Source organism: Canis lupus, chromosome 31 (assembly GCF_048164855.1).
Source record: "Canis lupus baileyi chromosome 31, mCanLup2.hap1, whole genome shotgun sequence".
In the NCBI taxonomy this organism is placed as follows: domain Eukaryota; kingdom Metazoa; phylum Chordata; class Mammalia; order Carnivora; family Canidae; genus Canis; species Canis lupus.
In genome coordinates this window covers 16,849,833-16,994,011 of record NC_132868.1, presented here as the reverse complement: position 1 = coordinate 16,994,011, position 144,179 = coordinate 16,849,833, and the positions used below count along the sequence as shown (strand labels likewise).

Below are 144,179 nucleotides of genomic sequence, written 5' to 3'. Positions count from 1 at the left end.
GCTAAATCATCAACGCAACTACTTCAAAATATTCTCCATGTTGTATTTATACATACCTTTATGTATAAATACATATCTATTATATATTTATATTATAAATATACATATTGGTTTATTTTTAACTTAATTCTGCACTTGACACATTTCACACATGGTGTCCAATGTTCTACAGACCTTTATCTGCCATGTGAAGTGATCTAGAGCCACCATGTAAATGTACGATTCCATTCTTTTGTTCATGAAAGAATCATCTTGTCCTTTACTTTATGAAATTTGACTTAGGTCTCATCATTTTCTCTTCTCTGTCTAAAATGTCCCCTAAATCCATTTTATTTTTTTAATTTTTATTTATTTATTCATGAGAGAGACAGAGAAAGAGAGAGAGGCAGAGACACAGGCAGAGAGAGAGAAGCAGGCTCCATGCAGGGAGCCCGACGTGGGACTCGATCCCGGGACTCCAGAATCATGCCCTGGGCCAAAGGCAGGCACTTAACCACTGAGCCACCCAGGGATCTCCCCCAAATCCATTTTGAATCTAAGTCTTCTTAAATGTGTACCTTGCTTTCCTGAACTGGTATTTAGTTAGAAGAAGAGGAGAGGAGGAGTGAGGTGGGGAGGAGGAAGAGGGGAGTAGGGGGAGGAGGAAGAAGAGGAAGAGGAATGAAGAAGAAGGAGAAGAGGAGAAACATTAAAAAGTGAGGTGATATAGAAATGATCACTTCAAGATGAGTTCTTTGGAGAGAAGTAACTTATTCTTTTAGAATATATTTTGAAAGATAAACCATAACTGGGATTATTGAAATGTTGGTCAGACTGTCTGTAATTATCAGATGCTCCAGAAAGAATTTTAATTAAAAAATCATAGTAATTGGTATTTTTCAATGAAATCACACAGATATATGTATTTGAAAATGCATATCCTGAATGCTTAACACAGCATTTAATATAGTGCATTGTGTTGCCGTGAGTAAATAATCCTATAAAGGCAATACATTCCAGTGACAGGCAAATTAACTAAATGAGGGAGTGTAGGACTGTGGAAGGTCTGAAAGACATCTGCATGAAGGCAAAAGAAAGAGCTGGACAGGGATATTGAGAGACTATGAAAACCAGCTCATCTACTTCGTTAATTTACCCACGGATTGAGTGAGGTTCACCTTCAAGACTTAGTTTCTGGTTTTTTAATGGAGGGCAAATGGAAATTTCAGAGGGGTTACTTTGACTGAATGTGTTTGTGTGCTGGATGGAGAAGAGAACATTATTAATGAAAAGAACTCTACCTTATTTTTTCTACTTCATACTATTACACTCAACTTTTCTGCCAGATTTACATAAATTCAGTATTGTTTCTGTTGTTGCTGGTCTTTTCGAATCCTTAATGATCCATCAATACATTTTAGAAGAATGGGAAAATGAATTAAAATGAACAATGATGTTTTATTTTGTTTTTGTTTTAGATTTTATTTATTTATTTTTGGGAGAGAGAGTGTGAGCATGAATAGGAGGAAGGGGCAGAGGGAAAGTGAGAAGCAGACTCCCCGTTGAGCAGGGAGCCCTCGGTGGTGCTCAGTTGCAGGACTGAGTTCATGACCTGAGCCAAAGGCAGATGCTTAACTGACTGAGCCACCCACCCATGGTTAATGTATCTCTTAGGCTCATTTAATTTGTGTTTTCTCCTCCATCTTTTTTCTTCTTACACTTTATCTGTTGAAGTTGTTAGTTCTGTAGAGTTTTTCATCTACAGATTTTGCTATTCGTATGCCCTTGCTTAGGATTGTTTAGGACGTTTTCTTGTCCCTCTTTTTCCTATAAATTGATAGTTTGATATAAAGTATTGACCATATTCAGGTTGGGCTTTTTTGTCTTAGCAAGAATATTTCATAAGTGGTATCAGGTACATCCATCAGGAAGCATATAGTGTCTGGTTGCCTCTTTTGGAGATGTTCACAGCCATTAATGATCATTGCCCAGGTTCCATTAGTTCATTAAGAGCTGCAAAATGCACTCTTCTATTATTCCTTCTTCATCTGCTAGCTTGAATACTTCTCTAAAGAAGTATTCTTCATAAACTATTTAATTACCTGGTATATAGTTCATAGAATAAGGGCAGAATAAAGCTTGATTTTTCCCTATATTAACCAGTTTTCAAAATAATGAATTCGATCTTTAATATTTCCAAAAGTAATCAAGACTTTTTTCAATTATCATTTTTAAAATATTTATTACTTATTTATTTTAGAGATAGATAGATATATAGAGAGAGTGAGCACAGGAGGAGGAGCAGAGGGAGGAGGATAAGCAGACTCCACGCTGAGTCATGGAGCCTGACTTGGGGCTAGATCCCGTGACCCTGAGATCATGATCTGAGCTGAAATCAGGAATCTAAAGCTGAACTGAATAAACCACCGAGGCACCCCTCAATTATCATTAACTCATGAATTTAAACATAGCTGTTATATTTCAACCCATTTTAGATACTATTGTTGCTGCTCAGATGATTCTGTCTTTAGTGAGTAGAGACCTTTACAAATTGGCTGTTCAGTCCATTTGGCAAAACACTAGCAGCCCTGATGATATTTTTCTTGGTGTCTGGTATGACAATATGTAGCACAAGGCCTGCCTATAACTAGAACCGGGCATTTTCCGAGAGACCTCTGGTGTCTTTTAATGGTAAGTAGTATCTCAAGATCACTATTGAGATATTTCCCTTCTGTGTGGTTATGCTGCCAAACTAAGTACACAATTAGTATCCACACACACATAATTACATTACCACACACTTTCTTTTCCACTTTGCTTTTGCACCTAGCATAGCATAGCATAGTAGTGAAGAGAGATGCTCCACATGCCTTTTTTCACCAGCATTGTACTCCATTGTGAGCCAAAATTTATTTAGCTTGTCCCTGTCAATCTGGGTTGTTTGTTTATTGTTTATGTAGAGACAGCACAAGCAGGGGGTGAGGGGCACAGGGAGAGGAGGAGAGAGAATTTTTTGGGGGGGTGGGGGAGAAAATCTTAGGCAGGCTCCATGCTCAGCTCACAGTCTGACACTGGACTTGATCTCACAACTCTAAGCTGAATTTAAGAGTCAGAACCTTAACTGACTGAGTCACTCAGGGCCCTGACCCGGGTTGTTTACAGTTTCGCTTTCACAAAGTGTTTTAATGAATGATTTTGTGCGTTTGATATATTTGAATGTGTTTTCATATGTTGCCTGTGTAAATTTGCAATAGATTTTTATATGTAGGATTTTTGTACCAAACAGTAAATGTACCGAAATATTTTTTGTCAACCTCCTTTCCATAGGTTTGTATCAATTTTAATTTCCACAGGTAAAGTATGAACTTGTATGAACTTACCACAGCCTCAACCAAAGATTATGTTGTCAAACATCCCAGCATAGATTTAATTGGCATTTCTCTATTATGAAGGTTGTTGAACATTTTTTCCATATGACTAAGGGTCATTTGTATTTCTCTTTGACTGAAGTGTCTGTTCTTATCTCTCCATTTTTTTTTCTACAGAATTTTGTGCCTCTCCGTTTTCAAAAGCAATTTATATTAACTCTTTGTGATAAAAGTTGCAACTATTTCATCCAGTTTGTTCTCAATTTGAGTTTTTACTTTGCTTAAATGGTGTGTTTTGGCCACTCAATTTTCAAGATATGCGTATTATTGTATGTAGCACTATTCTCCTTTTCTCTTCTATTTTGTGAGTCATAGTTTGGAAAGGAGCCCCTTCCAAAGTTAAAGATAAATTCCTCTGTGTTTTCCCAAGTCATATTTCTAGGACTTGCATAGTTTCATTAGACTTTAACATTGAACTCTGCTACATTTGAATTTATTCTTGCAAGTGTGAAGAGTGGACCCAATTTTGTATTTTTTTTCACATGGTTATCTGTTTTTTTCCAACACCGTATATTAGAAAGTACATCTTTTCTCTATTGATTTGATCTGCTGCCCTTCTCATGGCCTGCATTTCCAAATGCATTGGATCTACTTCTGGACTTTCTATTCTGTTTCATTGGTCAGTCTGTCTACTCATATCAGACTGGTTTACTTATAGAGGCTATAATTATATTTTAATATCCAGTAAGGCTATATTTCTGCCTCCAGCTTCCCTCCTTCAAGCCCTATGTTCTTTTTCAGGATTTTCTTGGCTACTTTTTTTCCCCATATGAAATTTGTAATCATTTTGTGTCATTTCAGAAAAAGGCCCAATGGTCTTTTTTTTAAAGATTTTATTTATTTATTCATGAGAGAGAGAGAGAGAGAGAGAGAGAGAGGCAGAGACACCCAGGGATCCCCCTGATGGTATTTTTCAGTAAAATTGCATTGCATTTAGGGGCACCTGGGTCACTCAGTCAGTTAAGCGTCTGACTTTTTTTTTTTTTAATGATAGTCTTCTTTTTTTTTAATTTTTATTTATTTTTATGATAGTAACAGAGAGACAGAGAGAGAGAGAGAGAGGCAGAGACACAGGCAGAGGGAGAAGCAGGCTCCATGCACCGGGAGCCCGACGTGGGATTCGATTCCGGGTCTCCAGGAGTGTGCCCTGGGCCAAAGGCAGGCGCCAAACCGCTGTGCCACCCAGGGTTCCCAGTGTCTGACTCTTGATTTTGGCTCAGGTCATAATCTCACAGGTTTTGGGATTGAGCCCTGCATCAGGCACTGCACTCAGTGCGGGGTCTGCTTGGGATTCTCTCTCCCTCTCCCTCTGCCCCCAACCCCTATGCATGAGTGCACTTTCTCTCTCTTAAATAAATAAAACCTTAATCATTTGTTTTAAAAAACATTATATGTTCTCATTCATTTGGGGAATATAAATAATAGTGAAAGGGAATATAAGGGAAGGGAGAAGAAATGTGTGGGAAATATCAGAAAGGGAGACAGAACGTAAAGACTGCTAACTCTGGGAAACGAACTAGGGGTGGTGGAAGGGGAGGAGGGCGGGGGGTGGGAGTGAATGGGTGACGGGCACTGGGGGTTATTCTGTATGTTAGTAAATTGAGCACCAATAAAAAATAATAAAAAGAAAAGATTGCATTACATTTAAATATTGAACTGAGAGAAAATTGTCATCTTTAGAATATTGAGTTTTGGGCAACCCGGGTGGCTCAGCGGTTTAGTGCGCCTTCAGAGGGCGTGATCCTGGAGACCCGGAATCGGGTACCACATCAGGCTCCCTGCATGGAGCCTGCTTCTCCCTCTGCCTGTGTCTCTGTTTTTCTCTCTCTCTGTCTCTCTCATGAATAAATAAATAAAATCTAAAAAAAAAAAAAAAAGAATATTGAGTTTTACAATCCAAGAACACAGTATGTCTTTCCACTTGTCCAATCAATTTTTTTGTATCTTTCAGATCATTTTATAGTTTTCCTTGCACAGATTGTGGACATTTCTAGTCAAGTTTTCTCGTATGTATTTGTTTTCTTATTTGGGTTATTATATAAGAGGTCTTCTATGTATTCTGTTTTGCCTGTATAGATACTGATCTTTGCGTGATGATTTTATGAAGTACCTTACTAAATTATGTTTTTGTTCCAAAAAGCTTTTTCATTTGTTCTTTAGTATTTTTCATATAGATAATTGTATCTTTCCTTTTAACTGTTTCATTCTTTTATAGTAACAGGACTGTTTAGATTTTCTGTCTCCTTTGGAGTTTATGGGACTTTTTAAGAAAACAATAAGTTTTATGTATGTTTTCAAATTTATTTGCATTGAACTCTAAAAAGTAGACTGATTATTTTTTGTTTGTTTATTTCCTTCATTTTTGATAATATCTCCTTTTTGTCAGTCTTAGTTTTCTGTATTTGTGCTATCTCAATTTTTTTTAAATCTTTATTTATTATTTATGATAGTCACAGAGAGAGAGAGAGAGAGGCAGAGACATAGGCAGAGGGAGAAGCAGGCTCCATGCACCGGGAGCCCGACGTGGGATTCGATCCCGGGTCTCCAGGAGTGTGCCCTGGGCCAAAGGCAGGCGCTAAACTGCTGGGCCACCCAGGGATCCCAACTATCTCAATTTTTAAAATAGTTTTTCACTGAAGTGCAAAAAAAAAAAAAAGGAATAATCATAAGTATGCATCCCAATGAATTTTCACAAAGTGAACACACCTGTGTTGCCCCTACTTTTATCAAGTAATGGAACATTTCTGGAAACAGAACATCCAGAAGCCTTACTGTGTCCCTTCCCAGACACTACAACATCTTTGCTTCTCAGACAGTTTATCATTATCTGACTTCCAAAACTGTAGATTCATTTCACCTGTTTATCAATAAACAGCAATAGTTATTATTATATCAATAAATAGCAATAGTTCATTCTTTTTAATTGCTGAATAAAATTCCATTTGCTAATAGACTATAATTTAATATTTGTTCTATTGTTGATTGACATATGGATTGTTTGCAGTTGGTGGCAATTAAGAATAAAGCGGCTATGAACATTTTTGTATATGTCTCCTGGTACACATAGAAGTCTGTAAAGTGCTATATACCTATGAGATGATTTCATGCCACGTATACATCTTTGGTAAATACTTCCAAAAATTTTTTCAAAGTGTTTTTTCCAACTTACACCCCCCACCCCTAACAGTATAAAAGCAATCCTATGCTCCACATCCTTATTAAACTTGGTATTATCAATCTTAAATTTAACTATTCGGGTTTCAGATTTGCATTCCCCTGATGACCAATGAGCATCTTTTCATATGTTTTGTTATCTACTTGGTTATGAACGTTTATAATGCTGGTTTAAGTCTTTTGCCCATGTTTCTATTGAACTGTCTTTTTTTATTTAAAGAGATTCTTTGTACATTCTACATACAAAATCTTTGTCAGATGTAGCATTTCAAACATGGACTCCTACTTTGTATTGTAGACTCTAAATGAATCTTTTGATAAGCAGAAGTTCTTAATTTTTATGTAATCCAAATTATTTTTCCCTTTATGGTTAATGATTTTTTGGATACTGTTTGAGAAATCTTTGCCTATGACAAGGTCATGCAGATCATATTCTAAAAGTAATTGTTAAAAAAATGAAATTAATTGTTTTACCTTTCCTATTTAAACCTACAATCCACCTAGAATTAAATTTTTTGTGGTACAATTAGGAATGAAGCTTAATTTTTTTCTCTATGGATAATCAACTGACCCACCACAATTTGTTGGCAGTTCTCTACTTGTGACTCTGTAATGTGACCTCTGCCGTAAACCCCATGCCCATGGCAGGGTTTATTTCTAAGCTCTTCTCTGTTTCTGGTCCATTTGCCTAAGCTCAAACTGGTATTACACTTTCTTAACTAATGTGGCTTGATAGTTAATGGTGTAGGTAGGTTCTCCAAATTATTTTTCTTAAAATCCACCTTATCTATTACTGGTTATTTGCATTTTTGAGACTTGTAAATTCCCCACCCCCTAAGATATTGCTGGAATTTTGAGTGTAGTTGCATTGACTCTTTCAGTTAATTTTTTAAAAGATTTTATTTATTTATTCATGAGAGACACAGAGAGAGAGAGAGAGAGAGAGAGGCAGAGACACAGGCAGAGGGAGAAGCAGGCTCCATGCAGGGGAACCTGATGTGGGACCTGATCCCTGGTCTCCAGGATCAGGCCCTGGACTGAAGGTGATGCTAAACCACTGAGCCACCCAGGCTGCCCTCTTTCAGTTAATTTGGGGGGAACTGACATGTTTATAACAGTCTTCTAATTTATGAACGAAGTATATCTCTATATTTAGAGATTTTATAATCTCTTTCAATAGTATTTTAAAATTCTTTGCGTTGAAATTTTGTGCATATTTTATTAGATATATTCTAAGGTATTTAAAATTGATGCTAGGAAAAATGCTATTTTTTCAAATAGTTTCATTTATTTATAAAAATACAATTTATTTTAGTAAGTTGATTAGATATTGAGACTTCATTAAATTCATTTATTAAATATAATTTATTTCTAAGTTTTTTGGATTTCCATGCACAGTCATGCCATTTGCAAATAATGACAGTGCTTTATTGCCTTGGCTAAGACCTGCAGTATACTATGTTGAATAAAAATAGTGATAGAACTACCAGCAATTCCACTTCTGAGTATTTAGCCAAAGGAAATGAAAACACTGACCTGAAAAGATATCTGCATTCTCATGTTTATTGCAGCAATAATTAAAATAACTAAGACATGAAAACAACCTAAGGGTTCATTGATAGATGGATAGACAAAGAAGAGGTGGAATATTATTCAGCCATAAAAAGAATGACATCTTGCCATTTATAACAACATGGATGGAACTTGAGACATTCTGTTAAGTGAAATGTGTCAGTCAGAGAAAGACAAATCCTGTATGATCTCACTTATGTGTGGAATCTGAATAACAACAACAAGAAACACATAGATATAGAGAACAGATTAGTGATTGCCAGAGAGAGAGGGTGTGAGAGTAGATAGATGAAATGGGTGAAAGGAAAAAAAAGTGGTGATAATGAGTATTTTTACTTCATTTCTGATCATAGAGGAAAGTTTTAGTACCTCAACATTAAGTATTTGGTTTGCAGTAGAATTTTTTTGACACATTTTAAAAGATTAAGGAAATTTCCTACTATTCCTACTTTTCTAACGGTTTTTTTTAATGAACAGGATATGAATTTTATCAAAATTTTTTTCTGTAACTGTGGAGTGATAGTATAATTTTTATTCTAATATTTAAAGTGGTAAATTATATTGATTGATTTCTTTTATTCAAATTGAGGTATAACATATATATTAAAATGCACAAGTCTTAAGTGTACAGCTTGATGAATTTTTGCACATGTATACACCCATGTGATTACTGTTTAGATCAAGGTTTAGATGACCTTTATCCACCAGAAAGTTCCTTTGTGCTCATTCTCAGCCAATACTCAGAGGCAACCAGTACTTCCATCTTTATTTTTTTTTTAAGATTTTATTTATTTATTCATAAGAGACACAGAGAAAGAGAGACAGAGACAGAGGCAGGGAGAGAAGCAGGCTCCATGAAGGGAGCCTGATGTGGTACTCGATCCCAGGACTCCAGGATCACGCCCTGAGCCAAAGGCAGATGCTCAAGCGCTGAGCCAAACAGGCGTCCCTATTTCCATCTTTATCACCATGGATTATTTTTGTTTTGTTTTTTTTAATAAATTTATTTTTTATTGGTGTTCAATTTGCCAACATATAGAATAACACCCAGTGCTCATCCCATCAAGTGCCCCCCTCAGTGCCCATCACCCAGTCACCCCCACCCCTTGCCCACCTTCACTTCCCCCACCCCTAGTTAGTTTCCCAGAGTTAGGAGTCTCTCATGTTCGGTCTCCCTTTCTGATATTTCCCACTCATTTTTTCTCCTTTCCCCTTTATTCCCTGTCACTATTTTTTATATTCCCCAAGTGAATGAGACCAGATAATGTTTGTCCTTCTCCGATTGACTTATTTCACTCAGCATAATACTCTCCAGTTCCATCCATGTCGAAGCAAATGGTGGGTATTTGTCGTTTCTAATCCATGGATTATTTTTGCTTGTTAACTTCACATAAATGAAATCATACATTATGTATTTTCAGTATCTGGCTTCATTCACTCAAATAAATGTTTTTTTTTTTGACTCTAGTGTTATTTAACAACATGTATCTTAATTTCTAGGTAGAAGGCCTTTTTTGGTTTCTTATTTTGTTATTAATATTAGTTTTATTGCATTTTACTAAGAGAATGTTTAGTAAGAGACCACTGTTGGTATATTTCTTCCTTTCATAATGCTTGGAGGTTTTCTTTGTGACCCAGGTCAGGAATATAATTTTAAAAAATGAAATGTACATTTATTTGAATAGTTGGTTTCCTTAGAAGAAAGCCCATGCTTTTGGAGAAGACTTTTAAGGCTTTTAGGTAGGTGGTAAAGCAGGCAGGTATGTTCCATCACCTCTTCCACTGTTATAACTGTATTCTATTGCCACATTGGAGATCCAGTTTCAAAGTTTTAGCTTAAGAATGTAACCAAAGTTTTTGATTCCTGGGATGTTGTATAGTTCAGAGGTCAAGGGCTTTCAGAGTCCAGCTCTGCCCTTCACTAACTTATGTCCATTTCCTTATCCATATAACAGACAATGGTATTCATTTCATATTATTTCTGTGATGACTGAATGAGATAACTTGTATAAAATATCTGGTAAACGGAATAGGTAGGCACTTGATTGATAGCAGCCATGGCTGTGATTCTATTAGCCTCAGATTAGGTTATTATATTATTACATGCTATTATATATATATTATACATATCACATGCTATTCTCACCAACACACAAGAAAAATGCCATGTAGTTTCATAGCAGCTTAAACAGCAGTGGAGCCCAGTTTGAGAGGAGCAAGCATCCACTAAAGAAACCCTACTTCCCTAAATTAACAGACTGTCCCTCATACATATCAAAATCCTGTAGAAAAAGCATCACAGTAAAGCATGGCAGTTCCTTACACATGTGTGTGAATTATGATATGGATAATTCTTTTCAACATCAACATGAATTAAGGCCAGTTTGGCCACCAGGAAGGATAGATTCAGGTAGACTTAGGGGGAAGTCCTTCTGAGAGGGTTGGGAAGAAGGGCAGGAAATGGAAGTAGCAAAGAAAGATGATAAAGGTTCCTTCCTTCATTACTTTGCTCAGAAATGGGCCCTGCTAGGGATCACTAGTTGAAACTAATGATCAGTTCACTAGGAGCATTGTCAGGTGCTCCCAGAGGCTGAAGCCTCTACATTCAGATTTGATCCTCCCTAGCAGCAGTCTGAAATTATACCTCTTCCTCACCTCTCTGCTACTTTTAGGTTGTCCTTTTGGCTTGTAGCCAAATCCTTGTGCTCAGTCTCATTCATGACTGTCTTCCAGTCTCAGAAGAGTGAACATGAAGGAAAAGGAGTGGGGGAGGGCAGTAGGAGGGAAGGATATACAGACGTGCCACGGGGAAACTCCTACCTGTGACATTCTGGTGCTTCTCAAGGTTACAGGGATCAAGCTGCTTGCAGTCAGTTGTGATTGCAGTAGAGAATGACTGGTTGTGTTAATAACAGTGTGCTCCAGGGCTGATTGATGTGGTGACAGCACCAGGTTTGCAGGAACCCCACTGCCAAGGCTTAGGACCTCACTGGGACTGTCGACAACTTCTTTTTCTATTCGACTCACATTGCAACCACCTGAGAAGCATGTTGTCCAAAATTTCAAAGGGAGCCAAGCAGAATTAATAGACCAGAGGCAGCACTGAGTATTATTCATTGACAGGTTAAAAAAAAATTGGATTTTTTTTTTAAAAAGGTCAACTGAAGTGAATATAAGGTGTGGTTGTTGAGAAACATGCTTATCATATTCCAGTCCTAACAGGCTCAGCGGGTTTCATGTGGCTATTTACGTTGCCACTTACCATCTTACAACAAAATCATCACTTGGTAATCTGTGTGTAACTAACTCACTCACTGGTCAGTGCTCAGTCATGGCACGCCTATTTTCATTAGGTTTCAAAGTTTCTCAAAAGAAAAAAAATCATAACTTTCCTATAAGATTGACTTCAAAACACAAGTATTAATGTGTACAAGTGCTTATAATTGTGTTCAGCAATTTTTCATTTTATTTTTTGAGTATACTTGTAAAATAGAACTAGTTGACTTTTCGAAGTTTTGTGAAGTTTTAGGAATGACTTTATATATTAGAGTTTTAATATATAACCTTTAATTTTAATTTCTAGTTGAATACTGGTATAATCAAGGAAGGAATCAACAGAATGTGTTGGAAAATGGATGAGACGGTGGATCTGGACTTTGTTCAGAAGTAGAAATCATGTTTGTGAATAAGCCTCAGTATGATCAGCCCTGGAGGGAGGAACTCCCACTAACTCGAGGGCTCATAGGAGTCATACAAATCAGAATGCCTAGTTTATTAATACTGTGAGAAATATAACCAGCTGGCATAAATTTCTCTTCTAATAGTCAAAGTTATGGGAAGTCAAATCATAACCAGAGGACAGTTTTGGATTACTTAGAATTTGTCGAAACCAGATGACTGGTACATTCTCTTCCTGTAGGCAGATGCACTAGCACAGAGTCAGAACACAGAGTTTTATATTAATGGAAAGTTTAAGAGAATCAGGAAAAACTAACTTGAGCTATCCTATCTATCCAATACAAGCGATAATCTTGCTAACTGCTTTGATCGCTTACATTTATCTTCAAACCAGAGACCAGATTTATTCCTTCCTCTTCCAATGACAGAGCATGGGTAGAACCTGCCAAGGTCTGTCTCTGGGGTCGCTTCTTTCCCCAGTGGCTGAAACCACTCCTCTCTTCACATCTACTTCAATGTACACACCTACTGCTAATGTCACATTCATTCTTTTATTTCTTAGTATAGACTTAGGAACGGAATATTTTCCTTGCTAGATCAGAGGAGGAGCCCATTTCGGTAGGTCATGTCAAATCATGTCAAATTGTTTTCCAAAATGAATGTATCCGTTTACACTCAATCAGACCTTTTTTGTTTCACATTCTAGCCAACCCTTGGTATTTGTATTTTTTGGCCAATCAATGTTTGTAAAATGGCATCTTATTTTATTGTGGTTTTAACTTATATTTTCCTGGGGTTTTTGTTTGTTTTACAAACTGAGCATCTTTTCATTTGTTCCTTGGTTATACTTCTTATCTGCATCTATTGAAATTGCCACATGGATTTTTCTTCAACCAGTTAATACAGTGGATTAACAGTAAGAGATTTTCCTATGTTTTGCTCACATTGCATAGAATTGATTATGAAATACTAAATTTTTTAAAAATTGTAGACTTGGTTTAATAATATTTTATTTAGGGCTTTTACATATAAATTTGAAGTTAAGGTTGGCCTGTAATTTAACTTTTTCTTATTATCCTGTTTAATCTTTTCTTGTTACAATGTCATTAATCTCAGACCAATTTTTCTCTTTTCTGAAAGAGCCTGGTAATTTATTTTTGAGAAGAATCTGAACTGCTGATTCATCTTTCTCCATTATTTTAAAGCCATCCAAGCTTTCAGTAAGTCTTGTGTCAGTTGTGATCATTTACTTTTTCCTGAGAATTTGTCATTTTTCTTCTAACTCTGGGAAACCAACAAGGGGTAGTGGAAGGGGAGGTGGGTGGGTGGATGGGGTGACTGGATGATAGGCACTGAGGGGGGCACTTGACAGGATGAGCACTGGGTGTTACACTGTATGTTGGCAAATCAAACTCCAATAAAAAATTAAAAAAAATAATTTGTCATTTTTGACTTTTTTTTAATTTGTAAAATTTTTTTTTAGTGAGGCACAATTTATGTGTAGTAAATGCACAGACTGTTGGAAGAGCACCCATAGAGACATAGAATATGTTTATAACTGCAGAAGGTTTTTCAATGCCTCTTTCCAGGGAATCTTGCCCTCTACTTCCAAGAAACATTTTCTGTTCTGATTTCTACCATGGTTTGTCTTGTTTGTTCTTGAATTTTGCATAAGTGGAATTACATAGTATGTAGTACTCTTTTGAGTGCAAATTCTTTCAAACATTTTTTTGAGTTCGTTCATGTTGCTGCATTATATTTTGTTACTGTTTATTGCTGAGTCATGTTCCCTTGTATAAATATTCCATTGTCTGTCCATTTTCCTAGTAATGTACATTTCTCTTGTTTCCATTTTGAGTGTTACAAATGAAGCTGCTCTGAACAGTCATGAGCAAGTCTCTTTATGGACATATGCTTTCACTTTTCTTGGGTAAATATCTGAAAGTAGAATTGCTGGCTTATAGAATAGGGGAATAAACTAGCTAAGAAACTGCCATACATTTTCCAATAGATTTAGTGTTTTACCTTTACCAGCAGTATAAAAGAGTTCTGGTATATCTGCTTTTTTCTTTTCTTTCCTCAAGTTTTTATTTAAAGTCATCTAGTTTACATACAGTGCAATATTAGTTTGAGGTGTAGAATTTAGTAATTCATCACTTTCATACAATACCTGGTGCTCATCACAAGTGCCCTCCTTAATACCTATCACCTATTTAACCTATTCCCCTGCCCACCTCCCCTCAAGTAATCCTCAGTTTGTTCTCTACAGTTAAGACTGTTTCTTGGTTTGCCTCTCTTTTATCCCTCCTTTGTTCATTTGTTTTGTTTCTTAAATTCCACTTGAATGAAATCATATAGCATTTGTCTTTCTCTGACTGACTTATTTGGTTAGTATAATACTCTCCATCCATGTGGAGATATGTATATGTGTATATATATACATATATATATATGTATATATATATATATATATATATGCACCTTACATCTTTATCCATCATCAATCTATGGACATTTGTGCTCTTTCCATAATTTGGCTGTTGTTGATAATGCTGCTATAAACATCAGGGTGTATGTATTCCTTCAAATTAGTATTTTTGTTACCTTTGGGTAAATATCTAGTAGTGCAATTGCTGGATTGTAGAGTAGTTCTGTATCTCCTTTTTTGCCAATTTTTGGTATTGTCCAGGTTTTTCAATTTAGCCATTCAAGTGGTTGGGTAGTAATATGCTGTTGTGATTTTAACATGTATCTCTCTAGGATTAAAGATTTGGAGCATCTTTTCATGTGCATATTTGTCATTCTTACATCTTATTTTATGAAGTCTCTCAAAGTTTTGGCCCATTTTTTAATATAGTAGTTTCTCTTTCTATTGATTGTTAGTTCTTTATATTTTCTGAATATAAATTCTTTTTCAGAAATATATATGGCAAATATACTCTCCCTATTTTGTCTTTTTATTTCCTTAACTGTGTCTTTTGATGTATAAAGTTTTGTAATCTTAGTGATGTATAATTTATTAAATTTTTAGAGTTAATGTTTTTTGATCCTCTCTAAGAAACCTTTGTGTCTACTCCAGGTTGTCAATCTATTTTCCTATGTGTTTTAACCAGATTTATGATTTTGGCTTTTACATTTAGGTTTATGGCTCATTGAATTAATTTTTTAATGTTGAATTGTCTCATTTATTGACATAAAATTGTTCTTAGCATTCCTTTACCACTCTTTTAATGTCTTTAGGGCCCGAATTTTGTCTTTTTTTATTTACTCTTTTTCTTGATTAGTAGTTCTTACAATTTACCAATTTTATTGCTCTTGCCAGAGACTCAACTTTTACTTTTGTTGATATTAGTTATTGTTTGTTTCTACTTCGTTTATTTCTATTCCTATGGTTACTATTTCCTTTTCTCTTTTTACTTTGGCTTTAATTTTCTTTTTCTAATTTCTTAAAGTGAAAATTAAAATCACAGATTTTGTTTTCTAATATATGCTACCAATTTCCCTCTAAGCACTGCTTTAGCTATATCCCATAAATTTTGTCATGTTTGTGTTTTCATTATCCTTCATTTGAAAGCATTTTTTAAGTTTCTGTTTCTATTTTTCTCATGGTTACTTAGAAGCTTACTTCTCAGATATTTGGGAGGTTAACTCAGTCTTCACATTTTTTATCATAAAAAAACACCTACTAATGATTTTCATGTATCTTTATCTCTGTTTTTATCTTTTTACTTCAAATTTAATTTTTAACCTCTAATCATTGCTGTATCTCCAATTATATTTTTTATTCTTACATTATTTATTTGTTCCTTCTCTCTGTCTTGTTCAGCTTTGCCAATGATTTAATTTTATTACTTTTTTCAAAGAACTGATTTTCAGCTCTGTTGATATTTCCTTTTCCCTTTTAAGTAGACTTCATTTTTCAAAATTTAATTTCAATTAACTAACATATAAAATATCTTTAGTTTCAGATGTAGGGATCAGTAATTCATCAGTTGCATATAACACCCAGTGCTCATCACATCACAAGCCCTCCTTAATGCCTGTCACCCAATTGCCTCATCCCCCACACCCAACTCCCCTTCAGGGACCCTCAGTTTGTTTTCCATAATTAAGAATCTCTCATGGTTTGTCTCCTTCTTTGACTTCTTCCCATTTAGTTTTCCCTCCCTTCCCCTACGATCCTCTGCACTGTTTTTTATATTCTACACATGAGTGAAACCAGATGATAATTGTCTCTCCCTGATTGACTTGTTTTGCTCTGCAAAATACCTTCCAGCTCCATCCACATTGATGTAAATGGTGAGTATTCATCCTTTCTGATGGATGAGTAATATTCCATTGTATATATATATATATATACATATATACCACATCTTCATCTTTTCATCTGTCGATGGACATCTTGGTTCTTTCTAGAGTTTGGCTATTGATATAGCTGCTATGAACACTGGGGTGAAGGCACCCTTTTTTGTTTGTTTGTTCTAGATTTATTTATTTATTTATTTGAGAGAGAGCAAGAGTAAGAGAACAGAAGGCAGATGCTTAACCAACTGAGCCTCCCAGGAGCTTCACAGGTACCCCTTTGGATCAATACATTTGTTTCTATGGGGTAAATTCCCAGTAGTGCAAGTGCTTGGTCATAGGGTAGCAGTATTTTTAATTTCTTGGAGAACCTCCATACTGCTTTCCGAAGTGGCTGTACCAGCTTTCATTTCCACCAACAGTGTATGAATGTTCCCCTTTCTCTGCATCCTTGCCAAAATACGTTGTTTCCTGACTTATTAATTTTAACCGTTCTGACTGATGCTATCTCATTGTGGTCTTGATTTGTATTTCCCTGATGCCAAGTGATGTTGAGTATTTTTTCATGTGTCGGTTGACCATTTATCAATTATGTCTTTTGCAAATATTTGCTCCCAGTCTATGATGTTTGTCTTCTCATTATCTTGAGATCTTGTTTTTATTTTCATTTTATTTCTAAAAGATTTTATTTATTTATTTGACAGCAAGACAGCACAAGCAGGGGAAGTAGGAGAGGGAGCGGGAGAAGCAGGATCCCCAATCCCAGGACCGTGGAATCGTGACCTGAGCCAAAGGCCGATGTTTAACCAACTAAGCCACCCAGGAGCCCCAAGATTGTGTTTTATTATTGCAATGAGCTTGCTGTTATCTTTATTATTACCTCTCTTCGAATATCCCTGATTTATTTTGCTCCTTCAAATTTCATTTGATTTATTCTACTGTTATTCTAACATACTAAATTGGATATTCACCTTATCTACTTTCAACCTTTCTAATCAGAATTTAGATTATGAATTTCTTTTTAAAAGCCACAGCAGCTGCATCTTCTAAGTTTTGATTGATAGGGTGGATAAAAATGGACTAGAAATTTTAAAAAAATGAGTTTGAAACTAACGATACACTATATGTAATTAATTGAATTTAAATAAAATAAGGTTAAAGAATTTAAAAATAAAAAAAACAATAAAATTACTACCAATCAAAATTTATGAGATGTGACTAAACTGACACTTGGAAAATTTCAAATGTATCTTTTAGAGTTTTCTTTTGCTATTGATTTTTAAAAATTGCCTTGTGTTTAGAAACACAGTGTTTTTATATAATATGTGTATTTGTATATTTGTGTATTTTATATAATATGGATTTTAAAATATGTTGAGTATTGCTTATAGTCTAGATTGGAAAACAGGCAATTTTTAAAAATATTCCATGTCTGCCTAAAAGTATGCATTCTATTATTTCAGGTAGATTATCATCTCTTTTCTTGATAATTCAAAAATCTGTTGACTCTCATCAATGGAAGCTTCTTTTCTTTATGCACTTGTGTTTTTCACTTTACCTGATAAAATTCTTTAAGACCTTTACTTTGGCTCCATCAGAAAAGATTCACTTTTGTTTCTGCCAGGTGTCTGCAGTAATATCAACTCAGGAACCCTTTCACTGAATTTTTCAGCTGGGAAATTTTATGTGGCTATACAGTAGTAAAAATTCCTGCCCCAAATGAGAGCTGCTTGAGGTGGGCAGGAATATCCAGAAGGTACTATTTTCTTTTTGTTGTCTGTTCCTCCTAGAGTCATGTATCTCAACATTTCTTTCTGTAGGGGATATATATATATATATATGTATATATTAGTTTATTGACAGAAGAGTCAGCCACCTTTATGCTGTCTCATCTTTGTATAGAGGCCTTTAATATAAATTCTCATGTGGTAGAGGTCCTAGGTCCCTGTCCCTGTCCAAGTTTTAAAAACTCCCTTCCTCTCTATCTTAATAAAATTGAGTTATGAAATCTCACTTTGTGTGTACTCTTAGCTTAGGTTAAATGATGTCGCAATAATAAATTAACTCTAAATTCCTTACATATTATTTCTTACTTTATGCTACCTATTTTGAGTAAGTTGGTGCAGAGCTCTGCTCTATGGAATCACCTAGGGACCCAAGCTGATATAGTTTCCACCATCTTGGCTTACGACTTTGGCATTTGCTAAAGCAAAATAATGGAAGCTAGAAGGCACATGGGGCATTTCACTGCTGAGGCAGTGACTCACATCACTTCTGCACACATTTCATAGACCCTCATTGGGCACACAAATCACTTATCCTTAAGTGGATTGAAAAGTGTAGTTTTCTGGGCACCAAGGGAGGAGGAAAATAAAATAGAATTTGATGATATATGCCATTGTCTCTGGGATAGCCACTACACATTACTGTTGTAAGCATTCCTAAGACTTTGAGTTGTCAGTTCCAATTTATGAACAACAATTAACCTACTTTACAAGTTCTTCAAAGATATTATACATTATTTAACAATTATATGATGAAAAATCAGACCTTTAAAAATATTTCAAAACCTCACATCCATAGTGTGCATTGGCAAGACACTTCAAAGCTAACTAGACCCAATGTGATTTTAAGACCAACCAATTGTGGTCATTGGTGTCACAAAGGGGGACATAGAAAGTATATCTTGAGGCAATTCATTTATCAGTAGAGTCTGGCACTTTTCCTTGTAAGATTTAACAGTCTATTTGCTCAGGTAGGGTCTACGTGTTTTTTTCCTAAGATTTGTATAGAAAATTAATCATTTTTAGATAAAACCTTGCATGTTCATATTAACATATTTCATCTTTATTTGCTCTAAAGAATTAATTATTTTCAAAGAATTACAATCACCATCATCATCATGGTCATTAATTACTACCAATATCAGTGAATACATACTGAGTATGGGGCACTAGATTTCATATGAATTTACATAACTCAGAGGAGCATTTCTCATCATGAAATTTTTTAACCCAGAAGAATTAAATTATGGTTCTTTCAGATAATTCATAATTCTGCTTCTTCTTTTTCCTGATCTTTCTTCAGCCACAGTGATTCTTTATTCTTATACATTTTTATTTGACATTTTACGTCTTTTAGACTAACAAGGTTAAAGGAAATTTTAAAGCAGTTGGTTTCTAAAGGATATATCACAGTGCCTTCAAGGAACCTGAAAATAGGAGAAATAAAATTGCCTTTGGAAGTTAAACCTCAAAATCAGCACACAACGGCTCAAAGAGAGATTTCCAGGCCAGTAAGACTTGACTAAGTGGATTGGATGGTATTGTCTACTAGCTTCATTCTTTCCTCATCTGTTTCCTCACCACACTGAGGAAACAGATGAGGAAACACCACTACCCCAGCTAAGCTATCTTTTCCACCATTCCACTGAATCCTTTCTTGCTAAAGTCACAAATATCCTCCATGTTGCCAAATCCAATGGTCTTTAGATTTAGAGAATGAACACTCCTCCTCAGAAGACTTTTCAAATAACTGGTTCTCCCACCATCTTGAAACATTTTTTTATTTTGGTTTCAGGAACATGTGCCACTGGTTTTTCTGTTTCATTGGTTGCTTTTCCTTCTCTCCTTTGCTAGATTCTCCTTATTTCTGCTTCCAAATGGGAGTTGCCTCAGGCTTCAGTCTTGAAGTCCTTTCTCTTTTCTATCTGTAACCACCATCCTGAGGAATTGAATTCAATCCGGTGGCTTTAACAACCACCTACATGCCGATGACTTCAGTTCTAATTTATTACCTATTGATTTTAGACTATCAACTATTTATCCAACTGCCTACTCAAAATCTGCCTTCTGACTTCCGATAGGTACACTAAACTCATCATATCCAAAAGCAAAATCTTGATTGCCTTCTCCTATCCAAATATGGATCTTCATTCATCTATTGATCAGATCTCAAGCTTTGAGTATATCCTTCTAAACACATTCCAAATCCTGCTGTTTCTTACCTTTTTTTGCCATTTTCTGCCCTGCTCCAAGTTACCATCATCTCTTACCTGACCCTGCAATATATACCTATCCTGCTTCCCCATTGGCACTGTGCCCTCCTTAGTCAATTCTCCATGTTCCAGCTGGAGTGCTCCTTTTAAAATACAAATCTGAGCACAATACTCTTCTGTTAAAAATCCTTTAATAGCTTTTATTACATTAGGAGAAGATCCAAAATTCCTTATCATGTCCTAAAACTTAGAGGACTCTTAGTAATCTGGTCCCTGACTGCCTTTCCCAGATCATCCTAACATTCTCTTCTTCACCCTTTGAACTCCAATAATATTGGTCTACTATCTGTTTCTCAAACATATCGAGAATGTTTCCACTGCAGGGCTTTCCCCCTGTCTGAACACTTGTCTCATGTCCACTTGGCTTGTTTTCTTACTTATTCAAGTTCCTGTTCAAATATCACTGACTCAAATAGTTCTTAACTGACCACTCAATTTAAAGCAGCATCTCTTAAACCTCTGGTTTTTTCCTGCTTAATTTTTCCTTCATAGCACTTACTACTAACTGTTTTTATATGATTGATCTATAGATTTACATGTTTTTTATTGCCTTTATCTCTTTCTCCCATTTGGAACATAAGATTTATGAGGACAGAGATTTTATATGAAGCCCTTAGATTCACCATACCATTGGGGCACCTGGGTGGCTCAGTAGGTTAAGCATCCAACTCTTGGTTTCAGCTCAGGTCATGATATCAGGGTTGTGGAATCAAGACCAATGTTGGGATCCGACCTCAGCAAGGAGTCTGCTTGAGTGTTTTTCCTTCTACTCCTCCCCCTAAATCTGTTCTCTCTCTCTTTCTGTCTATAAAATAAATAAATCTTAAAAAAAAGAATCATCATAGAGTTGTACTATGAGCACCTAAGCATTCAGTAAGTGTTTGTTAATGTTAGAATAGATTAATATTTTGACATTTTGATTTTCCCTCTAGTCCTTTAAAATGTAGTTAATTTGAGTTCACTCTTCAGGAATGGTTTTCTGTTTACTGTGCTGGGAAAATCAGGTTCCTGACCTTATAAGGGAGACTTGACACAGCTGTAAATTTATGAAGGTAGTGGATGGGAGCTTCTCAGAAAACCACCTTATTTTGGTAACCTACACTTTATTTTGTATATTTGTACATGTATTCATGAAAAACTTCATTAGCTTTTTTCTCATATAAAAAAAGAGGGTGCTGGAAGGTATGAATGAGTTCACTAGGCCCTGAGTCAGATAGGATTCCACTGATAGCATGGTGGTGGTGAAGATCAGAGTTCTAGAGTGAGACTGACAGGGTGAGTTCTCTACCACTCAGCAGCCATGATTTTTGGGACAAAATATTTATTCTCTGCATTTCTTGTTTTCCTCATTAGTAAAATAAAAGAAAGAGGAGTATTTACATCATAGGATTATTGTTAGTCCATACATAAAACTTAGAATAATATCTACTACATGGTAAGCACTCTAATATTTGCAATAATTATTATAATTATTCTCTCATTTCTGTCTGTTTTTCAAAGATCAAACCAACTATTGGAGTTACTATCACAGAAATGGAGTCAAGAAAAAAAGTGAAAAGCTCTTTTGAGTTCTGTTTTCATCATTGACTCTGAGTTACTCCTTTAATTTGGGAGAAATGTTAAGTGGAAGCGAGGCTTGCCATCTGTCTAGGTCCCAGCAGATGGGTGGAGGGTAACCGGAAGATTACAAAACACTGCAAATATCAAATGGCAGGAATGATGCTAAAAGTAATTCCTTCTAATTTTACAGCCATACTGTGACCAATGGCTCCACCAAAACTCAGTTGACGTTTAACTCTTGAATCCTGGAGTTAACGAGGGAGTCACCACCGCAGTGATGGTCTCACAGCTGTGCAGCCTAGGTTCCATACTGAAACCCAGACTAACACCAGGAAATAGAAGATGGCAGAGGGGCATAAAAAAAAAAAAAAAAAGTAAAAGCATTCAGTGCAAAATGTCTGTCTTCCCTCTGTTCAAGTCCTGCTTCATCATATACTAACTTTGTTGAAGAACTATTTAAAACAAAACGAGACACAAAACCATAAGAACAACATTTATTGCACGCTTACCACATACCTTGCACCTTCCAAAGTGTTTTACAGGTATCAATTCATTTAATGCTCACAGTTACTCCATGAAAGAGGTGTTTTTATCATCCCAATTTTACAGGAAAAATGGAGATAGTCCCAAGGGGTTCAGGAATATACCCACAGTCATAAGGTTGGAAGTGATGGAGCTGGGAATCCAGTGTGGGTAATGGATTCTGGAGCTGGGAATCCAGTGTGGGTAATGGGCTCCCGAGATCAGAATCTGAAGCACACCACTGCGTTGCATTATGTGCAAAACCGTGTGTGCGTACAAATGTTAGGCACGTTTTGGTGATCACTGCTGTACTTAGTATCCTAAAGAAACCCCCGATACATATGGAAACCTGTCCATTTCTCCTTTACAAGCTTTTTGGGGATGAGGACAAGGTACCGGACCACACAGGGGAGACCCCAATAAGCCTTATCAAGCTCCCCATGTAACTGTGTCACTGAGTCAGATGGACTCGCATCAATTCCACTGGCTCACTCCTCCCACTGCCTTGCTTTAGACAGTTACCTGACTTCTGGAACAACACAGTGTGTTCTCCCCCCCCCCCCCCCCCAGCAAAGTTGTAGGAAGGCCCATTGTCTGTTTTCTTCAGCAGCAGGTGGAGCACTCCAGGAACTAAGAATGGAACAGCTTCTCCTCTCTGACTCTTTGCCCTGAGTGTGCATTTTAATAGGTACTTTTTGAAGTTAGGTTGCAACTGCCAAAGAGAAACACCATGACAGGAGGCCAGAGAATATCACCACAGGCAAATGCTTGCCTAAGAGATACCTCTGCTCTGTGCTTAGACTGCTCTCCTTTCAGACTGATCTGGAAGTGGGATGGGAGGGGTCCCTGGTGTCCTCTGTCCTCCTTCAGCTTGAAGAGGCATCTTCTTTGACTCAGTGTCTGTGGCGAGGCAGAGGGAACCAGAGTCCAGGGTAGACACATAATTGCTGGGAGAGACATAAATTAAGGATGTTTTGTCTAAGCTTCTTTCCAACCTTAAATTCATGACACAAACATTTTTTGATGCTTTGAAAATGGAGTTAAAAAAAAAAAAGAAAAGAAAAAAAAACCAAAATTGAGTTAAGACCACTCTCCTCCAGCTCACTTTGGCCCTTGGGTTCGTGTTGAGGGGGAGCCCACGATATGGAGGCAGGAGGATTCTGCTTTTACTCACGAGCTCTGATTGTTGGCACATTACTTTTCTTCTGGTTCGCAAAATGGGTGTATGACACATTCTGGATTGTGAAGATGCTACGTATGACACAGGATATATAAAGTCACTCAGTAGTGGTAGCTCTTATTATTAATTATAATGCTCAAGAGGTCTTAGGAACCCTGTATTCTATTCAATCCAGGCAGACATACCTTAAATTATGTTTGGACCCATATTTCCAAAAAGTTAATAGACTTCCTAGAAAATGGCTCTCCTTTTGATAGATAAGATTTATCAACTTTGCAGAGACATATAAGAAGTACCACAGCAGCAGAAACCCTTCCAAAATAGGGCAAACTCCTAACATCAAGTAGAATGTGCTTACATCCCATTAAGAACCCTGTACACCAATGTGTCTTGGGAGTCACTTCTCCGTGCGGGATTTTCTTCATCCGTAAAATGAGGGTGTCAGCTCATCTCTGAATTCCCTTCCAGCTCAAACCTCCTCTAGTTTACAGGCGAGAGGTGACATAATTCAGAAACTCTGAGTTTAGGAACTGTGTATTTTAATTATAAAATTGCTCACTAAGAAGCAAGTTACTTTCTATTATCTATTCTCAGAGGTAGGAAGTCTGTAAGTCTCCAGAACTGAGTATTATTATCTTTACCAATCTTTGTTGTACGACAGAAGTACACATTATCTGCTAATTTGAGGAATTAATTGGACTGCTAGACACCCATAGACAGAAAAAAAAATCACTGAAGCTAGGAACAAGAGGCTGGCTTCAGAAACACAGTATATGACCATTCCCTATGGCTCATTCATTTCTGTTTTAAGACACAACCACTTAACATATACATTTATTCCTTGGGAAAAAAATTTCACACTGTTTGGGCATAATCTGTATATCAAGTGGCAATAAACATTTTCCACCCACACAGGTTGAACAGTGGCGACATCATCATTCATACTATGACAAGCCTTGCATTTAGAAAGCCAGAGAAATATTAGTAATCTACTCTAACAATTTGAATATGGTACTTTATAAATACAACTTTTAACACAATATAGTATAAGTAAAAAATAGGAACGACAATAATAGTGCTCTCTGAGTTCTTTGAGGGCGGGACTTCTTATTCTTTATTTCCCCAGCACCTGCCACAGGCAAGAGGATATTTAAATATTGAAAAGAATATTTAATATTGGGGCCAGGGATATTTGAATTGAATTTATTTCTTGAATTAGTAGATCACATTCTCGAGTGTCTTATGCTGTATGTTATATCCCCATGTCTTATTTACTTTATAACAGGAAGATTATACCTCTTAATCTCCTCTACTTATTTATCCATTCCCTCCCTTTCCCCTCTGGCAATCATCAATTTGTTCCCTACAGTTATGAATCTATTTCTATTCTCCTTTGCTTGTTTGTTTTGCTTTATAGAATCCACATATCAGTGAAATCATACAGTATTTGTCTTTCTCTGATTGACTTACTTCAATTAGCATTATACCCTCAAGGCCATGTTGTCACAAATGACAAGATTTCATTCTTTCTGATGGCTTAGTAATATTCCATTGTATATACACACCGCATCTTCTTTATCCTTTCAACTATCAATGGATATTTGGGCTGCGTCCATGTCTTGGCTACTAACACTGTGATGAACATGGGGGTGCATATGTCTTTCCGAATTAGTGTTTTGTTTCTCTTTGGATAAAAACCTAGAAGTAGAATTGCTGGATCATGTGAGTTCTACTCTTAACTTTTTTGTGTGCTTCTTTTTTTTTTTTTTAATTGGAGTTCAATTTGCCAACATATAGCATAACACCCAGTGCCCATCCTGCCAAGTGCCCCCCTCAGTGCCCGTCACCCAGTCACCCCCACCCCCGCCCACCTCCCCTTCCACCACCCCTAGTCCGTTTCCCAGAGTTACGAGTCTCTCATGTTCTGTCTCCCTCTCTGATATTTCCCACTCCTTTTCTCTCCTTTTAATTTTTTAAGGAGCTCCCTTATTGTTTTCCAGAATGGCTGCACTAATGTACCTTCCCGTCAACAGTGCATGAGATATGACATTCTCTGCTGTAAAATCAGGAACTACTGCTTGTCATTTCACCAAATCTAGACAAGCTACCATATCCCCCTTTGGCCTGATAAAATACGAAATTCAGAATTCTCACAGGAAATTAAAAATGCTGACTGCTCCTCCTGCCAAGGGCAGACTCCGCCGCGTGCCCCGCACCGGTGCGTCCCTGAGCACGCGCTCAGCCAGACCCACTGCGAGAAAGACGTCGGGGCAAGGTCCCCGCGCAGAGCTGAATGATTCGTGTACAAACGCCCTCTCTGATTCAGCACAAGGGGGGAAATCATCCTCTCGTTCCCAGAAGCCTGCAGAGCCAGCCTCATTTGGCAGGGACTGTGGGGGCTCCCAGCTTCCGGGCACGGCGTTTGGCTGCACGCTGAATGCCTGGTGATGACCACATCGGTGCGGAACCGCGCTGTGCAGCGGAGCTGACGACTCCTGGAGGTCCTGCGGGCAATTAGAGATTCATTACAATCCCATAGTTTGTATCATGGCTCGGGGTCGACACAGGGTCACTGCACATGGCAAACTTAGGGAGCTGTGTCTGGAAGGATGACGCCAGCTAGGAGAGGCTGGGAGAGCAAAGCGGACGTGGATGAGGAGCCAGGAGGGCTGGGGTGCAGATACACAGCCAGGGACTGGCGACAGCCCGGATGTGGGGCAGTGGGCCCCGCGGACTCTGGGGAAGGGAGCAAAACACAGGCAGCTGAACTGGCTTCCCCACCGCCATCCCTGCCATCTCCAATTAACCTTCTAAGCCAAGGGTTCCCAGAGACTGGCATGTCAAGGGCCAATCCAATTTCAAAAAATAATTGGGGCCTGACATAGGGTAGCCAACTTTTTATTTTGCAGAGTAAGGACATTGAAAACAAACAAAACAGTTGCCATCCACCATCACCATCACTTCACAAGAGAAAGGGGATTTTTACACTAAATAATGTAGGAAGGACATAATCTCAGGATAAATGACAGTCACGTAAATTTAATTAATTTAGCTCACCAAGTTGTGGTTATTTTTCTCATTACCATGAAGACTTATGAAAACTCTCTTGCAGACTGGCTTTAGGTTTTCCTCTAGATTTTCCACAAGGGCAAGACCCAGAGAATGGTTTTGTAAAGAATATTCAGGAGGAGAAAAATAACACTACAGACTTCATGAACTTTTTATGAAGAAAAACTATGAAGATTTCTTTATTAAAAACTTTATAAAGAAAAATGCCTTCCGTTCCTTCTCTATACATTTTTTCCATTCTCCAGCCAAAAAAAGAAGAAAAGAAGGGTAAAGAAAAGACAAACTTCTCTGTTAAATTATTTCATTAGGATGGAATTTGAAGTTCTGGTATAAAAATGTTTCAGTGGATTTAAATGGAATTTTTGACTCTGTATTCATTCCTTCCAAATGATATAACAATGATAATGTGTATCTGTAGAACTCTTTCATTTGTAAAGGACTTTCACATTTATAATATTATTTGATTCTCCAAATCCTATAAGTAGTAATTATTATATTACCCATTCTACAGATGAGGAAACTGAGGGTTAAAATTGCCCAAGGTAACACGTTTGATAAACCATGGAGGTAGGGTTTAAACTCTCGCCCTCTGGTTCCAAATTCTGTGCTTTCTCTACTCCATGCAAAAGAAGGCCATACCTTGACATTTTGCCATGCTCAGTCTATTGTATTCTCCAGAACAAGATTATTACACTTGGGGTAAATTTTATAAAGAACCAGAAATTCAACCAGAGTACACCCAAAATGAAAAGCTATGTTCTCGGTCCCAAGACACTCTAATTACAAAGAGTGAGTCATCTCAAACCTGCTATATTTAAAGCCACATTTCATTAATTTGAGTGGACTGCCTGCCGGATGGGACCACACAAAAAAAGAAAGGCAGAATGCATCTAGTTAACAACACAAACCCAAAAAGTGTCAGTGCCTCACTATAGCTGATTTCATGTTTGTACTTTAGGTTTGTTTCCTCCTTTAAAGACATGTTCGTGTCACTTTCTGCCCCATCAAATTGACTGATTTAACATGAAGCTAAATTTGTTCACATTCAGAGCTGGGAAATGACTCCTTGCTCTATTGCATCCTTGTTCTCCAAAGGTGGTAGGTAAGAGGCTGCTGGGCAAGGCGACTGTGGTTTGGGTGAAAGACAGGGGGGACATGTACCTTGTGTGTGACAGGTTGACTAAGGTAGTACGTGTAACATTGCATCCCACAGGGATGCAGGCCCTCGCTGAGCACGAGGGATGGCCTCCCTCTAGCCACGTTAGAATCTCCCAGTCGGCTCTGTCCACATATTCAGCTAACTGGAGTTGAAGTGCTGCTCCAATGCTGGGCCTACCCTCAGCTTTCTATTCCCTCCAGTCCTAATGCAAAGCAATATCCAGAACCGGAAGAAAAGGAGGAATTCATGTTTTAAGGAAAGAAAGGCTTTGAGCTTAGAAATTAAAATCAGAGAGTCTTGTGACCATGCAGGGCTTTGTGATTTGCTTCTACAAAACAGGTAAACCAGACTTCTAGTTAGGTGGGTACTAATGACTTTTTGAATTTTAAGATTCTTTGAAAATGAGGGGAATGGGGCAACTTACAGGTTTTACACCCTAACATGTGTGCCTCATTTGCCTGATTAATGGAGCCAAGATACTAGCTAATTAGCTTCTAACCCTAAGATTAAAAATTTTTTCATATAAATTCAAATAAGGCCTACATCTGAGTTAATGGAATTGCACCATGATAATTCCTTACCTTTGAGACTATACCATGGTTATGCACGAGATAATCACTGGTGACATTTGGATAAAGGTTATATAGAAAGTGTATTATTTTTGCAACCTCTTCAGAGTCTTAAACTATTTCAGAATCATAGTTACTTAAAAAAAACCCCAAACCCTTTAGTATATAGCTCTCTGTTGGAAAGCTAAGAAGTCTCCAAGAAGTAAATAACATTAGTGGAAAGGTAATATACCATGTATTCATATCCACAGAATGCTGAGGGTTTTTTTTTTTTTTAAATCTAGATAGTTCAAAATAATTATCTAAAAAATTTCTTTGCTTGGTACTTCCATGTGTTTCATGAATAGTTGCTTATCCTTTTCATGTGGTTACAGACCAAAGGACCTCCATTTAGAACTGGTAAAGGGAATGTTTCTATTTTTAAAAATTCTATAAAAGAGTTTTAAGGAATTAGTAATAATTAGCACCCATCATGGAAGGCACTCGGCCTATGGGCGGTCATATATATTATCTCCTTTAATCCTCGCACTAACCCTACAAGGCAGGGTTATAGTGAAGAGACTGAGACACACAGAGGTTGAGTGACGTGTGTGAGGCCATCCAGCATCGAGGGCCAGACCCTCCAGAACAAGTTCTCAAAATGTATATACTGCCACCAAGGTTGGTTACCTACAGGACATTGGTGAGAACGGTGTATATTTTCTCATTCATTCAGTGATTTTCTGACATATATTCAATTTTTCTGTACATGTTTATTCTACTGTAAGTTTTATCTCTAAGTCATTCACTGATTGACTGAGTCATTCAACAAACACTTATGGAATGCCCAGAATGTCCAGCGGAAACAGAGCTGCAGAATAATGCACCTGTCCTCACAGAGTTAGACAAGTATTATATAAATATTTTAAAGTAGCAATAAGCCTATGGAAGAACAGTAAAGGGCTGAGGGATGGGAGAGTGCAGTGAGGGTAGGATGGGAGATGAGACTGCTATTTTAGATATAGGGTAGGCGGAGTCTGGAAAAGGCCTCCCTGTGGGGACAGCAGAGGAGCAGAGACCTGATGCAGTGAGTGGCAATGCCATGGGGGAAGGGAGTAGCAAGTGCACAGGCTGTGAGGAGGGAGGAGTGTGGAGACACCCAGTGGGGCTGGAACTCTGTGAGCTGGGAGGGTGGAGCAGGCGTGGGGGAGAGGTAGCCTAGCAAATCACTACAGGATTTTGTAGCCTGTGGTAAAGAATTTGGATTTTATTCTAAGTGTGATAGGAAGCCACCGTAAAAAGACCTGGACAAATTTACATTTGAAAAGAACCATTCTGGCTGCTGCCTGGGGAACTGTGTGTTAGGGAGCTGGGATAGAAGCAAGGGACCTTTGGGGACCAGTCAAGGGATCCTGGTAGCTTAGACGAAGGTAAGAGTTTCCTTCCATCCTGGCTCTACAGTCTATGGCTTTCTGACAATAAACTGTAATATTGAATGTCTTTTGGCTTAACAATGTAGGGATCCCAACCTGCCAAAGCTGTGGGCACAGAACAAATAACACATTTTGTATTCCAAGTGTCTCTGGGAAAGGAAGAAAAACATGACAGGCAACAGGGAACAAAGGGTGTGTGTGTTTTGCCATTGTCTCTAAAAGTAGATAATGTGCATTTAGTGCCCTCCCCCTTTCAACTCATCTTAGTGCTTATTTCTGCCCCACTAATTTTTACATAATCACATGTGGCCTTTCTGTGCAACTTCCCTTAAGGAGATGGATCTCTTCTTTCCAAGAATACTAGAAGCTCCTAAGGGCAGTTACTGTGTTGACAGATCTCTTGTATTCAGTGATGAGCACCTTAGTGTAATATAGTAAGTGTGAAGAATGTATACTTTTAGAACAAATTCATCTTTCTGTAATTGCATGCAACTGAAGAGTGATATTGATTTATTAAAGCTGAGGGTCAGAAAATACCTCGGCTTTATTGGATGTCCCCTACCTCTACTGCATCCTTTCCAAAGGATATTCCATTGCACAGGATGTTAAGAGGTGGGCATGGATGTGAAGAGGTGGTCCGGGTTTGTGGTCAGGTAGTTTGGAATGTTAATGAGAGAAGTGAAATTATATCAGTTTCTTCACTGTAGGACTTCACAGGTTTTACTATGCTAATATCTGTTGTGAATATCCGAGGAGTGCCCTAATTTGTAGTCTTTCCCTAACTTATTTAACTGTGTGTGAAATTGTTTTTACAGAGAGCATCTCGTGAGGCTAGAGTAATGAAAACATACACTTTGCAAAAGATTTCAGTGGAAATCATGGTAGATAATAAAGTGGGTAGGCTTTTCTTCTGACTCTGTTATGAAGACCAAAGCCTGTAGCAAAGAACAATTAGCAAAGATTTCCATTGTCTTTTTGAAACTGACCATCAGGAAGACAGTATTTAAACATACTTTCTACCCTAATCTTAGCAAAATGTTGACTCAGTTTATCACCTTGGTGTAAAGTACAGAATTCACTCAATTTACTGTTTTATATCTGAATCTACTGTTAAATAGTCAATTAATTTCTTAGAGCCTAAAAGTATAATTCATTTGCCAATCATTTTATTCAACTATAAAATTTAGCCAAAACCAGTACCAAAGTTTGTTACTGAACATGATTTCTGCAGACCCAGCAGAAATCTTCTATCCCAGCTCCCTAACACTGCAGTGCTGTTGCAGTCTACAGTACTTTATTTTCACTGTCTCACCTGGAAATACTGACTCTAACCCAGTTCTGCATGCCTTCCATAATGATGAAACCAAGAAGCAGCCATAAGCAGACTACAACAGCAAGAAGTGGCTGCAGTGGTCTGGGCAGGCTCTCTTGAAATTAATCCATGAGTATCATTCTGGGCATAGTCAGGCGCCAAGGCCTACAGCAGTTATGAGAATGATCTGGTTAAGGAGTCAAAAGCAACACAAGCATAACATTTAGAGACTGGTAAGATATGATAAACAGAGTGGTACTGACCACATATTGTAACTGAAAGATCCTATTGCATTTCACTGAGAGGTATGGTGCTCACCTCTCTTCCATCAGCATCTGTCAAAACCTGATTGAGAATGGCAACTGAAAAATGGGTGTACCAAAACCACTACATTCTGAAAGACTCAAGAAACCCTATGGAAGCTGGCATTGCTTCCCAAGAAGCCACGAGGCAGACATTTTACATCACAGGGCATCTTCTAGCACAGATACCAGATCTTACTCCCAAAGCAGCCCTTCTACTCAGAGATGAGATCTTTTTTTTTTTTTAAAGCATATTTCTTTTTATTTTATTTTATTTTTTATATTTATTTATGATAGTCACAGAGAGAGAGAGAGAGGCAGAGACACAGGCAGAGGGAGAAGCAGGCTCCATGCACCGGGAGCCCGACGTGGGATTCGATCCCGGGTCTCCAGGATCACGCCCTGGGCCAAAGGCAGGCGCCAAACCGCTGCGCCACCCAGGGATCCCCAGAGATGAGATCTTAAGAATTGTGGCTCATTGTTTATTCAGTTAATTTTTGTGTGTATTATTTGGGAGAATATTAACTGAACTAGATTGCTATGTAACTTTACAGAAGTAGTTTATAATCTATTAATAATGTATTTTAAGTTTTTTTTCCTTCTTTTTTTATTGATTTCTTTGAGAGAGGGAGAGAGAGAGAAGGAGCACTAGCCGGGAGGAGAAGCAGAGGGAGAGGGACAGGGAGAAGTAGAGTCCTTGTGCAGCAGGGAGCCCGATGCAGGGCTCAATCCCAGGGCCCTGGGATCATGACCTGAGCCAAAAGCAAACGCTTAACCGACTGAGCCCCCCCAGGCTCCCTAAGATTTTTTTTCCTTTCAGTTTAAGCACTTTTATACCTCTCAGGCAATGGAATTTATGTGTGGCACAGGTGCTTTCTGAAGAAGGAACAAACAGTTGATATTTGCTCCATTTTAAAAAGAGAGATGCTAAAGGACAGAGACTGTAAAGCTCTTCTGAGATCTATCCTAGGCTTTGTGAGCTTTATAGTCCACTTCACTGTGTTGAATTATCGTACACTTGTTATGTCACCATTTGGCAAGATACAGTGTGTCAACGGTACTACCTCCTTTGAGGTGCCTTTCTGAGTTACCACTGCCTGGGGTGAAGTCCAACAGTCTCAGTGTGGCTGATAAGGCCTCTGCCTCCCACGTCTCCCATGAACTGTCACTTTGACCTGGAAAATCTCTAGCTCCTCATTCCCCTAACTCTCTCCTTGTGACTCCTTCCCTTTCCTCAAGGCCTTCTCTGACACCATTTGCATCCTTTAATTCAATCTCCCATTCCTCACCTACCAAGTATGTGTGTGCACACATGGATAAGTACTTCTTGGCAGTCAGTACTTCTTAGTAATACATTGTTTAACGTGTATCTTCCCACCAGTCCCTAAGTTTCTTAAAGCAGATGCCACAACCCCCTTACTATTGTTGCATCCCTGTAACCTATCACAGTGCAGGAAAATATTTGCTCAATTTAGGAATAAATGAATGAATACTGAGTATCTCTATGATATTTGTGGTGTTCATAAGTTGGGACTTTTCTGATAGCTCTACTACAGCATTTTTCTCTACTGTTGTTAAAAGCTAATACTACTAAAATTTTTTCAAAAAGTTAAACAAAGTTTATAAGAGTCAGTTAGGCTTCCCACAGAGTCCAAGGTCTTAGGCCTGAAAAGAAAGCAGTCTGTAGAAGAATTCTTATAAAAGCCTAAAGTCCTCTGATTAGTAGCAAACATTCTCTGCAAGCTCCTTGAGAAGAGTTGTGTACATTTTAGGTCTTACGGAAGTAGAAATATAAATCGCACATCCTGGACATCTGACGATTTAACATTTGCCATTTCAGTTTGAAAGCCTAAGGTATGTAGCATTTTGCACTTTTTCTGAGGCACAAAATTTAATCAAGTGATGTGTGCATCTGGGTTGTGAAAGTGAACGATTATTGTGTTTTTTAATTCATTATTTAATATAGTAACTCTTAAGAATTAAAAATAAACTTTGCTTTTTTATGTAACAACACCCAATGAATGAGAAATAAACTTAGTGACGATTGAGAAGGGAATAAATTTGTGGTGTGAAGATGTGAACAGAAAAGAATCCACGGGACATCCAGGATCATGTAAAAACATTTCCATTTTCTCTAGTTTTGGGGTTATTAGGGACTGAGGGTATCCCTCATAAATGCCAAGGGTTTCACATACACATTTGGTATTTCAGCACAGTGTAACTGTCATCCCAGAATAGAATTGTTGTCACTGATTATATTATAATACATCAGAACATTTTCCTGTGCTTGAAAAATGTGCTAAAATATATATTAAAATACACTTAAAATACATTGACAACAAACTATTATTCTGTGAAAAACCAGAAAACTTTTTGTACGCTCTGGTAAAATATTGGCCAACTTGACCATCTTAATTTTGTCTTGGCTGGGAGTGAACTAGAATGATTGTTGTGGTGTATCATTGTCCAGTTCTTCTTGGATGGTTAGGTTTTTTTTCCCTCCCTCTCCCCTCTGCCCTCCCCCTCTCCTTGCAAAGCTAGTACTGCTGAATGTTGCTGTGTCATGGGAAAGGACACAGTCTTGCTTTTGGTGATTTAAACGTGGGGCAAGTTTCATTGACATGTCACACAGAACCTCCCACGCTAAGGGCCAATACTTGATTTAATGCTTTCCCGTTGCTGTCTTTAAATTCTTAGTGACTTTATCTTTGAACTTGTATTTTCTAAGTTGGGTCCAAGGGAGCATTGGAGCATAAAATTGAGCAAAGGAAGTACACACAACATGCCTGCCACCATTTCTTGCCTTTTCATTCATGTGTAATAGTCATGACACCATATAAGCACAGAATTCTGGTGACCTATGATGTCACCCTAGGACTTCAGGGAGTCTGAGATTGAATACAGAACTTTCTTCTAATGCAGAATCAAAGCAATGGCATTCTAAGAACCATGAAAGACCAAGGAACCCATCAAATCCTCCTTACTTATGTTACTTCCTTGTATTAACCACCCACGTGTGCTGAAAATAATGACCCAGAAGGAGAGGGGAAGATAGAACAGCCCCTGGTTCAGTCTTTCTTTACTCAAGAGTAAAGCAAAGGTGGAAAGTATTGGTGGAATATGAATGTAAAAGAAATGAAATAAAAACTGTTGAGTTTGTTTTGTGCAACTTTTCCACTCTCCGGTAAGAACAGAAGACACAGGCATGTATGAGCTATGAAAAATGAATTGTGTGATTTCAATGATTCTGCATTTGAGTTAAAAGCTCTTTATAAAACTGGTATTGCACAATATAAGATGAATGGCAAAATTCATGCTAATAATTCGACTTTTTAATTTTGTTTTCTACTTAGCCGTTAAATAGGAGTTAAGAACACCATGACAAGTGGGGGAGACAGCAGACAAAAATTTAAAAAATTGTTTTAATGACTTTAATGGCACATTTTTCTTGCTTTTTTAAACAAGAGGCCCTACGTTTTTATTCTGTGCTGAGTCCTGCAAATGTGCAGCCAGCTCTGGTCACTGGATCTCTGCTGACAGGCACTAGGACTACTGGAGCCTCTGACCCCCTCTCCCTTCCCCAGGCCCTCATCCCTAGACAGAAACCATTGGAAAGGAGCTGAGAGTTGCTCACATTTGTCCAGCTGATGTGGGTGGGGGAAGAAGAGGAGTTCAGGTGAATCCAGGGCAGTAGTTAAAAAATTTCCAAACAGTCTGCTATTTAGCAAGTAATGCTACTAGTCATTACACTGATTCTCTGCATGAAATTGCTGACACCTTGGAAACTGCCTAATGATACAGAAAATTCTATTTTTTCTGTGTGGAATGCCACTGGGCAAGTGGGTATTACTTATAGATGTATAAATATTGTGCATATTAGCATGAAGAGTCACTTACAAGTCAATAAGCTTTCTGAACTGTGGAAGAACAAAAGAGAAAAAAAACACAGAGAAACGAATAATTTCATAGGATTTTGTTTGATTATTTCTTAACCTTGGTAAGACGAACCATTTCTATAAGAGGGTGACTTTAATTTTATTTTGAAGGTAATACAAAGGCAACGTTAAATTAGTTTCGCATTTTACCATATAGCCTTGAAAGAAAAAATATATATTTGCTCTCATTTTAGAATCCTGGGTGGAACAACAGAAGATTTTGAAACATGGCAAAGCGAGTGTTCATTGTTGCCTCCTTAATCCTTCTTTCGCACTTTGTTCTTTGGATCTGCTCCATTCTGATTTGCCTTTAATTCTTTTTTTCATGCAGCTAACCTAGGAGCATGTTTGCAAAGCCATTAATAAGGAGAAGTGTACCACCCACAATTATTGCTCGTTAGCATTAGAGGTCAAGGCATGGCCTTTCACAGCTATAGGCTGATCCCATGGGACAAGTCTTATGTTTCAGATTCCAACTCCAGATGTTAGAAGATTTTCAGTTTTACTTGTTTATTATTCTCATTACCTGTATACACCACCACATTAGTGTGGCTTATGGAAATGCGTATTTGGGGATCTTGTGGTCTCAGAAAATTGGCTCGAATCTATTCTTGTAGCTTGTGGGGGTAAAAAATTGGCCTCTTGGGGCCTCCACTTCTCACTCACAAATTGAGGGGAAGTCCTAACCTATGGAGTTGTCATAAAGATGGGATGAGGTAACATGTACAGTCAGGTATCTGGCACACGAAGTGCTCCCTGACTCTTTTTTCTTCCACTTTTCCTTTCTATATAAAACTTCACATACACCTAAAAGTCAGTTTCTTTTATATTGTTTAAAGAAGATAAAAGTTTTTGCTATATGTAAAAATTTTTAAGTGTGTATAGGTATGTCCACTATGAAAAGTATAATTCCCTCTTCCCACTCTGCTTCCAAACCCCCAGGCCTATTGTCTAAGTAACCGCAGAGCATCTTGCTGCAGATTCTCCTGTGAGAGCCTTGTTTGAGGGTCTATGTAGCTAGATCACACCCCAGTAGTTATAATCACAGATGAGATCGTGCCATACATGCCGACATGTAAGTCATTCTCTGCCTCCCTTCACAGTAGCCTGAGGTTCACAATCCCTAATTTTTTTTAACTGGAATTCCATCTTGTTGATGCCCCACGATTTGTGTTTAATTGACTCTTGATTTGTTTCCAGTTTTTTTGTGATCCCAAGCACTGCATCAGTGAGCATCATTACGGGCATATCTTTACCTATCTGTGTAAGTGCTCAGGTAAGGTACATTCCCAGAAGCATAGTTGATGGGTTGAAAGGCATATTTATTTTTACTTGGGATCTTTTCTACATGTCTCTCTCCAACTCCAGCCCCATCACCGATCTCCTTATCCCTTCTGTCAAAAAAATCTAAATTATTTATAATATTAATCTGATACAATAATAATAATATCTTCCTCTCTCTCCCTTCTTAGCATTGTTGTGAAGAACAAAAAATATCAATTAAAAGCCCAAGTTAACTCTAAAATACTTATATAGAACTTGGAATAATTTAAATTGTAATAAGTCAGGATATGCAGTAGTACATTTTGCCACTTATAATCAAATGAACAGACTTGACCCTTTTAGGAGTTTGAAGAGACTAAAGCATCAGGAGAGGATTTTTGGGAAAGACTCAGGGGTTGTGAAATCATTCCACATGTGGTAGACATCTACTCTACGAGTACTAATCTTAAACTACAAACCCTATCTAGGGTCCTTTTCATTGAAACTACGATGACTTTTTTTTATTTATCTTAATTTTATTTTATTTCTTATCATCTCCATTTTATTTTTTGTTTTTTTTTGTTTTTTTACATTTTGAAATTGAAATTCAATTTGCCAACATATAGTATAACACTCACTGCTCATCCCATCAAGTGCCCTCCTCAGTGCCAGTCACCCAGTTATCCCATCTCCCCCACCCACCTTCCCTTTCAACCCTTTGTTCGTTTGCCAGAATTAGGAGTCTCTCATGGTTTGTCTTTCTCTCTTATTTTTCCCACTCAGTTCCACTCCTTTCCCTTGCAGTCCTTTTCACTATTTCTTATATTCCACGTATAAGTGAAACCATATGATGATTGTCCTCCTCCGACTGGGTTATTTCACTCAGCATAATACCCTCCAATTCCATCCATGTCGAAGCAAATGTTGGGTATTCGTCCTTTCTGATGGCTGAGTAACATTCCATTGTATACATAGACCACATCTTCTTTATCTACTCATTTGCCGAAGGACATCAAGGCTCCTTCCACAGCTTGGCTATTGTGGACATTGCTGTGAACATTGGGGTGTAGGTGTTCCGGCATTTCACTGCATCTGTATCTTTGGGGTAAATACCCAGCAGCAGTACAATTGCTGGGTCATAGGGGTAGCTCTATTTTAAATATAAGGACCAAACATAAAGTAACATGAACGAGATGTTTCCCCAGTGGGGCCTCCCACAGCATTATGCAACTTGGTTACAAAGGGACATACTCATGCTTTTCTCAAACTTGGTGAACTTCCCTAAGTGGTTTTAGAAGCTCAAATTACATACAGCTTCCTAGTTGTCTTTGAAAACCACCCTTCCTATGAGTGTTGAATTATTGCTGATTGAGTCTTATCCTTGGGTTTTACTGTGTCCTTGCTGACAAGTCCTGGATCCAAGGAAAATATAGAGAAATGCTCTGAAAGCAAACCTGTTCCTACCCATTAGAAAACACTATTATTCAGTGGCTGCCATAGATTCAGGGAAACAATGTGATCCTTTCATCTCTCTATTTCTCTAACAGTCCTCATTGTATCTCCCTTGTCTGTGAATGGGTTCCACCATGCAGGAAGTGACATGGCACAGTGAGCTTAAGAATATTCCTTATTTTTGTTCAGTTGGGTAATACCATGTGTCTATCTCCAAAGCAGCAGGAAAGTGATAGTAACTCATATCACAGTGAAGATGGTTTATTAATCTGATCAGCTCATCTGAACAAACTTTTGTGATTGAAGCAATGTCATACATTTAAATAGTGTGACTTCATGTCAAATTTTTCTATAAGGACCTTTTTGGGGGTAATTATAAAATAAATGGGTAGAGACTCTCACCCCTATTTCCCCAGAATATTTTGGTCTCCTTTGCAAATAAAAACATTTCTAAGGTCACATAGTTAGGTCAAGCTGAAATCTGTCAGACTCCAAAATTTAAGTTTCCTATCAAACTAGGTCATCCATCGGATAAAAGGGGTGCCTGCCTTCTGTGTAAAGTTCTAATTTTTTAAATACTTAAATGCTGCCCCCCAAACAAGCATTTTCTTCACAAATTGGCCATCACATGGAAAGAGTCTTTTTTTTAACTTCTCAGTAATCTCCATAAATTATATTAAATCAGAGCCTGTTTATTAATTATCATATCAGAAAAAAATGCCTATGAAGATTTTTTAGCAAACTTGAAGAATGTGTTTGGAATTATCTGACTTGATTCACAGGGTAATGGTGTATATGAAATTTACTTTGGGGGGCTTCTAAAAGATATAGGCAGCGATTATGTGGATTAACTGAAACTGGGGCACCCAGGAAAAGCCTATGTGACTGCCAGCTGGCAGAGACTGAGGACAGAGGAAACACAGAGGACAAAGAAAACAGAGCAGGTGTCCTATAGTAGCCCCAATCCAGAAGTCACAAAGGGGCACTCCCCCATGCAAGTGTGGCTTGTAGCTGAACTGCTTCTCACATGGGCAGCTCTGTGTGTTGTGGTCTGGGTGAATTGCAGCTGGGATTTATTTACCTACGGATAGTTAGTGATTCTGTAATATCTCAAATTATTTTATCAACAACACTCTAGGTTCTCTTTAGTTGCAAAACCTGGCTTCTCTTATCTGAGGGTTTACTGGCCATTCCCTTAAACTTCTCTGATTCTTCTAATTATTAAGAGAATGGATAGAAATAAGCTAAACAGTGGTAGGCCTCATGCATGGCCATGTGTTAGGAGGTATTTATGGTTAGTAGTAGGGTGACTGTGTCCCACTTCAGGAAAGTCCCCCCACTTAAATCTGTTGTCTGTGCCTAATTATTAATGGTACCTTCTTTCTCCTTCAGAGGTTTGCTCAATAAATTATATGGTCACCCTAACCGTAGCTGATATGACTTTGCAGAACTTGAACCGTGGCCTAAGAGGTCATCGAGCCCTAGAAATCAGGCCTCCAAGTGTCCTGAACTTCAACGACACCCTGGCTCCTGACTGTAGCTTCTACATGAGCTGCTCTTCACTATGTGTTACGACAGAGGCCCCTCCGCACAGCAGAGCAAGCCAGCTAGACAAAAATTTGTGATTCCTGAGGCTGAATTTCTCCATCTTGAAGGCTCACACTTCCTTGACCATGGCTGGTTCCTGGATAGTCTTGCGTTTTGCACTATGGCCAACATGGTGGGTGGGGCTCATCTGAGAAATATGGTATCATCTTCATCCAGCTGCTCCCTCAGGCCTGCTATTGCTGCTCATGATTCTAGATAAAACCTTTTTGTCATCCAAGCCTTCTTACATCAGGGCCAACTCTGCAGGTCCACTTCTCTCCCTAGCCTCCCACGCTAAGACTTACCTGTCATCCAATGAGATGGTTAGTCCACTGAGGACAGACACCACTTGTGGGAATCCTATGTACTCCCAGCATCCTGCGCCTTGGGGATGCTCAATAATTATTTATTGCTAATGTCAGTTTTATTCCCCAGTTTTTAGTGCTGTATAAAATACCTACAAAACGGCATTCTTTATTTTGCCAAAAACGTACATATTTTGTACATTTTTCTTTATCATACTTTTGTATGAAATGAATCAATGCAAAGATTTTTTTAAAGTGTGAAACACTCTGAAAGCTTCTAAAGAAGCTAATATGAGAGTGGGAAATATCAGAAAGGGAGACAGAACATGAGAGACTCCTAACTCTGGGAAACGAAATAGGAGTGGGGAAGGGGAGTTGGGTAGGGGGTGGGGGTGACTGGGTGACGGGCACTGAGGGGGGCACTTGATGGGATGAGCACTGGGTGTTATTGTATATGTTGGCAAATTGAACACCAATAAAAAATAAATTTACAAAAAAAAGAAGCTAATATGAAAATATTTATATATAATTTGAAAATTGTGTTTATCTTGATTAGACTGAAGACAGGAATGGTGTCTTTAGGAGGGCCACGGGTACAATGTATATATGTCACTCAGAAAGGGAAGCAGGACTGAGAAAAGAGTCTTCTCCCCTCAACACTGAGTGGCTTTGTCTGCCATGTTGGCTAATTGCCACCTTGGAGTGCCCTCAGAGTCCTGAGGAGATGGGACCCAGGATAAATATTTGCTTGTTAGTTTCTTGAGGCCAAAGTCTGACGGTTTATTATTTGTCTCTGCTATAACTGAAATGTGGCAGGTGTTTAATAATCTTAAACAGGATGGTGGCAAGGAAGATCCATAGTTTTAGGCACTGTCTAGGAATTTTACACAAGGTGTAGAAAAGGATTAGGAGCGCTACAGGAGGCATTACAAATGGGTTCTCTAGAAACAATTACTCTTTTAGCTTGGGATTGGCCCCATGGCTCTATCCACCTGGAAGACCAGTCCCTAACTAGAGACTAGTTCTTATTCAGAGCACAGCAGAGTAGATTTTATTCAGATCCCCTGGGACCTGACACCTGTTGGCCTTGTTCCCTAATACATCCTGATCTAAGAGAGTTCGTTACCCATACCACCTACTGTCATGTTGTTCTCTGCCTCATTACCCTTTCTCACAGCCCAGGCGCTGTGTTGGCAGAAACCACCCTCCGCCCCAAGAATTCCATCACCTACCCAACCTCCTCTGTGATCCCATATCAACTTGGGCATAATTATGCCAATTGGAATTGCTTATTTGCTTTTTATCTTACAGTAAGCTCTGTAAGTCAAGAAACTTGTCAGCTTCACCCTGGTGGCCCCCCCAGTCCAGCAGAGTTTTGGGCATAACTTAGGTACTCAATGAAAGTTTGTGCAACTGAACTGAGCCTGTCTACCTACTGGTGAACATCGCTCTGTATTAAAATGGTATGGATGAGGAGTTAAATATTACTATGGATTTGGTGCTTTCCATCTTATCTTCTTTAAAAGACTAGAGCCTAAATTTAGACAGTTCCTTACTAGTGTTTTTATTTGTAACTAGATTGAGGATTTTCAGGGAAAGAAAAAGAAAAGTTGACCTATGAGTTTGTTCTTTTCACCCAAAATCATCTTCTGGAAGGATGATCCCTCAGAGCCAAGATCAGAGATAATTGTGCCTCTCTCAGAAACCCCCAGGTTATTTTTAAGTAAAACAAAATGGAATGATTATAAAAGATTATGTTTGGAAATATAATTATTTCCTAACTTCTGAGCACATGCCTTGAGAGTGTTTCTTTGAATACATGCACCGACAAATATTCCATTAAAGGATAGACATGTTTACAACAAAAACATTTCAGTGCAACAAGGTTATCCACTTGACAATTTCTCAGAGTACATTGTAATTATATAGTGTAATTAAAAAATCTGATTACCAAAAAAAGCCACATGTAAATTCTAATTATTTCCCAAAGCATACATATTTAAAAACCCTAATTTAATGTAAAGTGAAGCAAAGTTAGGATATCTAAACTCAAGAATCTTTTTGGCATTTTCTTGAGAAAGGGACTGATAAGACATCATCAAGAAAAAGTTTGAAAATAAATACTACCTTTTATTACCTCACCAAAATATAAACAAATAATTGTATACATCCATGCAATTGACCAGCCAGTGGCTAACTACTGTTATGTGAGATACTTCAGCCATATTTCAGAAATTTCAAAATGATAACTCACCTTTCATAGGAATAATTAGACAAGGCAGATATCAATTATGCAGAGACATTACAAGGATGATCTGTTGCCACTTAGCCATTATTCTAAAGGGGTATCTCTCTAGCAAATAGGACACCATCCCAGCTCTATTACTGTTAGGCGGTCACAGTCTCCAAGTAAAAACGTTCAGTACTATGGAGGCACTTCAAAGAACTATCCGTTATACCTATTAACCTGAAGCCATGTTAGTTACATTCAAGGGTTCTAGAATAAAGTACATAGACTGGGAAAGTTTTGCTCTTATTTGTCTTATGTGGTGATAGAATTGAAAGGATGTAAAAAGATCTAAGTTCATTCAATAACTATTTTCAGAAGATCCCTAAACACGGTGCAGGACAGAGAAAGACACTGCATGGTTTCCTGCCCTAAAGCAATTTAGAGACTAATTTGGAAGATGTGATTTAAGCATGAACAACAATTACCAAACAGCAAATGCAATCCATTTTCAAGAAATGTTGGAGGAGATTAGGAGGTACCAAATAGGGGGTTTTGGAGTGGTGGAAAGGGTCAGTCTTCCTGCCTACATAGAGCTGGCTTCCAGGTCATAAATGTTGCAAATGCAGGTTGCAGGATTCATTTGTACTCCACGGTCTTGATGAAAGCCCTGATTTCAGAGGAAAACATCCCTGGCCTGTGCTGATAAAATGGACAGAGTGATGCCAAATGGAACTTGTGATTCCATTTTGATTCAAGGACCTCTTGCCTTGGAACAGTGAAAATCTGAGTCTTCAGAAAAATTTCCCTGGTAAATAGACCGTGGACTCTTCTGCCAAAAATAAACAAATGGAAGGGCCATCAAGCATGTAGTATGGGAGAATTAAGTTGAGAAAAATGCATCCGAAGGTGAGATTTTTAAGTTCCCAAGCTTGGGAGAGAACTATGAAACTGCCCTGATTTCAAATATTTCTGATAACATGCCACATATGAAAACAAGCCTGAAATTCAGAGGGATCAAGACCCTGGTGAAATTCCTAGCTCTACTTAATTTCTGTTGAGGCAGAGAAAATTCAGGAGAAATTCTCTTCATTTTGACACTTCTATTTGAGGTATTCTAAAACACAGCATGAATTCAAATGTACAATCTCTAAACACAAAAAACAAAAATGAAAAGATTTTCTAACACTTCAGTCTTCTTCCTTTCATTTATATAACTTATTTAGAAAATATTTAAATGTATATCTTTTAACAATTAAATACCCTTGCCACATTTTTGAAATGTGCTAAGTTGTAGCTTACATGCATAAAGAAAGTTCTGAGTATGGTGGAAATCTGTTCCTTTTGCTCTCTTAGCATTGTTTTCCCCATTTATAAAATGATATTATTTCTCTTTAAGGAATGGTCTTGTCCTCATTGTATGTGCTTCTGCTAGACTACTAATCAAAGGACACTACCCTTCTCCTCCACGATAAAAATGGGGAGAGAGTGTTCAGGCCAAGCCCATCAGAGTATGCCATTGTGCTGGTCACATTGAATGGTCAATTAGAATCCTTCACCAAGATTTTATAGAGAAACTATTTTCTCCTAGGGTGATTAAGGTGCAATGATGTAATTCTGGCCTCTCAGGCTCTAGTTGCAAAAGGATGCTCATTAACTGTAGGAGAGAATGAAGCAAATAATCAAGAGAAAGAGAGAAAAAGCAGAGACAGAGATGAAGAAGAAAGAGAGTGTGAGCCTGTATGCATGTAGAAGGTAATTAAAGCCCTGAGGATGTATAAAATTATCCACAGCAGAGCATTAAGCCTGGGAAGAGAGTGCAACAAGAATGAGACTTCCTTGAATCGCTATGCTGTACACCTGAAACTTAAAAAAAAAATTCATGTCACATTTTGAGTCTCTTGCAGTCTCTGAGCCCAAATTCATCCTTGAATTTCTCAACCAGATGAACCATTTATTTGTTTAAGCTGGCTTGAGTTGGGTCACTTTTCATTTATAGCAGAAAGAATCCAGCCTCATACATAAGGTTAAAACTTCATATTGTTAATCTCATCCCTACTAAAGAGGCAATAAAAATCATCCAACCATCCATCCATCCATCCATTCATTCATTCATCCATGTATACAGTGAACATCTAATGAAAACTTGCTATATTCCAGGCTCTGTGCAGAGCACTTTGGATGATGTGCTAAGATGACTCTAAGACATGATCCCAACCCTCAAGAAGTTTTCAACCCTTAGAGGAGCAGATAGATATGTGAATGGATCATTCACGATGAAATGAGAGATTTAAAAAATATGGACGTGAGTACACACCTGTAGATATACAGGATCAATACACCTGCCTAGAAGTCAGAGAACTGGGCATTAAAGTAACAAGCAGAGCTGTATAGGCAAAGATGGCTTGAAGAAGGAGCTGGAATATTTGAACAAACGTGTAATGCTTTGAAAATGTCTGGTACTTCTGGAGATTGGTGAAGACACTATCATTGTGGTAGAAAGATGTAGCACAGGGAGTGAACTTTGGATAATCCTAAAGGCAGCACAAAATGGATAGAGATGTTTTTTTTTTTTTAACTTTACACATTGTTTTATCTTCTTTTGGGAAAAGCATGATTAGCTTCTTTTTAGGAACCTAACTGTGGTGTCTGTATGGAGGTTCATCCTTCATCAGAGCTGAGGAGAGTGGGCTAGAGAGACAATAGTCCAAGCTCAAGGGTGTGAGGTTCAGAAGCTGTGCAGTCTTCAAGAGACATTTAGGAGATTGATGGGACTTGGTATTAACTACAGAGGTGGGTAGAGCAAGAACTGAACCCACGATTTGTAACTTGTATTTCCAGGAGGATATTGGAGGTGTCAGTCAAGATCAGAATCGTAGGGGGAAGAACAGGTCTAGGGGAGAAGATAATGAATCATTTTTTGGACATACTAGTTTGTGGGCTGTGGAAGAGGTGATGTTTAATAGGCAGCTGTTAACGTGGGCATAGAACTTGGAGTGTCTTAGCAACCAGAGATAGGGTTTCAGGAAGTTTTGAAAATGTAGAGGGTAATTAAAGTCCTGTAGGCTGGATGAGATTATCCACAGCAGAGCATTAAGACTGGGAAGAGAGTGCCTCCAGAATGAGACTTCCTTGAATCACTATGCTGTACACCTGAAACTAATACGACACTATATGCAAACCATATTGGAATTAAAATAAAAAAAATCAGGACAAAAAAAAATGGAAACTTGGGTTATTTTAAATATGAAAAAAAAATGAGACCTCCAAGGGAAACATTAATATTTGAGGAATAGGAAGGGGAGGAGCCAATATTATACAGAAAGGAAATGAGAATCAACACCCAACACATAGAAGGGCTCCTCTTATATTTTTGAATAAATGAATGAATGCATGATAAGACATTAGGACTGTAGACATTAGGAGAGAAAAGAATTTTGAAAGTAAGTAGTGAACTGTCCCTCCCTGATATTTAAACATGAAATGGTAAATAAAATGGGAGAGAAAATTACAAATGATTAAAACTGATCTCCTATTTCAATATTTCCCCAATATTTTTTTAATCAATTACATCTGATAGCTCTATAGTTTGTAGAATTAGATCTAACATTTGCCTGGGTGGGAAGAATCAGAACATGCTCCAGGTATTCAAGAAAGAGCTCATTACTAAGATTATGATGCTTCTGCGTTGAAGAACAGCCTTACTGTGTTCCAGGGGACTTGTCGCACTAGCTGTTTTGTCATCGACATTCATGCCAAAGGTTCCCACTGAGTCAATATCTGGAGCAGAGCACAAGCCTTAAAGTTAGTACTCAGATGGGGTTGCCATGGCACACTCCACCACCTTTGGAAAAAGAAAGTGTTTGCTTACTGGATGTCAGGCTTCTTGATTTTAAGAATGTTCTTCTCTGTTCATTGGAGGAATAGCTGACATTTTCTTCATGCTACAAATTGGAGACAACTGGGGGCTAAAAGGTTTATAAAAAAAGGAAAAAAAAATCTTTTTACAGCATCTTTTATAAACGGTGACAATTGCATCTGGGTAATTATTCATTTAGTTTCAGGGTTTCAGGAGATCAAATAGAGGGAGCATGATTCATGAAATTTAAATAGTAGCAGGTAAAGTCAGATCTGTGACAGGGAGCAGGAGGCTGCCATGCTGCAATTAGAGATTTCTGGATCATGGGGTATAGAAGGTGAAGCTAATTAAAATGGCTGCAACTGCAGGCCGTGGCCTTGCTCAGAAGACCTTAAATATTCTTGAAATTTAGTTGGCACATTTAAATGATTAACTCAGATGGTGCTCCAACTTGTTCAAGTAAAAGTTGTCAGTAGGTCACAAACCATGGATATTGGGCATAAAAACTTAGAAAAACATAGGTGGGTCAGAAAATGACTTGATAGGTCTTTCTGAAATAATAGCTAACACATGCATTGAACCTACCAGATACACTGTACTGCTCCAGGTACTTTAGTTGTTCACTTAATTCTTTCAACAACTCTGTGAGCTGAGAATCATTATTACCCTCATTTTGCAGATGGGGACGTGAAAGTGCAGGGAGTTAAGGAATTTGTCTGATGCCATACATATAGCCAGTACGTGGCATAACCAGGGGTTCAAACCCAGGTTCTTGAGCCAGAGTCTGAATCCCAAGAAGTCTGAGAATGGTATGCATTATTCTCTGATTGAAGAGTTTCATGCAGGGAAAAGTGCCTTGTAAACTATAAACACTATTACAACAGAAGGAAGGAAACATGGAAAAGAAGACAAGGAGAGGAGGAGGAAAAGCATTAAGATTAAAGAAGGAAGTAGACAAGGGAGAGGTAGAAGAGAAAGAGGAAAATTGGTCAAATAAAAGGTAGTAAAAGGTTGACACCTCAATGTACTGGCAGCATCAAGACTGGCTCATCCAGCCACGTGTCTGGCACTGTGCATATTGTCCGGTTGGATTTCCTATTGTCCTACATACTCCTCCCTCTGGTTGGGATGACACCCGTGACCCCAGAATCACTGCTGGTTCTTTGAGTTCCTGCTGCCCTGAGTGTGTTTCCTTTCCCTCTCTCAGATTTCCTCCATACACACCCATCTTCTCTGCCTTCAAAAGCCACATCAAGTCTAGCCCATCCTGACAAATCTCTGTGGACTACTTCAACTTTTAGTGATTTTTGAACCACTTTAAAAACCTAGATTTTTAGAATTTGACCGTCTTTAGTCATTCTCCAGTTCAAATTGTTCATTTTACAAACGAGGGAAACTGGGGCCCATGGAAGAGAAGTAGTTCGCCCAAGGCCACCAGCTACATGTGACAGTGCCAGAAGCCATTCCGGTTCTCCTTCACACCACATGGCTGCCTCGCATTGTTCAAGCTGATTGTTGCTACTTCTCTCTTTAACTGGTCTGTCACACTCATGAACCGGGGCCAGGTCTTCCTTGACTTGGGTGTCATCTGCTTCATGTAGCACAGTGTTGCACATAGTAGGTGCTCCACAAATGATTGACTAAGTGCTAATGAACTTTCTCTTTGTATGTAAGAAAACTTCAGAAATAGTAAGTAAAGTTAAAAAGAGACCATCAGTTCTGCTCTAGTGCAGAATAAATATTTTCTGTGGCATTTCCCTAAAAGCAGTTATAACTCATACATATAAGAGATTATCTTCAATTTTTAAAAATAAATGTGTCTTAATAATAATTCAAATCAGTGCATCCTCATTAGCCCTTTTTGTGTTCTGTTATGCAAACAGAATTCTTGTCTCTTTCTCAGGGCAGCAGGAAACCTATCTGGTGACAAAATATATGAATTTTCCTTTCTTAAGTTTCTCCACAAATGGTAAATAGAGCAAAGGAACATCTTAAACCATGCCACCAAAGGCCTCATTAAACCCTTGCTGGCAATTGATCAAGATTAATGTGTGGGTATATTCACCGGACAAAGGGCATGGATGGCTCTTACTTATTAAACATAACAAATTACAAGGAAATAAATTGGTTCATTACCTTTAATTGGAGCATCCCCAATTGACCACATCATCAGGGTCACATACGACAACAGATAGGAACTTTGGGCAGATACCATTCTATACTCCACATTTATCAATTATCCCAATAGCAACATTGATAACAAGCAGTAATCATACTCTTAAAGCATTACCAATAGTATTGTGAAAGCAGAAATCACAAGAAGAGGCAAGAGAATGAGCGCCAGACCACAGGGACATGAGGAGACAAGAGAATGTCCTTTAGTTCTCATGGAAACACATATTCTAAAATATTTCCAAAGTGGATTGCAAAAGGAGACCAAGAAGGCAACAGGCATTAAGAAACTATTACATGCCATGTTTTGTCCCTTTCACATATGTGACTTTGTATCATCTTCACCAGCCGCTCATGCAGTAGATATTTTTCTCTCTTTTAAAGTGAGGATACTAAAATTTCAAGAGGTGAAATTGTCTACATTTGTAAATGGTGAGCCTGGATTCAAACCCAGATCTGTATGACTGCAAATATCACAGTGGATACTGCTGGTTTCCTGGGACATGATCACCACAATTCTTTGTTCTCAGGACAAAGGGATCCAAACAGCTTTGTGTTTCAGTGGCACCTGGCCTTCCTACCAGCCCTAGGCAGTCGGTCTTGATTAGTCTAGCAACCTATTGCCAGTGTTCGACTTATCAGTTGACAATGACCCAAACCTGGCCAATAAAACAGAAGGGGTGGTCTGCTCTGGGGGCTTCTGGGAAGATTCCTCTTGCTCTTAAAAATAGACCCACAGAAAAGGGATACTCTTTGGCCTTTAGATACTGTTGTCACCTGTAGTCAAGAGGGATATAACTGACCTGCTGACATTAAGAGGGAGAAATGGCAGAGAGTACCTGGGTCGATGATCATGCATTTAAATTACTGAATTCACGGGGCACCTGGGTGGCTCAGTGGTTGAGCGTCTGCCTTCGGCTGGGGTCCTGATGCCGGGATCCTGCAGTCGAGTCCCGCATTGGGCTCCCTCCCTGTAAGGAGCCTGCTCCTCCCTCAGCCTGTGTCTCTGCCTCTCATGAATAAATAAATAAAATCTTTTTAAAAAAATTGCCAAATTCACTGGCTGCTCTATTCCTATCCTTCCTGTTAGGTGAAATAATGCATTCTCCTTTTTGCTTAGGCTACTTTCAGCTTTGCAGCCCAAACATGTTCCCAGATATAAATGTCATGTCCCTTCAACAATGCTGAGATTGAATTAGAAACAAAACAAAGCACTGCTGCCTGACAGAGTTCATAGGTAAGCTGAAATTGTCCAAGGCATGTGAGGAAACAAGTGTCTCAAAGAAAGCAGCAAAGGACAGTCAGATAGAAAATGATGAGCATGTTTATAGTGACTGCCCTGGGCCAAAGTCTGGATGCCAACTCCATGTTTCACTTCCAATGACACCTTCCTCCAAGAAGCTTGAGGCACTTAGGGCAGAGGGAGCCCTTTGTTTTAGGGAGGTTCTGATTGAATGTATTCTCTTTAGTCCTTTATTTCTCCTTACAGAAGGTAGCAGCCTTGTGGAATGGGTCCAATCTTGTGAAAGGAGTAAAAATTGGCCAAGCTACAAACATATCTTGCCATCCCTTCCTCCTGCCTGCATATTCCATGGTCTGTGTGCATTGCCCAGTTCACAGAGTAAATAAAACTTGCCACCATGTGGAATTGGTTCCTTAAAAACCAGTCTTGTGGGTCCCTGATACTTGGCAAGACTGGCCCAGGTTCTTGCAGCTCTTTTAAGTAGAATGGGTACTCCCTGGAGCTGCTGTGAAGGTGCTCTGGGCATGTTCACAGGAAACAAATGATAAATATTAGAGTCGCCTCATGTTGTAGGTCCTTTCGGTTCTGGACCAAGGCTGAATTTCTGCAAAATAAGAGTATATATAGATATAATTACACTGACATACAAACAAAGCAAAAGGACTGACAAAAAAAAAAAAACCCAAAAACAAATGAACAGTGAGTGCTGCGTAGAATTAATGGAAAAACTCAAGATGACATAGCCACTTAGACATGAGTGCAAATCCTTGCTAAGCTCTGTGACCTTAGGTAACTTATCTAGACCTTCTTCCTTTAAGTTTCCTCATCTGTTTGTTGGAGGTAACAGTAACCAGTGTCATGGGAGGGATCTAAGGTTTGGAGGCATGATTACCATACTCCCTAAGCACTCACACCATACCTCCTGCCCTAACACAGGCACTGGATTGAATCAGCTAATTTAAACAATGCTAGGAGGCAGATATTTTCTTCCTTGGGCCATTTTGCACTTGTGGAAATTGAGGCCTAGGAAAGGACAAATAATTTTCCAGAAGTCAGACAGCTACTGAGATGGAAAGAAGGGTTGAATGAGGTTCACTGACCCCATTCACATAAGCACTGACCAGGTGCTGTGCACAGAGCTGAATGTCCCACCTGGCTCAAGCTCTCCCTTGGGGGATCTACCCGAGGAGGGAGCTTTCTTTTCCCCATTTCTGTGTGCTGACCCATTCTAGTCATAGCCTACTCACTGGCTTCTGCCAGAATGTTTTCTTCTTCATAATCTGGCCCCAAAGTAAGTTAATAGTGTTGGGCAAACTTTTGTATCCAAATTTAAGCCTTCTTTGATTTTGAAGGGATTTCTTCTTTCCAGTGAGATCATCGGTTATATTAAAAGCTAACGTTGAAGCTGCTAATAGGAGAAGCCATTGAGACAAAGGCCTCTGCCCCAAGCAAAATTATCCAATTAGAGGCCATCAGTGTGCTGGGACGGGGGTGCCTCTTTTGCTTTCTGGGTGGCCACACACCCTCCCCACCACTTCACAGACTCAGCCCACCATGTGCCTCTCCTGCCTTCATCTCCAATTAGTGGCTGTCAGGGAAAAGCCTAGAGCTGTTTGCTCTTCCCCCTCGCCAACCCCAACCCACCCCAAAACTTGATAAACTCCAACCAGCAGCTTTGTGACTGGTCCCTTGGGCTGAGTGATCCTGGGAAAAGCCAGAAGTAAAGTGACCTTTCCCTCTCAGCTCAGGGATGTCGTAGGAAGCCAGACAAGTGCTGCTTCATGTGGCCTTGGTGGTTGTGAACAGAGCAGGACTTCCTGGCCGAGACGACCTGGGGGAGCCTGGCCGGAGACCAGGGTAAGAGGTCTGAGTAGCGTGTGGACATTCCTTCTAGCAATTGTGTGGGGTCAGTTTTAGGAGGATTGGCCCCAGGAAATTCCTTCCCGCTGGCTTACCTGATGAGCTGTCCTAGTCGGCCACAAATCCACTTGGGGTGAAGATTCCCACGCTGAAGGCTAATCATGCCTTCATTTGAATTTATATGATTTGCTGGTTCTGCAAAACCCTTTCTCTAACCGACCGCACATTTACAATGTCTTGTTCCTGTGCACTGCCTGCACGCCCTGAGCTGTGTCAAGCACTGTTAACATCTAGGAGCTTTGCTCAAGGTGGATGTTTCCAATCATCTGGGTGGCATGGTTTTCCTTTTCCTTTCACTCCTCTGGGATTGAAATTTTTACTTGCCTTTTTCTTTCTCTCTGCCTCCCTTCCTCCTTTCTTCTCCAGCATTTGCCTTAGCCTACTCATGTAGCCGTTGTTTAGTTTCTACTACTGTCATCCTTGGTCTTTAAAGATAACCTGACAGTAGAATATGGTTTCTTTGTGTCCTGGGTGTGATGGCATGACTGTGAGCCCTGGTTTCCTCTGACAGTCCATTCTCAAGTCAGCTACAGAATGGGGGCCTCCAGGTCCCGCAGGTAAGGCTGATGCTTAGGTAAGCGGGTATAACCCAGGGAGTCCCAGAAATTGTGACACACAGCTGGGGGTGGGTCACACTGCCTGACCAGCCTAATATTGCCTTCACAGGAAAGGCTTCTCTAAACCTACTCTAGCCTGACTCCTCTGCCCTCCCATGGCATCCTTTGTATTGTTCTTACCCTTCTTGCCTGCCTATCTTTCCAAATAGACAAGTGAGATCCTTGTGAGCAAAGGCTAGATGTTCAATATCTCTGTATCCCTAGAGCCTAGTATATTATCTGCCAAATAATGAGTGCCAGTAAAATGTTTGTTGATTCAATAAATTAATGAGGTGGACCTGTGAATTCTCTCTGGAAAACATGAGTTAGATCTCACTTCAGGGCAGCCTAGGTGGCTCAGCGGTTTAGCGCCACCTTCGGCCCAGGGTGGGATCCTGGAGACCTGGGAATGGAGTCCCACATTGAGCTCCCTGCATGGAGCCTGCTTCTCCCTCTGCCTGTGTCTCTGCCTCTCTCCCGCTCTCTTTCTCTCTCTGTGTCTGTCATGAATAAATAAATAAAATATTTTTTTTAAAAAAAGATCTCACTTCATTTTTTTCTCTTTGGGAAGAAATGCCCAGGCTCTATCAATACATAATTGAAAAAGTGATGGATATAGCACATAATAAAATAAGTGATATTAATTAGTTTAAATTTAATTTTAATTAGTTTTTAGAATTAATTTAAATTATCCCAAGGCACTTTATTTGGAAACTATTAAACTATTAAACTATATATGCCCAATAGGCCATCAAACAAGAAATAACAGAGGTTTTTTTCTGTTTGTTTTCAGAAAAGACTGTTAGAAAGACGTATCCGTGTTACTTGCTATGCATCTCAAGTTCTGGGTTATTTTAGTGATTAGGTACATATCAGGTATAAGTGATACCCTAAATGCTACAAAGTTATAAAGATGAAGAAGAGGAAATTTAAGGCATAGCCACAGAAACCCGAGAAAATGCATGTAAAGCTATTCTTAAAGGTATGCATGTTTAAACTGTGTTTATAGACTGTGTTGTTGACTTACAACCCTGCTTCTTTGGTCTTTGGAGTCAGCTGGTATCTCCACTTTTTCAGTGCTCTGTACTGCATTCTTGTATTTTTTAAAAGATCTACTTATTTATTATTTTAAAGTGAGAAAGAGTGAGCATGAGAGTGTGCAGGGGAAGGGGCAGAGGGAGAGAATCTGCAGCAGACTCCAAGCTCAGCCTGCAGTGGGGTAGGGCTCTATTGTATGACCCCAAAATCATGACCCATGCTTGAAACCAGGAGTCAGAGCTTAACCCACTGTGCCACCCAGGTGGCCCTGCACTACATCCTTAATCTCTGCCTCTTTCTAGCTTCCAGCTTTGCCTGGTCTCTTGCGTAATCTCTTTTGTTAATTGTAGCATGCCTCTTACATCCATGAACTTACATGGTTTTTGCAATTTCATGGATGATATATCCTTTCCCTAAGAACAATCCTAGAATTTGCTGCAGAAAAATTCTCAGGCTACTTTTACGAACTTTGTAATGGGTTGCTACCAGCTGACAACATTTTATCTTGCTTTCCTTGAGAGGAAACAAGCATGCCCTTTCACATACAAGCAAACTTTGCTTTGCAATGCTAACCTGGCACAAATCATGGTTCCTGGTATTGGTCTGTGAAAGGGAAAAGGCATGAGGATGAGAGTTCCTATTTATTAAATATATTGAAAATAAATAGTTGACAAATTAACGTGTGTGTGTGTGTGTGTGTGTGTGTTTAGAGTGCAAACAATGGACTACATGAATACTTCCTTGAGTTGAACTCACCTTGCCAGTCACTCAGCTCTCTGGCAGTTAACAAAAAGGTTTTAAGATAGAAAGTGGACTATTTAGCCTTCATTAATCATTCATAGTGTTCAAACACATCATCCAGTAACTGAAGAGGGGCTAATGGTAGCTAAGCTTGAGTCTGTTGTCAAAAGTAGGTTTAACTTTCTATGAACTCACTGGCCACAAAGAATGCTGCCTGTTTACTATTCCAAATGTCACCAGCTAGGAGCAAACGGATGACTACTAATGGTAATTAAATACCTCTGAAGCCATTTGTACCGATAACAAAGAGTTACTGTCAGAACTTGAATGAAGTCCATCTGCCCATTTTAAAAGAATGTTAACATTATATAAGTGATAAAGCAGACAGCAACAACTAAATAAATAGACAAATAAGTTTGGTGATAACATTTCTCTAGATGAACACTTGGTTTCTTTCCTTTGGAAATGAGAGATGAATGAAAATATTCTGTAGTCCTCAGTTGTTTCAATCCCACTTTGGTCCACGAAGTAATTAGAAGGAGGTTTTTCGTAAAGGTCTTCCATCTGTATTCTCAAAGCTGCGGAAAGAATTGTTTGAAATTCTATTTGAAATTTTTTTTTCTTTCTACCTTGCAAACTTCCAAGATTCAGTTTCTGCCATTGGCTATTTAATTTAATGCATATGCTCTCATCTCCTTAAGTGAAGGGGGAAAAAAGTATGGATTATTCTGCTTTCCGTCCTTACAGCACAGAACCCCACAGTTGGTCCTTCTTGCACAGATGGATTGACAGCCTGGGGTTTTTCTTTGGTGGGCTCATCTATTCAGCTGCCCCTGAGGCTCCTGCAAGGGGCTGGCTGACTTCTGTTGGCTGTCCACCGAGGTTTCCTCTGCATCTTCATCTTTCTCTACTGTGACAAGACAAAATATGAAAAGATATTGCATGAAAGAACCAAAAGGTGAAGGATATCTAAATGCTTTTGAAATACACCTAAAATCCTAGAGCTGCTGGAATAAAAGTGCCCAGAGGGTTCTGAGAGGGAGCTAATGCATTCATCAAGCCTTTGGAAAGGCAGTTTCTTATAAAGGTATGGACTTCATTAAATCAGCTCTCTTTTACCAAGAGGTAGAAGTACCTGTATATCTGATGGCTCAGTTCTAGTGGGAAGAAAAAGTGGTAGGTGAAGAAGAGGAAGAGCAAGGGCATTGGTAGCAATTGTGCAGTGGGAGGTGGATGAGTAGTGAGAACTTGGACATTTATCCATGTCCTTACCCAATGCTTAAAGGGGCACTGGAGTAGGAACGACAACCATCTTGAAGACACAGAGATCAGAGCTAAGAAAGAAAAATGAGTGTATAAAATCTAAAACGGCAGCCTGTATCAATTAGGCTTTTTATGTTCCAAATAACAGAAAACTTGAACTGTTTAAAACAATAGGAGGATTTATTGACTTATATAACTGGGAAGTCTAGAGGTAGGGCGGACTCCAAGATTGGTTTGATCTAGCTCAACAATGTCCCTAAGGACTCTGTCTCTTTGCTCTGCCTTTTGTTCATGGTGTCAGTTTTATCCTGAGCCTGATTTCACACATGGTTGCAAGATGGCTGCCAGCAGCTCCGGGGACTGCGTTCTTTCTCACATGTGCCCAGAGAGAGACAGAGAGAGGTAGAGTGTCTTTCTTCTAACCGAACAAAAGTCCTGGATTTTAGTATGATAGGACCAGTATATCAATTCCACATGGTTCTCAAGAAAGGAGACATCCCATCAAGGCAATGTTTTCCCTGCTTCCTTAATAGAGTTAGGTCATGTTGGTTTTGCGAATGGGCTCAAACTGAATAGCAATGTAGTGCTCACATCTAGAACTGGGGATGAGGGGTCAATGCCCCTCAAACTGCAAAATGGTGGTGGTGAGGAGAAGAGCAATGAAATAGATGTGGCAAGGCAGTTCATAATGTATTGCCATGATCCTAGTATATCAATTCCGCATGGTTCTCAAGAAAGGAGACATCCCATCAAGGCAATGTTTTCCCTGTTTCCTTAATAGAGTTATTTAAGAAGAATTTACAGTATTTCTCAAAGTGTTGCTCATGGACTAAAATGATAAGGGTTGCTTAAATGCAGATTCCTGGGCTCTTCCCAAGACCTTCTGAGTCATAATCTGCGTGAGTGACAGCTGGGAATTTGCACTTAGGGCAAGCTTTCTGGGTCATTTTTATGCCACTCTGAATATGGAAATTTCATAGAAACTTACTCAGAGGTAAAAGTAACACAGGACTCTCATCTTGCTTTAGAATTTGATAGTTTCTTATAGTACCTTCATAAACGGTCTTGACCAAAAATAGCTACCAATAGTTGCCACCCTAATAACATCTCACATTAATATGGACCTTGTTTTATCTTAGTAAAATGTAAAACTCTTTTATTAAAGGTATCTATAAAATGATTTATATATTTTTGTTCAGGGAATAAGTCTAGCTTTTTGGCATCTTGTAGGCAAAAAAAAGAATTATGCACTGCATTTTTCTCTTTTTAAGGGATGTTTTTAAAATTATCCACATGTACTTAAACTTCATCTTAACTTCCTTTTGGACCTAGCGATGGGTATTGCCATACTTAACAAACATTGACTGAGAGACATGCATTTCTACTACATTTGGAAAAAGGGCAAGTACTTCTAATTTTATGTGGCTTTACTATATCAAGTAAAAATTCATTTTTCTCTTAAGAAAGATGAAAAGAAGAATGAGATTTTTGTCTTCTGGCTAAACAATGATTTATTGGTAAAACTTTTCTTCACAAAATTACTTTGAGTAATATTTCCTCATATACTGAGATAGATGAATAGCATTATCTTTATTATCTTATATTATCCTGGTGATGATGATGAGTCTCAAAGCATGAAGAATCCAGTGAGTTTTCTGAAGGGTTGAGAACAATTTTAGGAACAAGATTTCTACATGAATTATGTGCATAGATTTTGAACATATTTTTTCATTCAAATATGTTATTGTGTGTCTAATATATACTATGCTGCTTTGCTAAATATTGAGGATACAGTCATCAGTAAAACATTCGTGGTACCTGCTCTCATAGAATTCATCATCTAGTACTATACCATTCAATATGGTAGCCACTAGCCACATATGGCTATTTATATTTAAATTTGAAATAAATGCAATTAAAATGTTTTCAGTTGTATTAGCAACATGTCAAGTGCTAAACAACCACATGTGGCCAGTGGCTGTAGTATTGGGACAGTGCAGATACAGAGTAGTTCCATCATTACAGAAGATTCCATTGAACAACAAAGGTAGTAGAATCAAATAAACTTCCCTGGGGGTGGGGGAGGGGGTGGCCCAAGATGGCAGCATAGGAAGACATACCAGATCTACAACCACATATGAAATAATTCCCGCTGAGAAAGAACCAAAAACTAGCTGAACAATTTCCTCTACAACAAGGAATAAAAGGACCACATCACGATGGGTAAGAGGCTGAGATTAGGTCTTGCCGGAAATCCCACCCCTCCCCTGGCATAGTGACATACAATAGAGAGTGATCTCATGGGCTGAAGCATCTCACTGAGAATCAAGGGAGTTTGTGACCCATCCTGAACACCTCAACCATTGGGACTTGCATCAGAAAGATGAGGCCCCCAAAGCATCTGGCTTTGGAAACCAATGGAGCTTACATCCAGGGGATTGTGAAGATCTAAGTACTACTTTCAAGGGACTTGCACATGGACTCACTTGTCCTGGCAAACAGTGCAAAGGCAGTAGTTTGAGAGGTGACTAGATTATATATGAAAGTGATTCAGTTGCTAATCTTAAAATAGTTGCCAGAAAGGCAGGGGTTAGGTGGGATTTTCCTAGGGGATGGAGGTGCTGGAGAGCATCATTTTTTTCTCTCCCTCTACTTTGCTAGTAAAGACATGAGGATTTGCCACACACCTGATGCTCTTCTCCAGCATCACAAAACTGTGGGTGTGCCCTACCGCCAGTGCTGTTTCCTGGCCTTGCTAAAGCCACACATGTGTCCCACCCCTAAAACTCTTCTCCTGCCTTTGCCATGCAAAAGGGAACAAAAAAGAAGCTGAGGTAACTTCATTTATATCAGACAAAATAGATTTTATAACAAAGACTGTGATAAAAGACACAGAAGGACATTACATAATGACAAATGGGCTAACCCAACAAGAGGATATTAATAATTGTAAGTATTTACATATCCAATATAGGAACACCTAAATATATACAGAAAATATTAGCTGACCTAAGGGAGAAATTGAAACCAATACAATCATAGTAGGGGACTTTAATACCCCACTTATATCAATGGAAGAAAGTCTAGACAGAAAATCAACAAGGAAACATCAGTCTTAAATAACACATTAGAGTAGATGTGCTTAATAGGTATATACAGAACATTCATTCCATTCCAAAACACAGAATACACAGTCTTCTCAAGTTCTCATAGAACATTCCAAGGACAAATCACATGTTAGACCACAAAAGAAATCTCAATAAATTTAAGAAGATTGAAATCATATTAGGTACTTTTCTGACCACAATGGTATGAAACTAAAAAAAAAATGATAAGATGAAAACTAGAAAAACCACAAATAAGTGGAAGATTAAGTATAGATTAAACAACATGCTACTGAACAACCAATGGGACAATACAGAAATCAAAGGGGAAATTTAAAAAATATTTAAGATAAATTAAATGGCAATACAACTCCAAATCTGTGGGATGCAGGAAAAGCATTCCTAAGAGGGAAGTACATAGCCATACAGGCCTATCTTAACAAAGAAGAAAAACCTCAAATAAAGTAATCTAACTTTATACCTAAAGGAACTAGGAAAAGAAAAACACATGAAGTCTAAAGTTAGTAGAAGGAAGGAAATAGAGTGCATCAGAGTGGAAGTAGACTGAAAAAATCAATAGAAAGAAAATTGAAACTAAACCTGATTCTTTGAAAGGAAAAACAAAATTAATAAGCCATTAGCTAAATTCTCTAAGAAAAAAAAGAGAGATGGTTCAATAAATAAAATCAGAAATGAAAAAGAAGTTACAATTGAAACCACAGAAATACAAAAGATCATAAGAGACTACTGTGATCAACAAACTGGAGACATAGAAAAAATGGATAAATTCCTAAACAATCATCCAAGACAGAATCATGAAGAAGTAGAAAATCTGAATAGACCTATTACAAGTAAGGAGATCGAATCAGTAATCAGAAACTTCCCCCAAACCTGAAGTCCAGGATCAGATGGCTTCACTGCTGAATTCTACCAAGCAAAGATATTGAATGGGAGATGCTTTTACCAATGACATGTCACATAAAGGGTTAGTATCCAAAATATATAAGGAATTTATAAAACTCAACCCCCAAAAAACACCCAATTAAAAATGGGCAGAAGACATAAATAGACATTTCTCTAAAAAAAAATCTATATTGCCAACAGACACATGAAAAGATGCTCAACATCAAGCATCATCAGACAGATGCCAATCAAAACCATAATGAGATAGCACCTTATACCTCTCAGAATGCCTAAAATAAAGACACAAGAAAAACGGGTGTTGGCAAGGGTGTGGAGGAAAAGGAATATTTGTGCACTGTTGGTGGGAATGCAAACTGGTGCAGCCAATATGGAAAATAATGTGGAGTTTCCTCAAAAAGTTAAAAATAGAACTATCATAAAATCCAGCAATCCCACCACTGGGTATTTACCCAAAGAATATAAACACACCAATTCAAACGGATACATGCACCCCTATGTTAAACAGAATTGTTTACAATAGCTAAATTTTGGAAGCAACCCAAGTGTCCATCATTGATGAATGGATACAGAAGATGTGATATATACATATTATTCATTCCTAAAAAAAAACTGAAATCTTGCCATTTGCAACAACATGAATGGGGCTAGAGTATAATGCTAAGTGAAATAAGAGAAAGATAAATACCATATGATTTCACTTATATGTGGAGTTTAAGAAACAAAACAAATGAGCAAAGGGCAAAAAGAGAGAGAGAGAGAGAGACAAACCAAGAAATAGACTCTAAATTATAGAGAACAAACTTATGGTTACCAGAGGGGAGGGGTTTGGGGAAGGGGTCAGTTAAATAGGTGATGGGGATTCAGGAGTACACTAGATGATAAGCACCAAGTGATGTATGGATAATCATTATATTGTACAACTGAAACTAATAAAACATTGTATGTTAACTAGAATTAAAATAAAAACTTTTAAAAAATAAAATAAAGGCCACATATGATAAACTCACAACAAACATAATGCTCAATGGTGAAAAGCTAAACTATTTTCCATAAGATTAGGAACAAGACAAGGATGCCCACTCTTACTGCTTTCATTCAACATAGTATTGGCAGTCTTAGCCATGACAATTAAGCAAGAAAAAGAAATATATGCCATCTAAATGGCATCTAAATAAAATGCCTTCTAAATAAAATTATCACTATTTTTAGATGACATGATTCTACATAGAAAAAAAAAACTCTAAGGACTCTTCCAAAAAACTCTTAGATATAATATATGAATTCACTAAATTTATAGGCTATAAAACCAATATAGGGAAATTGGTTGCATTTCTATACAATAATGATGAACTAGTAGAAAGAGAAATTAAGAAAACAATCCCATTTGCAGTGGCATCAAAAAGAGTAAAATATCTAGAAATAAATTAAGTCAAGTAAAATATCTGTACACCGAAAACTGTAGAACATTGGTGAAAGGAATGGAAGAAGGCACAAATAAATGGAAAGATATTTCATGTTCCTGGATTGGAAGAATTAATATTGTTAAAATGTCCATATTCCCCAAAGTAATTCATAGATTCAATCTAACCCCTATAAAAATTCCAGTGGTATTTTTTGGAGAATTAGAACAAAAAATTTTAAAATATGCATGGAACCACCAAAAAGGCCCGAAGAGCCAGAACAATCTTGAGAAAAAACAAAGCTGGAGGTCTCATGCTCCCTGATTTGAAATACACATAGACACATAGACCAACAGAACAAAGAGCCCAGATATAAACCCATGCATATATGATCAATTAATTTATGATGAAGGAGAGATGAATATACAATGAGGAAAGTACAATTGCTCTTCCATAAATGGTGTTGGGAAAACTGGGCAGCCACATGTAAAAGAATAGAACTAAATCACTCTTTTTTAAAGGTCCCCAAAATTAATATTCATAAATTAACATACATAACAGTGGGAATTTGAGAGTCACAAACTGCCAAATAGAATTAGGAGCTGCATGGGCACAATGTATGCTTATGTTACCAAAAATGTACAAATTTCACTTGAGTACTCACCATGATAATATATAAACACCTAAGACAGCTATTTGGTCCCAGGTCAGCCTAAGGAGATGCTGAGACCTCCCAGCTATATAAAGAACTCATGCAACTCAATGGCAAACAAATAAAAATGACTAAAAAATGGGCAGAGGATCTGAATAGACATTTTTCCAAAGAAGACATACAGATGGCCAACAGGCATAGGAAAGGTATTTCATATCATTAATCATCAGGGAAATGCAAATCAATACCACAATGAGGTATCACCTCACATCTGTCAGAATGGCTATTATTAAAAAGATAAGAACTAAGTTGGAGAGGTTGTGGAAAAAAGGGAACCTTCATATATTGTTAATGGGAATGTGAATTGATGCAGCTACTATGTAAAATAGTATTAAGGTTTCTCAAATAACTAAAACGAGAAATACTATGTGATCCAGGTATTTCACTTCTGGGTATTTATCTGAAGAAAACAAAAAGGTATTTTAAAAAAATATATGCACCTCTATGTTCATTTCAGTATTATTTACAATAGTCAAGATATGGAAATAACCTATATGCCCATTAGTGGATAAACGGAAAAGATACAGTATATATACACAATAGGATATTACTCAGCCATAAAGAAAAAAAGTCTTGCCTTTGGTGACAACATGGATAGATCTTAAGGGTACTATGCTAAGTGAAATAAGTCAGAATGAAAGACAAATACTGTATGATTTCACTTAATGTGAACTCTAAAAACAAATGAGCAAACAAAATAAAACTCATTGATATGGAGAAGGGATTGGTGGTTTTTCAGAGGGGAAGGGTGTTGGGAGGTGCAAAAAGGGTGAATGGGGGTCAATTTTATGGCAACAAATGTCAATCAGCCCCATTGTGATGCTCACTTTGTAGCACATGCAAATATTGAATTATTACGTGGTACACTTGAAACTAATATAATGTCATATGCCAATATTACCTCAATTTTTTTAAAAAAAGCAAAGAACAGACTTTTTCAAATCATGGTTCCAACACCTAATAGTTGTATGATCTTGTAAAAATTACTGAATCTCTCTGAACCTGATTTGTAAACTTCTCAACTTATAAATTTTCTAATTATAAGATAGGGATATAATAGCAATGCACAGAGTTATTGAAGATTACATGAAATAGTGTTAGGAAGACTGTTAGGTGAGTATTAAGCACATGATAAACACTCAATTCTAGACTATCATCATCATCTTTAGCATTAAACATTTTCTTGACCATGGGAGCATTTTATTCTTCTCTAATTTTCATTCAGCAGACAGAAGAGATTCTCTGATTCCAGAGAAGGACAGGAGAAGATGGGTCTTGGCTGTGATCGCCTTGTCTTTCAGATTCCATTCTAGAATTTTCCAGGGAGGTGCTTTTACATCTCTTGCAGTCGTTTGCTTGGTCTATGAACAATGTGGGTGTCACAAATCACTCGAGATATAGTAGACTGCTTTTAAATATGAGAGAATTTTAAGAATCATCCACCTCTTTCTTTCTATTGTTAAACCGTAAATCAAGGGGCATAAAGATACTGTGGCTTTTAAAAAAAAATGATACTGTAGTAAGGAGGCACCGCTATTTGGGTAAATTTATTAACATTATCTTAGGTTTTGCCGAATAGCAAACAGTTTTTATCTCCAAGGCCAAATGCATCAATTGGTAGCAACTTCCTGCGGAGCTTTTGAGAAGTATTGCAAGGCCTATCAGAACACAGCAAGAAAGAACTCTGTGATCAATTAGTGATGCCTGCCAAGGACATGGGGTTTAGGGGGGATTGGCATACATTTATCTATTTATCAACCTTTTTAAAAGGACAGGTTGATTACAGAAATAAGCAGGTTTCTTGTTTTGGGCTACTATTGCTAAGTGCAGCTGTCTTCACTAGATTAAAGTTTATCTGTCTGAGGTCTAAAATCACCTCAGGCCTATTTTATTTAGACTTAAATCCCATGAGCTATTGGCTTCACCAGCTGTAAATGAGTCCAAGGAACGAAATCCTGCACGACTTGGAAGGCAGGGAGACTGTGTTTTACATTTCACAGTCCATTAGTTAGATCAGATGACAACTTTTGAGACGCACAATTTGTACTATTACTTTGCTCCCAAATGAGTTAAGGTAGGAGGAAATAAAAATATAAAAATCTTCCCAAAATGCAATTTCACTGTGTCATTCCCTGTTCAGGAGCCCACGGTGGCTTCCTACTGCAAATAAGCAGCTCTTTTTAACTTTCAATATATTCTTTTTTTTTCTTTTAAAGATATTTATTTATTTATTTATTTATTTATGAGAGACTCAGAGAGAGGCAGAGACATAGGCAGAGGGAGAAGCAGGCTCCCTCTGAAGAGCCTACTGTGGAACTCGATCCTAGGACCCCGGGGTAACGACCTGAGCCAAAGGCAGACACCCAACCACTGAGCTACTCAGGTGCTCCACTTTCAAGATGTTCTGTAATCAAGCTCCACATCCTATGTTTCTAGGCTTTAATTTTACAACTCGTCAACAATAGTTATTTCAGAGTATCCCAAAATCACACAGTGTCCAGTTTATATTTCTTGATAATAGTTCCATATGGGTTGGTTTAATCCTCCCAACCAGATTATTTGCATTTAAGAAATAAAGCTTCATCTTACATGTCTCCTAAACTTCTCAGTGCATTGACTACAGCACAAAGTAGACTAAATAGTAAGATCCATAAGGATGGGGCATTCTTAACAGTTATGGGCCTCAATAAATATTTGTTGATCTTATTTCTCAATTGCAGTATTTCAATAAGTGTTTGATTGGTTCTCTGATTGAAAGGAGAAATCAAAGTAATGTATTACTATTATTTTCTGTTTAGAAATTCATTGCAGTGGGAATTCTATCTGATGTGTATAAAGGAAGTAACACGATGTTGTCTACAACAGGGTTTGATTGACATTGAGATAAAAATACATCATTCTTCTAATAGCTTCCCTGAGGCGGCTTTCTGAGAGAGACCCGACTATCTGACTCTAATTTCTGAAGGGTGATTTATGGTATATTATGTGTAGCTAGTAAGAACAGGGCAACTCTAGGTGGATTATCTCTGGATATATTTTATAGCTATAAATTATGATTAAAAATCACAAATGTAAAATTCCAAATCCTTAATATGTTAAGAGATTTGACTCATAAAGACTTTCCCTAATACAAAAGTCATATTACCTCAAAACTTTGCAAAATAATAAAACTATTATTAAGAACCTAGATTCTTTTTTAAAAAAGATTTTATTTATTTATTCATGAAAGACACAGAGAAAGAGAGAGAGTGAGAGAGAGAGAGGCAGAGACACAACATAGGCAGAGGGGGAAGCAAGGCAGGAGCCCAAAGTGGGACTTGATCCCGGGTCTCCAGGATCACACCCCTGGGCTGATGGCAGCACTAAACCGCTGAGCCACCCAGGCTGACAAAAAAAAAAAAATAAATAAAAATACCCCTAGATTCTTCTACAAGCTTTTCAACTATGGATTAAAATTGTATTAGAGTCATTTACAACCCAGATGCTTAATTATTATTGTCTTTTGTTCCAACAAAAATTACGAATGACTTAAAGGAGAAAAACAGAGAGGTAGACTACGGAAGAAACTAGAGTAATACTGGTTTTCTTAGCAAAACAAGTTTCTACAGGAACTGTTAAATATAAAAGAAAACAACTTTGTTTGGCAACAATAGGCAGGTGTGGACATATAATTTTATGATATTCTTGATGATTGTGGGGAAAATGTACTCTTACTACTACATTTAAGTCACAGAAGTAGTGAAACGATCTGAATTCTGGAAATGTGAAAGTATATGCCTGACTTTCTCTCTCTTACTCTCTGTCCTGTCCTGTTTCCTCACCGTTCCTGAATTCCTCTGATCGTGATAGTTCTATGTCCTTATTCGAAACAACAGCTTTACAACAGAATTCCAATACGGAATTAACGTCTGGCATACCAGTGCACAGATACCTTTTTTTAATGAAATAAAGTTTGGTTGTTTGGGGCCCCACTCCAGTAGGCTAATAGCTGAATACTAGAATAAGAGATCAGTATTCCCAAGTAGAAGGAACATTATGGCTCTGGTCTTACTCAATTACTTGATGCCACCCAATGTACAGGTCTCTTACTTCCCTTCCATGCCTTTGCACATTATGCCTTATTGCTTGAAACACTCTTCCCTGCTTCTCTCATCTTGGTAACTTCTATTTGTCCGTTAGGCCTGATTAGCCCCATGCACCCCAGCACACACCCTCATTTGGCTAGGTCAGGGATCCTTTGTCCCTCAGTGTTCTCACAGCACTGTGGACTTGCTCTGTCATAGCAGGGGAAGCCTGCAGTCACTTTACTGATTTTCTCCAATTTGCAACTTGAGGACAAGGAAGTATTTTAATTTATATTCAATGCCACCACCTAGGCCAGGGTATGTGGCAACGAGTAGAAACTCTCTGGGTATTGGTTTAATGAAAAAGTAAGTCAATAAAACTTTATTCAAGGTTCTTAAAAATTACTGAATAAATAAATGCACTTTTATCATCAGATTATTAACTCTTCAAGGGTCAGAACTATCTAATTTATGTATCTTCAATGCCTGTGTCAAGGTTTTGCATATTGAGGTGTTGAAGGAAATACTTGCCCCAGAGATTGAATCGTTACTTTCAGGTATAATTAATAACTATAATAAGGTCCCTGAAATTTCCTTATTAGTGAAAGTTAGGGTAGAGGGAAGTTAACTTATCTCAAGAGAAGATATTGGTCTATAATTTTTCTAGAAATTATTAGTCAATCCTTCCAGAGCAAGGTTTTCAAAACTTATCTGATAGTGAGAATCATCTGAGGGACATTCCCTAAAAATCTAGCTCTCCCGTTCCCACTCCAGACATACTGTAGCATTAGAATCTCTAGGAGCGGGGATTTTACATTTTTCTCAGGTGACTTTTTTATGATTTGGGGAGGTGTGAGATACAAGTCATGGCACTTGAGAGGAGTTTTACCTAAGCACTTTGATAGCCACATTTTATGTTCAAAATTATGAATTCGCTTCTTCCTCAGATTACACAAAGTACATTCTAGTTTACTGCATCAGATTGATTCTAAATACTGAAAAATTCTAAATTAATAAAGGTCCATAAGAATGAGGATTCTTTTCTGAGCCAAATTTTCTGATTTGAACCCAGAAGCCTGGGTTCAAATTATATTAAGCATGAGCTCAAAAAGATACAGTGCAATTTAAAAAGCATCTCCTCCTACTTTTAGTCCCAACCCTTTATAAATGATCACAAATTAAATGATGGTCCTTCTCAGTGACAAATGATTCTATGTGTGTCACCTGGAACCACAAAAGTCTCTCTCACTCCTTTTGCAGTCAGCTGTAGAGAGCAGAGAGCGGTTTTATACACCACTTTGCTGTCATGTGTGACTTTCTGAACTCCACAGGCATATATTTATCTGGTTGGTGTTATGTTAACAAATTAAAACGAAAACAAAGCATAACATAACCAAGCTAGCACTTGCGTGTCAATCTCCCATCTCCAAGATTTCTCTTTAGAAATCACTTTGAGGACTTTGGGGTCAAGGAGAAAAGTGAGAATGGTCCCTGTCCCAAAGATTTGACCATTCCCACAAAGTGATCACATTCACAGGTGAGTCTTTTAACCTTCTCCCTTTTTCACCAAGCATGTGTGCATGTGTCTAACAGCTCTTCCTGCACCCCTGTAAAGCAAATTACGAGGAACAAAGGACGTTAGCCTTCCGGGGCTGAGGAGCAAGGTAACCTGCAGAAACACACAAGAGACACAGAACAAACAAGGAAGAACTAACTGACTAATGAACAGGACAGGAAACCAATCCAGAAAAACAAACAGGTGGAGAAAGCAACTGGTGATCAAACAAAGGAGCAGAGTGACTCTGCGGACCTAGGAGTCTGGTGCTCACCTGGGGCCCACCTGCTGAACAGGTGAAGGGAAATGGCTGGGCTGAAACCTTTTGTGAGGCCCAGCTCCCTCTCCTCCACACCCTGAAAGAGGAAGGGTGGTGGAGCAACCAGGAGAGCTGCATTTGTGGCTCTGTGCTCTTTTCCCTGATGGAAGACTCATACTTTATTATGAAGAACCAATGACAGGGCAGTAGCTACAGTAAGCAATTAGACTGAATGGATGAAAACATGTCAGAGCTACGTGCACCTGAATTACAGGAAAGCTTCTGCTGGCTGTGTAAAGAGGTTCAACCATAGTCATATTAGAGGTGAGGGTGACATTCAGGATGATTATAAATAAGTACTTGAGATTTGCAACACAAAAATCTTTTCTTTGGGGACCTCCAATATAAGTGGACACACACATATTAAAATACAACTAGCAATTATTTATTAAACATTTACTCTGACAAGGTATTGTTCTGACCCATACTCTATAGTGTACATATTAAACATATTTTATGAAGGACAGTCCACCTGATGGTGGTGCTGCATGTATAAAGGTGCCCAAGAAGTCTGATAGTATTATTATCACTCAATGCTCACTTGAAGACTATTTGGGGTGGAGTAGAGGTGTGGGTGGGGAATTGTTGGAGAATATTCAGAAAGATTGATTCTTTTAAAAAAGGTACACAATGGATTTGCCATTTCTAACTCATTTCATAGTGTAAATAGCCAAATTCTATTTTCTTAGTGAAATTATATTTGTCCTGCTTGAAAACCTTCTTGCAAATTTTCTGAAGGAAAAATCTTTGAAAGTAAGTTAGAATTGTTTTAGTATCTGTTAACTTTAGATTGATTAGGGAAAGAAATAGTTCTCAGTGGCTATCGAGACAGAAGAAAGGTTGATGCCACATACTTAGGCTGTGTAATCTTACGTATTTCCAAAAGGTAAGGTGCAAATTTGGCTCTGCGATGGCTAGCAGCTGATGAAAAGAAGGAAACCCTGATAGTTACAAGAACCAGTATATACATGAAAGCAAAGCAAACCAACTTCTTAAAGAACAGAAATATGAATGTTGAGACTTGAGAGAAATGTCTGCAGTAGCTGCTCTTCGAGAGGATTTTGAGCAAGAGGAGAGAAAAAAAATCTCTGCACAATGTCCTTATGACAAATATACTTTGCCTCATTTCTTTATTTTTAATTTAAGCTATCTTGCTGAATGGTATGCACTATTATAAGAACTTAAATCTTTTCAGAACAGGTTGGGATACATGGAGAGATAACCTGTTTGATTTAGAATATGGACAACCTTTTGGTTTGATTTTGAACATGGACAACATGGCCTTTTAGAGGCCAATTCTTAGTTTCCTAAGTGTCTGTTCAGTATCACTGTATTACTTTTCCAAGAAAAACTTTGAGAACACCTTCTTCACTCTACAAATAAAAGTCCTTTTGGATTACTGTAGCAGAGAAATAAAAAGCTCTGGCTTTCTTAACCCCGAGAGTTTTGGGCCCTCCCTGTGGATGTTCAAAAAAAGAAGCTAAGTCCATCTCTCTCCATTCATGTTGACCTTTAAACAGAACACACCATAGAGAATAGCATGGCACTTGAGTTTATTAAAAAATATATTTTCCCCTTCCCTTTAGACATCTGCTATTTTCTCCAACCTGCCCTCTGCATCTTTGCCTGAATTAGTGCTGACTCTAGAATGCTTTTCCTTTCCCACCTCTGTGTCTTGTCTGTTTAGAGAAATCATACTATCTTTTTTCTAGGTCAGTCCAAATGCCTCTTCTTCCATGATGTCTTGCCCACTTACTCAAATGTGGTCGCTCTGGCTCAAATCTCCCAGAGTCCCTCAATTAACATAAAGGACATGTTCTGCATTATGTTGTTGTAGATGACTATGGATAAGCTTTATTTTCTCAAGCTAAAAGTTCCCTGAACTATTATTTTTATCTATGGGTCTGTAATTCTTTCAAAATAAAAAGTTAGTTCAAAAAAAGAATTCCCAGAGGATATTCATCTGTACACAGCCTTATCCTAAAGGTCTATCTAGAACAATGACTGAAGCTAAATGATGGGCCCTTGGCGAAGACTGTGGAGGAAATTCCCGTGAATGAACTTTGAAACAGTACATGTGCATGGGATCTAAACTTAGAAAAACTGGGTTTGGCTCTTATCTTTCCTTCCTACTTGGGAAAATCTGAGACAAATGGCTTCATCTTTCTAAGCCTCAATTTTTTATCTGTCAACTGGGAATGATAATAACTCACTTCACTGGATTATTGTGAGGATCAAATGAGATGATGAATGTGCTAGTATTTCATTAGCTATAAGCACTGTGGCAGCATTAGTTATTATGATTGGTGCTGAAGCAACTGTACATACACAACCACCAGTGTCACTCTGTGTGCCAGTTGGTCATAGACAGTTTTAGCTTGACACCCCATCTATCTCCTTGTTCTACTGTATGATATTCTGGAAGCCTCTTTATTTTTCCATCCTTTCCAACTGTCCTCCAAGTGATCTATTCTATTCTTGTAAGTAAGACTTAGGGAGAAATAGTTAGAACAATAGAAAACTTGGAACACCTTATAAAGCCGTGCTTTGCAGTATTCATAACATGCCCATATGTTCATAAACAAAAAAAAATTCTAATTCAGTGTATGTTCTGAATATTATGATTCTTGTATGAAATGTTTGTGTGAAGAAAGTCTCTGACTTAGAAACACCAACTCGTAAAGTCTATTTTAAATCAGGGTCCTAAAAGAAAAACTTCAGCTGTATACCACTGCAAATGCAGACATGGTCTAGAAGGTTGGCAGGACACGCCTTTGGACGTCTCTTATTAAGAGAGAGTGAGGGACTTCATGAGGAGAAACTTCACCAGCCAAGGGAGTAGACTTTACAGACTAGACCCAACAGCCATGGCATATCATTCCATGTCTGATTCAGATAGTTATCTGGCGGTGGCCTCATACTGACACTTCAAAATAGCTAAATTACCATAGAAATAATGCTAAGAAATACACGTCAGAACTGCTTTGTGAGCCCACTAACAGACTGTAAAGGAGGGGTGAGGAAGGTTGGTGTATTTTCCTCTATAGTTCAGAGACTACTAAAAGCAAAAGTAAAGCATTAGGAGTTTTGCTATACATCAGAAGGAACTGATGGCTTCCCTGTGTGACCTGGGACCCCTGTGGCCAATGTTAGAAACAGAAGAGAACTACAGTGCAGAGGAGTTGACCTGGTGCCCTGGGACATGGCCAGTCACCTCTGAAACCACATGAGGCAGACAGCCTGTGGTGACTAAGGGATCTGTATTCTAGAGCCCACAGGAGACACATGACAAAGACACCCTGAATTTGAGAAAGAGTGGAGTTACCACTATTCTGTGGGAAGAACCCGAGCCTGACAAGTGCTTTGTGTTTTTATTAATATACCACTTTGAAACCCTTCCCTGGTGCTTAAGGAACCATGGGTTATTCCTACATAACCGATCTCACTGGCTAACTTCTTTTCATGATCCAACTTCAACCGAGCACCCTTGCATCACAATCGTCATGAATTCCTGCTAGCCCAAACCCATCACATTTCACTCCCTTTCCTTTATCTGTAGTTTTGATTACCGTTCTATCCTCCTGGTTGTGCCAGGAAAGGAGGTGGAAAGACCTGAGAAGAAGTATCTGTTTGTCCTGACGTAAGTCGAGGAATTCCCTTTTCCTGTGGAAACAAAGTTGTTCATAGTGCGGCTTCCAAAGAACTCTGAGAATTGTAGACAAGCCACAGTCTACACTAAGCAATTTTGTTGTCATCTAACCTTTAATACTGATTTTATCATTGTCATGAGACCATGCCATTTGTATTCCAACTAACCAATTTCTTCAGCAATATCTGCCAGACTGAGAGATTTTTGTGGCGAAGAACTTGACTCACTTATTTTACACTTCCCAAGAGGTACTCACTTCATGTTGGTTGAATTAACCCATATGATTTAGGGATCATTGATTTTTGCCCATATAGCCATGAGGCTTTTTCTCAGCCTCAGTGTTTTGATAGTTTGCTTTTTCCTAATTCAAGTGGCATTTACTGTTAAGTACATGGTTCACACCACTAAATTCTCTCATATATTGTCTATCACTCTTCAATATAATAAGATATGAAAATAATTGACATGTTTTCCCTTAATTTGGTTAAGTGCTATACTCAGTGGCATTTTTATTCCATCTCCACTGAGCTCAATAGTTAGATATGATTTCTTTTGTGCTAAAAATAACAACGATAGTATTTGGAAGAAATAAGAATGGACTAGTTGATAAATTATTTATAGCAATTTCCAGCAGCCTGCCAATCTGTTTTGTAATGTAGTTGAATCTTAATTTTTAATGAGGGAACCTATGAAAATCTGCTGGGGTGAAAACCATGACCTCTAAATGATAGCACAAGAGCCCCCATCATGTAGCCAGGTGGCACCCACCCGTTCCCATCACCTCACTAGGGCTTCACCTCAAACTGACCTTACCTGGTCAAAGCAGAGGGGAGTTGGTTGGTACAAAACCTGACTAAGACAGGAAAGGTGGAGTGAGGGAGAAGCCCAGCTCTGAAAGGGGACAAAACAAACCACCTTGGGGGACTATTGTGTGCCATTTCAAAAGTCTGTTTTGACTAATGCTCTGTGCTATTCAACCTTACATCCTTAATCTGTTGTGTCTGTTTCAAGTAAAAAAAAAAAAAGATAATAAGTGGGGGGAAATTAAGGACAATGAAAGAGTATTAGTGAACACAAATAGATGAGAGATGAAAGCAGCCCTTTGGAGGGAATGCCACTGCAGCTCTGATGATACATCTGAATGTGAATCGGTCTATCTCATTTTTACCACTGTGCTTCAGCAAAAAGGCATTTGATTTTATTACCTGATTAAATTCCTCAGTTTGTTGATGGACCTTTTGCTCTTCAAAGAAATTCAACAGACCTATTCATTCTGAGTTATTAAATATTAAATATTGGAACCTATATGATCTTGGAGATCATTTGCTCTGCAGTAAGCATTTGGGGAAACTGAGGCTCACGAATGTTAAAGGGGTTGCCCAAGTCACACAGCAACTAATGAAAAAGCTCATATATAGTTCATGTCCTTCGAATTCCTGCTTCATCTTTTTTGCTACAATTTCTGTTCTATGTCCTGCTGTCTGTACCAGAGACTGAAGCACAATGTTTTTCTTAATAAATGCCTAACTTAAAACCATGCTCTTCCTCCATATCCCTTTGTTTTAATCCCTAGTAAGTGCCTTTCTTCAACAAACACTAGGAAGTCACTATATGGAAAAGAGTCATACTGTCTTTGACCATGGGGTTTTCTGAATTTAAAATAGCAGAATGCAGTGAAACAGTGATAATATATTTGAGGAATGAGAGCAAATGAGCTGATGAAGAGAACAGAAGGCTAACCTGCATTGGTCCCACTCTGAGGGAAGCAAGGGAGACTTCCTTTAAAAATGGAGAAGAGAAAAGTTGTGATGTTTGTGCAAAACTTCAAATCATGTAACCAGACAATACAGAGTTGAATTTAACCAACAAGAACGCTATGAGTCACTGGGGTGGTGGAAGGTGAAACTCCGTTTGATACTCATAATTAGAAAATTATGAACCGAAATTGCTTGTGTAAAATAAACTTTTTGTTGTGTCGCAACATGTTGAAAAGGCAAGTAGAGATGGCTTGAAAATTCTTAATGGTTGAAATCCCTGCAGCATTTGCAGAGAGCTCTGTGGATTGAAATCTAAATCTATCACCCTATCTCTGTTCATGACTTGTTACTGTGCAGCAGAGAATGATCTAGGCTAAGGAATACTGACTATGTTGATAATATAAATTTTTTATATAAATTTAAATATAAATTGATAATATAAACTGATTTTCAGACATTACTGTAGCCCCACTGGCTCTCTACTTTGCCATATGCTGACTTAATCTTGGAGGAATATAGTGAAGAAATAAAAGGGTCTATTTTCCATGAATTCAAACAAAATGGAAATAAAAAAAACTGAATTGCTATTACTCATAAAAAATAACTTTTGTCTTTTTATTATGAAGATTGTAAAACATATAGCAAACTAGGAGAGAACTGTGTAATATACATCTGTTCAGCCATCACTTAGATCTACTACTTTTTAACATTTTTTGCCATATTTGCTTCATACACCTTGTTTCTGCTGAAGTCTTTCAAAGTAACTTACAGATATGACATTTTACCTCTAAATGCTTCTGTAATATGCCTCTAAAAATAAGAATACTGAGGGGGGCACTTGACGGGAGGAGCACTGGGTGTTATTCTGTATGTTGGCAAATTGAACACCAATAAAAAATAAATTTATTATAAAAAAATAAGAATATTTTTGATATAACTACAATACCAGTATCACAACTAATACAATTAAATATTTACTTATTGACTAAAACCAAATTCATATTCAATATACCCAATGTATAATTTATAGCTGGATTTGTTTAAACCAGGATCCAGTTAAGACCACACATTACACTTGGCTGTTGTGACTCTTAAATTTATTATGACCCAAACCAATACCACCCGTCCACTCCCCGCACCAACATACAGCTTTTTTACATGGCACATTTTTTACATAACTAAAGGCCAGTTGTCCTGTAGTAGTAGGTCATATTGTTTTTTTGATGATGGTTTAACTTTTTCTTCTATTCCTTGTTTACTGTAAACTGGAAGTTTTTTGTTTTTTTTTTTTTTTTCAAGATGTATTTGTTTATTTTAGAATGAAAGAAATTGAGAGAGAGCTTGCAGGGGGAGGGACAGAGGGAAAGAATCTCAAGCAGATTCCCCGCTGAGCACAGAGCCTGAGGCAGGGCTCACTTGTGACCCTGAGATCATGACCTAAGGTGAAATCAAGAGTGAGACACTTAACCATCTGAGCCACCTAGGTGCCCAACTAGAAGTTTTGCCTAAAGTTCTGATTAGACTCAAGTTACATTTTTTTGGCAAGACTATTTCATAGAAACCTAACATTTCCACTCATGCGTCCATATGCAAGAAAAATAAAAGCACATGGCCACACATACAAAAAGTCTTGTTATAAGAATGTTCATAATGGCTTTACTTACAATGACGTCATATTGGAAACAACTGAAGTATCTGTCAAGAGAAGAGTGGATAAACAAAATGCAAAATATTCATCCAGTGGAATACTACTTGGCGTTAAAAAGGAACTAACTAGTGTTGCATACATCAAATGGGATAGATTTTTAAAGTGTTGTATTGAGAGAAAGAAGCAATCCACAAGAAAGTACACATTATATGATCCTATTTATTTGAAGTTCAAGGACCAGCAAAACTAATCCATGATGCTAGGAATCAAAACAATGTTTGATTTTGGGCACAGGGAAAATTGATTAACTGCTAAAGAGCATGAGGTAACTTTCTGGGGTGATGGAAAAGTTCTATATCTTGATTTGAGTGTACATATTTTTCAAAACTCATGCAGCTATCTTGAGTTTTATGATATATAAACAATACCCCAATAAAGAGAGGAAATAGGTAACTCTATGTTCTTCCTATTACATTTCTCAGAAGGCACATTGTTACCCTCTTATTAATGACACTAAGACGGATCACTAGAAAACATAAACATTTTGAGGCTACACTTGTTAATTCAAAACAAAAAACAACAACAAAAAAAAACCCGAGAGCATGGTAAAAATTCCCAGATCAGAGACATCTTTTGTAGACAGTATGATCTTTCTCCTCAAAGTTAAACCAAGACCTCTGAGGATAAAAAGTTGATTTGCTCTTGTGAGAAAGAAGGGCAGTGTGGTAGCAGGAGACAAATTGGAAAGAAAATCCTAAATAAAAGTGAGGAGTGAGGAGATGTTGATCCCCAAAAATGAGCAATTTTGGAAAGAATGAGAAAAAATTTCCCAGGGATCCTCCCACCCATAAAATCATGAAAGTCAAGCGCCCTTTTAGGCCAAAGAAGGACGGGGAGCCAAGTGGATGCAAATCTATTGTGAGAAGCAGCACTTCCCTGTTCGGCCCCAGCAGGGAGCTTTTGCAGTGCAGCACCCCCTACACGGTGCCCAACCACACCTGTCACACCAGGATTTGTGGGCAGGGAAACGAGCCTGAGGAGGGGAGAGCACTGTCCAGTACTGGCAGTTGCATGTCTTCAGAAGAGGCACCTGCAAGTCTTCTGGTTGGATGTGAGAATCTGAAAGCCCACTAATGGACTCTGTTCGCATTAATTCCCAGAGGGATCATTGCTTCACTGACAGCGATTTAATCATGCCATGCAATGAAACAACATCCTGCAAAAAGAACTTTTCACATCACCTTGAGCACTGAGGTTTTTGCATTTGCCTTATTTGGAATGGTGGGTCTCCTTTTGAAAACATTTGAGGCATAGAATCCTAGACTGTAAAAACTGTTTCCAAAGCATGTTTTACTTTATAAAAATGGTTTCCCACAGATTTCTTTAAGTGATCCCCCCTCCCAGGGGGGGTTAGGCTACAGGACTGACAATCAATCCTTCCTTTCTCTCCCAGCCAGCAAGAACGCGGGGCCTGCAGTACCAAGGCATCCCACATTTCCAGGGGCTGAGTGGGATTTAAGTTTTCTTTGTGATATGTCCACTATTTTATGAAATTTTCTTTTTATTAAATATTCCAGTTCCTTAAAGCTGCAATCTTCCAAAAATTCTCTTTCAGGAAAGACATAGAAGAATGATTATTAAAACATTTATTGAATGGAAACATGTTCTATCCTAATGTTAAACTATAAATCGAGTTGAAAGGATATTGTCTCACCAGAAACTATATTACTGGAATATATGATAATTCTCTGTAGTCTCCCATGATTTGAATCATTGAATCTATTTATTTATTCATTTATACCTGGACTCTATCCCTAATGTCTCTGAAGTGGCTTATACATGTGATTCCAAAGGATAAAATAGGGGGACAAATCAAGATAGAAGGCAGATATGGATATGGAAATAAAATCACTTGCTATTGTGTCCTGTTCAGTACCAGAGGCAGGCACAGATTTAGCCCTGAGCTTACTGGGCTCAGGAATAGCAAACTCTACTCAGAAGAAATTCCTCCAGTGCATCCTTGTAAAGAAGGTAAGGTGAAATAAAAAAGACATTTTTCATCTCTACCCCAGACAGTGAGTTTTATTTAATTATTTCTCATGATGACCCTCAGTACATGGCTAAGGCCAAAGTTAAATTTAATGAAATCGATTGTCCAAAGAACTCCTCACCCCAAAAAACAAAGTGTGATCTAAGCATGTAGCTTTATGAACTGGCTTTATTTAGAGAAAGGTATGGGCAATACAGCCTTCAAATTGTCCTCCTTGAATATTGTATTTTATACTTGTGAATTTGTCAAGAGATGAATCAATATATATTTTTATATTATATATATTTATATATTATATATAATACAATATTTCTGACAAGAAGTGAAATGACTGCTCAGCTTTTATTGAGAACTTACTAGGTGCCAGACATTCTAAGCACTTGAAATGTAGCATTTAATTCTCAGGACAATGGTACGAGGCATTCATTCTCATTTTTACAGATGAGATAAAGAGGCCTGGGAGCTAAAGGTCAAACAGCTGCTAAGTATTAGGGAATGAAAACTAGGCAGTCTGATTCCATTGTATTATACTGGTTTCGGGACTCTCACTCTGGTAAGTCACTGGTCTAGGTTAGAGTCTAGAGAAAGAAAGATTTGGCTTATATCTCCCCAAATTCAGAAGTTTGATCAGTTCAAGTGTTTGAATGTGCCTACCCCATCACTGCAAGATGACTTTGTCCATTTTTTAACAGTCTCAAAAATAGAACAGGTCCAGATAAATATGCATAAGAAAAAGATAGTCACCCACATTTTACAGCTCTTTAGGGTATAGGAAAATATTTCCTCCCTAATTAGAAGAGTGTCCCCAGATCTGTCATCCAGTCTGATATGTTTTATTGCATTTTAGGTTAACTTAAAAGTGCAGTTAGTAGCCTAATATATGAACTAAACTTGATAAATATTTATATTTATTTTTAGCTCACCAAAAAGCTTTAAAATCCTAAGTCAATGGTTCTCAAACTATATCATCAACATTACCTGAAAACTCATTAGAAATGTAAAATCAGGGGCCTCACCCCACCCCACCACCCCCAGCTACACCTACCGTTTCAGAAGTTCTAGGAGTAGGGCCAGGCAATCTGAGTTTGCACAAGGCCCCAGGGTGATTCTGATATATCCTAAAGTTTGACAACTGCTGCTCTAAACCACTGTGTCCTAAAGAGCTGAGGCAGGACTTAGCAATCTCTCAAGAGGTAATAGTTGGAATTGGAAGGGATCTTGGCAGTGACCTCTCAGGGCATGATTCCCTTTCTTGTAGATGAGTAAATGGAGGCTCAGGGAAGTGGAGTGATTTGCCTGAGACCACACAGCACGTTAATAGATGAAATGGACTTGAACCCAATTTTCCTGACTCCAGTTCTGAGGCTTTTCCTCTAGTGCTTATTTGTCTTCTGATGGTTCAATTTCTTCAGTGACAAGTTTCCTCTCACCTGTGTCTACAGTCTCTCCATGAGCAGAAACTCATTAAAATGGTTGCTGAATTTGTTTCCACGAATCCTTCTCCTCCTGACAGAGGATCCACTTGAGAAGGTGAATGAGCAGGTACTGCCATGGGAAATTCACTCTCTCATGTAATCTTGTACTGCAGTGAACACTCTTTAGAATTCCTGACTCTCAATGTTTTGAGAGCTTGTAAAAGAACTGACAATCCATTCTCTAAAGAACTATAGGATGAACTTTCAAGCCATTAGTTATAAGGGAATACAAAAATCCTAAATGATGCCTTTTATTTATTTTTTTAAAGACTCATTTATTTATTTGAGAGAGAGCATGCTCAGGGGGAGGGGCAGAAGGAGAGGGAGAGAGAGTCTTAGGCAGACCCCTCACTGGGCACAGAGTCCAACTAGAGGCCGGAACTAGGGCTCCATCTGGGGCTCCATTAGGGGCTCCATTTGGGCTTGATCTGTGATCTGGGCCTCAATCTAATGACCCTGAGATCATGACCTGAGTAGAAACCAAGAGTCAGATGCTCAACCAACTATGCCACCCAGCTGTCCCCTAAAGGATGCCTTTTAGGTAGAGTTTCTAGGTTTCTGAATTTTGCCAAAACTTTTAAACATAATAGAAACATGAAAAGATGAGTTAGTTGGGAAGCCCAGGTGGCTCAGCAGTTTAGCGTTGCCTTTGGCCCAGGGCGTGATCCTGGAGACCTGGGATCGAGTCCCACGTCGGGCTCCCTGCATGGTGCCTGCTCTCCCTCTGCCTGTGTCTCTGCCTCTCTCTCTCTCTCTCTTTCTCTCTCTGTTTATCATGAATAAAAAAAATAAAATCTTAAAAAAAAAAGATTAGTTAACTTGCCTGTGCCTCAGCTTCCTTGTCTAAAATAATGATTTATGTAAAGAATGCTATGCAAATTAAGTAAAATTATATATGCAAAATCAGTCTTTTGCATAAGGTAGATGTTGAGAATGGTCAGTTCATTTTTCCTCCTTTTTTCCTGATCCTGTTGGTATTAATATCTGATAGCTGATTAGAAGTATAGTGCATTTATTAATGACTTTTCAAAAACTAGCATAGGAGCAATTCATCTTGTTCCAGAAGAAATTGGTGACTGATGTTTCTTTTTCATTTTTCCCTGTGGTTGTCCTGAGGGATTTCCTCGTTTTATATTAATTGGATGCATATGTCTTAAACTTTCCTTCATCATCTTCCTTCATGGGACAGAGAAAAAAAGATGATAAACCCTACCACAGAAGATCAGATCATCTGATTGGCTTCAAGAGAATGGACACAACGGGACTAATTATATCCTATGATCTTGGGGTACATTGGTAATTTTTAGCCTAATAATTCAGGCCCATGTTGAATTAAAGAAATTTTATCCCATATGATCATCCAATGGCATGTTTTGGCTAAGCATGAGAAAAATACAGGATAAAAATCGTAACTTGAATTGTGTTATGTTTGTCTACAAAGTTCAAGTATGGATTTTTTAAAAAGACTTTATTTATTTATTTGACACACAGAGAGAGAGAGAGACAGCATAAGCAGGGGGAGCAGCAGGCAGAGGGAGAGAGAGAAGCAGACTCCCTGCAGAGCAAGGAGCCCGATGTGAGACTCTATCCAGGACCCTGGGATCATGACCCAAGCCAAAGGCAGGCACTTAACTGACTGAGCCACCCAGTTGCCCAGGGTTTCATGTTTTTTTTGAAAGAATGTAAATTTTAAAACTGTAGAAATTGGATTTTAGACTACTTTGATATGCCAAGCTGTTCTTTTTTTTAAAAGTCTGTCTGTGAATCATCCCTTACCATTTTACTTACCTTCTGGCTTTTTGTTTTGCTGATGTCACAGATAAAATTTTTTCTATAAAACAACACCCAGTGTGTACTTTCTAACCACTGGGGCAGGCTGCCTGACCCGCAAACCCAATTCTTCAGCTATGGTCAGAATTACTTAATATTCACCATTGCAATCTGTGGAATTAGGAGATAATAATAGTATTCACAACAAACTACAGTGGTTTGTGGTAACATATTCTGTTGCCCGCTGGGTGTCCCAGAAGGCTTTTGGAGTACCCAGTCAATATTCCAACTGCCTTGCAAGACTTCATGAAAGTGGCTGTGGTGTCTTGTTTTAAGAGAAGCGTCCTAAACGGGTTTTGAAGTATATATTCTACTTCCATTTCACTATGCACTAATTCGGTTATTTAAAAGCTGGCACTCCCTGCCCAAACACGAGGTCAAGCTCTGCAAGTTAGTTTTGACACTTTGCTGTAGAAATACACTTCTCGAATAAAAATATAATTGACAGAAAGGTCATAGAAAGGGATGCTTATTCAACTCCAGGAGACCGAGGGAAAAGCAAATCCCCTTTGCGAGGGTTAACTTTCTCAGAATCAGATATTGGTCCAAGCTACGGTTTCACGTCCCCCACCCGGCTGCCAGCAGGGCAGTGAGAGAGGTGAGGGCGATGCTGGAGATAACTGGTGGTTTCTCATGCAGTTCTGTTTACCGCAGAGAATGGCTCAGATTCATGGGGTGGCTCATCTGTTTGTTTCCCAGGAGTGTCCTCCTCATCAGGTACAAATGACTTGTTGTTCCCCCCGTCCCGTCTGCCTCCTTGGTGACGGATAGACGAGAACTGTTCCCTGTGCTCTGGGACTCTAATGTGATCTGGGTCGTGCTGGTGGCAGGAGGGGAGGGAGTGGGGGAGGCACCGAGGGGAACAAGGGGAAGTTAACACTAGGGGAACTCCAGTCTTTCTTGGAAAAGAAAGTGTGTTTGTGTTCTAGGGCTAGTGCCCTCCTCTAACAGCCGCTATAATATTGATCTAGCCGTGATTCAGGATTCAATGTTAACATCACCCTCGTCAGTGGGAAAGTGAGCCAGGGAAATGGAGAACTCAGTATTTCTTCTGATGAAGCAACTCAAAGAAACTAAATATTACAAGGAATGTGGGGGAAAGAACTTCCCTTCTTTGAGACTCACAGCAGATACAGGAGCCTTGAAATGAACAATATTACTTCTGGTTTTTCAGCTCCCCTAAAACCGAGGAGTTACAAGCACAACTGTACAGTAGTCAAAATCACCCTGTCAGGGGAGGCGATCTCAGGATACATATTAAGCAGGAGGAAATTAAGGCAAGAAGAGTAGCAATTTACCCAGATTCCCATGCTAATGGGCAGAGCTAGGAACTCGCAACGCCTCATTTATCCCATGACCTGTGGGCTGGATGGATGGACACCCCACAGGTGCTTGTGGGACACTCTGAAAGCTCATGGCTCTCAGCCCTCCAATATTTCCACTATTTGCTGTTAGCATGCCTTCAATTTCTACCACTAGTAAGACAAGTGTTTGAATAAGTTATTGTATCCCTACAAGAACCCCCTTTAGAGATTCTATTAATAACCACCATGTTTTCAGTGTCTACTACGTGTTCTCTAAGTGCTTTTTATACAATATTTCTGATCCTTGAAAGAGCCCTGCCAGGTAAGTATTAATATCTTAATTTTACAAAAGAAGCAACCGAGGGCCATTGGGGAAGAAAATGAAGCTCAGAGAATTTAAATAATTTGTTCTAGGTCAACAAGATACAAGAAATACTTAAGCCCAAAATTGAGGGATGTCAGGTTCCAAAGCTTGTACTCTTCGATGGGGCCATGCTTCCTCTTTTAACCTCTTCCAGGGGACCTTAAGCCAGCCACACTTGTCCTTGAGAAGTTTATCAAAGATGAACAGACCAGTCATCTTGTCAGCTGGAGTGAGATTGAGAGAGCAGGTGGGGAGAGAGGCAGGCAGAGGGTTGTAGGGAATTGGGTGGAGGAGAAGAGGGGAAGTGGCTAATGTCAAAGATATACTTTGCCTCATTCATAATCAATCATGGCTGGTGCCTCCCAGGTTTACCTCTGGGTGAGCACGTTGCTGCAATTCAGCTTCGTAGGCATCTGCCCATTCAGGAGAGGCCCTCCCAGGCAGCCCCTTCCCTTCAACAAGCCTTCGCATACAGATGGATGTGATTGCAACAAGCTTTATCACACAGAGTGATCTCCTTAACACCTGGCCATCATTCCATTGCCATCTAGACTATGAGCTGCTCTAGGGCAAGAACTATGTCCCACTCACTCGTGAGCCACCACTACAATGTCCTGACCCATATGAGTTATTCCATAAATGTTTGTATGAAAGAACAATCAAGAAAGTGTTGATAACAACCTCATTTTACTTGTGAGCTTCATCCAAATGGCCTAGAGAAAATGAAAGATGTGATGTTGAAGCAAGAAGGAGGGCGGGACCTTATCTTTTTATTCATTTAATAATATTTACTAAGAACAAGGTATTGTGGGAAATAGAAAGATCTGGAAAGCTCTCTGGTGGCACTTACATTGTAGTCGAAGAAACAGAAAAATAAAGAATAGCATATAACATAAATTAAGGTGTTTAAGAGTAGAATTCAATGAATACAGTGTGGGTTCAGAGACAGCTTGGCAGAGTAACTGGTCAAGTAAGTATGAAAAATGTTTAATAGAGAAGATGACATATATAACTTTGACCTTGAAGGATAAGTAGACAGAGGACCAGAATCACTGGAAAGGAGCTATTCTGGCTGTATAAATAAGGTCAATTGGAGGTCACTTCGTTTAGAGGAACAGCAAATAAAAAAAAAAATACAGTAGAGGATAGAATATATGGGAGATGTAGTGGCAGATGAGAGAGGAAAATAATTTCTGGAGAGCCTTAAATCTTATTTTAGAGGAAGAAGGGAACCATTGAAGACTTTTGAGGAGGAAAGCAATGTGATCAGGCTTGTATTTTCCAGCCACCCTATAGATAATATGGAAAGGAAATTGCTCTGTGAAAGCAGGCAGGCTAAGTGATTTCTTGACTATTTTCTTTGATCCCAGCATAAGAGTCCTTTGCAACATTTACTTTGCAGAGGCCATAAAACCACATCAAACTGAATCATGCACTATCATCCTCTAAGTTTCTGGTTCCAGTGGGCCTGATGCAATGCTAAGGTTTACTGAAATTTCAGATAATCAGAGCAGGAGGGAAATCATCTTAGCAAACACAGGCCATTTGTGTGGAACACCAGATCAACTCACAATCAAAGTCTGTGTCAAAGAGAGCAAGAAGCATCACCAGGCAGGTTGTGGAGAGCCCTCCTAGTTCCAATACACTGTGCAAACTGAGCAGGGGTCCATTTTGTCTCACCCAGGACAGTTAGGACTTGAGACACCTTCTGCCGTAAATCTTGGCACCTTGGCCCCAGGAACACTTCCCCTGGTTTGGGTAGTTTGTGTTTTTGTTCCATCAGGCATAATGCTGCTGAGCACTTAGAGGCACATTTTCTGCACAGTGTGTAGGGATTTAGTGGTACAACTCCCATTCACGTTAATGGAAATCCCGCCAGGAAATCTCCATGCCAGGCCACACTGAAAATTCACCCCTGATTGTTCTGTTTGATTTGTTTCACCTGTGTCTTCCTCTGGTCCCCTCTGAGGATGTTTGTGGGCTCGTTAGTGCTGGCCTGCACTCAGCACTGAGTCGTAATCCCATGTAGAAATGATGAGATTCAGAGGCATCTTTATTGCTGAAGGAAAGGGCATACCTGGCTGGGTTTCACTGTGGTTTTATTTGAAGCTATATAGGTTCTAGGAAAGCCAAAGATCCCCTGGATGTTGCTCTCAAACAGAAATATGCTCATATTCAAAGGTGAATTTTGTTGTGCTCAGTACAGGGGTGAGAGAAAGAAAGCAAATCCCCAGTACGACTGGGGAGACCCTAAAGATACACACCTGGGGATTCAGGACACAGTGGAGCCTAATCCTAAGAAGACACAGCCTGGTCAGGTGCCCATGAATGGAGAGAGCCCAGTGAAGAGAAATAAATGATCTCATTCCAACATATGGCTCAAAAGAGTGATTACCTTTCTCATACTGTGTGACAAATATGGACTTCTGAGGGTAGCAAAGATTATTCTGAAGGTCTTGAGCTGTTATGCATGCTTCTCTAAAATATACAACTTCTTTAATGTTTTATTTCAGAATGGCTTGATTTGCTGTTGATCACTTAGGTACCACGACATGCTGATTATTGGATTTTTCTCTTCATGATGTTGGAACATGGTTGGCAGGGCTGACCCCAGGACTCAGCTGACAAGTTGTTTCTATCCTTGGCCCATGTGGCCTTTCTGGTGTTCATGCTGATTTGAGCACCCTTTGTCTCTATGCCTCTTCCACGTGCTCTTATATACTGACAGTTAATGAGACTTAAACACCAACTCTTCCCTGGGAGTCAATGCTGTACCTTTAACCAAGACTTGGGAGACTTGACTTCAAATTCAGTATAGAACTCTACCTTATAGCCTCCTCATGTGAAAATGTGAATAAGGCTACGGACTCTGGAGTCAAACTGCTGGGGCTGACATCCACCGTGTGCCCATGAACAAATTATTCAACATCTCCAAGTCACGTTTTTCACCTGTGTCAAAGATCGGGAATAATAGTGCCATGAAGTGGGTGCAGTTCAATGAGATAATCCATGCAAAGAACTTAGTACTTTGTTTCCCTCATAATAAGAGCCCAAAAAGTGATCATTATTATTAATTATCATTTCTTCTGCAACTCCAAATAACGCTGTGGGTATTTTACATGTATAAGCAGAAACAAAGGGGCTTTTGAGTATGCTACTTTTCATTCTTAGTCTTCATCCTTACATAAGGTGTTCTTTAAAAAAAGTCTGTAAAGGTTAGCCTGAAGAGTTAGGAGGAGGAGGAGGGAAAACGATGGAGAAGAAAAATAGAAGGAGAAGAAAAAGGAGAAAGACAAGAGAGCATTGTGTATGTATATAACATTCCATGGTTTACTCTAAGCAACCATGGGTGATGGACAAAAATGATATACAGTCCTCATTTCACAGGTTAGGAAACTGAGTCACAAGACAGCAAATAGCTTCCTAAATGCACATAGCTAGTATGTGATGTAGCTGACACTTAATTTTTCTTTCTCTAAATGCAGTGTATTTTATAATTACAGGGAAAATGCAAAATGGAAAAAAAAATAAGATTTTCTGAGCAAAGGAAATGGATAAAAAAAAATCTGGGAAAGATGATGTAATTCACTATCAGAAGAAGCCAAACAGCATCATTCTGATACCCTTGTAAAGCCAATGATCTTGGACCTGTGGATGTTTAATTGGAAATGATTTGGAAAAACACAATTCTCATTATGCAGTAGCCACTTGTTCCCTTAAGGGTAATTTCACTCTTAAATGATCTCAAATTCTACCAGAAAGATATAAGCAAGAATATTGTACCAACGCCTTCCCAAGAAGTAGCATCTCATCTGCATTTTTATCATCATCATGAATTATTTATTAAGAAACAAATTGCCTGTAGGGGCACACTAAAAAACTGTCCAAATAGACCTTGAAAATCTCCTACAATTCATCTTTGTCTCTGCAAGTTAATAATCTAACGCAATTCCATAAAAGTAGATACATATACAAACAAAATAACATTAAGAAAATGGGTCAACAATAAGCTAGTTACATTATATAATTGAGAGCCTCTGGATCCCTTTATATGCCAAGTTTGAGTCAAATGACTTTCTTAACTGGAAGGAAAAGCAGCAAATGGTGTGAAGACTACTTATTTTTTCAGCCTCTTGAGGACTGGTCTGAACTCTTACCTTGCCTTGTACCTCAAGCACTTGTCATAGAGTTGACACATACTAGATGGTAGGTAAATGAACTTGGGCGAATCAAGGGAGATGATAGGATAGGTACACAATTAACTGGAGCTATATAGGCAGTAGGAACATTTCTAAAATACCCTGAAAGATTTCAGTAAAGAAGCGACTACATTAAACAAGGGACCTTGACCATTATGTCACCTGGTGAGCCTCCATGGCAGTCTAGCCACACAATCTAAACTCTGAATTGCTGGGCGAACGAAAAGTAAGAATACCACTAATACTCATTCTTGAAGGAGGAATGGAGATTTTAAAAATTTACACTAAAAATTAATCAAATTTTATTTTTAATGGGATTATTACCTAATGAAATTAGATATAGAAGATCACACTTTATTTTGTTGGAGAATGTTCAGTTTATAGATTAATTTACCAACAAACTATTTATTTGGCTTCCATTAATCAGTTATATATGGGGGGAGGGAGGGTGCCACAACTGATTCCTGGAGAAGAAAACCAGAAAGAATTTTTCTTGCATGAATTGTTCACCTCATTTAACTCTTTACCTTCTGGTTCAGAAGGCCATTCAAATGAAAACTTTAATGGAAATAAGTGAAAGACAAACTGCGTCCCCAAAAGTCCCTATAATCTTGAGTTTGAGGATTCCTCAATGTTCCAGAATTCCATGATTTTTTTTTAATCTGCCCTAGAAAGAGTTTTGATTCACTCCTAAGAAGCAATATTCCCTCTCCTAAAATTAATGTCTGTATTTCATGCCTTCTCTTTGGATGCCATATCTTAACTATATGTACACTTGAAATCAGTTTGGCCTAGCTGACTGATGTGTTTACTGGGCAGAGGAGTTCCATTAGCCTGCATACCAGCTCATACACCACAAGGAGATGGCTACTGGGGCCTTGGTAGCTCCTAGAGAGAGATGGGATTGTTGAAGCATCATTTGGCGTGGAACTAGATTTCGCAGAAAGAACCATCAGAACTAGATGGTCTTCTATTAGATCTTGATACTGTTTTAAAAGCTCTCTGTAACAAGAGAGAATGTACTTGTGAACAAATATGTATACACCCACTGAAATGAAGATGCTTTGGCCAAGCTCATCATTTTGCACATGTACACGCACCTACAAACATTCCCATCATTGTCTTCTGTGCTGAAGACCTTTCAATTCTCCCCTGCCTGCCCACAACCAAGCAGGGAAAATAGTTCCCAAGGAAATTTTGCTATTGACTCCCTTCTTGTTGTTTGGTTTGCTTTAATAAATACTGAGTTTATACATAATAGGGGGATGAGGTTCAGAAGAGATAGACAATAATTCCAGCAGAGAGTGATACAAAACACAAAGTGGCAATAGTACTGCAGTTATAGGGGGGCCTTATGTTTTTCTTCTCCTTTTATCCAATTGCCAATGGTTTGGGAATCAGTGCTTTTATACCAATTTTTGAGTTGCATTGAATGTTTTAGTTACTAAATTTAATCAGAAATCAGAACCAATTTAGAGAAATTAGACTGTAGCATAAATTTCTCTGACCTGTCTTGGTATTCCTTATTTCTTCAGTTATGACATCACTATCCCTTTTCTCTCTGAATAATATGGACAGCAAGTCTTAATCTTAGCCAAGTAGATGTAAAACTGAAAGATCGAAAAACTTATTCTCTACTTCATAATGTTTCTTCCCTCATAACTAATAGTTGAGCACTTAATCTCTACTAAGTAACTCCTTTTTATATGTTACATTATTTTATTTAATCCTCATAGGAATCCTAAGAGGACATATTATTATTCTGTATTTAACAGATAATCTAGAGAAATTAAACAATTTATCCAAGGCCACATAGACCATAAGTGACAGATCCAAGATTCAAGCCCAGATAGTCAGTCCAGAGCTGCTTTGCTATGCCACTGCTTCATGTTGGTTTTTTATTTGCCAACCTGTCATTACATACTCATCTCCAACATACTTAAGTGTTTATAGATCCAGGCCTTCTACAAGATTTTAAATATTTTAAGTCTAAGGAGAATATCCTTAATTCAATGTGTAATCCTCATAGTACTTCAAATATAGTAGGCGCTCAATAAATTCATATTAAATTCATTCCTTATAATACTCTTCATAATCCACATGTTCTCAAGATTCTGATCAATTAGCTCTAAGTTCTCTTTTGAGCTACTAACCAATTCTTTTACTTGCCCACTAGTTCATTTCCAATTGCATGTCCTGCAACGGGTGCCTCCAATGCAACTTGTATCAAATCCAGCTTAGCACCAGCAGCTTTCGCTTTCCCCAGCACAGTTCTCTGTGTTCTCTCTATTTATGGGATCCCTCTTTACATGTGGCCAGTTAAAAACTTAGGAGTCATTTTCCACATCTCAAGTTTTAGCACTCTTTCCCCATCACCTATGAAAAATGAAGCCCTTTTTTGAAAAGGTATCACACATTTAATCACATTTTAACATTCATTCTTCCCCATAAAATACACATATTGAGCACCTGCTCTGTTCCAGGTGCACTTTTAGGGACAGAAAGATACAAAGTTGAATAAAATGAGGTCATTCTCTGAGAAGACCCTATTACGTGATAAGAGCAGAGGTTGGATATAAAGATGAACTATATTCTGCTACCCTAGAGGGAATATAGTTTCTTAAAGGCAGGATTTTAAAAAGTTTCCAATGTCTGGCACTGTATATGGCACATAGTAGATGACATATATAAAGGTTTAGATAGTAAGTGAATTAAAATACTACTCATATGGCATATTATGGTACTGATGCTAGTTCCCATCTAATTATTTGGCTTTGGTTTATTTTATAGAAGGTTGTTGGATAACATCTCTCAAACTAAATTGTAAGCTGAGTCAGGGATTGGATCTGTAGACTCTCACAGTTCAGCGCAGTGCTTCAGGGTCAGTAGATACTCCAGAGTTACAGAACAGAGTGGACACATGGGCCTTATTGGTAGAAAGTACCAGTATAGATGGGAGCTTTGGGACACGAAGCATATTTTTACTTTAACTTCCAGTTTGTGTTATGTTTCAGTAAAGAGTCATTATCATTAGGTTGGTCATTAGGATTTCCACTAGGAATATTTTATTAGAGTTGAGGTTAAGAAACAGCCGGGTTAGAACAGGATCACTCACTGAATTGAGAAGGCTACATGCTTCTTTTGAGTCAAGATTGGAGCCCCATTTAGTTAAGTGGTAGATAAACAATAAGTGGAACATAAGAAAAAGCTTGATGGGATCTGCCAAACCTGCCCCTTCTGTTTGCAACTCAGGTTTGTTGCAACTTCACACATGTGTGAGACAGTGGAGAGGGAACCAATCAGGTTATTTGTTTATTTATTTACTACTAGAGGCAGCAAGGTCCTTTTTCCCTTAAGCAGTTAAAACGAATAACACATTGGAGAGAGAATTGCCAACACTGTTTCCTATAAAAGAATATGTGAACTGGTTCTAATAACGCCAACGGCTACCTGACACACATTCTTCCTATAGTGTTCTAACAAGCTGGACTATTTTTAGGGAAATTCTTTGCCTTGAACTAAATTTATGGCCTTAAAGTCTTCTCGTCTATTTTTCGTGTGTGCGTGCTCCAACGGTCCAATTTATAACTGACACCTTTACTACCTACCAGCATATCAGTTTCATCTCCCAGAGGAAGAGAAAACCAGACCCTGTGACTAGTGAACTGGATTGAAAATCTAGTCTAATGCTGACAGATAAATGCACTAATTTTCTTCTGTGACCGGTTCTGCATTGCAGGGTGAGCCTGCTTCTAACAACTCCCTCAAAAGGCTCTGTAACCCGTCCAAAAGATGATGTCAAGTGCTACAAGGACCCAGGTCAGCCCTGCATCATAGGTAACAGTTACCCCAGTGATAAAGTTACAAGGCAGGTTTTGAATGAGATTGTGTTTTTAAATGAAAGACTGGCTGGAAATGTAGACTTGGACCAAGCATTAATAGAGGAAAATTTGAGACAAACAGAGGTTAGCGTTTGGTTTCTTTGTGGTATTCAGCAAAGGTCAGAAAAGGTTCTAAAACAGAAGGAACCCAAAGTTTCAATGAGGAGTTGTGGTATTCTATTAATACATGAGCATGTAGACTAGACAAAGTGAACTCTAGGTTTAGCCAAGAGTTGTTTTGTGACATGGAAGCTTCAGTTATTCAGCTGGAACTGGTCACTTAATTTGGATAAATCCCTGAGCAGTTGAAGACCCACTGAGAGTCTCGTTTAATTTTATTCTAAGGGTGAAGTAACACCCTTCCATCCCCATGCCAACTGCTTAGGCCCAATGGGGAGGGAAGACATAAACAGCAGGCATGGAGCCCGTCGGATAGCCTTACAGATTAACTTTATGGTTTTCCTCCTTTACTACCAGAGTCATGGCTGTGGAGGCAGCTCGTGAATCAACCGGAGCCCAAATGGCAACCATGTTCCCATTATCCATCTGTTGTGTTTCCTCACAAAGGTTTAAGTACAAGATTGATCGTGCATATCTGACAACGTGAAGTACCTCTGAGTAAAGAAACTAGAAACAGTTTCTCACTCTGGACAAAAGAAAGAGGACATATATCCAGAAGACAAATGGTGAAAATTCAATCCGTAAGTACATAGAAGATACCTGTGCTGGTTAGAAGGAAAGGAAGCACCGAGAGATCTGGAATTTGAAATAAATGGATTGAAAGTGCCTAGACAAAGTTGACTTAGAAAAAAATATAGTCTTCCTTAAAGCAAATGTAACTAGTGAGAAACCATGTTCCACTAAAAACAAGCCTTATGTAGAGAAGAGCAAAGAATTTTAAAAGCATGAACCTAAAATTAAACCAGCTACAACTAAAGGGAAGAACCAGATTGTTTGCTCCAATGAAGAGTTTATTACTGTTGGCATAAATAAAGCTAAAATATTTTCAATTTTAAAGAGACAACAAAAGCTGGGAACTGTGTTGTGTGGATGGTAATCAACATGGGGATTAAAAACACAGAAGCACAGAGCGTCTGCTGTTGGGATCCTCACTGTGCAAGGTGGAGAGTAGACTTACTGACACTTGCTGATGCAAACACAGGAAGACCCATTTCATGATACTCCACAGCTACTGCCCAGCCTGCTCCAACACCGGCTGCCTACACAAGCTCAGCCTAACCCAGGACAGCCAGTGCGTCCACTGTTACAAAGTCTGACTCTGATCCTTCCTCAGTGCTACCTATTTCTTTCTCTGTGACCTTTCTTTTTTGGGAAGAAAACCCACTTTGTCAATGACTCCGGATTCCATGGGATTTTAGGAGGGTCTCCTTTCTTTCCTTCTTCATCCTAAAAGGTGACTTTGGAAGTAGGAAGGAAGAAGAGAAAAGTTAGAAAAGTAATATAATCGCAATATAGTTCTTTACCTTCGAAGCTCCTTCCCACACTTAATCTCATCCAATACTACACTACCAGGTGACAGAGCAAGTGTTCTTAAGCCCATTTTGCAGATAAAGAGCCTGAGGCTCAGAGAGGTTAAGTGCTTTGCCCAAGTTCACACAGCTGGAAAATGAAGTCCAGGACAGGAACACGGACTCCCAATCTTGTACTTTTTCCAGAACACATCAGATTTCATCACAGGAAGCATACGCTACTTTCCACAAAGAGCTTTGGAATAGAATAGATGACAAAATGTAGTTTTCAGTTCTTGTTTGTTTGTGTATGTTGTTACTGCTGCTTCACTTTACATTTCAAAGTGCTATATTTATTATCCATCTTCTTGAGAGGCACGTAATTATGTTTTATATGTTTTAATTTAGACAACTATAGCTTTTAGTTATCTGTTACTTTTGTGCCCTTGGGATTTCTCTACAGATAAATACATAGATACATAGATGTCAAAAAGAGATATATAGATAATAGACCTTCTGGTATTGACAGTAACATATTCATTCCTTCTTGTTTCCTAAAGAAATAGTTTTACTTGATAATATTTTGAGTTTTTCTCTAAATCCCATTCAAAACTTATGCAAATTGTTAATGTCCACAGATTTCCAAAACAAGAGTTTAGGAGGAAATCTTAACCGCAGTATCCCCAATATCTTCCAATGATTTTAAAGTTTCACTAGAGGGCACTCCCACTTCATGGCCAGGAGGCAGTAAGGACAAAGGACCATAGTGGTCTGGATGCTTAACTCCTGTACCTACTATTTTGTTTTCTTTCTCACTCTCTCTCCTCTTTCTCACCCATTGTGTAAAGAATATAGTGAAATTATACAGGTCTTCCTTTAAACATATAAATAGAAATGAACTACATTGAAAAGCTAGCTAACATCTGCAACTGTGAATTATGGTTCATCTTGTGACATAGAGCACATCTTGGAAATCTGCACTGAAGTTTTGGTTGTCAACCTATATAAGAGTACAAGATATAGCATGAGATGTTAGTTTAGTATATCAAGAATATGTCTTTATTGGGCAACTTGGGGGGGGTGGGAATTGTTGCTAAGAACTTATTTCCAACTTGTAAGATCTTCATTGTTCCCTTTCCTGGCAAATCTTTGGGTAAACCCAAATTACAAAGGTATGTGGAAAGGTCAGGAAATGGGGGAATTAAAGAAAGATCCAAATGGACAATCAAATGAAATTGCTTTAGAGTAAATGAAACATTAGGTTCTGCTCTGTAGTTTCCACACTTTTATGTATCAAAGATCTGAAGATATTTAAATCACATATGTTAGCAAAACAATAAATAGAGCATTTCTTGTGGGAGGAAAATAAGGTATTTCAAAGTCAGAAGGAAAGTAGCCTATTGCCAAGTGTAGAACCCCACAGAGCCCTCAGGCTTGAAGTTTTAAACTGATCTCAACCCTTTGGGGGTTTGAATTTCTTTACTGTTGGCAAAACATAACTTCCTGCTTCAAAGAGAAATGGCATTAAGAAGGCCTATTACATAGAGATTCCAAAGACTTCTTGGACACCAAATCACTATTACAAAACACCATTTTGATGAGTTTAGTAAAGATTAATCAGAAACATATGGATTAAGTTTTCCTTTAAAATTATTTTGGTTTATAAAATAAGGGAAAAAAAGAGAGGAATGGTAAAATATGTTTCAGGCTTTGCAATGCCCCCCAAACATTTGAAAAGTGACTAAAAGTGCTGATGGACCCAGGGAAGTAACCAGATTTTCCCTGTGTCAACCTGAACCATCCTTATTTGATTTAAATTTAAAGGCAAAATAAACATTGTAACTTTCTGCCATTATTGTCCACAGAGAGAAACATATATTTGCTTCTCAACCTTGGACTTACAAATTTCAATGGAAATGTAGGCTTATGTGTTCATTTCACAATGATGCAAACTTAATTATTCATATGTCCTAAAAGGTTTCATATTGTTTAAATAGAAGGCAGTGCTTCTAAAGTCTAAGCTGAGGATTCCTTGGTAAATTTATCTGAAATAGCTAATTATTAGAATTAAATTCTTCTCTAACAGCTCTACAAGTAAAATACACATGACATAAAAGACCTACAATGACCATCATTGAGGAAATTTCTCACTGCAATGAGTGATATCAGAACAACTTTACTACTAATTACCAAACCAACCAACAGTGAGTAAGCCTTAAGCAAATTGTGCTTTAAAGGAATATAAGTTGAAGAGAAAAGAAAGCATAAGTAATTAGGAATCGATAAAAGAAATCACTAGAAATTAGTAGATCCTCCTGATTTTATTCCCTCTAGTTCAAGTAATCCTTTAGAAATGAATACAATAAAAAATAGAATAAAACGAAAGTTGAGATGCAACTAACTGATTTCCTAAGTCATGAGATACAAAAATTTTCCTTTCCTACAGATAAATCAAGGGATATTAGAAGAATTTGCCCTTATCTTTGGAAGAAATATATATAATGACAGCACATTTTAATATAGAAACATATTTTTTTCCATGATTAAATGCTTAATAACCATGCATAGATGGATTAAGCAAATTTAGGAAGTCTTGTCTTCAAAAGTATTTCTAGTAAATGTTATCCTTTGACACAACCAAATAAAAATGTTTTCCCCTGGGAGTGTGGTGATGAACAGTTGGTCTATAATCAAAAGGTTCTTGCTAGAAAGCATGTCCAGCTTTCCTTTTAAACGTGTACATGGAAAATAATACCAACTTCTATCAAGCATTGGATTTAGCCCGTTATCATGTGCAAATGTACCTGCCTATTAACTTCCAGATTGGGCAGGTATTTTACTAAGGTGCAGTATTTCTATCCCAGGTCATAGCTTGAGTATTCTCCCTTTCAAGGTCCCCAAAGCTTCATCTGTCACTCTTATTGTCAAATGTTCTATTTTTCCTGTCCCTGCCAGCAGTGATTTCAATTTGGGCTTGACTTCAAGACAGGCCACATTGTATCTGTGATGTCAATGGAAAGGGGATAAAAGTCATTAAAGATATTTGTTATTTTGAAAGGTTAAAAGAGTTTTTCTTGGTGGGTAACACTTTCTCTGGAAAGAACCTTAACTAATTGTCTGGCCAGGGAATGGGCACCTAAGTGAGAAAAAAATATACTTAATAAAGCATTGGCGTCTATTATTTTTCTCCTTTTATTGTCCAGTGCCTCTGGGCCTGGTGGGCTTTCTGGAGGCATCTAAGCTCAATATTCCTTCAAACAGCAGAGCAATGATTACACTGCTGGGCTGATTCTCTTTCTGTCTGCCCTAGGTAAGAGATTCTTGCTTCAAACACCATTTATTGTAGAAATTGTTGTGAGGGTTCTAGAAATTGTGCGTGTGTCCTTAAAAGAGTCCCCAAAAGATAGAATTAGAGGTTCACTTAAAATACTATTTTGTTTTGTTTAATATCCACCTTGCCTAATATCCACTGCTCAAAGCAATAGAGTAAGATATTAAAAGTGGGATACTTTCTAAAGAGGCGGTGGAAACCAAATGATTTGGGTTCTTCTCAGATTGTAAAAAGCAATGAACTCAAGAACAATAGACCAAACTCACACCAACACACAACATCCATCCATGTGATAGTTTGAAAAGAAGAAAGAAAGAGCCGATTTGTGTCCTTTACTTTTGTCAGGTTATGGAGAAAAAAAAAAAAACACAAAACAAAAAGACAACGCTTTTTAGTTATATGAGATTTTGATTGGTTTTCAAGGACACTTGTAGATTAAGAACAATCAAAACAGAATAGGCATAAGCTTGAGTCAGAAAGATATTTCTCTTGATATCGCTCACATGTGGATGGCAATGATTCTCTGACAGACACCGTTTTCTAAAATGTAGTCACCCGAACACATCTGAATAACACAAAAGAGAAAGGAACATTTTGATGTGTTGAGGAAAGTTGTTTTGACAAATGTCAACGCCTGGGTCTTGCTGGCTGAGGCCTGTTGTTAACTTCCCAAGACTGCATGCATGCTATAGCTTATGCCACTCTGTCAGGGGAAATTGGACATACCCAACACAATTTCATTTCCATTTCTCTACAACATTACAAGCTTCCTTGGCAGCAAAATCACATATTCTTATCACAAAAATAAATGAGAGAAAAGAAGACATACATTCCTGTCAAGTTATGTCAAGACATATTTGGTATGTATTTCACTTTGCTATCACTGACAGCAAAGATGTCACGTATTCTTAACACAAAGTAAAGAAGTATTTTCCTTTTTTTCCCCCTGCTAGGCATCAATTTCATTTTATTCACTTACAAGCACCAGTGACAGGAAGGTGTCTTTTTAAAACAAAGCTTTTTAAAAAAGGCAAGAAAAAAAAAAGTTTTTGTGTTTTGCTGGATTTCTGAATGGACATATTGTACATTAATTTAATTTGACAATATCATAACAACCACAATAATAGTTATCTATCACCACTTTATTTTCCATTTTCACAGCACACATTCATTGTTCTGATTTACCTCTTTCCATGCATGTGATGAGATCTGGATTAAAATGAGTCATGAAGATGTTCATTTTTTGTTAAAGTGCCAATGGAATAAGAAGGAAAAAAAAGGAAAGAAGAAAGAAGGAAGGAAGGAGAGAAGAAAGAGAAATCAATTAGTTCACTCAAAAAGTGAGATGGGTTCTTAACACTAGATAAAACAAAAATCTTAAAAGACCTAAATGTAATATACTAGGGAAAGTTAACATTGAATTGTCATCTGGACAGTTCATATTGAGTGATTACCTTTTACTTCATTACGTTCTACTTAATTATGATATTTTGATAAACATGTATTAGGGTTTAATTCAGTGGAAGAATGTCTGCTTTAGCTACCTTCCTGGAAATGAGTGAAGCTCTTGCTTCTGAGAGTTGACACCCAGACCACCCTCACTGGGCCAACACCACTCAGGAAAAAGGTGGGGGTTTCCCCAGCCAGATTGCTCTGTCTTCCGGAGATTTCCCGGGAACAGTTGGCTTATTGCTGTTTGAATGACACAGTACTCCTTTAACTTATAAATCCATAGAATTTAAGTGAAGTGTTTTAGAGACTATTTCATCAAACAACCTAATTTTACAGCTTAAAAATGAAAACCTAAAGCGGCTGAGATCAAACAGACAGTTTGTAATCAAAGTTAAACTTAGAGGAATTCACATATTGAATTAGTAATGAAGAACCATTGAGATTTCTATGGAGGAAAGAATATGATAAATATGATGGGTGTACACCATTGTGTTTTAGATATTTAAATTTCATAGTCGAGAAAAGTTCTGAGAATCCATAGATCCCCAGATGTGCACACACATATGCACAAACAAAATGGGAAGGACCAAATATAATGTAAGTTTTCTACATGATAGTTACTGAATGCATACTAAAATTTCATATAAAAGATTTTTAATACAAAAAAAATTATAAAATTCTAAAGTTTCTCCATGACTGAAATTTAAATTACTCTCTGGAGATTCTGATTCCACAAGTCTATGTTGAGACCAGGTTTGGGGGGACTACTGATTTATTCCACTCTGTCCTCCAAAGCAGGAAGCTTTCCCTTAATCTCTGAGAGACAATGGCACAGCCTCTGCTGGATGCCTGTTCCACTTGGGGCCCTTCCTCCTTGAAAAAGATTCAAAAAATCTGTGTCTGAAAAGACCTAGAGGTTTGGTGTCCAAAGATGGGCATCACAGGCTCAGCTCATTTTCTCACATATGAAAAAGGATTATAATAAGAAATTCTCATACCACAGGACTGTCATGAAGATTAAATGGGAGTATAAATGTGAAAATTTCCTTGTAATCTGTAAAACATTCTACAAATATTAGATACTGTTAATAGTATCCAGGAGCTAGCATTTGATTTACCAATTCTCTCAAGGGTTAAATTAATACAAAATAATGTCCTCCTCCCCCCAACATACACATACACACCATACATTAGTGCAAAATTTCTCAAAGCAGAACAGGCTACACCAGAGATATTTTGTCCCGGAAGGGACCCAAGGTTTGTCTGTCTGTTTGTTCATTTGTTTTGTGCTTTCTTCATTTTAACATTAACTGAATACCAAAGGGGCACCTTGGAATCATACAGTTATTTCTTCTAATCCTCATCAAGAAAAAAATACAATTGCTCTCCTTCTCCTGACTGGTGTTTATATTGTAGAATTACAAAGCACTCCATTTTTATGAACACCAAAAGCACAAATGAATTCAAGGCATTCCTCATTAGCACCCTGCAGCATTAGGCTGTGAATCTAACCTGTGTCAGAGATGGAAAGACACATTTCACTTCTAGATTCAGCTCCCCTATTCTACAGATGAGAAAGCAGAGACTTACTCACTGAAGAATGACTTACTCAACGTAACACACATCTCTCAGGCCTATGTTCTTTCTGAAATGTCACAGCCATGAGGGACTTATCCTGTTGCTCCTATCCTACCTGTGCATACTCTTTAACATGTACAAACAACACAGACCATGATCACATATCCATGTATCAAACCTATGAAGACAGCAAGGTGATACATGATAATCCTGCCTCTCTTCCTCCCTCGTACCTCTCCAGGGACCCGGTACATTCATTCATTGGTTCCTTCTTTTGTTGTTTCTCCTACTGATGCTTTCATTCAACAATCAAGTGATCCTCAAATATTTGGTGAACATCTATGTGCAAAGGCAAAGTAGGAAATAGAAAAAGCAAAGGCAGTGTGGAAGGGGACGCTTTTATATGTGGAAAACAAACCATCAACAGAAGTATAAAGGTCTGGTGCAAAATGCAAGAGTTAGAACAAGACAATCCATTTCAGTAATCCAAAGAATGATATAGATGAACAGAGAGTAAATTAAAGCAGCTCAAAAAAGAAAAGGTTAGTGAGAAATAAATATCCATTAAAAGCAAAAACAACAACAACAACAAAAAAAAACAGCAAAACCAGTTAATCAAGGGCTCAGTAAAATTGGAGTTCCAAGATACCAGGCTCTGGTCTGTCTTATGCACTAGTGTAGCGTCAGTGCCTAGGAAATGAGTTGCATGCAGTGGGTGCTCAACACCTATGTGTGACCGAATGGTATAGGTGTAAGAGGTCCAGTCGCAGAAGCTACGCCCTCAGTGTCTAATCCAGGGATAGGAATTTTAATTCACAGTTAAGTTGATCTCAGATGCCGTACTTGTTGAATGTTTAACCGAGTATTGGGTCTTTTCATCATGGTTTTGGGGAAATGACAGAATTTGAAGAGTGATTCTTTCATTCCTGAAGAATGAAAATACACCATTTTTCAATGTTTCAATATTCTTTTTAAATTTTTTAAATATTTATTTATTTATTTTCAAGAGAGAGAGAGCAAATGAGTGCAGGGAAGGGGCAGAGGGTGAGAGAGTCTTAAGCAAACTGCATGCTGAGCTTGGAGCCCTACATGGGGCTTCATGCAGGGATGGATGCAGGGCTGGATCCCAAGACCCTGAAATAATGACCTGAGCCAAAACGAAGAGCCAGTCACTTAACTGACTGCATCACCCAAGCGTCCCTCAATGTTTCAATATTCTTCTTTTTTTTTTAAGATTGATTCATTTTAGAGGGGGTTGAAGGGCAGAGGGAGAGGGACAGAGAAAGTCCCCAAGCAGACTCCCCACTGGCATGGAACCCAAGTCAGGGCCCATCCCAGGACACCAAGATAATGACCTGAGATGAAACCAAGAGTCGTCATTCAACTGACTGAGCCACTCAGGTGCCCCTCAATATTTCAATATTCTTAAATAATTTTAATGTTCTGGGAAAAACGAACCATTAAAATATACATAAGAACATATTTAAAAGGGTGCACCTTTTTTTCCTTTACCTCAGATTCCATCTAATATGGCTTGGCATGGTACTGCCCTTTATTCAAAATTTTGATATTTTTTCATCATGAATTTTTTGCATTAATTTTGATTTTAAAAAATATTGCATTAGGATAGTATTTATCTCAATTACAAGTTCACATTCCATACTGCCTTAAATTCTGTGCCAGGAGCTAGTATCTCACTTGCCTTAAGCTAATCCTAGCCTAAAGAGCAAGGCCATCCATGCTGCTTCCCTGACACCTTGCCTGGGCTTCTATACCTCAGGGTCAGGTAATCTACTGAAGAAGAACTTGAAGACAGAAGCTAGATGGAGAACCACTAGACAGATCCTAAGAAGTTAAGGAAAACTCATACTTTTAACAATCAAATTGAATTTCAAATGCGCGACAGTACATCCTAAAGGTGTTTATTAGTGTGAATTATTCTAATGCAGGGTCACTTTGTTTTTTATGTTTTTAAATGCTGTTTTTTCTCAAAACAAGTCATACATCTACCTTCTTGCCCAGTGCAACTATTTGTTACCTTCATACCTTTTCCACTAGTTAATATGAGAGAAGACAGGGTAAGAGTAAGAGACAGGAGAGACTGGTATGAGATAGGCATTCAGCTATCTCATGAAGATGAAGAAGGGGAACAAGTGGGAAGTACAATCTGTGAATAGACTCAGAAATCAGAAACTCTGGGGGTGCCTGGGTGGCCCAGTCGGTTAAGAATATGACTCTTAGAAAAAAGAAAAAAAGAATCTGACTCTTGATTTCAGCTCAGGTTATGATCTTGGTTATAAGATGCAGCCCCACATCACACTCCAAGTTCAGTGCAGAGTCTGCTTGTCCCTCTCCCTCTGCTCCTCTCCCTGCTCGTGCTCTCTCTCTCTCTCTCAAATAAATAAATAAATAAATAAATAAATAAATAAATAAATAAAATCTTAAGGAAAAAAAAAGAAATCAGAAACTCTGACTGAAAAATGGTTTGAGAGTAGGAGGTCTGGGACTAGGAGGGGAAAGTGTTTGGAACTCATGATTCAGAACTGGTTGTCAATCTTCCCATCGTAGACTTAAGTGGAATTTGTTATGGGCAGAAATAATTCATTCCTGGGGATCCCTGGGTGGCGCAGCAGTTTAGCGCCTGCCTTTGGCCCAGGGCGTGATCCTGGAGTCCCGGGATCGAGTCCCGCATTGGGCTCCCTGCATGGAGTCGGCTTCTCCCTCTGCCTGTGTCTCTGCCTCTCTCTCTGTGTCTCTCATGAATAAATAAATAAAAGTCTTTAAAAAAAAACAATATATAAAATAAAAAAAAAGAAATAATTCATTCCTTTTAAAGGTCTAAAACACTATAACTGTGCAAGATAATTTTATTGTGTTTTTAAAACCAAATATAAAAATCCTACATGCACATGGTTTATAAAGTTAGAAAACATTACAATAGGGAAGGAAAATAACCCATAATCTTATCACCGGAAGATAATCACTATTAATATTTTATTACTTTCTTTATATTCTTATTACTAAATATATTTAATATCACACTTCATTTGTGGTTCTGTATGCTTTTGTATTTAATAGTAGATCTTGGGCATTTTCCTCACATCTTTAAAATTATTAATGTATATCATTTCTTTTTTAAAAGTTTTATATATTTATTTGAGAGAGAGAGAGAGAATGCAAACAGGGGGAGCAGAAGAGGGAGAAGGAGAAGCAGGCTCTCCACTGAGCAGGGAGTCCCACACGGGGCTCCATCTCAGGACCTGGGATCATGACCTGAGCCCAAGACAGATGCTTAACTGACTCGGCCACCCAGGCGCCCCTAATGTGTGTCATTTCTAATAACTGCATAATATTCCAGTGTATGGTTTTAACAGATCCCCTGTTACGGAACAGGCATTTAGTTTTCAATTCCTGCCCATTAAAAAATTCTGTAATAAATATCTTTGTGCATAATTCATTGGCTTAATTTTTGTCTATTGGTGTAGGCCAGATTTCTAAAAGTGGAAATAACGTTTTTATTTTTGAAGACGATAGGAATTTTTAGCTCTGTTTCAATTTAAGTTTGACTTAAACACTATTTCACACTTCATTATATATGCTCTCTACTAGTCTCTATGCTGATTTAGTGTCTATGAGAAATACCAAGGTTATAATAATTGGGAAAATGTATCGGTGAAAATGCTAAGAGCAGATGTTTCAATCAGAAGTTTTTCTGGTGAAATCAAATGCTATATTTGTTTTCTTTTGAATAAGATTCTTTGGGCTATTAAGGGTTGGCTTGTTTTTCCTAATGCTTTATTTATCTTTTTACATTATGCCCATGAAAACAAATAAGATTAGTGGAAATATAGCCCCCCTTTGTATTTCAACTCCTCAGATATTCGTGGGTCCAAATCAGGGTTGGTGGTCTTGATCAGCTGCATTTAAAGAAATGACTATATTTCTTGTTCTTCTCAATCTTAGCTAGTCTGGTATTTTTCAAAAAATGATTATGTAGACTAATTTCTAAGTATGTCCTCAAGCTGCTGGTTCTTGCTTTCATAGTTGGCTACCCCAGGGCTCCGTGAGCCACCTCTTGGTGGCCCCACACACTGGCTGGTCGCCAGGGCCTTCCCTTGGGTTTCTGTACAAGTCACCCTGGGACCAGATCCCTTAGGCTCATGAGAAGCAGAGATGGACAGAAAAGATGTTTTTCAAGAGCCATCCAGTGGCCAATTCGTTTAATGTAGTTGTTGTAGTTGAACCAATTTAATTATTGGTTCCATGACCCTCTTACCTCCCTTGCACCTGAAAATAATCAAGGCTAATCTTGTTTTCCATACTTACTTTGGGTCACACACTATGCTAATATCTTTATAAAACATCATCTATTAAATCCTCAAAGTGATTTTATGAAGTAGGTACTATTATTTCCATTTAACAGATAGGAAACTGAGGCCAAAAGTTCCCAGAGCTCAGACTCTAGTGTGCTGTGCAGTCAACACTCACACTCACTTTTACTCTCGGAATAGGCAGTATGTGTTACATGCCTGGTAACAAATTGAACTGACCCAATGAAGGAAAGAGATAAAAAGTTCCTCACTTAGTCTTTGGGGTGGAGGAGTGGGGAAGAGGCAGAGCGAAAACCAGTGTCAAAGTGGGACTTGTCTCATCTCCTTCCTGAGTCTCTCCTACCACTTAGAAATTTCTCTGCCTGTCTCTCCATCCCCGACTCCAAAGCTTAGTGACCTCTTTCTGACTCAATTGCTCAAGTGCTCCTCTTTGACAACCTAATGCCTGCAACCCTTGCCCAGTACCTCACACTCTAACAATCCCCTTGGAGATTGAATGTGATGCTTCCTCTTTCGCCTCCTCAGAACTCCCTTCTCCCAAGACTAGCCTGCTCAGCTCAGGGTTCGCAAAGGGCCTACTAGTGCTGGGATGTACTACACATAACTGCTGCCCCAGCCTTTAATCATATCCAAGATTAAACTCCTTCAGGGAAGCAGCCTGTGGTTGTAGAAGAAGCTCCAGATCAGAGCACTGAAAGCCGGTTGCTTGTCCTCCATTTCCATGGACTCAGCAGACAGTTTTTGAGTGCTTCCTATGGACCTGGGGATTGCCTAGACAAAGAAAGAATGCCAACATAAGAAACCTGGGTCCCTGTCCTCAAGTAACTCCAATGGGGAGCCATGAAAATTTGATCAAGTAAACTAACTGGAATCTCAATTCTTTCATCTGTAGAAGGGTAACTAATAATATTTTCATGTTTTTTCCACATGTTCACTCAGATTGGTGGTATCCTCCTGTCCCATCTCTACCTCTGAAGGTGTTCTATCTCTCAGCTGCTAGAAGATTGCTATAAAAACAACACTAATGGTGCCACTTTCTTGGTTATGACCTTCAACAGAACTTTATCTACATTATGGTAATACTCTTACTTATTAGCCTGCCCTGTAAGACCTTGACACCTGCCTGCCCATCCTGCTTCAGCTCTCTCCATCCCAACTTGCCTCTGCATACAATCAGGTCAACTATTCCATGTTGTTTTGTCTCCTCTCCCTGAAACCTTTTCTGATTCCAAAGGCCACTCCTTTGGGTTCCCTCAATGTCCTGTGCTTATGTGTATCTATACTTCTCACTCCTTTAGTCTCCTCCACTTGACCATGACCTTTCGAGGACAGAAACTGTCCCTAACACAGTGTCTAGCTCATAGCAGGTGCTTAATAAATGCTTGTTGAATGAAAGGAGAAGGGAAAACCCCAAATGACTCTTAGGCTGTATGGAGTGGTTATATTTCAGCAGCTTGATCTTCCCAATGCTGCTTAAATAATCACACAACAGAACTATTGCTTGGTTATGTACAATCCCCATGGTGGAGGCAAGTAAATACCTCCAGGTATCTTGCTGCTCCATGGGATGCTTGAATCCTATGATTGCCCACACTTCTCAAACGAACATTCATTCTAGCGCTAGAGATCTCCTGGGTTACTGTGGCTCAGATTATCATTTTAAAAGTATGGATAATTCCATGAGATAGAGCCATGAATGACCCATCTAAAAATGACTCAGTACCTAAAACCTTTGCTATCTTGGCACCAGCATACAGGGCAGACAGCCAACACAGCAGGACAATAGGCCAGGACAATAGGTAACTCAAGACAAAGAAGTAGGGAGGATTTTTTTGGGAATTGGGTTGTGATACAGGGGACTTCAGAGAGTCCCAAAGTTGTGTCTAGTTCTAGTTTCTTTTTGTCAGCCAACTCCAGAAATACAGTCTTCATCACCATTCTCGTAGTCCCTTCACTTCTACCCTGCCCAGCTGATTCTCCTGGGACGCCTTGGCCCAGATCTCTTCTTAATTGGCTAATTCCCAAGAAAAGGCCTTGATCAGAAAACCAGCTCACAAAACCATCTCTGGTTCTAGTCCCACTCTGGTTGATCCCACGAGCCTGTAAAATTTTTCTTTTTTCTTTTTTTTAAAATTTTTCTATGATAGGAGATAGGAGTTGGATTCCTCTGTGAAAAAACTCATGGCTGCCCTCTATCCCACCAGGTCACTCACTAAAGCCATAGCCAAGAATCTTTTGACTTCATAACCTACGAGTCATGAACCATGAGAGCCTCTTAGCATGAGCATCTGCTTCATCTGTAAAAAGAAATAGAGATAGCCATTTAAAATAGGCTCTTCTTTAAATCTTGGATCTAATTTTAGAAGTTCTATTTTTTCTTCCACTTATATACTCTTTTTCTCTCTCTGTCCTGCTCCCTCACACATGCGTGCACGTGCGTGCACGCACACACACACACACACACACACACACAAGTACCTTGATTGTTACATCTTTGTTCATGCTGGTCTAACTGCAAGGGTTTACTTAGACCCAATTTGTCCTTCTAAGTCAACTTAAACATATTTCTTCCATGCTCTTTCAGCACACTCCTCCCCCAATACTCATTCTTAACACTCACTGCACTGTTTTCAAATGGTGTATTAATGTGTCTTTCTCCAGTCTAGGTCCCAAGCATCTTAGAGAACGGGTCATACTGTATTTGGCTCTGCCTCAGTATCTGGCTCATAATAGACACTCAGTAAATACTGGCTGAGCCCAACAATTCCATGGAGCTTTTTCTGACCATGGCAGCTAGTGTCAATTCCTCCCTTCGTTCAGCTCCCATTGCATGTATTAATCAGGACTGTGCAGTTTGTGCCTAAATTATTATTAAGTTGCTTCATACTCTGTAAGTGCTGCTCTTGCAGTTAGATTCTCAAGGCTGGAGATCACGTCATACATTCCTTCTGTCATCCCCTCAGTGCCTAGAAGTGCTAGATGGAGAGTGGCACAAAAAGCAGTTGAGTTGTTTGCTTCCTTAGAAAGGAAGGGTTAGCCACATACTGGTCATGAACCACAACAGAACAGAGGGGCTTAAAGAATTATGTGGCCTCTGATTTTCCCAGAAGTGGTACTGTCCTCATCAACTATGATGGGTTTCAGTTTTTGCAATAAGTTCGCATTTTCTGAGGACCTTCTATGAGCGAGGCATTTTAGGGAACATGTTACATACATTAAGCTACTGGATTTTCATGAAAACACTGTAGGGCGGGAATCTTTGTCCCCATTTTACACATGAGGAAATTGAAATTGTAGCATTTAGTGACTTGAGCAACGCCATCCAGTAGGTAGAGAAGATCCAAGAGTCAACTTCAGTTCTATGAGACCTTACAGCTTGTACTTGTTTCAGGCAATAGAGTTTAGCCTGGCCAAGCACTCTCTGGTTCATCTTTTCTATTGTTCCTCAATCATGGCAAAGATCTTACCGTATGTGTCTCCTCTCTGGCCCAGAGAACTCAAAAGAGGCCATGTTGGTGTCGGTTTTCCAGGGTGACTGAATTTCTCTTGGTGAGCCTGGATGTCCAGTTTGTCTTGGGGTCATGGAAAGCTTAGAGACTCCTAAAACAATCTGGTTTACCCAGAGTCCAAGAGGTTGGGAGTGACCTAGGGCCAGCAAGGAGGCCCCCAAGGGTCAGTGCTAATTGGAGCAGATGCCCCAGAGGTACATAGCCCAGACTGTTCCCAAGGAGTTCAGCTGGAACCAGATTGCCTCAGGAATGTGAGTGAGGCAAACAACTGCTTGATTGTTTGAGCCCCTACACTTGGTACAGGGTGCAGCTTCCAAGCTAAATGTAGGCCAACAGGATTTCTGAAAACTGTTTGCAAAGCTGAACGCAACACTTCCTTCATTTGCATTTAAAAAATAAACTCAGCCTTGAAATGGGCATTAGCCAAGCCCTTCCTGAAAATTGAGAGTGTAATGGTATAGCTCTCTGTTCCCCAACTGTTCCTCTCCCCAGTTTGCTTGTAAGCAGAGGTTTTTTTGTTTGTTTGTTTTATAAGTCTCTCTTTCCATTAAAATCTAGCTCAAGACCTTGAACAATGAACTGCAGCCTTTTTTCTTCTAAGGTGAAACTGTCTTCACTGAAGGACTTGTAGGTAGTACTAGAACTTCTCTGCAGCGTTATTTTTAAACTTTCATCTCGGATGGCCTGCGTCTTAAGCACAGGTTCATAATATCCCCAATCCATAATGATCGTCATTCGTAAATTAAGCCTAGGACAGCACCTCAACATCCCTTTTGCTATCATAGTGGGGAGGCTCATTGTCAATCAGAAATGGTCAACAGTTTCTCCTGGCTAGCCCATCTGCTACTGCCTTCTCGTCCCCACGTCACAGGTACATGTGGTCAAGTGAGAGTATCATGCAACATTTACTGGTTTTGAAGAAAGTGGTTGCTCCATTATTTGCCTTCTGTAGCCCTTGCGTTTGATACAGTCTAAAAAGTAAGAATGTGAGAATAATAAAATACAAACTTGAAAATTTTCATTTTCTTTTTCAACCCAATCATAATATTCTCATTTTTTCCAAAATCAAACTCTGTAAAAATACCAGAACATGACACCCTGGATCTCATGGACTTTATCGCAGGGATAAATATATCTGTATGCAGTGAGTTGATACATATGAATTATGGTTCCTAGATGAGTTTTGAAGACGAACTTGATCTTTTTTTTTTTTTTTTTCTCCTCCTGGACTTTATCTATGCCACTTCCTTAGGCATCAAAGATGACACCACTGAGTTGATTGTTCTCTGTGGGCAGGTGTGGCTGAAATGGACAATACTAATCAACACATGGCCAGTGCACTTATAAATTTTATGATAGGGACAGTTTTCAGAAACCTGTTCTTTTTCCCCTCCAAATTTAAAACATGTTCCTTTTCTCTAAAGCTAACATTTATCATCCCATAAGATGGAGTTTTCAAAGGAAGCATTAGATAGAGACATTGCGTAGATATTCTTGCCTCAGATGAGTAAATAATTATCATATTTAACTGATTTCAGTACAGTTTTGGGTTGTGCTCGCATATTTGTTTGGTGGTATTATTTATAAAAACTATGATTCTGTTGGAATAACCGGTTGGGGGAGAGGAAGACCTATCTGGAAAAGTTTGAATTGTTTTCTGTGTCTTTAATCAAATTAGTTATAAATGATATGCCATGTCACATGATGTGTGAGATTTTGCTGTCAGAAACACACACACACACACACACACACACACATAATGCTTTGTGGTTGAATTCACTCAGGCTTCATTTTAAATCATGTAGGTCTCTGAGCCATTTCCACCAAAATGTGGTAAAATGCAGAAGTTGGCAATTCAATTTTATTCAGCCTTTCAAGAAGGAGGGCCCAGATAAGCTTTGCTTGTTCATGTCAGTGATAATATTCATCAGTGAGGCCTAAATCTAATTCTGTAGGCTTGCTACTGCTTTGTTGTACTGTCATTTCTGAACCTCAATCTCTTCTCTCTCTCTCTCCCTCTCTCCCTCTCTTTTTTAATCACAGCAAAAAGTTTCTTAAGGGCTTAACTTACAGCCAAGTGCCAGCTCCCCCATTTAATTTGTCCTGCTTCCCCACAGCACTTGTACTTTATGTTCAGGCAGAGGTGAGGTCAGTTCTCAGGGCCCGGCTCTCTGGACACCCTCAATGATGACCTCATTAGAGTCACAGATGTTTGCTGCACTTCGGGAGATCTGGAAAAAACAGAGCAGTAAACTAGGCCAGCTTGCAGTAAGGCTGTTACCCACAATTCAAGATAAAATGCTGGATAGTTCCCACTAGGTTCTGGTCGGCTAGGAAACAGCAACTTATTAATCTTGTGTCAGAGAGCCAGCTGCAGCCGTGGCAGCCACCATATTTTACCACCAACTCCATGTCTGGACAGCCATTGTCTTTTTTTTATGAAAAAACTCTACAAATCAGCTGCGTTCTCTCTCTCCCTGTCCCTCTCCGTTCCCCCTTTAACTTAGCAAAGCCCCTGCTTGTCCTCCTTGGAGAAATGGCCCTCCAGCCCTGAGAGAGTTCGGGTGCGTCGTCAATCCTGTGGTTGGTTTACTAATTCAGAGAGACTGCTTACTTTCCAACTTTAATGATATTCCCTCAGCATATCACTTTGGTTGCCTGGCGACCGGATTTGAGCTAGGCCTCTCATTTGATTCCCACACATCAGACCCTGAAAAGCACTTTTTTTTTCCCCGTCCCTCAGCTTTTGATTCTTTCTCCTCTGAAACCCTTCCCCCTGCGGTGTCAGTATGGGTGGGCAGAGCGGTGGTAGAAGGAGGGCAAGGGTGAGGGGCGGCCTATAGCGCACTGGTCACACATCAAGGCCTCCAAACAAAGCCTCCAGGAACCCTTCCTGACGAACACAAATTCCCCTCAGAAAAAGCAAATTTGGCTTTCCCTTCCTAGTATGGGTGTCATTTTAAGACTTTCCTCAGATACTTTATTAAATCTGATGCTTTTCATTGTTTTTCACGCCGCCTCTCACAAAAGACTTCCTCTTATCAACAAGTTGCCATAGGGGTAAGCAAACAGATTGCGAAGAACGGAAATAATCGCATAAACACGGGCCTCTTAGCCATGTCCTCACAGGTTTTGATATTATAAGGTACATGTTAGCGTAAGAATTGTCTCTCTTCATTTACTGTAGCGCACTGCTTTTCCCATGATGGAGAAATGTTTTATGCTAAAATCCGCACGCTAACATCCAAAGCGTTCCTGCAAAAGAAGATGGGGAATTTGTCCCTTTTGGTCTTTTTCAAGGAAAATAGAGATGCTTCCATCTATTGTCTGAAAAGGCTCAAGTGAAAAAAATTGCAATGATCACATGTATGGGTGTTTTATGGGTGAGGTGACTAAAAAAAGGAAGACTGTAAAAGCAAAATTCATATGATGTGCCATTTGAGTTTTGCCATGATATCATTTCAATTATTTGAGTGAAATTGTATATGTTGCGATCATTTCCTCAAAAGAGCACAGTAACAAAAACTAGTTGGAGTGCTTAATGAGTTACTTCGTTTTACTGGCTAAGAGTTAGTGCATAACCATAGCGACCCACACGGATTTCAAGTATCTATGTATATGGTTTATGAAAGTATATAAATACATGTCTATACACGTAGACATGTATTTGTAGATTCCTCTTGAAATATTAAAATTTCCACATGTGTGTCTTTTTTTGATGATCAGTCTATTGTAAAATGTAGTTCAAATATCCTTGTTAGAGTTTATTTTCTCACAGATCCCTGAAGGATTTGCTCATGTAACTCTCATTCTCGTGTGCAAATCCCCTGTGTATTGATGGGAGAATGGACTTCTAATTCCACACTAGAAATGAAAGTAGGATTCTTAACCTTTACTCTCTTGTTGTTGAACTTATATAAAGCTAACAAAAGTTCTTTACCCTTCCCTCAGCAATGATTAAAAATGTGTACAAAGTTACTATTTTTCCAGTGACAGTTTTTGGATTCCTCCCCATATACTCACACCTCCCTCCATTTCCTACACTTACAGGATCTACTACCTGCTATGGTATTACTTACTCTGTTATTAGGTGATTGAGGCAGATGGCTACATACTGTATACTTGTACACGTGAAAAAAGAATGTTTTTAGATTAGTGTCTAAGCTTCATTTCTCTTCTGTTCAAAGTTGTAATTAATACATTATTTGCATTTTAGCTGCGCAGATGGGCAAAACAGATATCTATTTATAAATTCCATTGATTCAGTTATTCTAATATTTGGTAGTATTATATTTCATATATGCCAAGAACATTCTGATTTTTGTTTATTCAATAGCTACTGGAATATGGATGTTGAATGAATACCACATAAAATATTTTGATGGTAAGAGCTAATAAAACAAGATAAGCAGGCTCCTTTAAATTTTGTTTTTTCCTTCTGTATTGAAAGATTGCTAGATCAGAACATGATGATAAAATTCAATATAAAGATATATTCGACATAAAAATTCAGTATAACCACCCTAATGCCAGCATCTCATATTTGGGCTGTGTTTAAGGAGGTAGAGGGTCAAGTGGAAAAGAAAATCTAATTGGTTGCTGAGGGTGGAGGAATGTTTGGATACTCAAGGAAGGGTGAGTGTGATGACTGGACTAGCTTAGATAACTGTGAGGAGTATCTCAAATATCCTTAAAAAAAAAAAAAAAAAAAAAAGCTAAAACTCCCAATAGAGAGTTGACCTGAGCTTCTGTGACTTTTCATCAATAAAATATTTAAAATATTAGAAAATCAATGTCATGGTCTTTCCTTAATTAAATGTAAAGGACAATTGTTATTCTGTTTGCTCTTCCCTCTACTTCCTCATGCTAATTGAATCTGAACTAAAAATTGTAAAAAACAAGAACACCTTAAGAAAGGATTTCCTTAAAATATTTTCAATCTTGCAAATATCAAGTTTCTAAAAATCCTGTGATGGAAACCTGATCATTTCTAGTTCCTTTTCAGAGAGTAGACCACTGGCTAGGCATTTATTTTTGGATGCTTGCCTAAATCGTTTTGTCTGTAATTCCCACCACTGCTAGCAACTCACCTAGGCTGCAGAACTGCCCTCTCATTCTAGAGACCCTTGTACATACGAAAGGAACAGAGATCATGAATAGAGAATGGATGTTGTTTCACTCTTTTTCTCTGTAAGAGACAAAACAAAATCACATCTGAGTTTGGAAAAATAAAGGCTTATGGATCTTGTTAACAAATGGATAGCCATTAGAAATTTAGAATTATTTTACTGTTAGTTATTTCATGGTGACAAGGTATGCATTTATGTAAGATGAAAGAACAGGGAGAAATAAAATATCTTGGACTTATGATTACTGACCCAAATGAGTGCTTCGTTTGTTAAGAACTAATCATGACATATTAATATTATCATCAGCATATACACATAACATTGTTGCATTAAAAATAGTGAACATGTCACACTCGCAAGTGGCACCTGCCTCTTATTTGTACACTACTCTTGTAAACAATGCCTATAAATGATGAGATGTATAATTAGGAAAAGAACAGGGAAATGGAGAAACCTGGAGATGTGTCCTTAACCTTGTCATAGCAACCTGAGCCTCAGTTTCCTTGGCTGGGAAGCCAGGGAACTATCATAGAAAAACTTCAAATAATCCTTACTATTTTCCTTTTGCTGTGTGGTTCTGTGGTCTCTATGAGGAAGGTCTTTCATAATGATAGTTCACATTGATATGTCACAGAGAGGAAAAGAAGGTTCATGAGCTTGTGTGTATGTTTAAGAACCACAGGAATATCTCAGCCTTTCTAACATGATGCCACACAAATGGGTCTATATGGTGAATATCTGCATAATCAGTTTTTAAAATAAAAGTTCATGAGAGAAGAAAAGGAAATAGAAAAAAAAGAAAACACCACCCAATGTAGACTCCCAGAAGAAACCGGAAACCCCTCAATTTACTTCTCTTTGTGCATCTAAAGCTTTGAAAAGTCCAAACAGACTTCTTTTTGAACATTTCTAGCAGATCTCACTGTTCCTGTTGTTGCATGCACTGCGTTTAAATTCTCAGCACAGATGAACACAGCCCAGCGGAAGTTCTAATCCTCAAAAAGTAGACAAATAACAGGGAAACTCCAACGGCCCCTTAATACAGCTGAGCTCTCAGGCCTCCCCGGGATGCGGGATTCTGAGTGGTGCTGGAGTTGGGGTTGCTATTTTGTTTGTCCCCATGAGCCCCACCTCAGCGTGCCGATGCACTGATGTAAGAATTCTAAATGAGCTTGCTCAGAAGGGCCCAGATTAGCCGGGTTGCTAGGATCTCACCATTCCAACCCCCTTTTCCACTTCAGTGGACTGAGCTTTTGACACTATGAAAAGCACCATTTAAAATTAATTAAAGCTTCTTATTTGGTACCAAATCTCATCACTGCCGACTACATTTAATATGTTTTATGTGTGGCTCTAAGTCCCTGTAGCATCATGTGTTGTATGATCCTGCAATGAAGCAGCTGCAAGTTAGAAAACACAGAAGCAACCCAAATTTAGCTCTTTGGTTTTTTATATGGTGTGTTAAACTGCAAAGCTAGTCTTCCAGTCTCCTGGGTCATGCAAATTTCATTGAATGAGAGAATGGTGTGCCGTCTGGACTTGAAGGCAGGAAACCTGAGTTCTAGTCCTGCTCAGTCACTAATCTGTTACGATGATGGGCAAGACATAGTTCCTTTCAAAACTTCAGTCTCCTCATCTGTAAAAGAAAGGGGCTGGTCTACAATCTCCGACCTGGCACTCAGTGTGAATGTTTTCGGATTCTGAATGTAGGAGGCAGGACTGTGTTACAGGTTAGTTTGGCAAATTTTGGAGTCAAACCAATCTGGGCTTAAATCTCAGTTTAATAACTTTCCATTACAACACTGAACAAGTGACCTAATCTCCCAAACCCCCGGTTTCATCGTCCGTAAGATGGAGTCAATAATTATATCTCCCTTCAAGACATTTTGTCATCTATATAGGTCACAAGTTATTTCAAGTCTATTAGCTTCAAATGACTTATGAATATTTTTCTCCAAAAGTCAGAGACCAACTTGTCCATCTCATTATTTTTTTTTCAAAAAAAATAACCAGTGTCAATTAGACTCAATAATAATAGTAACAATAATGTCTCTTTAAGGCGCAGGAAAGTCTTATGGGCAGACAAAGGGTAGAAAAACCTTAAAAAAAAAGAACTATGACAAAAATAATACATGTAATTTGCTTGACTAAACCCAGTCTGAGTTTTATCTGTCTCCAGGCATCTTGATTTTTTTTTATGATGTCATTTTTAATACAGTTTGTTCCCATTGCCAAATTATATAATGTATTTGTTTGGGCTATTGCAATCCTCTCTCAATCTTCTATGCACTTTGATTTAACAGGAGGGAAAAAAAGTAAAATCTGAGAAGAATAGAATAATGATTATCATGAATTGTATACCAGAAGATTTGTATATGTAGGAGACAAAGTCTTTTTTTTTATTGATTGGTGATTCACATAAGAAATATATGCTTGTATAGAACGAATCTCAATGTATAAGTAATCCAGTACCTGAATATCTCTTAAAGATTTAGCAAAATATGCCACATTTGTTATTCATGAAGAAAAAAAAAAACACGACATTTTAACAAATAGGGAGTTTCTTAAAACACCATTGTATTTTCATATTTTTATATTTTTATATTGCTTACACTCTGAAATACAGTTTTAGAAGCATCACAATAAAAACTCCACAGTGGAAGAATAATAGATTGACATACACGGTAAGTGGTGAGTAGCCTTCCATTTACCTGATGTAGCAGCTAAAAACACACGGTGATCACTCTATTATTAACGCTTTAGGCAAAGTCAGGAATCATTCCATGTTTTCAACAAGTGGTTAATTTAAACTGGAAAATTCTTTGGTTAAAGTATTTTGTTGAACTGTCCTGGATGAAAATGCTCTGTGGAGTTTTTCACCTAACTGCAGCTTTCATTTTTAGATATTGATTGGAAAGTTTATCAGATTTATGTTAGGTTCTTAATTCTAAAAATTTTGTCAAGTTACTACCTCTGCCTCTCAGTTTGCTCCTCTATAAAATGGGAAACATAATAATGTAATATAATAATGATGATGATAACTATCTTGTGAGGTGGTTGTGGTATGGAAATTCATGTAGCATATTTGCAGTATCTGCTATATACGCAGTGCCAGCCATATATGCAGGTCTTTAGTAAATCGTGTCTCCCATCCTTGCTATTATGGCTGGGCATTCACATGGTTTAAACATTATTGTGCATTATCACAAGGTTGATCATTGTGCATTATCCGGTTGATCCGGACCATCCCCACCAACATTATGTATAGTTTGGTTTACTAGGAAGTCATAACAAAGCTCTGAGAAACATATGATTATTTCAAAAAGCACTAGAATGCTTTTCTCAGTGTGGGAGTCCTACCAACATAAGGTATTTTCTTGGAGGAGCAAATAAAACTTTCCATGCATAGAACCAGCCTTAACATTTAATAGCCAGCATACAGCTACTTTCAAAAGAAAGCCCTACTGTTCTGGATCTTTTGTTTCCTGGGTATGACTGAGAATCCCTGTGTATGACTGAGATCAACAGCCAGATATCCAGCAACTGGCAGATCAATTACTATTTCTTTCTAATGTTGCTGTTTGCAACTTAGCAAAATACTAGTATGTTTGCATGGTCCTCTACTTAGGTAAAACCATGAATTAATTGATCAAAGAACCAAATAGAAGTGAGGAGGGAAAAGATATACAGTTACTAGGTACACTTTAAAAAAGAAAATAAATGTAAGTGTTTATTCCCTCTGGCAGATGATAACAGAATATTCATTCAATTTATATTTTAGTTGTGTATGTTTCTTTGTATCTTTTTTCTCCCCAACGTTTATCACAAAAATATTTTATGAACTTCAACTTGACTATTAAATGTTTTCAATAACAAAAAGATATATTGTGTTTCTTAATGTATTGCTCTAATAATACAAACTAGTAGTGGTGAAAGACAACTGTGGACAAGAAATTTGAAAAAAAAAATTAAAGTATGCCTCCAAATAGAACATTTTGTTGCTAAATACTCCTTTCATTAAAATTATTACAAATAAGTGTGCTTCTAAAAATATATACACATATGCATATGCAGAAGTCTTGACATATCATTCAACATTTATTATTTTTGCGATAATGTAAAAGATAACATTGATACTAATTGCTTTTTTCCTCCTATTTGGTGGTTAAAATGTTAACCACCAGAAAGGAATTACTGAAATTCTGTTATCAAGCATGCCATAAGCAAACTTTTCTGGTTTTGCTCTGAGAATCTCTAATAATATAAAACAGATAATTAATCTTTGGACCTGTAACTTTAGAAGAAAGGTGGTTTTACTTCTCATAAGTGTGGTAAGAATGAAGTAGACTCACTAATACCTTCTCATAGTTAGTAAAAGAAAAATGATCTTTCAAATAATTTCAACCCAGAGTCAATATGTCACTAACAAAGGGATCCAAGATCCATATAACTTGTACTGAATTAGATACAAATGAATAAAGTTTTTATAAATCAAAATACAACAAAGCAGTCCATTTGCACATCAACTTTCCAAATTAATGTTACTAGTAAAGGATACCTGAATCAAAGTGGTAAAACTATCCTCCTACCAGGATTACACATATTCAAACAGTGATATTAAAATTAAGAATTATCTATTATAATTGTAGTCAAATAATTGCCCATAGAGAGTCCAAAATTAAATGCTGGGTTAGTTTGATATATAACTGATGAATTTATTATTTCTCAGGTGATGTTTCTGTGTTTGCCACTCACATGATCAATATGTCCCCTTTTGTTAAGCTCCACTTTGAACACAGATTTGCCTCAAATAAATCTTTAAAGAGAAATGCAGTGAAAGAACACATTTTCCTTCCCTGTCAGAATAGAATCAACAAAGAAATAATCCTTTGTTGCAGGTTAAAAAAAAAAAAAATTCTCCCTACTCTTGTCCCTTCTACCCCAAAGTGTAGAAACCCCTGCTTCTCTTGTTTTCCTAAACAACTCTTTTAAAAACATCAATCCCCCTGTAGGCTTTAGGAAGTTTGCTGATCCTATCAGTTTAGGAGCAACTACATTCACAGGAAGGCCTGGTACCCAGGATCATTGTCTCCTCTCTGAAAGCTGGATGAAGACATCAGATTCTCTGCCTGTCATTGGTGTATGACTGATCTTAAATAACTGGATACTAAAAACTGATAGGTCCGTACATATTTCACCTTTAAGTTGCTAAAAATAATTTCTACCATGTGCCAGTTGCCTCTTCAAATGCTGGCTCAAATATCAGAGTACCTATGGATTAAATTAAAGTTTTCTGGTCATTGAGAGAAGATCAATCCCTAATTTTGAATTCAATATCCAAATTCTGAACATCCTCAGCTCAAAGAATGAGATTGCAGCTCAATTTGACATAGTTGAAAGAGTATCAGTGATTTCACATTTACAGGTTGTTGAAATGCTTCAGATTTGAAAAGAGATTTATTTCCTGTGTAAAGGGGTGAAAACTTCATTAGCCATCAAAAAAAAAAAAAAAAAAAGATACTCCCCGCTTTGTCGTTTTGGAAGGAGGAAGGAAAGAAGGATATTGCAATGACTATATCAGATCTTAAGCTTTGGGAGCTTTTCACCTGTGCCAGGTGAGGAAGAGAGAGGGAAATTCCCTTATTTGGCCAGAAGAATGAATACTAGGTTCTGCTGGTTAATTAGGCAATTAGTATAAATAGCTGGTATGGTCCAAACAGCTCCAGGGGAAAAGTTCTTAGAGCCAAGATAAGCGAGGTATGTTTTCCCTGACTTCATAAAGGTACTAGAAGAGGACTAAAGAAAAAATCAGATCTTCATAATTTTGTGTACTTGATCTCAAGCAGTATGAACAATAAGCAAATAAATTAGTATATTTTAATCCATTAAGGTAATGTAAGAAAGGGCAAAGAAGAACACATCTATTTAAAAAAAACAAAAAACAAAAAACAAAAAACAGAATCTTTCCTCTGAAGTGAACCCCGCACTACTGAGCTTAAAGACCCCGGTGCCTCATTCATCCTCCTGACCTAACCCCTCTGACCTCTTAGAAACCTAATACATTTCCTATTTCATTCATACACCCCGGAAGACTCTTCTTTATATGGTATGTAGTATTTCCTTACTTTACTACCAATCAGAAAGTCACTATACTCTAATGCGCATAGAATGAGTTGTGTCTCTTGTTTCAGTATGGATGGAACTTGATATCAAAATTAAAACACAAAACAGAGGTAAATTTTTACAAGCCAGGTAATGTCAAGTGAATATAGGGGAAAACAGTTTTCCAAATGTAAAGAGTGATACCAATTAGGGAATTATTTCAATTCAATTGTTTTCTCTAAGTGTCTATTTTCACTAGGAAATAAAATGGACTTTTTGTAGATTATGCTTTATTTTGGAAGTGCAACAATATAAGAACTAAATACTTAAATAAAAATAATACAGAAAAAAACTCTATCTTTCATCCATGATATATGCATTCTAAATTCTTTGCAGGAATTCTAAATTATATGGCAGACCTGATTTTCTTTGAGTAACTAAGTCACAATAAATGGTTTGGGGTATCAATTTCTTAAATGTGCTTGATTTGCTAAGAAAGGAATCATTAAACCAAATATTAACCAGCTTACCATCATATATGGAGGGTAGAGAGTAGGTTATATTTTTCAAATTCACCATTTCAAACACCCCCTTCTCTACCCCACAATCCAGTCCTCAGTATAGAGGAGGAAGAAAGAAGGAGCTCTACTTAACTCAAGTTAATTCTGTTTAATTCCACATATTTTATCAAAATGTTTAATTTAGAGGTAATAATTTAGCTTAAAGATAGCTGTTGAGACAAACTAGATGTGTTAAAGAAGTTGATACCAAAAATGTTGAGTGTCAGTGAAACTTAGCTGAAAGCCAGTAGGATTGGACATCTAATGGCGATTAAGTATGCTATAAATTTAAATCTTTGAAATAGTTGTTGAGATTTATTCAGGCAGACAAACAAAGATAACAAAAGTCTTTTGTGTGTTTGTCAGTCATTTCCACTCCTCTGTTGTTGTGGTGTCAAATAATGTCAGTTATTTAAGGGCAATTACTGTAATTTTAAATTCTCAACAAATTAAACTATAAAGACTAAAAGTCCAAGAAGGACCCTACTCATTTTTCTACCACATTTTCCATCTTCCATTTTTAAAGGTAAGTTTTAATTGTTTGAATGTTTAGAGAGGAAAAAAAAAACACCAACAATTTTTTTGTCTATTGGTATTTTTTTTCTACCCATGTTTGGATGTTTCTTTTTCACTGAGTTACATTTTACACAATTTTTCCAATGGCACTACGCTTTTTTTGGTTGAGTAAGTGGAATGATGTTTAATTAAACTTCATTCACTTTTTTAAAATATTGAAGTAGCTATATTTTTAGTCCTCTCATATTTCATATATACAATTTAATAAACTTAGGTTAGGGTCTAGGAAAAAATTGTACAAGGAAGCAAAATAGATCTTGAGATGAGTGAGAAAAATACGCATTTAAATTGTGTTTGATAATAGAACGTTCTACCAATAAAAAAATCTTGAAAATGAAATGTAAGCATAATTAATTTGAATGGGATCATTAAAGTAGTTTCATAAAATAATTTAAAGTGAAGGAGGAAAATAATTACCTCCCATCATCTTTAAGCTATGTTGACAAAGTTTAAATGTTACATAATTTAAGAGGAAGGATTCAATACATTTTATATTTCATGAGATCTTTTTTTAAGATTTAGAGCAGCATCTAGGATTTCTTTGCAGTAATAAAGACAATGATCCATTATGTTCTTCTATTACTAATTATTCTGTAAAGATTGTCTGTTCCAAAAGATAATTAGAAAGGGTGAAATTTAATTCCATTAAACAGAACTCAGCTGGGACATAATGAAATTTTGCTGTGAAGTTGAAGACTTTGAAGCCAAATAAAAAGCTTTTACATAGATAGAGCAAATGAGATTGTAAAACTCGCACCTTATTCATGCAGAGTATATTTAAGACATAGTAGGATAGGATTATGTTTACTCATGATAAGTTTCAAGTGTTCAGTTAGCACAAACATTCATAAAATCTATTCCTTCACTTTGAGAATTTTAGTGATGGACAAAGGTACTTTTAGATTTTAGGTTTGTTCATTTATTCAATAATAATATTTTGCATATCTTCTTTATACCTGACTCCAGACAAGATACAAAGAGTACCAAGATTAATAGGGAAATAGTGGTTGTTCTGAAGAAGCCCACTGTCTAGTCCTTCTCTGATGACATATCGAGTCTATTTCATTTAGCAATAACATTTAAAGAGTCTACAGTAAAGACTTGAGCTTAACAGAGTTTTATTAAGCTCTTACTTTGGATGGCTGAAAGGTTTGCACAAGGTGGAGCAGACTCAGTGCTTGTTCTCAGAGAATATATCATCCAAAAGAGGCAGTCACCTGGACTTGTAAGTGCAACAGAATTCTAATAGACTTACAAAGATCTTTATTCCCTTGCTAAACCCTTTTCTATCACCAATTTACTCACCCTTGCATCATGCTCACTATGTTCTCCTTAGCTCTTAAATATATCTTTCCTCTGGACTTGAAACATGTTGGTAAGTACTGCATTGATTGTGTTCACTTCTGTTTCCTTCATACCAAGTATGTGTCTAGCATGTAATACATGCTCAATTAGTACTAAAAGATAAAGATGACCACAGGATATTGATGATACCTAGCCCTCACAGCAAAAGCAATGACCACACTAGCCCATGAGTAGGTGAAAATAGAGCTCCAAACAATTTTATTTTTCAAAAAGCATGGAATTGGTGAGAGAAGAAATAGGATTTCAAATCAGGCCTAGATAGCTCCACAGACCTGTTCTTTCCAAATACTGGAAGAGTTGTGCCACTACACGGGACTCTAGGCAATTGAGAAGGTGAAGCCAGTAGTGTTGTTCTGTGTTGTGCTTTAAAATAATAGAATATTTCTTTTAGTTCTATGTGGAGCAGAGTGAAGCAGAGTAGAGGAGGAGCCCCACTAGGAGTGGCATTGACAAAAGAAAATGGACCTACAAAGAAAACTAGAAAATTCATGAATATGTGGACACTAAACAACATGCTACTGAACAACCAAGGGGTCAAAGAAAAAATTAAAAGAAAAATCAATAAGAAAAATCAGTAATTACCTTGAGACAAATAAAAATGAAATTGAAACATACCAAAATTTGGGGGATGCAGCAAGAGCACATCTAAAAGGCAATTTCATAGTTATAAATGCCTACCTCAAAAAACAAGAAAAACTTGAACCAAAAATTGTAACTCTACACCTGAAGAAACTAGAAAGAGAACGAAGACCAAAGTTAGTAGAAAGTAGAAAATAACAAAGATTAAAACAGAAATAAATGATATAGAGACCAAAAAGATAGTAGAAAAGATCAGTGAAACTAAAAACTGATTCTTTGAAAAGATAAACAAAATTGACAAATCTTTAGCTAGATTCATCAAAAGAAAGAGAGGACTCAAGTAAATAAAATTAGAAATGAAAGGGAAATTGCAATTATCATCACAGAAATCCAAAGGATCATAATAGACTAGTATCAACAATTAGACACTAACCAATTTGAAAACTTAAAATAAATGGATATATTCTTAGAAACATACAACCTACCAAGACTGAATCATGATGAAATAAATAATCTGAGCAGACTAATTTCTAGTAAGGAGATTGAATCAGTAATCAAAAATCTCCCAACAAATGAAAGTCCAAGACCAACAGCTTCACTAGTGAATTCTACCAAACATTGGAAGAAAAATTAATACCATTTCTTCTCAAACTTCCAAAAAGTATAAGAGAAAAAAAAAAGTATAAGAGAGAATTCTTTCAAATGCATCTTATAAAGCCAGCATTATCCTGATAAAAACAGACACGGATGTCACCGGAAGAGAAAATTACAGGCCAATATCCCTCATGAATGAACTTAGATGCAAAAATCTTCAAAAAAAAATTAACAGACTAAATTCAACAATATTTTAGAAGATTATACACCATGATTGGAGTGGGATTTATTCTAGGGATGCAAGAATTGTTCAACATCCACAAATGAGTCGATGTGATATATACCACATTAACAAGATGAAAGGTAAGAATTATATGACCATCTCAATAGATACAGAAAAACATTTGGCAAAATGTGCCATGTATTTATGATAAAGTCTCATCAAAGAAGGTATAGAGAGGCCATATCTCAACATAATAAAGGCCATAAACGTCAAGTACATTGCTAACACTGTACTCAATGGTAAAAAGCTGAAAACTTTTTCTCTAAGGTTAGGAGCAAAACAAGGCTGCCTACTCTTGCCACTTTTATTAAACATAGTTTTGGAAGTCTTAGCCAGAAGAGTTAGGCAAAAAAAGGGAGGGGGGAGGCATCCAGTTTAGAAAGGAAACAGTCAAACTGTCACTATTTGCAAATGACATATTATATTTTGCAAACCCTAAAGACTCATAAAAAAATTGTTGGAACTAATAAACAAATTCAGTGAAATTGCAAGATACAAAATGTATATGCAAAGATCAGGGCATTTCAATACACTAACAAAGAACTATCAGAAAGAGCAACTAAGAAAACAATTCCATTTGCAATGGCATAAAGCCTAATAAAATACCTGGGAACAAATTTAACCAAGTAGGTGAAAACCACTGTATGTTGAAAACTACAAGGCATTAATGAAATAAATTGAAGAGGACACAAACAAATGGGAAAGTATTCTGTGTTCATGGATTAGAAGAATTTACATTGTTAAAATGTCTATACTATCCAAAGCAATATAAAAATTCAAATGTAATCCCTTCAAAATTCCAATGGTGGCATTTTTCACAGAAACCAAACAAAAAAATCCTAAAATTTGTATGGAATCATAAAAGACTAAATAGCCAAAGCAATCTCGAGAAAGAACAGAGCTGAAAGCATCACACTTCCTAATTTCAAACTATTTTACAAAGCTGTAGCAATTAAAACAGCAGAGTATTGGCACTTAAAACAGTCATGTTGATCAATGGTAGAATAGAGAGCCCAGAAATAAACCTGTGTATATATAATCAATTAATTTATGACAAAGAGTCAAGAATTACAATGGGGAAAGGACATTCTCTTCAATAAATGATATTGGGAAAATTGGACAACCGCATGCAAAATGATGAAATGGACCACTGTCTTACACCATACACAAAAAATTAAAGTGGATTAAAGACTCAAATGTAAGACTTGGAATCATAAAATTCCTAGAAGAAAACAAAGGTAGTAAGATCCTTCACATAAGTCGTGGCAATAAGTTTTTTTGTATCTGACACCAAAAGCAAAAACAACAAAAGCAGAAACAAACAAGTGGGAATACATCAAACTAAAAAGCTTCTCCCCAGTCATGGAAGCCATCAGCAAATGAAAAGGCAACCTATTGAATGGGAGTAAATATTTTTAAATTATATATCTGATAAGAGGTTAGTATCCAAAATATAGTAAGAACTTGTACAATTCAATAGTAAACAAAAAAACAAACAATCCAATTAAAAATGAGCAGAAGATCTGAGTAGGCATTTTTTTCAAAGAAAACATACAAATGGCTAATAGACATGTGAAGAGAAAAGATGCGTAACATCACTAAGCACCAGGAAAAGGCAAATCAAAACCATGATGAGATATCACCTCACACTTGTCAGAACAGGTATTATCGAAAAGACTGAATATAACAAGTATTGTGAAGGATTTGGAGAAAAGGGAACCTTATACACTGTTGATGGGAATATAAACTTTCCACTATGGAAAACAGTACAAGGTTCCTCCAAAAGTTACAAATAGAGGAACGCCTGGGTGGCACAGTTGGTTAAGCATCTGACTCTTGGTTTCAGTTCAGGTAGTGACCTCAGGGTTGTGAGATCAAGCCCCGTATCACTCTCTGTGCTCAGCATAGAGTCTGCTTGAGTTTATCTTGCCCTCCCCCTCTACCCTTGCCCCCTGATTTCTCTATAAATAAATTATATATATATATATATATTTTTTTTTTTTTTTTTAATGAGAACTATTACATGATCCAGCAATTCTACTTCTAGGTATTTACCTGGAGAAAATGAAAACACGAACTTGAAAAGATATGCACCCCCATGTTCATTGCAGCATTATTTACAGGAGCCAAGAGAGGGAAGCAACTTAAATGTCTATTGATGGATGAATGGATAAAGAAATTGTGAACAATGAAATATTACTCAGCCATAAAGATGAATGACATCTTGCCATTTGTGACAACATAGATGGAACTCAAGGGCATCATACTAAGTGAACTAAGTCTAACAGAGAAAGACAAATACTGTAGGATTGCACTTACATGTAGAATCTAATAAATACATTAATTAGTTAATAAATAAACCCAGGTTCATAGGCACACAGAACAGATTTGATGGTTGCCAGAGGTGAGGGTTGGGGGGTGAGAGAAATCAGTGAACTATTTTTTTTTTTTAGTTTAAATAATTTTAATTTATTTTTAAAGAGCAGAAGATAGACCAAAGACAAGTGGGCCTTTACACAGAGAATATAGACTCACAATACAAAAGAAAACTAAAATCTCTGTTGCCTCATTGTCCATGGGCCTAGCAGAGAAGAAAGGGAAAACCTTTAGTCTAAAGGAGAGTATGAGTTTATAGCTCCTAACGAGGTCAAAATAACATTAGGGGAAACCACTTTCTGAAACCCTTTCTTCAGGTTCAAGAGATCTTTGCAAAGGCTTGTATTCAATTAAAAGTAGATATAGGTGATTAGTAAAATATGCACTCTAAAGTATGCTTTTAGCAGTCGATTTGAAATGACATTTTATTTCTTTCGTCTCTAAATTAATTGAAGTCTGTAGGTATCAAATATAAAGATTGATGATATAATAGTCACTTAAACTATGGCTCAGGGTTACTGGTACCTAAAGATCCCTGCCTCTGAATCACTCAGAATGTCTGGTCAATCTCAATAATGTCTATAATGTCTCAGGACTATACTCATTTGGCTCCCAAAGTAAAGAGGGCCTGATGCTATCTATCTGAGACCCATGTAAAAATCAATTCTATTGAGTGGCACCTGTTGAAGCTAGTGGAATTGTTCTATTTTTATATCTAACAATTCCTTCCACCTATTCTACCATAGATAAAAAGCTGATGGCCCTGTGTAGTAAGCAGATAATGACCCTTGAAGATGTCTACATCCTAATCCCCCAAACTGTGAATGTGTTTTATTACATGGCAAATGGGAATTAAGGTCGCAGATGTAATTAAGGCTGCTATTCAGTTGACCTTGAGATGGAGAGATTATCCTGGATTATCCACATAGGCCCAATGTAATCACAAGGGCCCTTATAAGTGGGAGAAGGAGGTAGATGAGAGAGAACCAGACAGATTGAGTATGAAAAGGTCTTGGCTTAATATGGCTGACTTTGAAGATGGAAGAAGTCCATGAGCCAAAGAATGTGGGTAGTCTCTAGAAGCTGAAAAAGGAAAGAATACAGTCTCCCTTCAAGCCTCCAGAAAGAGATACAACTTTACCAATGCCTTGATTTTAGCCCAATGAAACACATTTCAGACATCTGACCTCCAAAAAGATAAGTTTGTGTTGTTTTATGCCACAAAGTGTGTCAATTTGTTATAGCAGCAATAGAAAACAAGTATACCTGGGAAAAATTGACCACCTTCTTACCACTAATCAGAAATCAGAGAAGAGATTTAAAAAATTAGACCTTTGATGATGTGGTTAGTCACTGAAGTCTACCTTATTTCTGGGGGAAAAGGAATAAATATTCCTTATAGAAGGATTTCAAATAATAAATGCAGAAGCAACGAGGGAAATAGAAAATCACCTTTAGAAGATCATAATAATAATGGCTCCAAACAAGATTTAGTGATGAATGCTAAAATTAGTTGGTGAAACTTTAATGAGCAAGAGGATATTTACATAGATTTAAAGTATCTAGACCCCAATATATTCATTAATGATTTTAACATATGTCCACCAATCCTTGATACTCTTCTCTCTAAGTGGCAGAGCTTAGCCCACCTCCCACTGGGGTGAGGCCTGGCCTAAGTGACCTGTCTAACTATTGAGTATGGAAAGAGAAAAATGGTAACTTTAGAGTGGGGAAACCCCAACTGAGTTACATTCTATAAAATACCTGACCAATACTCTTTAAAAGTGTCAAGATCATAAAAATAAAGAAAGACTAAAACTGTTACAGATTGGAAGAGACTAAGGAGACATGAAAATTTATGCAGTGTAGGATCCTAGATTAGATACTGGGACAGGAAAACACTACTAGTGGAAAAATTGACAAAATCTGAGTAAAGCCCATTCTAAATAAAATACTAGTTAATAGTATTGTACCAATGTTAATTTCTTAATTTTGAAAATTGTACTGTAACTATGTAAATAAATAGGGGAAGCTGGAAAAAGGGTACATAGGAACTCTCTGAATACCTTTGTAACTCTTCAATAAGTCTAAAATTATTTAAAAATAAAAACTTAAAGATAGACAAACAACTCAAAGGCAAAGAAAAAACTAAGGAAAATATTTAAGACAGCTGGCAGAAAAATGATTGACAACCTCACTACAAAGGGGCTTTTACAAACATTGCAAAGTAGGCAAAAAAAATAAGCGATTTATAGTAAGAAACACAAACAAACATATAAGAATAATCAACCTTACTAAGAATCAAAGACATGAAAAAGAAAATCTTGTCCCCCTTTTCTCAACCTATCGCATTAAGTTGAAAAAAGATAATATTCAAAGAGTGTTCTTTGAGGTTATGAAAATAATAGATATTCTCATATATTCTTATTAAAATATAATCTGATATAACTTTTGTAGATAAATTGTCAACATATAAAGAAAATTTTAAAGTACACAAATCTTTAAGGCAGAAACTCTATCTTGTGTAGCAAGTTATCCAGAAGACCTAGCTAAGATAATTCTTGAAGGTGGCTACACTAAACAACAGATCTTCAGTGTAGACAAAACAGCCTTCTATTGTAAAAAGATGCCATCTAGGGATTTCACAGCTTGAGAGGAGAAGGCATTGCCTGGCTTCAAAGCTCCAAAGGACAGGCTGACTCACTTGTTAGGGGCTGATGACTTTAAGTTGAAGCCAATGCTCATTTACCATTCCAAAGATCCCAAAGTCCTTAAAATAAATGCTTAACCTAGTCCACCTCTGCTCTAGAAATGAACCAACAAATCCTGAATGATAGAAAATCTCTTTACAACATGGTTTACTGACTATTTTAAGCTCACTCTTGGGACCTACTGCTCAGAAAAAAGATTCCTTTCAAAATATGACTATTCATTGACCTTGCCCCCAAGAGCTCTATGGAGATTTATAGTGAGATTGATGTTATTTTCATATCTGCTAACACATCATTCTGTAACTCGTGCGTCAACGAGTACTTTCAATTTTCAAGCCTTATTATTTAAGATATCCATTTTATAAGACTGTAGTTGCCATAGATAGCGATTCCTCTGATGGATCTGGGCAAAGTAAACTGAATACGTTCTGGAAAGGAGTCTCCATTCCAGATGCCATTAAGAACATCTGTGATTCATAAGAGGTCAAAATATCAGCATTAACAGCAGTTTTGAAGAAATTGATTCCAACTCTCATGGATGACATGTAGGGATACAAGACTTCAGTGGAGGAAGTAACCGCAGATGTAGTGGAAATAGCAAGAGAACTTGAATTAGAAGTGGAGCCTGAAGATTGGACTGAATTCCTGCAATCTCATGACAAAACTAATGGATGAGAAGTGGCTTCTTATGGATGAGCAGAGAAAGTGATTTCTTGAGATGGAATCTATTCCTGGTGAAGATGCTGTGAAGATTGTTGTTGGACTGACTCCAATTTTGGAAGTTCTGCTGTGGATAGAACTGTTTGATGCTATCAAACAGCATCAAATGCTACTGAGAAATTGTTATGAGTCAGTTAATGCATCAAGCTTCATTGTTACCTTATTTTAAGAAATTGCCAAGAAGAAGAAGAAGAAGAAGAAGAAGAAGAAGAAGAAGAAGAAGAAGAAGAAATTGCCAGAGCTACCCCAGCCTTCAGCAACCATACCCTGAGCAGTCAGCAGCCAGCAACGTTGAGGCAAGACCCTCCACCAGCAAAAAGGCTACAAGTCACTGAAAACTCAGATACTGGTCAGCACTTTTTAGTAATAAAGTATTTTTAAATTAAAGTATGTACATCGTGGGCTTTTTAAAAAAAATACATAATGCTATTGCACAATTTTTGGTTGCTGTATAGTGTAAATCATACATTTTATATGCACTGGAAGCCAAGTAATTCATTAAATTCACTTTTTTGAGATACTTGCTTTATTGTTGTGGTATGAACCTGCAATATTTCTAAGGTATGCCTATTCTTGAAAATAAATAAATATTATGCATTTAAGAAACTGAAAGGTCAGGGTGCCTGAGTGGTGCAGTCTGTTGAGTGACCAACTCTTGATTTCAGCTCAGGCTATGATCTCAGAATTGTGAGATCGAGCCCCATGGAGAGCTATAACCTCAGCATGGAGTCTGCTTGAGATTCCCTCTCCCTTTCCCTCTGCCCCTCCTACTTGTGCTCTCACACACACTCTCTTTCTCTCAAATATATAGATATATATATATATTTTTTCTTTTTCTTTTTGAGAGACTGAATGGTTATATTCCCAAAAGTTACTTGTGGTTATTTTTTATGTGGTAGGATTACATGTGATTTTCACATTTTTCTTCTTCTTTATATTTTATGTAAGAAACAGACATTGCTTTTTGCATTAAGTTCTTCCATAAATAAATGAAAAATAGAATAAGAAAATGACAGTCAACCTATATGTCTCACAGGCCTTGGTGAACTGTTTTTGAAAAGAACATCTTTGATCCAGGCCCACAGCCATAGGGAATGGACTTTGAGTTGATGTTGGTTATGGTTGGGAACAAAAATAAATCTTTTGTTAGAAACACCACTATTTTTATTGACATAAAGATGACTTTAAACAGATAATAAGCAAAAGATTTATATCGGGCTTATGGGGGTGGGAAGGAAATTCCTGTTTCATTTTTCAGAAACATTTCGAGAACCATTACTCAATCACTGCCTTGTAAAAGAGCTCAGCCCTAGCTGATGAAATACAAGGCAGACCAATTCATTTGGACACAGGGGAACATTCTACCACAAAACTTTTTTGCTAATGCAGTTCTGAGTACCTATCTCAGAATCTTGGTGGCACATCTGACTTTTACATTGGCCTCACTGTTCTTACAGACACAGTCACAGAATCGGGGGCTAGCAGACAGATATTCTAAGACTATCTTGCACATAAATGTCTAATTAACTCCTAATTGGATCTCCCCCAAAATCCCCCTTTTTAAAAATTGCATCCAGCCTTTTCCTCTACCCCCTAAAATTTTTAAAGTACTGTGTAAAAGACAAAAAATTGAAACTAAGGGTCCATATTACAGAATCTTACTACTCTAGTGGTGTTTGAAAACAGTGTGTTTACCTTTTCTCTTAAACAATCACTTAAGCTCCTCATGGCAATGATCAGCCAGGCAAAGCACGCACAAATTCAGGCCCAAAACCAGTCTCCAAAAGGTGTAGGAAAGATGATATTTACATTACATAAATGATGCTAAAGCAAACCCTGTTTGTGCAGGTAGAAAACATGAGTAAAATTCTTGAAACAGGCCAACAGCAAAGATGTGTTTCAGAAACAAGGACAAATGCTATGTGCCAAGTAAACACCTTGGGTTTACTTTAGGGTCTGGTTCTAAGTTTCTTCCCACAGACAGCTGAGGGCGCCCCTCTTTCCACCTTCTCCCCACTTCAGGAAGGCAGAGCAGTCTAAAGGAAAACAGGTACCCTTGGAAGTCCGTTACAACTGTGTTTGAAACCTGTCACAATTAGCCATGTGGCCTCAGGCAAGTTAATGAGTCCTGCTTTGGCTCTCAGTTTTCTCTTCTGTAGAATGAGGAATAGTAATAAATTATTTTTTTAAAAAAAGTAATAAATTATTTTCTAAAAAAGTAGTAAATAAATAGTATTTATTTATTTTTAAAAAATAAATAAATTTATTTTTTTAATAATTTTTTTAAAAAGTAATAAATTCTTCATAGAGTCACCCTTGAAATGATAGTGATTATCATCATGACCTTCACACCCATGGACTGACTCTTCATTTGAAAATATGGTTCTTGATACCTGGCCTTGAAATATTTAAAAGGAACCAGTATAGAACTGAGGACAAGTGATCTTTTTCTCTATTACATAAGCAGAAAGAAACACCAGAATATAACCAGTGTCAGCAGCACTAACATCACATCCTAATGATTGAGTGTTGTCTGGCTAAAGATATGGAAAATTCTTAGTGATGAATTTTTAACACTGAAATTTGACTTACCTCTTGTATTCTGTTGCCTTAAATCCATTTTGGAAACAGACAGAACATAAATAAATAAACAGCCAACTCTTCCCTGGATGTTTGGGTGGAAGCAGGTGGCGATTGAGAAGACATGGGTCAATGTGTGTGTGAAAGTTAAAAACAAATGTCTTATGAGGTGACTAGTTTGCACACTAAGAATGGAGATCTTTCTTGAAAGGAACCCAGGTCACTTGGGTGCCTTTGCTGGGGGAGCCTGTTTATTCTGTTGTCACCATTAAAGGTAAGTCGCCAAGCAGTCCTTCTGGCTCGGTGACCCCTCCATCCTTCTCTTAACCATTTCTCTCCCTGTTCCTCTATTGTGGACCAGGATTTTCTCTCACACGATTAGTCATTTCCTGCCACAATCTTTGTTCTCTCCTTCCTCTGCTGGCCCCCAGCTGCATGTTGGCGCTCAGGTTAACTTGCCCCTAATCCTCACCATCTTTTGTTGGAAAACAGGACAGAGCATCCAATGCTACCAAAATGTCTTCCCCTTCTGTTCTCCACACCAGCCTTACACATGCCCTTCCCAACTGTTAGTCTGAGGGGATCACTGAGGGCACCCAGGAGGAACACTGCCTATTAACTGAGAGTTGTTACCTCTCTTTGGCATGACTGAAGGAACATTCCATATGAGCTCAAGACTTACATTTGGATGACTGTGTTGTGATGAAACTTTCTTCCCCAGGTCATCTGCTCTGTACTACCAGACTATTACAGAGTTCATAGGATCCTGTATGGTAATAAGAGTGTTTGGTAGCTATGTCTCCCTCTAGATTAGTGCCGGAATATCCACAGGCAAATTAAATATGCATATAGGGTTCTGGCAAAGCAGAGGCATTAAACCATACAAACAACTAAAAACACCAAGACCAAAACCAACCAAACGAAAAGCTGCAATATAGAAATGACCATTAGAAGTTCTAGAAAGAAGCAATTTTAATTTATAGCACTTCGTTTTTGTTTCTTTAAAACATTTAAATTGTATTTCAAATTACATGTGGGAAGGGGACACCACAAGCCTTCCCTGCTCAATTCATACTACATTTGGACTTGATGAGGATTGGGGTTTCCTTTAGTCATCTGAAACCTTTGCTTGTGCATATGGACATTCTTTCAGGGATGAAGCCAAAGGTTTCTTAGAGCTTGAACTCTTTAAGAACTACTACTAGTGTGAGCTAGAGAGCAGGACTGTTTGCTTCATCTTTGTACATACAGGGCTAGGCCAGTGCTTGGCAAAATGGGCACACAGTCCTGGTTGAAACGCAATGAGTCTTTCTTGGCACTGAAGATTATTATTTCTCGACATTCTTTATATATCAAAGAGATGTGAATACTGCTTCTGTGATCTTACTCTGTTATGGTTATTCAACATTTTGGTCTATCTGACTCTAACACACACACACACACACACACACACACACACACACTTTTTTTATTTTTGAACTTATTACTTTCTAATACTTTAACAAGCTTAGCATAGTCCTAGCATTGAACCTGGTAAAGGGGTCATTTGCTGCGCTTTGATATTGCAGTTTGCTATTCCTTAATCAGAAGGGTTTTTAGGTGCTCCACCTTCTCGTTTATCAATTTAAAATCAGCCTGCTATTCAGTGAATTTTATCCCCATTTATAGAGGTTTTCCTGTATCTGTGTGGGAGAAGCCTGTTAAACACGTGGATTCCAGAGCCCCACTCACCGAGAAAACTGGTCTGGAATCTACTTTTTGACAAAGGCCTCAGATGATTCTGAGAAGGGTTCTCTGACTTTAAAAAACACTCTTCTATGTTAGTTCACTCTCTCCATTAATATTTATTGAGGTCTAAATGCAAAATTGGTGGGGGTGGGGATAATGAGCCTGTATCACTCTTAAAACTTTCCTTTGAGTTTGCATTTCCATGAGGCTAAGTGAATGTGGAAAACTGCTCTAGGGGAGAAACAACCAGCCCTGTTTGAGACTTGTAGGGTTTTGTTTTGTTTTCTTTTGAACATGCGGGTAATTTCTAAATGAATCAGTGAAAACCTAAGTAACACAGTGGAAAAACTTCTGGTTTTATTATCTGCTTCATCTTTAGTGCTATGGCATATTTAATTTTAACACTGAAACTTGTAGGACCCACGGCCAGTGGATTCCTGAGGATGATGACAGAGGTTTATGGCGCTCAAGCCACCCTGTTTGTTTGTTTGTATGTATGTTTTTACTTCATGCAGCTACCTCCTAGGTACTACAGCTGTTTGTGGAGCTCTGACCTGCTGCTGCAGGTAAACATGTTGATAGTACATGGCCTTTGTTCTCACACACACTCCTGACGAGGGCAGACGGGACTCAGTTTCATTTTGTTTATTTTGAGAACATTTATCAAGTACTTGCATGGGAAAACTACAGCTAGTTGATTTTCCATGTAGTTCATGTAGTTCTCAGAACGTCTGCAAGCCAGGGCTGATGCTGTTACATCGATGGCATGTTAATAGGATGACAGCAGTGGTACCCACGCCATACCAGGACTGCAGCCCTGATGCTCGGCAGGGCTATCTCCTTGTCTCCTGCTGGAGCGCCACTCAAAGGTGCTAGGTGAGCACCATTTCTTTGATATGATAATAATAAATACATTAATATTCTTTATTGAGGCATAATTGACATCAACACTATATTAGTTTCAGGTGTACAAAATAATGATTCTGTTCTTGTATATATTGCAAAATGGTGACCACAGTAAGTTTACTTAAGATCTGTCATCATACAAAGTGCCAAAATTCTTTTTCTTGTGAAGAAAACTTTTAAGATTTACTCTCTTAGGAATTTTCCAGTATGTAATACAGCATTATTAACCATAGTTGCCATGCTGTACATCAGATCCCCAGGATTTACTTCTTTATACCTGGAAGTTTGTGCCTTTTGGCTCCCTACACCCATTTTGTCTACCTGCCCCTCCTCCTCCCAACCACTGATCTGTTTTCTCTGAGTTAGGCTTTTTAATTTTGGGTTTGTTTTTTTTTTTTTTTTTTTTTTTGATCTCACATGTAAGTGAGATCATGTAGTATTGTCTTTTTCTATTTGACTTATTTCACTTAGCAAAATGTCTTCAAGGTCCATCCATGTGGCTGAAAATTTCATTCATTTTTATGGTTGAAGAATAGTCTATCATGTGTGTGTGCATCTTCTTTATCCACGGACACCTAGAGTGTTTCAATATATTGGCTATTAAAACTAATGCTTCAATGAACATAGGGAGCACATATCTTTTCGAGTTATGCTTTCATTTTCTTTGGATAAATATCCAGAAGTGGAATTGATGGATCATACAGTAGTTCTATTTTTAATCTTTGAGGAACCTCCATCTTGTTTGCCTTAGTGGCTGCACCAATTTACACTCCCACCAACAGTGCACGATACGCATTAATATTTTTAAACAAACAAATAAGAGTTTTTTTCTGATTCCACAGAAGAGAAAGCTGAACTGAATGGGGTTAAGTGACTTGCTCAAAGTTGGAGCCAATAACTACAACAGCCAGGATTTGAACGCCTGTCCGGTGGCTCTCCACCCCAAGGCTTGTAGAGTTGTTGAGTGGACCATGTTCAAGGCCTGTTACGGATGTTTGCCCATGTCTGGTCACCTCCCCTACAAGACAGAGGGTGATGCTCAAGGGGAGAGGGTATCTTCTAGAGAAGCTTCTTCCAAAGGGCACAGGAGACCAGGAGCCCCTTGAAGGATCCTGCCTTAGTCTTTTTCGTCCCTTGTGGGTGTGGCCCAGTATCTTGTACAATAAAAGCTGGTTCCTCTATATTCATCAAAATGTGTATACAGGTACATTTTTAAAAAAGATTTTATTTATATATTTGACACAGAGAGAGAAAGCACAAGCAGGGGTATCTGCAGAGGGAGAGAGAGAAGTGGGCTGCCCACTGAGCAGGGAGCCAGGTGAGGGGCTCAATCCCAGGACACTGGGGTCATGACCTGAGCTGAAGGCTGACGCTTAACACTGAGCCACCCAGGTGCCCCTAAACGGGTGCATTTTAATGTATTCCATGTGTTTCCTTAATGTTAGAACCTGAGTTAGTGATGGCTAACCTTCATGGAGTGCTTGCCAGTTACTTTACAGACAGTACCTGTTATAGGCTAAATATGCCCTCCCCACCACCACCAAACCATTTCATACATTGAAGCCTAACCCCTTTGTGATGGTATCTGGAGGTGGAGCCGGTGGGGTCTTCATCCTGGGACTGGTGCCTTTGTAACAAGAGACCAGAGAACTTGCTCTTGCTCTCTCTCTACCATGTGAGGACACAGCAGGAAGACAGGTGTCCGCAAACCAGGAAAGGGCACTCAACAGGAACCTAAGTGACTGGCACTTTGCTCTTAGACTTCCCAGGCTCCCAAACTGTGAGAAATAAATTTATTTTGCTTATGTTGCCCAGTCTCTGGTATTTTGTTATGGCAACCCAAGCTGACTAAGACAGTACTGTATGAGCTAATACTGAGGTACGGAGGCTTAACAACTTTCTCAAAGTCACATAGCCAGGATTTGGACCAGGCTGGTCTGACTCCCTGAGGGAATGATTGTGTCTCTGTGCTAACCTGTTTTCCTACCCTTTGCTGTCTAAAGGGACACTGAAATATAAAGCAACAGCTTGTTGCAGAAATATCTGAGTAAACAAAGGTCATAACGAGTGTCAGTTATAGCTGAAGGGTAAATTAAGGTATAAAAAATATGGCCAGTGATGCTGTGAAAGGTAGCTCACAGGCAGAGCCAGAGACCTTGCATGGATTCATGGACAGGCATTGATGCTATCATTTTCCAAGCCACCCCCACCAATTCTGATCACTAGTTTTGGGAGATTGCTATAGGATAAAAGCTACTTCCAAGAAACTGTTGATTCTGAGACATGGACAAGAACCCTGGCTACCAAAATGTCTTGTCTGATCACCATCTGGTCGCAGAAGACTAGTGACCAAATCACAAACTTGAAATTTAGCTGCTCTGAATGCACATCTACTCCCCCGCCCCTACCTGGTTTTCTGTGGTTTTTGGAAAGCTATGATGTCTATCATAGGTTGCTTATTTTGCAAATAAGAAACGATACTAGGATCCTGCCTCAAGGGACGCCTGGGTGGCTCAGCAGTTGGGTGTCGGCCTTCGGCCCAGGGCGTGATCCTGGAGACCCAGGATCAAGTCCCACATCGGGCTCCCTGCATGGAGCCTGCTTCTCCCTCTGCCTATGTCTCTGCCTGCTTCTCTCTCTCTGTGTCTCTCATAAATAAATAAATAAATAAATAAATAAATAAATAAATAAATAAAATCTTTTTAAAAAAAGATTAAAAAAAAAAAAGGATCCTGCCTCAAGGAAACAGCCAAGATGAGCTCATAGAAATGACTGTAATCTAGGTGCAGTTGCAGAGTTCTGTAGCCGCTACAGAACAACTGTCAGAAGTGCTCTCAGGTGCGAAGGGTCCAGCGTCAGGCTTGGTCTCTCACACTCTTGCTTTGCCACTTTCCAGCCTCATGACGTGGGTCAAGTTGTTTAATTGCACATGTGTCTCAACTTCCTTACATATAAATTGGGAGTGGGAAAACCTGCCCTCTGGCATTGTCACGAGGATTAAATGAGATAACTTGTATCTGGCACATACCAAAGCACAAATTAGCTTTGCAAAGGCTGTTTTGTTTTTTAACCAAAGACAAATCTTCCCAACTGGCACATGTTTCTATAGAAAGATATTAGAGTATGCTTTTAACATAAATATACAGCTGACATTCATATAGTAATGGACTAGATAAGTCACCCGAAATCTTTTAGAATTTTTTGTTAGGTGAGCTCTATTAGTCTGCATTAAAGAAGCAAAAACCTTTCACTACAGACTGAGAAGGAAAAGAAAGAAAAAAACTGGCCAGTTTAAACAAAGAGGGATTTTTTTTTTTTTTTTTATGGGTCAGTATCTTAAAGAGGCTTTTCTTATACAAACAGGAGTATTTGCTGGTCAGTACCCAGATTTTTTTTTCTTTTGATGTATATTTAAAAAATTAAAAGGAATATTCTTAGAAAGACATCTGTGCCTGGGGTGACTCACATTTGATCAATCCCTGTGAACCGAGCTTTTCAGGGGATGTGCAATTATTTGCTCAGTTAGGCTTAAACTTTTTATTTATCTAATCACCCCCCTGTAATGCTTTGATCTGAACTTCCAAGGCCTATTTTTCAACCACTTTAGCTACATATTTTAAGTCTTATGGTCTAATCAACCCCAGCCCATAAAACATGCAATGTCCTGTTTAATGCATCCTATTAGGAAATCAGCTGCCACATGGATTTTGAAATCTCCCACTTTGTGACTGGGTGAGCTGTTTGGAAGTGTCATTAATGTCATTATTCTGGGAGAGCAGGAGAGAACCGGCAGCCAACTGCACCCTCTGCATCCCGGCTGCTTCTCTCTGCTAACACTTGCCGAGTGACTCAGAGGTGAATCACGGATTTCTGCAGGTGTATGCTTGGGAACCCTGGAAGCCTTCCACAGCCCAGCGGGGGCACATGTTTGCTTCATTAGTTCAGGAGGTTACTCAGTACTTCCAGCTAACTCAGTTTGACTGTACAATCATGTAAAAAATGTGTCCATATATTTGTGTGTGTATTTATATACCAAGGATACACTGTAACTTAGAAATTGAAAAATAAAAGTTGTTATTAATTAGAAAATGTGTTAACTTGAAAGCTTTGGAAAGAGAAATAATTCCTATGTACACTTTTGGTAAGGATATTCCTATTTTTTCTGTCTCCCAGGTTGGACTGCATTAGGGGACGAGGGCCCATCAAGAACTGGTAAATTAGCAGACTGTAACTTCTTTCACAACCTCAAGGCTTATTTAGTTGAGTACCTTCAGACACTTTAGCCCATCAGAAATCTTCTTTTTAAAGAAATAGTAATCAGTTTTTTCCTTTGTCAACAAAAATGTAAATATAAACGCAAAGACAAATTTCTTTACTTTGTTCATCTCTGAGCGAATCTCACTTTTATCTGGTAGTCGTGCCTAGTGAACATCACAGCCAGCAGAAACAAGGTTGGAGAATATTGCAATACAACCACAATGCATAAATTCACCAAACACCAATGGTCATTAATTGAGATCTATGACATAATATAGTACAAAATGGTTATACCTAACGTTCCAGTCCTTCCTATGTCCCAACACCACTTAAAATGCATTACATAGGGGCGCCTGGGTGGCTCAGTCGGTGAAACAATCGACTCTTAATTTTGGCTCAGGTCATGATCGTGAGATCGAGCCTCTTTTGGGCTCTGTGCTCAGCATGGAGAGTGTTTGAGATTGTCTCCCTCTGCCTCCCCCTGCTTGTGTACACCCTCTCTTAAATAAATAAATAAATAAATAAATAAATAAATAAATCTTTAAAATGCTTTACATATACTAATTCTTTTAATTATAAGAGAAACTCTGTTACATTGGTACTATTACTGTCTCCATGTTAGAGAAACATGATGCTGAGAGTGGTAAGGAACTTATCTAAGGTCGCACAAAGGATGAAGCCAGAATTTAAAAAAAAATAAAAACATGAAAAAAAAAAAAGAATATTTAAAGCTCTAAATCCACCCCCCAGTCCCCCGCCCCTTGCTTGGTAGATGGATGCCATGTGTAATCACACCCAAACAGAAATCCAGGGTTTTATTCTCTGGAGAGCTCTCTGAACTGTAGGGTACCAGGCACATACCCCAGCCCTGACACTAACACTAACCATAACCTTAAACTGTAACCCCCCCCAAATGCCTAAGCCCTGATGCTAATTCTAACCCTAATCTTAACCGTAACTCTCTGTAGAAGTCTCTCAACTGTAGTATACAAGGCACATACCTTCACCCTGGCCCTAATTCTACCCCTTACCCCTTCCCCAATCCAAAGCTGAACCCTAACTCTAGTTCTGAGGGAATTAATACAAAAGGAAGATGCGGTATATATATGTATAATGGAATATTAGCCACCAAAAAATATGAAATCTTGGCATTTGCAATGAAATGGATGGAAGTAGAGTGTATTATGCTAAGTGAAATAAGTCAGTCAGAGAAACACAAATACCATATGATTTCACTCATATGTGGAATTTAAGAAACAAAGCAAATAAGCAAAGGGACAAAAAGAGAGAGAGAGGCAGACCATGAAACAGATTCTTACCTATAGAGAACAAAGTGATGGTTATCAGAGGGCAGGGGGTGGGGGATGGGGGAATAGGTGATGGGGATTAAGGAGGGCACTCATGGTGAGCACTGGGTGATGTATGGAATATAGGTGAATATTGTCACCTAAACTAATATTACACTGTATGTTAACTGGAATATAAATAAAAACTTAAAAAATAAAAATAAAACTAGCCAGCTAACCCCAGAGCCTGCATTTCAGAACACTGAACTGTTATTATCTAATGACAAGTTTTTATTTTATTTATTTATTTTTGTATTTTTTTATTGGAGTTCAATTTGCCATCATGTAGTATAATACCCAGTGCTCATCCTGCCAAGTGCCCCTCTCAGTGCCAGTCACCCAGTCACCCCAATCCCCCCACCTCCCTTCCCACTACCCCTTGTTCATTTCTCAGAGTTAGGAGACTCTCATGTTCTGTCTCCCTCACTGATATTTCCCACTCATTTTCTCTCCTTTACCCTTTATTCCCTTTCACTAATTTTTATATTCCCCAAATGAATGAGACCATATAATGTTTGTCCTTCTCTGATTGACTTACTTCACTCAGCATAATACCCTCCAGTTCCATCCACGTTGAAGCAAATGGTGGGTATTTGTCGTTTCTAATGGCTGAGGAATATTCCATTGTATACATAAACCACATCTTCTTTATCCATTCATCTTTCGATGGACACCGAGGCTCCTTCCACAGTTTGGCTATTGTGGACATTGCTGCTATAAACATTGGGGTGCAGGTGCAATGACAGGTTTTTAAACGAATACAGAAGAATCTACATATCCAAATGGATCTTTCCCAGTCAAAAGTTGTCACCTATGTGTACCCTGGGTCATTCCAACTGTTACCATGGCTCAACAAATCTGGATCTTGTTCTCTCTCTCTCTCTCTCTTTCTTTTTAAAAAGATTTAATTTTAAAAAAATCCCCTCAGAATCTACGACTTGTTGTTCTAAATATTACTGGTAAAACCTGTACCCTTTGACATCAGACTTGAGTTTTACAAACAATCAAAAGAAACTCAGAAGCCAAGCTGGCAAAGAGAAGAGAAATCAAGTTTGGTAAGGAGGCTATTAAACTGTCTCTAAAGAAAATTTTCAAAACATAGTTCTAAAATTACAAATATATTTTGTACAGTGGCAACATAATTAAAATAAACTTGCAAAGGTCATCTGAAGAACATTCCTTGGACAGACAGCAGTGCATAGATGTGTCTGATACAGTATTCATTCTCTAAAAGAGACCACACTATTAGGCAGTGATTTGGTAGCAGCTACTTGGCCACCTGACCTGTTATAAGCCTTTAAGATTTCTTTCTGTATCCTAATTTCTCTCTATATATGTAGCTATATAATGTATATTTAATTTATGTATGTATATAGTCAAGTTGAGAAAGAGACAACCACTTAAACGGATACGTAAAGGGACAATGTATAAAGTTGCTCTCTTGCTCACTTAACTCCTGCTGATGCCCCATTGACCAAACCCCACCCGAATCTAGACAGCAAAGAATCTGTTAAACCATGGAGATCACCTTTCTGGGGCACAGGACATGATGAGAAGTCCTAGAAGCACAGGGACCACTTTTACTCAGGGGGCTGCCTCCGAATATGTTAGCAACAATCCAAAGTTCCTCTTTATTCTCAAGCCTGCTTTTCCTCTGAATCATACCTTTTCTAGAAAAGAGGAACTGGAACATGGTAAAGATGTTTCATGTACAGATTATTTTCTGGTTACGAAACTGGCTTGAGGGATCTGAAGAGAAGAAGAACCTGTGTTTTACTGAGTACCTGCTATGTGCCAGGTATTTAACTTATGTTAAGAAAAGAAGACTCATTATTGGAAGATGGTGTCACTTTACCTGTGTGGTCTTCCTCCCCCAAACCCATAACTATAGTCGAATTATGAGAAAAGCTTCAGACAGGTACCTCTTGAGGGACAATTGACAAAATATCTAAGTTATCTTCAAAATATGTTCAAAACTAAAAAAAAATTTAAAAAAATATGTTCAAAACTCTCAAGGTCTTCAAATACAAAGAAGCCTTGAGAAACTGTCCAGATGTCCTGGAAGAGAAGGACAAGACTATAGAAATCCCAATAAAGGGCGGACTTTGGCTCATAATAGTGTATCTATACTCACTCGTTCATTGTGACAACTGTAACATACAATGTAAATGTTAATACTGAGGGAAACTGGGTGCAGAGGATATAAGAATTCTCTGTACTATCTTCCCAGTTTTTCTGTAACTCTAAAGCTGTTCTAAAATAAAAGTTGTATTTAAAAAGAAAAAAATGGGATCCCTGGGTGTCTCAGCAGTTTAGCACCTGCTTTCAGCCCAGGGCCTGATCCTGGAGTCCTGGGATCAAGTCCCACGTTGGGCTCCCTGCATGGAGCCTGCTTCTCCCTCTGCCTGTGTCTCTGCCTCTCTCTCTCTCTCTCTCTGTCTCTCATGAATAAATAAATAAAATCTTAAAAAAAAAAAGAAAAGAAAGCCAGCCTAGTGCTTTGCTTTACTTGGTGGTAAGAATGGGGTGAGGGAAGGAAAAACTCTATCTCTTGGCACTTCCTCATGGCCACTGCTTTGCACAGCCAGCATTGCAACAGTCGGTGGGTCTTTGCCCTAAGCAAATGCTTAAATGTTTTCACCTTATGATGTGAAGTATTAGATTACCAAAGCCTGACATTTCTGAGACCATAGTACCTCAAAATTTAGTATGAAGTACACCAATAATATTTCTCTTAAAAACATTATCTCCTTCTCTAAAAAAAAAAAAAAAAAAAAAAAAAAAAGGCAAAATAAAAATGGCATCTGCATGGTAAAAATAAAATAAAAGCCCTTAAGCAAGTATGATAGCAATGAAAAATTAACACATATCTGATTTTAATAATAGAAATAGTAAATTCTACTCCTGAAGATTTACGCCAGAGAGTGTTCTCTGTCTTCTACTGAAACCAACCACTTATCTCTTTAAAACATATACAGGACATACGTGTGTACATCAACATCAACTATTCCAAATTACATATTATGAGGTGTGTGCACATAAGGTGTAAGAGAGCCATCTTTTGGTGTGCAGGCCTCTGGCCCACCATCACAGCGCAGAGGTCCTGCGAAGGGGCCCTACATTTTATTTTACTTTGCATTGAGCCTGAGTCTCTCCCGGGACTGAAAAACATGTTTCTGGAAGGTCCAAGGCTGAAGGAGTGGCTGGCACCCATCAAGCTTTGCCTACACAGGGCAAAGTCCCTGACAGACCAGGATGCTCTGCAATGCCTGCCACTCCCTCCTAGGCCAGTCTGGTATCTCTGTCTTGTTCACACCTTCCCAAGCTGCCCATCTTGCTCTGTCTTGTGGTACTGTGTGCCTGGGCCCTGTCTCACTTTGGACAGGGCCCTGTGGAGACCGGCAGGAAAGGTGGTGCAACACTGGGTGGAGGGAGAAGCATAAGAACTTTGCAGGCTGCAGAACTGGGTTTGGATCTGCCTCCACCTTTGACTGCTATGTATCCTTGGGTCAATCCCTTAATGTCTGTTTTCTCATCTCAGAAACAGGGATGTGAACCCAGAGATCATGCCTATACGGCGTCTGACACATAGTGAGAGTTCATCAGATGGCAGTTATTACTGGCAACTACAGACATGGCCTCTTGTGTGAGGCCATGAGGACTATCATTTTTCTTTCTAGAACCCTGACCACACATTTGCCCTAGAGTAATTAGTAGCACTTTTCAGTTAAATGTTTAGCATTTAATTTTTCTCAGGCCTTTTTCCTCTTACTAGACTGAATCTGAGGATTCTTTGAATCCCCTACAGTTTTCTAGAAGAGATGCACATGAGGTATGCTAGGGAATATTTGTTCAATAAATGAATCTATGAATCTTTTGAAGCCAATTCCACAGCACATGCACACGTGAACGCAAAAGTGTGTGTGTATGCACACATGTGCGCAAACAGACTTGCACCCACAGCATCTTTCTATACGCACACATATATGCAGCTCAACTAATATATCCTTATGAAAAGCAATACAGGCATATTTGTAACTCACTGAGCCAAGTCACAAGCTCTCTGGATTTCAAATGGTCCTTTGCACCAACTTAAATTAATTTTTAAAATGTGTGAGTGAATGGATGCTCTGAAATTGAATATTAAAGCATTCTACAAAAAAGTGCCAAAGAATAGCTACATATATCCATGAACAAATTTCCAACAATAAGTGGGCTTTTGAAGTTTTTAGGAGAACATTGTTTCTGATGCCTACTTCAAACATGAAAGCGAAGATGTGCCAAATTCTGAAGTACTCTTCTTATTTCCATTAATGGGAATTCAATTCTGTCAAGATAATGCTATTCTAATTGCTCACCAAAAATAATGGCCACATCATATTTATTATTAGTCCTTTTGAATTCTAAAGAATCCATTCTAAAACATTAGGTTCATGTTACATTTCCCAGCACAGACTTGATCAGCATTTTCCTTCTTCAGTTTGGGGCATTATCTCTGGGTGTGACAAAGATGTACATGTGAAGTATGTCGCCAATATACCTCCACATGCCCAGAAAGTTCACTGAAAGACATATAATGTGAAGAAGCAAGGATAGAACTATGTGGTTGATTTTTTGAATTAAATAATTGACATACAGTATTGTATTAGCTTCAGGTGTACGACATAGCAACTCAATATTAATATACGTTAGACTATGCTTACCAGGATTAGTCTAGTTACCAACTGTCACCACACAAAGGTTTTACGATATTGTTGACTATATTCCCTATGCTGTAAATTATATCCCCCTGTCTTATTTATTTTGTAACTGGAAGATCTGTACCTGTTGATCCCCTTCACCTACTTCATTCATCTCCTCCCCCTTTGGAAACCATGAGTTTGTTCTCTGTATCTATGAGTCTGCTTCTGTTTTGTTTTGTTCATTTGTTTGGTGTTTTTTTTTTTTTTTTCAGATTCCACATAGCAATAAAATCATACAGTATTTGTCTTTCTTGGCCTGACTTTGCTTCACTTAGCATGATGTCCTCTAGTTTCATCTACATTGCAAGTAGCAAGATTTCATTCTTTTTTAATGGCAGGGTAATATTTCATTGTGTATACATATACCACATCTTTTTTATCTTTATCCATTCATCTATTGATGGACATTTTGGTCACTTCTGTATCTTGGCTATTGTAAATAATGCTGCAATAATTAATATAAGATATTATTTCAAGCGAGTGTTTTAGTTTTCTTTGGGTGAATATCTAGAAGTACAATTGCTGGATCAAATGGTAGCTGTATTTTTTATTTTAATACAGTTTTTCATAATTTTAATACTGTTAATACACCAATTTGCATTCTTACCAACAGTGCATGAGGGTTCCCTTTTCCCCGTATATTCACCAACATTTGTTATTTCTTGTCTTTTTGATACTAGCCATTCTGACAGGTATGAGGTGATATCTTATTGTGTGTGTGTATGTGTTTTTAAAGATTTTATTTATTTATTTATTTGTGAGAGAGAACATAAGTGGGGAGAGGGGCAGAGGGAGAAGCAGACTCCCCACTGAGCAGGGAGCCCTATTCGGAGCTCCATTTTAGGACCCTGGGATCATGACCTGAGCTGGAGGCAGGCTCTTAATCACCTGAGCCACCCAAGCACCCCCTTATTGTGGTTTTGATTTGCATTTCCCTGATAATAAGTGATGCTGAGCATATTTTTGTGTCATCTGTATATCTTTGGAAAATGTCTATTCGGATCCTCTGTTCATTTTTTATTAAGATTTTTATTTTTTTTTTACTACTGAGTTATATGAATTCTTTATACATTTTGGATGTTAACCTCTTATTGGATATACCATTTGTCAACATCTTCTCCCATTCAATAGGTAGCCTTGTCGTTTGGTTAATGGTTTCCTTCTCTGTGAAGAAGCTTTTTAATTTGATGTAGTCCCAATTGTTTATTTTTACTTTTGTTGTCCTTGCCTGAGGAGAAAGATCCAGTATATATATATCCTTTAGACATATGTCAAATAACTTATTGCCTGTGTTTTCTTCTAAGAGTTTTAAGGTTTCAGGTCTTAATTTAAGTCTTTAATCCCCTTTGAGTTTATTTTTGTATATGATGTGAGAAAGTGGTCCAGTTTCATTCTTTTGCATGTAGCTGTCCAGTTTTCCCAATACCATTTATTAAAGAGACTGTCTTTTCCCCATTGTATATTCTTGCCTCCTTTGTTAAAATTTAATTTGACCAGGGATACCTGGGTGACTTAGCGGTTTGGCGCCTGCCTTTGGCCCAGGCGCGATCCTGGAGTCCCGAGATGGAGTCCCGCATCGGGCTCTCTGCATGGAGCCTGCTTCTCCCTCCTCCTGTGTCTCTGCCTCTCTCTCTCTCCCTCTCTCTGCGTGTCTATCATAATAAATAAATAAATAAATAAATAAATAAATAAATAAATAAATCTTAAAAAATTAATTTGACCGTGTGTGTGTGGGCTTATTTCTAGACTCTGTTCTGTCCCATTGATCTATGTCTGTTTTTGCCTCAGTATCATATTGTTTTGAATGCTACAGTTTTGTCGTTTAGTTTGAAATCCAAAAGCATGACACCTTCAGCTTTGTTCTTTCCCAAGATTATTTTTGGATATTGGGTTGGGGGGGTGGCGGGTGTCCATATATATTTTAGGACTATTTTTTCTAATTTTGTGAAAAATGTCCTTGGTATTTGGTATTATGTCAGGTAATATGTCCTGAATCTTCATATTACTTTGGGTAGTGTGGACATTTTAACAATATTAATTTATCCAATCCGTGAGCATGGTTTTAAAGAAAACAAGGCAAAGACTACTGACTCTGCAACCTAAATCTGGCTTCATCACTTATGAGCTGTGTGGCCTTGGGAAATTTATTAACTTCTCCATTTTATTCCCTCAGTGGCAAAATATGGGGAAAAACACGCATCTTCCATGGGATCATTAAGCACTTTAATTGAAATAATAAACAGAAAGTGCTACATAGTTGGAACATTGGAACATAAGAACTTTGGGTTACAAAAATGGATAACTAAAGACCAAAAAATAGTTTATAAGAATGTGTCTTTCCTTCTTTGGAGAAGCTAGAGTTTCCTATCATAGGCACTGAGGCTAATAGCTGCAGTGACCATTAACCTCCATAATCTCCCTGTACTCTGAGTCACCAAAAGATGAAAGGTCTGATTGTGCTACATATGACCATTTATCGATGGAAAGACACATGGTCTGCTCCAGAAGACACAAGATCTTCCTTCCACCATCAAAAAAAAAAAAAAAAAAAAAAAAAAAGGCATTTGCCAGACTTCCACAAGCCGGGATTCCCACCTCACTGATGTCTTTGTATGGATTAAAGACACAACTATACCCTTACTATCTCAATAATTCTCACAGTACTCTGTCAATTTTCTGGGTTTATCCAGTGCTTAGCACTATATCTGGCACAGAACAGATATTCACTAAAGTGAAAGAACCTGATGGAACAAGGAAGTGAAAGAATGAATGGATAAACTCTCTGTCCTGGTTTTCTCTTTGTGTCATTCTCTATATTTAGTACTCCACCTACCCTTCCTGCTT

At 38.1% G+C, this 144,179-nt stretch overlaps 4 long non-coding RNA genes across 4 annotated transcripts; 2 read left to right on the top strand and 2 right to left on the bottom strand.

Annotated features, from left to right (window-relative positions):
• The first annotated feature begins 29,555 nt into the window (after positions 1 to 29,555).
• Positions 29,556 to 93,653, top strand: LOC140622410 (uncharacterized). The gene is made up of 3 exons (XR_012022182.1): positions 29,556 to 29,658; positions 88,970 to 89,049; positions 89,589 to 93,653. It is a non-coding gene; the product is annotated as an uncharacterized lncRNA (long non-coding RNA).
• Positions 56,953 to 78,926, top strand: LOC140622409 (uncharacterized). The gene is made up of 3 exons (XR_012022181.1): positions 56,953 to 57,099; positions 77,501 to 77,600; positions 78,723 to 78,926. It is a non-coding gene; the product is annotated as an uncharacterized lncRNA (long non-coding RNA).
• A 646-nt stretch (positions 93,654 to 94,299) lies between the features above and the next one.
• LOC140622408 (uncharacterized) lies at positions 94,300 to 95,155 on the bottom strand. The gene is made up of 2 exons (XR_012022180.1): positions 95,097 to 95,155; positions 94,300 to 94,476 (listed from the first exon to the last, which is right to left on the bottom strand). It is a non-coding gene; the product is annotated as an uncharacterized lncRNA (long non-coding RNA).
• Positions 95,156 to 100,676: 5,521 nt separating this feature from the next.
• LOC140622407 (uncharacterized) lies at positions 100,677 to 122,161 on the bottom strand. The gene is made up of 4 exons (XR_012022179.1): positions 122,025 to 122,161; positions 106,853 to 107,012; positions 103,486 to 103,569; positions 100,677 to 102,043 (listed from the first exon to the last, which is right to left on the bottom strand). It is a non-coding gene; the product is annotated as an uncharacterized lncRNA (long non-coding RNA).
• Between the last annotated feature and the right edge of the window lie 22,018 nt (positions 122,162 to 144,179).